Below are 124029 nucleotides of genomic sequence, written 5' to 3'. Positions count from 1 at the left end.
TGAATTTTTGATAAAAAAAATATTTTAATCTAAAGAAAATAAAAAGAAATTGTTAGAAGCACATCAGCTTTATATTCTTTCTTCATTGGCTTGTAATTACGGATCAAATTTACTGTTCAGCCAAATGGTATATTATATATTCGTTTATTTTCTGTCAAGTCTGAATCTATACTGTGAGTTCTATTCTCTTTTCCCATTTGTTTAAAGCACTATATCATCTTCGGAGATTCGTTTTGTGGTTTAGAGTTTTCCGAGCCTGTGAAATATTTATGACGCCAAAGCAAGACATAGCAATCCTTAATTCCGTCGGCAGTGTTAATATTTAGGTTCAGTATGTTAACCTTTTTTTTAACTAACAATAACTTTGCCAAACCTTTGTGAAATTTTACGGAAGTTGAACAGAAACTGTTTGTGGTAAAATGAGTAAACTGACTGAATGCATAATATTGTTTATGCAGTTAATTTTCCCATGTTTTACAGACAAAATTAACAGGTACTAGTAGTTATAGTCTGGGGTTAACAATTTTTACACCACACATTCTTTGTCAAATCGAATTAAATAAAAATTTAGCAGAATTCAAGCATTTTTTAATATTTTGGTTTGAAGAAAAGTTTTGAAAGTGAATTTGTTTATTCATTTTCACTATGATACTGACAGACTTTATGGCTTTTAAAAAAAACAACATGCACAAACCTTCTAAGTTTGTCAGGAAACTTGGGCCGAAAATAATATTCCAGAACAAGAAAAATTATCTAAAGAAAATGTTAGAATTTTTTTTAAATCCTGTAATGGACTGATTATCGGATTCCCTTTTTGCAGTGAAAATCCCACATGGTAGCCTTTACGATATCTAGTATTGCACCTGAACATATCTGAAGATTTATTATTACATGTTCATTTACGAAATTTAGACTCAACTTTTTTTGGTCGCGTGCTTTTCCCCATGGCTTTTTATATGACCGCAAAATTTGAAATTTTTTTCGTCGTATATTGCTATCACGTTGGCGACGTCGTCTCTAACTCTAACTTTAGTAAAAGTGAATAGAAATCTATGAAATTTTAACACAAGGTTAATGACCACAAAAGGAAGGTTGGTATTGATTTTGGGAGTTTTGGTCCATACATTTAGGAATTAGGGGCCAAAAAGGGCCCAAATAAGCATTTTCTTGGTATTCACACTATGACTTTAGTTTATGTTAATAGAAATCTATGAAATTTTGACACAAGGTTTATGACCACAAAAGGAAGGTTGGTATTGATTTTGGGAGTTTATGTCCCAACTGTTTAGGAATTAGGGGCCAAAAAGGGACCCAAATAAGCATTTTTCTTGGTTTTCGCACCATAACGTTAGTATAAGTAAACAGAAATCTATGAAATTAAAACACAAGGTTTATGACCATAAAAGGAAGGTTGGTATTGATTTTGGGAGTTTTGGTCACAACAGTTTAGGAATAAGGGGCCCAAAGGGTCCAAAATTAAACTTTGTTTGATTTCATCAAAATTGAATAATCGGGGTTCTTTGATATGCCGAATCTAACTGTGTATGTAGATTCTTAACTTTTGGTCCCATTTTCTTATTGGTCTACATTAAGGTCCAAAGGGTCCAAAATTAAACTTAGTTTGATTTTGACAAAAAATGAATTGGTTGGGTTCTTTGATATGCTGAATCTAAAAATGTACTTAGATTCTTGATTATTGGCCTAGTTTTCAAGTTGGTCCATATCGGGGTCCAAAATTAAACTTTGTTTGATTTCATCAAAAATTGAATGAATAGGGTTCTTTGATATGCCAAATCTAACTGTGTATGTAGATTCTTCATTTTTGGTCCTGTTTTCAAATTGGTCTACATTAAAGTCCAAAGGGTCCAAAATTAAAATTAGTTTGATTTTAACAAAAACTGAAATCTTGGGGTTCTTTGATATGCTGAATCCAAACATGTACTTAGATTTTTGATTATGGGCCCAGTTTTCAAGTTGGTCCAAATCAGGATCTAAAATTATTATATTAAGTATTGTGCAATAGCAAGTCTTTTCAATTGCAAAGTATTGCACAATGGCAAGAAATATCTAATTGCACAATATTGTGAAATAGCACAAATTTTTTTTTAATTAGAGTTATCTTTTTTTGTCCAGAATAGTAAGCAAGAAATATCTAATTGCAAAATATTGTGCAAAAGCAAGATTTTTTTTTAATTGGAGTTATCTTTCTTTGTCCAGAATCAACTTAAATCTTTGTTATATACAATATACAATGTATGTTCACTTTTTACTACCAACTGATAAATTAAAATAATCTTTACCATTCAGTGATAACAAGCAGTTTTTTTACGTCTTAATATTTTATGATGTATTTAAATGAGTAGTTATTGTTGCAAACTCCATTAGAAATTTTAATTGAGATTAGTTTTGGATTAAGGGTGAGGGGGATGTGATTAAAAAAATTGGGTTCAATTTTTCTCATTTGAAATTTCATAAATAAAAAGAAAATTTCATCAAAATTTTTTTTAAAGGATAAATATTCAACAGCATAGTGAATTGCTCTTACAGAAAACAAAAATTTTAAGTTCTTTAGAACACATTCATTCTGTGTCAGAAACCTATGCTGTGTCAACTATTTAATCACAATCCAAATTTAGAGCTGAATCCAGCTTGAATGTTGTGTCCATACTTGCCCCAACCGTTCAGGGTTCAACCTCTGCGGTCGTATAAAGCTACGCCCTGAGCATCTGGTTATTTAAACATATTTTCAAGTTATTGGTTTTGACATTTTATTTAAATCCAATTACAATTATATTTCTAATAAAGTAAACAAAATGAAATATTAAACATTACTAATAAACCATTTAGAATCTAAGTGTGTTGCTAGTGATGAGTTTTTAATAACAGGAATGGCCGGTATCCATTCTCGATAACTCGTTGGCTTCTGTCGATTTAGCTCCCTATCTCTAACCCACTACCAGAAATTGTTTGACATGGACCTGTTTAGGGTCCTCAGATCCCTTACCAAGGTTCGGGCGTACACGTTAAAATGACCTAGCTATGCCACTGATCTACCCTAAAAATTGGAGAAATACCTGTCATCTTGTTATGGAAAATTTTCCTCTGAATTTACTGAAATCTTTTAAAATGCTATATGAGCATGATAAGATTTATGAATTCCGAAAATTTCAGAAAACCTGACAACCTGTTTTTGAGATGATGATTGTCCTGAAATGTTGATCTTTTATGCAGCTGTGATCTCAAAAACTATAGATTACATTTGTAATTCGTATACTTTGAATTCATTTAATTTTATTGGTACAAATTTTTCGTGGATATTTGATTTCATGGTTTTACAAGAGACTGCATATAATCTTGCAGCAAATTTGTAATACATTGAATATTTTAATTTTTGGTTTCCATGTACCAACCAAATCCATGGAAATTGGAACTAGGACCTTTCACCAAGTGGGTGATTAAGACACAGGTATGCCAATTGTTTAATCTGTAGAACACTTAAATCATGTTTGTAATGTTTATACAGAATTAACTTTTTATATTGTCACAGATACAGTATTTTGTACATTTGTTAACTTTTCTAATTTAATGTTTTACATTCAGGTCCAGAGGTTATGGAGAAATAGTATTATTTAGTAAATCCAATTTATGTTAGAACATATACCAGTAGTGCTAAGTCATACCATTAGTCTTAGTATCTTGACTTCCATTTTGCTACTGAATAAAGACATGTATGGCAATTTGCCCTCTAAATGCTTTGGTTATTTCAAGGTTGATGTTCCTCCCACTTCTATATTCATGTTTAAAATAAGGTGCAGATCTGAAAAAAATGGTAACATTGTGTGATAGTGTAGTATTCAGAGTAGAGAATCCATATCTGTCTATAGAGACAAACTATTAGTTTTTACAATGGCATTTCTCGTTGTAAACATTGTGTGGTAGTGTAGTAAGCAGAGAAAAGAAATGGGCGTCAAGTTGGTTACCTATTCCCTATTCCCTATTCGTTACCTATTCGTTACCTTTTCCCTATTCCCTATTCGTTACCTATTCCCTATTCCCTATTCGTTACCTATTCCCTATTCCCTATTCGTTACCTATTCGTTACCTATTCCCTATTCCCTATTCGTTGCCTATTCGTTACCTATTCCCTATTCCCTATTCGTTGCCTATACCTATTCATTACCTATTCCCTATTCGTTACCTATTCGTTACTTTTTTGATTTTTAATATCCTTCCCCCTTTTTAATTATGGCATGGAATAGTTTAATATGGCTGCTGTTACCATGGAAACGGCACAATTTTGAAAAAAAAACCAGTTTTTGGTTTTTGGTGAACTGTTTGGATATGCTTCAACTCAGAATCATCATAATTTAAAACAATGTAGGTGCCCACTATGTACAGGTGTTGGATGATTTTGGCGATCATCGGAACTACTATTTTGCTATGGAAACAACACCAAAATTTTCAAAATTCTCCAAATCCTCAAAACTTCATGAAACTTCACAGTAATGACGAGCAACATTGGTAGATGTGGCAAATGGAGTTGGAATTTCCAAAATAGGTCTTGTTACCATGGAAACAATGCAAAAAGGTCCTAAATTTCAAAAATAAGAATTTTCAGCAAACTGGATGAACTTTACAGGAATGGTTATTGGCAAAGGCAGAGTTGTATTTTGCAGTTGAAATTTCAAAATGGCCGCCGTAACCATGGAAACAGGAAAAATATCAAACATTTTAAAATTTTCAATTGTGTCCGTGTCTCTGGTGGTAAAATTGTGTTTTTGGAGATGACAATACCCTATTAACGCGCATGTACCCGTTCCAGCGCTCAGTTAATACCCTGTTACCTATTCGTTACCTATTCGTTACCTATTCACTTAAATAAAACGTTTGTTGTACGTTGCACCTTTTAGAAAGGAATTTTCAATTGTGTCCGTGTCTCTGGTGGTAAAAATGTGTTCTTAGAGATCAAAATACCCTATTAGCACGCATGTACCCGTTCCAGCGCTCGGTTAATATCCTGTTACCTATTCGTTACCTATTCGTTACCTATTCACTTATGAGACGTTTGTTGTACGTTGCACCTTTGAGAAAAAGATTTTCTATTAAATTCATATCTCTAGTGGTAATAATGTGTTCTTATAGATGAAATACCCCTATTACCGCGTATGTACCCGTTCCAGCGCTCAGTTAATACCCTGTTACCTATTCGTTACCTATTCACCTATAATACGTTTGTTGTACGTTGCACCTTTTAGAAAAGAATTTTCAATTGTGTTCGTGTCTCTGGTGGTAAAAATGTGTTCTAAGAGATGAAAATACCCTATTAGCACGCATGAACCCGTCCCAGCGCTCGGTTAATACCCTGTTACCTATTCGTTACCTATTCACTTATGATACGTTTGTTGTACGTTGCACCTTTGAGAAAAGGATTTTCTATTAAATTCATATCTCTAGTGGTAATAATGTGTTCTTATAGATGAAATACCCCTATTACCGCGTATGTACCAGTTCCAGTGCTCAGTAAATACCCTGTTACCTATTCGTTACCTATTCTTTACCTATTCACTTATATTACGTTTGTTGTACGTTGCATCTTTTAGAAAAGAATTTTCAATTGTGTCCGTGTCTCTGGTGGTAAAAATAAGTTCTTAGAGATGAAAAAACCCTATTGGCGCGCATGTACCCGTCCCAGCGCTCGGTTAATATCCTGTTACCTATTCGTTACCTATTCACTTATAGAACGTTTGTTGTACGTTCCACCTTTTAGCAAAGGATTTTCAATTAAATTCATATCTCTGGTGTTAATAATGTGTTCTTAGAGACGAAAGACCCCTATTAGCGCGTATGTACCAGTTCAAGCGCTCAGTTAATACCCTGTTTCTTATTCGTTCCTTATTTGCTTTTTATGCACGAGGTATACGTTGCACCTTGAAAAAAACGTTTTTTAATTGTGTTCATGTCTCTGGTAGTAACAATGTGTTCTTAGAGATGAAATGACCCTATTAGAGCGCATGTACCCGTTCCAGCGCTCGGTAAATAACCTGATATGTATTCGTTACTAATTCGCTTTTAATGCGCGGGGTATACGGTGTACCTTGTAATGAATCGTTTTTTAATTGTTTTCAAGTCTCTGGTGGTAAGAATGTGTTCTTTGAGATGAAATGGCCCTATTAGCGCGCATGTACCCGTTCCAGCGTTCGGTTAATACCCTGTTACCTATTCGTTACCTATTCGTTGCCTATTCACTTATAATACGTTTGTTGTACATTGCACCTTTTAGAAAAGGATTTTCAATTGTGCCCATGTCTCTGGTGGTAACAATGTGTTCTTAGAGATGAAATGACTCTATTAAAGCGCATGTACCCGTTCCAGCGCTCGGTTAATAACCTGTTACCTATTCGTTACTTATTCTCTTTTAATGCGCAGGGTATACGGTGCACCTTGAAATGAATCGTCTTTGAATTGTTTGCAAGTCTCTGGTGGTAACAATGTGTTCTTAGAGATGAAATAACTCTATTAGCGCGCATGTACCCGTTCCAGCGCTCGGATAATACCCTGTTACCTATTCGTTACCTATTCACTTATAAAACGTTTGTTGTACGTTACACCTTTTAGAAAAGGATTTTCAATTAAATTCATATCTCTGGTGGTAATAATGTGTTCTTATAGATGTAATACCCCTATTAGAGCGCATGTACCCATTCCAGCGCTCGGTTAATACCCTGTTACCTTTTCGTTACCTATTTACTTATAATACGTTTGTTGTATATTGCACCTTTTAGAAAAGGATTTTCAATTGTGTCCACGTCTCTGTTGGTAACAATGTGTTCTTAGAGATGAAATGACTCTATAAGAGCGCATGTACCCGTTCCAGCACTCGGTAAATAACTTGTTACCTATTCGTTACTTATTCGCTTTTAATGCGCGGGGTATACGGTGCACCTTGAAATGAATCGTTTTTTTAATTGTTCCCAAGTCTCTGGAGGTACAAAAATGTAACAATGTGTTCTTAGAGATGAAATGATCCTATTAGCGCGCATGTACCCGTTCCAGCGTTCGGTTAATACCCTGTTACCTATTCGTTACCTATTCGTTACCTATTCACGTATAATACGTTTGTTGTACATTGCACCTTTTAGAAAAGGATTTTCAATTGTGCCTATGTCTCTGGTGGTAACAATGTGTTGTTAGAGATGAAATGACTCTATTAGAGCGCATGTACCCGTTCCATCGCTCGGTTAATAACCTGTTACCTATTCGTTACTTATTCTCTTTTAATGCGCAGGGTATACGGTGCACCTTGAAATGAATCGTCTTGAAATTGTTTGCAAGTCTCTGGTGGTAACAATGTGTTCTTAGAGATGAAATAACCCTATTAGCGCGCATGTACCCGTTCCAGCGCTCGGATAATACCCTGTTACCTATTCGTTACCTATTCACTTATAATACGTTTGTTGTACGTTACACCTTTTAGAAAAGGATTTTCAATTAAATTCATATCTCTGGTGGTAATAATGTGTTCTTATAGATGTAATACCCCTATTAGAGCGCATGTACCCATTCCAGCGCTCGGTTAATACCCTGTTACCTTTTCGTTACCTATTTACTTATAATACGTTTCACGTGTTTGTTGTACATTGCACCTTTTAGAAAAGGATTTTCGATTGTGTCCACGTCTCTGGTGGTAACAATGTGTTTTTAGAGATGAAATGATCCTATTAGCGCGCATGTACCCGTTCGAGCGCTCGGTTAATATCCTGTAACCTATTCGTTACCTTTTCGCTTATAATACATTTTTTTATAGGTTGCACCTGTTAGAGAATGATTTTCAATTGTGTTCATGTTTCTTGTGGTAACAATGTGTTCTTAGAGATGAAATAACCCTATTAGCGCGCATGTACTCGTTTCAGCGCTCGGTTAATACCCTGTTACCTATTCGTTACCTATTCGTTACCTATTCACTTATAGTACGTTTGTTGTACGTTGCACCTTTTAGAAAAGGATTTTCAATAAATTTATATCTCTGGTGGTAAGCATGTGTTATTAAAGATGAAATACCCCTATTAGCGCGCATATTCCCGTTCCAGCGCTCGATTAATACCCTGTTACCTATTCGTTACCTATTCACTTATATTACGTTTGTTGTACGTTGCACCTTTTTGAAAAGTATTTTCAATTAAATTCATATCTCTGGTGGTAAGAATGTGTTACTAGAGATGAAACGACCCTATTAGCGCGCATGTACTTGGTTTTTTATGCCCCACCTACGATAGTAGAGGGGCATTATGTTTTCTGGTCTGTGCCTCCGTTCGTTTGTCCGTCTGTGCATCCGTCTGTCTTTCCCGCTTTAGGTTAAAGTTTTTGGTCAAATTAGTTTTTGATGAAGTTGAAGTACAATCAACTTGAAACTTAGTATACATATGCCCTATGATATGATCTGTCTAATTTGAATGCCAAATTAGAGTTCTGACCCCAATTTTACGGTTCACTAAACATAGAAAATGATAGTGCAAATTTCAGGTTAAAGTTTTTGGTCAAGGTAGTTTTTGATAAAGTAGAAGTCCAATCAACTTGAAACTTTTTGTACATGTTCCCTTTGATAACATCATTCTAATTTTAGTGCCAAATTAGAGAATTTATTCCGATTTCACGGTCCACTAAACATAGAAAATGATAGTGCGAGTGGGGCATCAGTGTACTGTGGACACATTCTTTTTAATATTTTGAACAATTGGATATTTGTCCAAGCTTACTCTTCTTTTGTTAAGAAATGGATACTTGAAACATATTGTATTTGCTAGTTTTAAAAAGATGACGTTTTGATGGCGTCGCATGGGGAACGTTTCAGTACATTTTCTTTTTTTTTAGTAAATACTTCCTCTGTTGATAAATACTGTAAACGTTTAGTGTTTATCTAAATATATTAACCTATGTTGGAAGACGTGTATACTATCGGATCATAAACATACAACTTGTTTAGTGTCTAGGAAATCTTGTAAGATTTCCACTGCTATGTTTGCCAAATAGGTGCAGTTTGAGTACTCGTTGCAATTTGGGTACTGTTACGTTATATACAGGAGAAACAAAACATTTTTTGGTATGTTTTTTTACAGTTAAATTATAGGTCAATAATTTTGGCTCTTTGTTGAAGTTGGCAGCTGGGTGTGAAAATCTCATATTGTTATACCCAAAGCTCTTTTTAAAACTGTCATTTTAATATGATAGCTAATGATTCTTTGCCACTGTGTAATGGACTTATTGCAGTCCTGGAAATTGAGGTTTGGCATTCACAGGACCAAATGATGAATCCTCAAAATTTTCAATGCAATGTATAATTTAAGTAACAAGAAATCATCAGACCAAATACAATTTTTACAGGACATATCCTGCCAATCCTGTTCAAATTTTCAGGGCTGCATTTGTTCTTTTTTTTATGAAAATGTATTTTTTTCGAATTACAGGTATTAGGTTTTTGTCATACTTTAATAACAGTCATACGACTTTCAACAGAAACTGTTAAAATTCAATAATCCTTAGGGTAGATATTGTCCTTATAGCACAATTTAAAGGTTGCAGTACAATGATTTAAAAATGGAATATCTTGTTTTTAATGTACCCTGAAGAGATATTTTTCAAATTGTATAATGGCAAAGCAGGAATCTTGATTGCTGTACTTTTATGTACCATAAATTTCTTTTAATCTACGCACTGAAGCGGGTTTTTTAGGCTATCTGGTGCCTCTTATTCAACTTGCAACTTTATAGAGAACAAGTTTGGTTTAGACTATTTCATGGTTAAATGTGGTTTGATAGATAACTTATTTTTTAGTTATATGTACTTAATGAAAGTTTTAGTGATGACCAAGTACCTACATACAATCAAATTTATTATTGAAAACATGTTTTGGCACCTTCTATGGTGTTAAGTGGGCTTCATTTTTGCTCCGTTTCATACATGTAGAAGAACCAGATACATTGTAAATGATATATGCCCATTGTGTATATACTTTTTATGTGTAGTGTAGTATTTCAGACTTATTTTTGTTTGTACATTTTGGATGATTTTGTTTAAATGTTTCATGTGTAATGGCAGTGTAAACATTCAGAGTTTTAATTTATAAGAATAGTAAATTTAACATTTAAGAGAAAGCTGTACTTGTCACATAGCTGCCACCAAAAAATAGGGACATTGCTTTATTTTTATTCATCATATGTGATTTTCAACTATATTTGTCAGGGTTCTCCAAGGAAAATATGTGCAAAAGCAGAAACATGTAAATACTTCAATTTTATATAACAGATGCTATTAATTATTTATGAAAGGATACTGTGTTTTCTTTGATGTAAATGTTGTGCTCAGTTTTAAATCTACACTCTTAGAAATTTTACTAAAGCTGTATTGAATTTGATAAATAGCAAGATAAGGACAGTAGCCCTAAGTAAACCATTATAAATATATTTAATATGATTGCTTATATTCATATGCTGTTATGTAAATAAATGCATGTACAGTTGTTAGTTGTTTTGATATATTCCTACACTGATTTCTGAAATGAATAATGCACCAGGAACATTAAGCATCTCTGCTTTTTGTTTGATACATCATATATGTTATAGCATATGTCACTTATTTTAAAGCCGAGAGACAATGATAGGCAACCTGTTCTATCTTCGTTTCTACAGTATCTAAAACTCATAAAAGAACAGCTACTTTTAAGCAATATAAGTAGTTAATACAAGGAGGTAAAATCAATAAAAACTGAAGTCCTAGGAAACTATGAAAAGGTATGTCCCTATAATCAAATGACAATATCAAAAGCTTAAACAAAGCTAAAGAATAGATAAATGTTTTATTCCTGACTTGGTAAAAGTAATTTTATTAACTGCTTACAAAACCAGATCATCTTTCTTTATTTAAACTTCGTTATGTTCAATCATATTGACTCTGACAAATGACAAATCAGTAAATAAAACCAAAACGTAACAGGGTATCAGTCAAACACAGAAAAAAAAAATGACAACAGTGAAATTTTACTTATTAACAAACGTATTATAAGTGAAAAGGTAAAGAATAGGAAACAGGTTTTTTACCGAGCGCTGGAACGGGTACATGCGCGCTCATACGGTAATTTCATCTCTAAGAACACATTGTTACCACAGGAGACACGGACACAATTGAAAATCCTTTTCTAAAAGGTGCAAAGTACAACAAATGTATTATATGTGAATAGTTAAAGAATAGGTAATGAAAAGGAAACAGGGTATTAACCGAGTGCTGGAACAGGTGCAAGTGTGCTAATAGGGTAATTTCATCTCTAAGAACACATTGTTACAACAAAAGACACAGACATAATTCAAAAACCTTTTTTTACCAACGTACAACAAACGTTTTATAAGTGAATAAGTAACAGGTATTAACCGAGGTCTGGAACAGGTGCATGCGCAATAATCGGGTCATTTCATCTCTAAGAACACATTGTTACCACCAGAGACATGGTCACAATTGAAAATCCTTTTTTAAAAGGTGCAACGTACAACAAACGTTTTAAAAGCGAATAAGTAACAGATAGGTATACGAATAGGTAACAGGGTATTAACTGAGCGCTGGAACGGATACATGCGCGCTAATAGAGTAATTTCATCTCTAAGAACACATTGTTACCACAAGAGACATGTAGCCAATTAAAAATCCTTTTCTAAAAGGTGCAACTTACAACAAACGTAATATAAGTAAATAGGTAACGAATAGGTAACAGGGTATTAACCGAGCGCTTAAACGGGTTCATGCGCTCTAATAGGGTCATTTCATCTCTAAGAACACACTGTTACCACCAGAGACATGAACACAATTAAAAAAGGATTTATTTCAAGGTGCACCGTATACCCAGCGCATTAAAAGCGAATAAGTAACGAATAGGTAACAGGTTATTTACCATGCGCTGGAACGGGTACATGCGCGCTAATAGGGTCATATCATCTCTAAGAACACATTGTTACCACAAGAGACATGCAGACAATGAAAAATCCTTTTCTAAAAGGTGGAACGTACAACAAACGTATTATGAGTGAATCGGTAACGAATAGGTAACAGGGTATTAACCGAGCGCTGGAACGGGTTCATGAGCTTTTATAGGGTCATTTCATCTCTAAGAACACATTGTTACCACCAGAGACATGAACACAATTAAAAAACGATTTATTTCAAGGTGCAACATAGACCTCATGCATTAAAAGCAAATAAGGAACGAATAAGTAACAGGGTATTATCCAAGCGCTGGAACGACAACATATGCGCCAAAAGGGGTATTTCATCTATAAGAACGCATTATTTCCACCAGAGATATGAACTTAATTGAAAATTCTTTTCTAAAAGATGCAACGTAAAACAAACGTATTGAAAACGAATAAGGAACGCATAGGTAACGAATAGGTAAAAGGGTATTAACCGAGCGCTTGAACGGGTACATGCGCGCTAATAGGGTCATTTCATCTCTAAGAAAATATTGTTACCACCAGAGACACGGACACAATTGAAAATCCTTTTCTAAAAGGTGCAACGTACAACAAACGTATTATAAGTGAATAGGTAACGAATAGGTAACAGGGTATTTACTGAGCGCTTAAACGGGAACATGGGCGCTAATAGGGTAATTTCATCTCTAAGAACACGTTGTTACCACAAGAGACATGTAGACAATTAAAAATCCTTTTCTAAAAGGTGCAACGTACAACAAACATATTATAAGTGAAAAGATAACGAATAGGTAACGAATAGGTAACAGGGTATTAACCGAGCGCTCGAACGGGTTCATGCGCTCTTATAGGGTCATTTCATTTCTAAGAACACATTGTTATCATTAGAGACATGAACACAATTATAAAAAGATGTATTTGAAGGTGCACCGTATACCCCGCGCACCAAAAGCGAATAGGTAACGAATAGGTAACAGGTTATTTACCGAGCGCTGGAACGGGTACATGCGCTCTAATAGGGTCATTTCATCTCTAAGAACACATTGTTACCACCAGAGACATGGGCACAATTGAAAATCCTTTTTAAAAGGTGCAACGTACAACAAACGTATTATAAGTGAATAGGTAACGAATAGGTAACAGGGTATTTACTGAGAGCTGGAACGGGTACATGGGCGTGAATAGGGTAATTTCATCTCTAAGAACACATTGTTATCACAGTAGACATGTAGACAATTAAAAATCCTTTTCTAAAAGGTGCAACGTACAACAAACGTATTATAAGTGAAAAGTGACGAATAGATAACGAATAGGTAACAGGGTATTAACCGAACGCTGGAACGGGTTCATGCGCTCTTATAGGGTCATTTCATCTCTAAGATCACACTGTTACCACCAGAGACATGAACACAATTAAAAAAGGATTTATTTCAAGGTGCACCGTATACCCAGCGCATTAAAAGCGAATAAGTAACGAATAGGTAACAGGTTATTTACAAAGCGCTGGAACGGGTACATGCGCTCTAATAGGGTCATTTCATCTCTAAGAACACATTGTTACCACCAGAGACATGGTCACAATTGAAAATCCTTTTTTAAAAGGTGCAACGTACAACAAACGTTTGAAAAGCGAATAAGTAACGAATAGGTAACGAATAGGTAACAGGGTATTTACTGAGCGCTGGAATGGGTACATGCGCGCTAATAGGGTAATTTCATCTCTAAGAACACATTGTTACCACAAGAGACATGTAGACAATTAAAAATCCTTTTCTAAAAGGTGCAACTTACAACAAACGTAATATAAGTGAATAGGTAACAGGGTATTAACCGAGCGCTGGAACAGATTCATGCGCTCTTATAGGGTCATTTCATCTCTAAGAACACATTGTTATCACCAGAGACATGGGCACAATTGAAAATCCTTTTTTAAAAGGTGCAACGTACAACAAACGTATTAAAAGCGAATAAGTAACGAATATGTAGCGAATAGGTAACAGGGTGTTAACCGAGCGCTTGAACGGGTACATGCGCGCTAAAAGGGTCATGTCATCTGTAAGAAAACATTGTTACCACCAGAGACACGGACACAATTGAAAATTCTTTTCTAAAAGGTGCAACGTACAACAAACGTATTATAAATGAATAGGTAACGAATAGGTAACAGGGTATTTACTGAGCGCTGGAACGGGTACATGGGCGCTAATAGGGTAATTTCATCTCTAAGAATACATTATTACCACAAAAGACATGTAGACAATTAAAAATCCTTTTCTAAAAGGTGCAACGTACAACAAACGTATTATAAGTGAAAAGAGACGAATAGGTAACCAATAGGTCACGAATAGGTAACAGGTTATTTACCAAGCACTGGAACGGTTACATGCGCTCTAATAGGGTCATTTCATCTCTAAGAACACATTGTTACCACCAGAGACATGGTCACAATTGAAAATCCTTTTTTAAAAGGTGCAACGTACAAAAAAACGTATTAAAAGCGAATAAGTAACAAATAGGTAAAGAATAGGTAAGAGGGTATTAACTGAGCGCTGGAACGGGTACATGCGCGCTTATAAGGTAATTTCATCTCTAAAAACATATTGTTACCACAAGAGACATGTAGACAATTAAAAATCATTTTCTAAAAGGTGCAACGTACAACAAACGTATTATAAGTGAATAGGTAACGAATAGGTAGTGAATAGGTAACGAATAGGTAACAGGGTATTTACAAAGCGCTGGAACGGGTACATGCGCTCTAATAGGGTCATTTCATCTCTAAGAACACATTGTTACCACCAGAGACATGAACACAATTAAAAACGATACATTTCAAGGTGCAACGCACACCTCGTGCATTAAAAGCAAATAAGGAACGAATAAGTAACAGGGTATTATCCGAGCGCTGGACCGGGTACATGCGCGCTAATAGGGTAATTCCATCTCTTAGAACACATTGCTAACACCAGAGATATGAACTAAATTGAAAATTATTTTCTAAAAGATGCAACGTACAACAAACGTATTAAAAGCGAATAAGTAACGAATAGGTAACAGGGTATTAACCGAACGCTTGAACGGGTACATAGGCGCTAATAGGGTCATTTCATCTCTAGGAACACATTGTTACCACCAGAGACCCGGACACAATTGAAAATCCTTTTTTAAAAGGTGCAACGTACAACAAACGTATTGTAAGTGAATAGGTAACGAATAGGTAACGAATATGTAACAGGGTATTTACCGAGCGCTGGAACGGGTACATGCACGCTATTAGGGTAATTTCATCTCTAAGAACACATTGTTACCACAAGAGACATGGAGACAATTAAAAATCCTTTTCTAAAAGGTGCAATGACAGCAAACGTATTATAAGTGAAAAGGTAACGAATAGGTAACGAATAGGTAACGAATAGGTAACAAGGTATTAACCGAGCGCTGGAACGGGTTCATGCGCTCTTATAGGGTCATTTCATCTCTAAGAACACATTGTTACCATTAGAGACATGAACACAATTATAAAAAGATGTATTTGAAGGTGCACCGTATACCCCGCGCATCAAAAGCGAATAAGTAACGAATATGTTACAGGTTATTTACCAAGCGCTGGAACGGGTACATGCGCTCTGATAGGGTCATTTCATCTCTAAGAACACATTGTTACCACCAGAGACATGGGCACAATTGAAAATCCTTTTTTAAAAGGTGCAACGTACAACAAACGTATTAAAAGCGAATAAGTAACGAATATGTAGCGAATAGGTAACAGGGTGTTAACCGAGCGCTTGAACGGGTACATGCGCGCTAAAAGGGTCATGTCATCTGTAAGAAAACATTGTTACCACCAGAGACACGGACACAATTGAAAATTCTTTTCTAAAAGGTGCAACGTACAACAAACGTATTATAAGTGAATAGGTAACGAATAGGTAACAGGGTATTTACTGAGCGCTGGAACGGGTACATGGGCGCTAATAGGGTAATTTCATCTCTAAGAATACATTATTACCACAAAAGACATGTAGACAATTAAAAATCCTTTTCTAAAAGGTGCAACGTACAACAAACGTATTATAAGTGAAAAGTGACGAATAGGTAACCAATAGGTCACGAATAGGTAACAGGTTATTTACCAAGCGCTGGAACGGTTACATGCGCTCTAATAGGGTCATTTCATCTCTAAGAACACATTGTTACCACCAGAGACATGGTCACAATTGAAAATCCTTTTTTAAAAGGTGCAACGTACAAAAAAACGTATTAAAAGCGAATAAGTAACAAATAGGTAAAGAATAGGTAAGAGGGTATTAACTGAGCGCTGGAACGGGTACATGCGCGCTTATAAGGTAATTTCATCTCTAAAAACATATTGTTACCACAAGAGACATGTAGACAATTAAAAATCATTTTCTAAAAGGTGCAACGTACAACAAACGTATTATAAGTGAATAGGTAGTGAATAGGTAACGAATAGGTAACAGGGTATTAACCAAGCGCTGGAACGGGTTCATGCGCTCTTATAGGGTCATTTCATCTCTAAGAACACATTGTTACCACCAGAGACATGAACACAATTAAAAACGATACATTTCAAGGTGCAACGCACACCTCGTGCATTAAAAGCAAATAAGGAACGAATAAGTAACAGGGTATTATCCGAGCGCTGGACCGGGTACATGCGCGCTAATAGGGTAATTCCATCTCTTAGAACACATTGCTAACACCAGAGATATGAACTAAATTGAAAATTATTTTCTAAAAGATGCAACGTACAACAAACGTATTAAAAGCGAATAAGTAACGAATAGGTAACAGGGTATTAACCGAGCGCTTGAACGGGTACATAGGCGCTAATAGGGTCATTTCATCTCTAGGAACACATTGTTACCACCAGAGACCCGGACACAATTGAAAATCCTTTTTTAAAAGGTGCAACGTACAACAAACGTATTGTAAGTGAATAGGTAACGAATAGGTAACGAATATGTAACAGGGTATTTACCGAGCGCTGGAACGGGTACATGCACGCTATTAGGGTAATTTCATCTCTAAGAACACATTGTTACCACAAGAGACATGGAGACAATTAAAAATCCTTTTCTAAAAGGTGCAATGACAGCAAACGTATTATAAGTGAAAAGGTAACGAATAGGTAACGAATAGGTAACGAATAGGTAACAAGGTATTAACCGAGCGCTGGAACGGGTTCATGCGCTCTTATAGGGTCATTTCATCTCTAAGAACACATTGTTACCATTAGAGACATGAACACAATTATAAAAAGATGTATTTGAAGGTGCACCGTATACCCCGCGCATCAAAAGCGAATAAGTAACGAATATGTTACAGGTTATTTACCAAGCGCTGGAACGGGTACATGCGCTCTGATAGGGTCATTTCATCTCTAAGAACACATTGTTACCACCAGAGACATGGGCACAATTGAAAATCCTTTTTTAAAAGGTGCAACGTACAACAAACGTATTAAAAGCGAATAAGTAACGAATATGTAGCGAATAGGTAACAGGGTGTTAACCGAGCGCTTGAACGGGTACATGCGCGCTAAAAGGGTCATGTCATCTGTAAGAAAACATTGTTACCACCAGAGACACGGACACAATTGAAAATTCTTTTCTAAAAGGTGCAACGTACAACAAACGTATTATAAGTGAATAGGTAACGAATAGGTAACAGGGTATTTACTGAGCGCTGGAACGGGTACATGGGCGCTAATAGGGTAATTTCATCTCTAAGAATACATTATTACCACAAAAGACATGTAGACAATTAAAAATCCTTTTCTAAAAGGTGCAACGTACAACAAACGTATTATAAGTGAAAAGTGACGAATAGGTAACCAATAGGTCACGAATAGGTAACAGGTTATTTACCAAGCGCTGGAACGGTTACATGCGCTCTAATAGGGTCATTTCATCTCTAAGAACACATTGTTACCACCAGAGACATGGTCACAATTGAAAATCCTTTTTTAAAAGGTGCAACGTACAAAAAAACGTATTAAAAGCGAATAAGTAACAAATAGGTAAAGAATAGGTAAGAGGGTATTAACTGAGCGCTGGAACGGGTACATGCGCGCTTATAAGGTAATTTCATCTCTAAAAACATATTGTTACCACAAGAGACATGTAGACAATTAAAAATCATTTTCTAAAAGGTGCAACGTACAACAAACGTATTATAAGTGAATAGGTAGTGAATAGGTAACGAATAGGTAACAGGGTATTAACCAAGCGCTGGAACGGGTTCATGCGCTCTTATAGGGTCATTTCATCTCTAAGAACACATTGTTACCACCAGAGACATGAACACAATTAAAAACGATACATTTCAAGGTGCAACGCACACCTCGTGCATTAAAAGCAAATAAGGAACGAATAAGTAACAGGGTATTATCCGAGCGCTGGACCGGGTACATGCGCGCTAATAGGGTAATTCCATCTCTTAGAACACATTGCTAACACCAGAGATATGAACTAAATTGAAAATTATTTTCTAAAAGATGCAACGTACAACAAACGTATTAAAAGCGAATAAGTAACGAATAGGTAACAGGGTATTAACCGAGCGCTTGAACGGGTACATAGGCGCTAATAGGGTCATTTCATCTCTAGGAACACATTGTTACCACCAGAGACCCGGACACAATTGAAAATCCTTTTTTAAAAGGTGCAACGTACAACAAACGTATTGTAAGTGAATAGGTAACGAATAGGTAACGAATATGTAACAGGGTATTTACCGAGCGCTGGAACGGGTACATGCACGCTATTAGGGTAATTTCATCTCTAAGAACACATTGTTACCACAAGAGACATGGAGACAATTAAAAATCCTTTTCTAAAAGGTGCAATGACAGCAAACGTATTATAAGTGAAAAGGTAACGAATAGGTAACGAATAGGTAACGAATAGGTAACAAGGTATTAACCGAGCGCTGGAACGGGTTCATGCGCTCTTATAGGGTCATTTCATCTCTAAGAACACATTGTTACCATTAGAGACATGAACACAATTATAAAAAGATGTATTTGAAGGTGCACCGTATACCCCGCGCATCAAAAGCGAATAAGTAACGAATATGTTACAGGTTATTTACCAAGCGCTGGAACGGGTACATGCGCTCTGATAGGGTCATTTCATCTCTAAGAACACATTGTTACCACCAGAGACATGGGCACAATTGAAAATCCTTTTTTAAAAGGTGCAACGTACAACAAACGTATTAAAAGCGAATAAGTAACGAATATGTAGCGAATAGGTAACAGGGTGTTAACCGAGCGCTTGAACGGGTACATGCGCGCTAAAAGGGTCATGTCATCTGTAAGAAAACATTGTTACCACCAGAGACACGGACACAATTGAAAATTCTTTTCTAAAAGGTGCAACGTACAACAAACGTATTATAAGTGAATAGGTAACGAATAGGTAACAGGGTATTTACTGAGCGCTGGAACGGGTACATGGGCGCTAATAGTGTAATTTCATCTCTAAGAATACATTATTACCACAAAAGACATGTAGACAATTAAAAATCCTTTTCTAAAAGGTGCAACGTACAACAAACGTATTATAAGTGAAAAGTGACGAATAGGTAACCAATAGGTCACGAATAGGTAACAGGTTATTTACCAAGCGCTGGAACGGTTACATGCGCTCTAATAGGGTCATTTCATCTCTAAGAACACATTGTTACCACCAGAGACATGGTCACAATTGAAAATCCTTTTTTAAAAGGTGCAACGTACAAAAAAACGTATTAAAAGCGAATAAGTAACAAATAGGTAAAGAATAGGTAAGAGGGTATTAACTGAGCGCTGGAACGGGTACATGCGCGCTTATAAGGTAATTTCATCTCTAAAAACATATTGTTACCACAAGAGACATGTAGACAATTAAAAATCATTTTCTAAAAGGTGCAACGTACAACAAACGTATTATAAGTGAATAGGTAGTGAATAGGTAACGAATAGGTAACAGGGTATTAACCAAGCGCTGGAACGGGTTCATGCGCTCTTATAGGGTCATTTCATCTCTAAGAACACATTGTTACCACCAGAGACATGAACACAATTAAAAACGATACATTTCAAGGTGCAACGCACACCTCGTGCATTAAAAGCAAATAAGGAACGAATAAGTAACAGGGTATTATCCGAGCGCTGGACCGGGTACATGCGCGCTAATAGGGTAATTCCATCTCTTAGAACACATTGCTAACACCAGAGATATGAACTAAATTGAAAATTATTTTCTAAAAGATGCAACGTACAACAAACGTATTAAAAGCGAATAAGTAACGAATAGGTAACAGGGTATTAACCGAGCGCTTGAACGGGTACATAGGCGCTAATAGGGTCATTTCATCTCTAGGAACACATTGTTACCACCAGAGACCCGGACACAATTGAAAATCCTTTTTTAAAAGGTGCAACGTACAACAAACGTATTGTAAGTGAATAGGTAACGAATAGGTAACGAATATGTAACAGGGTATTTACCGAGCGCTGGAACGGGTACATGCACGCTATTAGGGTAATTTCATCTCTAAGAACACATTGTTACCACAAGAGACATGGAGACAATTAAAAATCCTTTTCTAAAAGGTGCAATGACAGCAAACGTATTATAAGTGAAAAGGTAACGAATAGGTAACGAATAGGTAACGAATAGGTAACAAGGTATTAACCGAGCGCTGGAACGGGTTCATGCGCTCTTATAGGGTCATTTCATCTCTAAGAACACATTGTTACCATTAGAGACATGAACACAATTATAAAAAGATGTATTTGAAGGTGCACCGTATACCCCGCGCATCAAAAGCGAATAAGTAACGAATATGTTACAGGTTATTTACCAAGCGCTGGAACGGGTACATGCGCTCTGATAGGGTCATTTCATCTCTAAGAACACATTGTTACCACCAGAGACATGAGCACAATTGAAAATCCTTTTTTAAAAGGTGCAATGTACAACAAACGTATTAAAAGCGAATAAGTAACGAATAGGTAACGAATAGGTAACAGGGTATTAACTGAGCGCTTGAACGGGTACATGCGCGCTAATAGGGTCATGTCATCTCTAAGAACACATTGTTACCACCAGAGACACGGACACAATTGAAAATCCTTTTCCAAAAGGTGCAACGTACAACAAACGTATTATAAGTGAATAGGTAACGAATAGGTAACAGGGTATTTACTGAGCACTGGAACGGGTACATTGGCGCTAATAGGGTAATTTCATCTCTAAGACCACATTTTTACCACAAGAGACATGGAGACAATTAAAAATCCGTTTCTTAAAGGTGCAACGTACAACAAACGTATTGTAAGTGAATAGGTAACGAATAGGTAACGAATAGGTAACAGAATATTAACCGAGCGCTTGAACGGGTTCATGCGCTCTAATAGGGTCATCCCATCTCTAAGAACACATTGTTACCACCAGAGACATGAACACAATTAAAAAACGATTTATTTCAAGGTGCAAGTATACCTCGTGCATTAAAAGCAAATAAGGAACGAATAAGTAACAGGGTATTATCCGAGCGCTAGAACGAGTACATATGTGCTAATAGGGATATTTCATCTATAAGAACACATTATTACCACTAGAGATATGAACTTAATTGCAAATTCTTTTCTAAAAGGTGCAACGTACAACAAACTTTTTAAAAGCGAATAAGTAACGAATAGGTAACAGGGTATTTTCTGAGCGCTGGAACGGATACAAATGCACTTATAGAGTTATATCACCTATAAGAGCCCAAATCTTCCACCAGAGACAACAAAACAATTGAAAATGATGTTTTAAAAGGTGCAACATAAGATACTCGTATTATAAACAAATTATAAGTGAGTGATCGAACGAATTAAACAAGGTAATAGCATGCTCCGAAACGATGTACACCCTGCTTACATGTTTAACTCCACCACATTATGTTAGTATGTGCCTAGACAAGAGCCTGAAATTAAGTAGTTATTGTTTGTTTTTGTGTTACATATTTCCGTTAATTTTTTTGTATATGAAATACGGCGGTCAATTTTGTTGTTTGAATTGTATGAGGTTGTCATGCCTGGGCCTTTTATAATTGACTACACGGTTCGGGGTATGCTCATTGTTGAAGGCCGTACAGTAAACTATAGTTGATAATTTCTAAGTCATTTTGGTCTAATGCGGAGTGTTGTCTCATTGGCAATCATACCACATCTGCTTTTTTATGCAAGCGCTAACACGGTGATTTCATCCCGTCGAACCAAGATCCATCTTCAAACATACGGACATAAAGCAGTTAAAAGGTAGAACGTATAAAAAACAAACAAGTAAGGAACAAATGCGTATCGAACATGAAGTAAAAGGATCGGTTGAGCACAAACACATATAAATAGGTCATAAAAAGATCATTTTACCTCAACAAATTTAGAACTATTACCATATGTAAGAGTATTAACAACTAGATTTGTAATTGCTAGCAATAACGGATGGCACCCTTCCCCCTATTACCAGGTGAGCGGCAGCCATTTTAACAATTCCAAAGTCAAAGAGAGCATCTACAGATGTCTAGTAACATTTTTGCAAAGTTACATTTTGAAATGTTTGATATTTTTGCTGTTTCCATGGTTACGGCTGCCATTTTGAAAATTCTAACTTCAAAATCCAACTCTGCCTATGCCAGTTACCATTCCTGTAAATTTTCATCCAGTTTACTCAAAATTCTTATTTTTGAAATTTTTTACCTTTTTGCATTGTTTCCATGGTAACAAGACCTATTTAGGAAATTCCAACTCCAAATGCCACATCTACCATTGTTGCTCATCATTACTGTGAAGTTTCATGAAGTTTTGAGCATTTTGAGAATTTTGAAAATTTTGGTGTAGTTTCCATGGCAACATAGTAGTTCTAATGATCGCCAAAGTCATCCAACACCTGTATATAGTGGGCACCTACATTGTTTTAAAATATGATGATTCTGAGTTGAAGCATATCCAAACAGTTCACCAAAAACAGATTTTTTCACAATTGTGCCGTTTCCATGGCAGCCATATTAAACTTTTCCATGCCATAATTAAAAAGGGGGAAGGATATTTAAAATCAAATAAGTAACGAATAGGTAACGAATAGGGAATAGGGAATAGGTAACGAATAGGTAACGAATAGGGAATAGGGAATAGGGAATAGGTAACGAATAGGCAACGAATAGGGAATAGGGAATAGGTAACGAATAGACAACGAATAGGGAATAGGGAATAGGTAACGAATAGGCAACGAATAGGGAATAGGGAATAGGTAACGAATAGGGAATAGGGAATAGGGAATAGGTAACGACTAGGGAATAGGGAATAGGTAACCAACTTGACGCCCATAGAAGAGAAGCCATAGCTGTTTACAGAAACAAACTATTAGATTTTACAATGGCATTTCTCGTTGTAAACATTGTGTGGTAGTGTAGTAAGCAGAGAAGAGAAGCCGTAGCTGTCTACAGAGACAAACTATTAGTTTTTACTACGGCATTTCTCGTTGTAAACATTGTGTGGTAGTGTAGTAAGCAGAGAAGAGAAGCCATAGCTGTTTACAGAAACAAACTATTAGATTTTACAATGACATTTCTCGTTGTAAACATTGTGTGTTAGTGTAGTAAGCAGAGAAGAGAAGCCATAGCTGTTTACAGAAACAAACTATTAGATTTTACAATGGCATTTCTTGTTATTAACATTGTGTGGTAGTGTAGTATTCAGAGTAGAGAAGCCATAACTGTCTACAGAAACAGACTATTAGTTTTTACAATGGCATTTCTCGTTATTAACATTGTGTGGTAGTGTAGTATTCAGGGTAGAGAAGCCATAATTGTCATCAGAGACAAACTATTAGATTTTACAATGGCATTTCTTGTTATTAACATTGTGTGGTAGTGTAGTATTCAGAGTAGAGAAGCCATAACTGTCTACAGATAGACTATTAGTTTTTACTACGGCTTTTCTCTATTAACATTGTGTGGTAGTGTAGTAAGCAGAGAAGAGAAGCCATAACTGTCATCAGAGACAAACTATTAGTTTTTACTACGGTATTTCTCTATTAACATTGTGTGGTAGTGTAGTAAGCAGAGAAGAGAAACCATAATTGTCTACAGAGACAAACTATTAGTTTTTACTACGGTATTTCTTTTGTTAACATTGTGTGGTAGGGTAGTATTTAGAGAAGAGAATAAAGTGTCTACAGAGACAAACTATTAGTTTTTACTACGGCATTTCTCTATTAAGATTGTGTGGTAGTGTAGTATTCAGAGTAGAAAATCCATAACTTTCTACAGAGACAAACTTAGTTTTGCGACGGCATTTGTGTGTTATCATTGTTTTGTAGTGTAGTATTCAGAGTAGAAAATCCATAACTGTCTACAGAGACAAACTATTAGTTTTTACTACGGCATTTCTCTTACATATGGTGGTATATCATATTTATTTAACTGCTCACCTTTCCTCAACTTCTGAATCTTTGTTACTCTCTGTCGGTGCTTTGATGTTTTCAGATTGTTCCAACCATCCTCAGAGGTTTCGACCCTGTACTATTATATCATCCGTTTGGCGGGTCAATACAGGCGCAAAACTTCTGCTCACCTGCACTCGGCTTCCATGACAAGCTCAGATTATCTCGGCAATGCCATAACTAGCATGATAAACGTTCTGCTATTACCCCTAGCTGTCTGACTGCTATCTTTCTTGCATTTTCGACTATTCATATTGTCTGTAGCATCCTCAATATTGACTGTGCATAAAATCCTCTGCAGCCTTCAAATTAGAACAGCCACGCTTTCCAACCTCTCTCTCTTCATATTGTCATCAGCTCTGTGTACGTTTTGTTCTTTCACTGGTATGCCTCTTCACACTGCCAGTTATATTTCAACTAGTATCTTTGACTTCTGTGACCAAATACAATGTCTAAGCGTATGGTTGTCTGTACACATTCAGGAAACACAAGCTTCTTTCCAATGTCAGCACTCATGTTACATTCAGTGCCCTTGTCTAAGATGAAGTGCTGTTGTGATTTTGTGTCATGACCAGTATCTCCCTCTGTAACGAATCGGATCTGCTTTGTCTCTGTAATTGTTGGTCTCTTTCTTTTCCCAATACTAAGGAACTGTGCTAGATTTTTTAGGACCTTGTCGTGTCGCCATCGATATCTTCTCCATGTCAGCGAAACCTTAATTTAAGCCTGAAAAAAGTAAAAGCCCAAAAATTCTGAACTCCGAAGAAAATTCAATCGTAAAGTCCCGGCCCTAATCAAAAGGCAAAATCAAATGACAAAAAAACAGCAGACGAATTGACAACAACTATCCTATTCCTGACTTGATACAGGCATTGTCAAATATAGAAAATGGTGGATTGAACCTGGTTTTATAGTAAGTATGTGTGCCATCGTGACTCTCACAACAAAATTGCAGCCTGGATCTTCTACTAGCTAAATACATTTGTATTTTATCAGTCCCCACTGATGTAAGTTTGAAGTTGAATGAAGTGTATCGTAGACTGACCTTAGCATGAATGAAAATTCTGAAAAGCTTTTATCTTCCATAACTCTGCCCATATGGTCTTTCTTTCTGGCAAGTTTAACTTCATCCATGCTCATTCGCTGCTAAGGTTTAATGCCCTTGCTCTTCGTTGTTCTTCTTCTTGTCTTACTTCTGATTGCACCATGCTGCTCTTCCGAGTCGATTGGTGTTTCCTTTGACCACTGTTGGAAATGTTTCATTCTTAAACCCTGTCTACCAGTACTGGTTTTTCCCGCTATGTCTTTGTGATGAAGGATATTTTCTGCTTGATCTACTGCAGTCTAGTTGACCATTTTTGCCTAGTATGAGTCTGTGTCAGTCTTATTCATCTTTCTATTCTTTGAATCTATGAGAGTTATAACACATCTGCTCTTATTACCTTGTATTATTTCAAATTTAAGTTGTGATGATCTACTGTAAAGCCCCGTAAAGACCTGTGGCTGTAAAACTTAGTGGAATCCTAGCCATCTTCTGAGATGAATGTTTATCTTTCTTTCTATGGCTTTGACTGTTGTTGCTGTCATTTCATAGATCATGACAAGCCATGTCACTCTTGGTAGCAATCCGTGTTGGTTATCAAATGTACCAAGTTTATAAATTAATACGCCAGACGCGCGTTTCCTCTACATAAGACCCATCCGTGACGCTCTAATAAAAAAAGTTATAAAGTCAAATAAGTACAAAGTTGAAGAGCATTGAGGACCAAAAATTCCAAATTGTTGTGCCAAATACGGCTAAGGTAATCTACTAGTATTCCTGTGATAAATAAACTCATCAAAGATACCAGGACTAAATTTTTTATATACGCCAGACGCAAAAAATCCTTAGTTTTCCCAAAAATTCAAAGTTTTGTAACAGGAAATTTATTAAAGGATATCCAAGCCTTCACCTTCCCAGGCAATCCACTCTTGTCCGCCCTTTTAAACAATTATGCAACCTGCGTTTGCACTAGTACTGTTTTCACATTGGTATAGTCTTTAAGGGTATAATCAAACCATTTTCCAAGGCACTTAATATGGTTATCTACTAATGTTGGTATTTGGTCCCATAAGGTCTTAAGGTGGAAGTTAGTTGTGATCTGATCCTTCCTGAGTATCATTGATCTCCACTTTCTTGGCTTAAATTTTGACGCCCCAGGGAATACCTCTTCCAGTGCTTACAGTTTCCACCTGGCTTGAAAATGGAAGGACGTTGTTATTGTAAGGTCATCCGTGAACCCTTTTGTTGTTGGTAGAAACATCCATGAATGTGTCTTCGGACCACTTGTTTCTCTTTGTGTTGCCTTCAGGACGATATTTATACTCATAATAATTAGTGAGGTGGTACATGTTACTACTAGTATTCTCTAACTCTGCCATGCTGTCTTAGTATTTACAGTAAATCGCAGCTATATTCCACCCGCATACTTTTGAACTATATTCTTGATGTGATCTGGAATGCAGTAGTGATCCTTTGCTATTTCTATCAATCTATGTGGGTACTAATTTATATGCATGTGCCAGGTCTAACCATACAAACTGTTTAGTTTATTATTCGTTTCAGTGTTCGCCTCATAAATGAGTGGGATTAGAACACCTATAGGTTCTACACATCCTGAAAACCATGCAATGCCTCCTTTTCGTCGAGCCTGCAACTTTTGTTGCAGAAAGCTCAACAAAGGGATAGTGATCCGGCAGTGGCGGCGGTGTTATTAGCTAACTTTTAAAAAGCTTCATATTTTAGAAGGTGGAAGACCTGTATGCTTCATACTTTGTATATATATGCCTCATGTGACGACGTTTCCGTCAGTCACATGTCAAATGTCCTTGACCTCATTTTCATGGTACAGTGACCACTTGAAAAAAAAGTTCAGATTTTTTTGTAATGTTGAATTCTCTCTTATTATAAGTACTAGGATAACTATAATTGGTATGTGCGTACCTTGCAAGGTCCTCATGCCCGTCAAACAGTTTTCACTTGACCTCGACCTCATTTCATGGATCAGTGAACAAGGTTAAGTTTTGGTGGTCAAGTCCATATCTCAGGTACTATAAGCAATAGGACTAGTATATTCGGTGAATGGAAAGACTGTAATGTGTACATGTCCAACTGGCAGGTGTCATCCGACCTTGACCTCATTTTCATGGTTCAGTGGATTTAGTTCAGTTTTTGTTTTTTGGTCTGTTTTTCTCATAATTTATGCAATAGATCTACTATATTTGTTGTATTAAATGATTGTAAGGTGTACATTTCTAGCGGGCAGATGTCATCTGACATTGACCTCATTTTCATGGTTGAGTGGTCAAAGTTAAGTTTTTGAGTTTTGGTCTTTTTATCTAATACTATATGTCATTGGTCAACTATATTTGGTGTATGGAAATATTCGATGATCTATATGTCAGTCGTGCAGGTTTTATTTGACCTTGACCTCATTTTCATGGTTCATTGCTCAGTGTTAAGTTTTTGTGTTTTGGTCTATTTTTCTTAAACTATAAGTAATAGGTCAACTATATTTGTTATATGGAAGCAGTGTTAGCTGTACATGTCTGCCTTGCATGGTTCATCTGACCTTGACCTCATTTTCATGGTTCATTGGTCTTTGTTTAGTTATCTTGTTTTATGTTAAGTTTATGTGACAGTTTTTAATAAAGCTTTATACTTAGGACTATCAACATAATATCAATGATTAGTAAAGAAGGCGAGACATTTCAGTGTGTGCACTCTTGTTGCATAAATGTATTGATGTAATTATTCTCTACCATATATTTCGTCATCATGTTTGCCAATGCAGAGAAGTAGCTGTTTCCCTCCACGCTCAACTGTGAAATTACCCTAAACTATGATATTTCTTTTGAATATTTTTTCCTTTGGTACAAACTACAAAGCACCCTTGTGCCTTCTACTAACATACATGAATGTTCCCTTTCTTCGATAGTGTTCGGAATAATTGCTATGGTTTTCTAAGTATCTTTGTGTATTTCTTGTAGACTTTGTATGGTACATCACTGTACACAGGTGCTGATCCTGTTCTTGTCTTTTTTATAACACACACTTCATTCCATGTTGGTTCCTTTGTTTTAAATTTTATTGGCTTCTCTTCCACTCTTAAGCAATAATAAAGGTGTCTGTCTTTCTTTATCTGAGTGTATGTCCATGCATATACTTTTTACTTCTTCCTTACTAAAATGAAGATGTTCTGTTCTTTCTCAACCCAACAGTGAATTTGTGTAGTTGTATGAATTCTTGATGAAAGTCGCTCTATATTTTGCTTTCTTCTTTTCATTATTCTTGAGTTGTTCTTCCCTTCTAATTCTTCTCAACTCATCTCTAATACTGTGTGTATGTTAGACAGGCTATTCTTATTTGAGCCCCTTCATTCGGTGTTTAATTTTCTGTTCTCTCTCGTTTGTCTTCTGTTTGATGTTACTCCTTTCTATACGCTCCCGAACACCAAATATCTCCTTACCGATATAAATACTAGCGTAGTAAGTGTTATATCCTCTTCTCAACACATCTTTGAAGTGATGTTTCCATAATAACCTTTAAATCATCGTTTAGATCTCTCCATTGGGCTTCGATGCTGTCTTTGTACATTCTATCATTTCTGTCTGATACGCTGTATCTTGCCTTTGTTGTGTTATGTGCTCCTCGCTATTCAATAAAATTGAGAATGGAAATGGGGAAACATTGACTGCTGTCGTTGGATGATACTGATGCTGAGAGATTTCATGCACTATGGTTTTTGTCGAGCCTGCAACTTTTGTTGCAGAAAGCTCGACATAGGGATAGTGATCCGGTGGCGGCGGCGGTGTTAGCTAACTTTTTAAAAGCTTTATATTTTAGAAGGTGGAAGACCTGGATGCTTCATACTTTGTATATAGATACCACATGTTAAGAAGTTTCCGTCAGTCACATGTCCAATGTCCTTGACCTTATTTTCATGGTTCAGTGACCACTTGAAAAAAAAAGTTTTTTTGTAATGTTGAATTCTTTCTTATTATAAGTAATATGATAATTATATTTGGTATGTGCGTACCTTGCAAGGTCCGGTCCTCATGCCCATCAGACAGTTTTCACTTGACCTCGACCTCATTTCATGGGTCAGTGAACAAAAAAAAATTAAGTTTTGGTGGTCAAGTCCATACCTTAGATACTATAAGCAATAGGGCTAGTTTATTCGGTGTATGAAAGGACTGTAAGGTGTACATGTCCAACTGGCAGGTGTCATCTGACTTTGACCTCATTTTCATGGTTCAGTGGTTATAGTTAAGTTTTTGTGTTTTGGTCTGTTTTTCTGATGCTTTATGCAATAGATCTAAGTATATTTGTTGTATGGAATGATTGTAAGGTGTACATGTCTAGCGGGCAGATGTCATCTGACCTTGACTTCATTTTCAGGGTTGAGTGGTCAAAGTTAAGTGTTTGAGTTTTGGTCTTTTTATCTTATACTATATGCCATAGATCAACTATATTTGGTGTATGGAAATATTTTATGAACTTTATGTCAGTCGCGCAGGTTTCATTTGACCTCAAGCTAATTTCACGGTTCGTTGCTCAGTGTCAAGTTTTTGTGTTTTGATCTATTTTTCTTAAATTATAAGTAATAGGTCAACTATATTTGTTGTATGGAAGAATTGTTAGCTGTACATGTCTGCCTTGTATGGTTCATTTGACCTTGACCTCATTTTCATGGTTCATTGGTCTTTGTTTAGTTATCTTGGTTAATGTTAAGTTTATGTGAAAGTTTTTAATTAAGCTTTATACTTAAGACTAACAACATACTATCAATGATCAGTAAAGAAGTCGAGACATTTCAGCGTGTGCACTCTTGTTGTCCTGGTTGGGATAAATCCTGTATTTCACAAAATATATTTGTGCGCTGCTCTGTAACAATTCCTCGGTTACATCCAGACCTTGACTGATGAATCTTTAAGCCTCTTTAGATTCTAGCAAATCTATCCGCAATGGCAATTAGCTTCTGCTTTCTCTCCTATCAATGTTGTTTACACTATCTGTGTCGTTGTCTGTTTTCGATAGTTTGATCTGCCGGGAGACTCTGGGGGTATACTTCTTCATTCTGTGTAGTAGCTGTCTTTGGTGTTCTCTAACGGAAACTGCACTTAGGATAACTGACCACGAGTATCCATACCAGTCTGTTTACGGCTGGTTCTGCCTCTCCAGCGTCAATGGTCTTCTCCAGTCTCCATTCAGCCTTGCCTGACGGTCACTGTTTTCCCCCAAAAACTGTTTATTACTTACAGATGGTGGTAGTCTGCTATTCTGTATATATTTGACTGACTGAATGCTTTTATCGCACCGCGTAAAATTATCACGTTGTGATTGGTTTAACGCCGTCACGAGGTGACCCCTATGAGATCGTATGCATGGGGTTGGTAACTTTCATAGGGGGTTCATCGTGCTTTTATGGTGACATCATCTCTTGATCTTGTTGTGTTTCATAGTTTTTTTTCCAACAAAGTGCAGCAGGAAAGGTCCAGCGTGCGATAAATTCGTTATACGGTTAACTACTGATCCCCTACGGATCCATATAGGGAGAATAAAATCCATAGGGGATTCGGCCTCCGGCCTCACCCCCTATAAATTTTACTAACCTTCTATGAATCCGTAGGGGGTCATTAGCGAAAAATATTAATTATAGTATGTTGCTTTCAAACCTGCATGCGTTATTGTCATAAGGCACCATGATTGATTTACAAAAGCTGTAATATCAGAACAGTTGTATTCTACAGACCTGTAATACCGTCGGTAAAAGAAAGCAGGAAAATATGAATAAGTTTGGAATTTGCAAATATTTTGGTCTCGACTTCGAATCACTGTAGCCTGAGGCATTATTCTCGAAATGTGCATCTAGTGCATGCAGTAAAATGAGTCCCGTCAATGTTATTGAAACTGTAACAATCATTTTGATAAAGGGGAAAGGTAAACTGAGTTAATACTTTACTCTCAAGTTTGAATTAAACGTATCTTGGGATTTGTTTTGGAAACGTTTAAAATTAAAATTATTATATATTCAATAAGAAAAAAAACCCCAATAAGATGGCTATGTGATTTGATGCATATATACAAAACAAAAACATTTGGGTTAGTTAGGCTAATTAGAATATTTCGAATTCATTTCTTGCCGAATAGCAGTATTTTTTTTAATATTGAATGTGATTAATTATAAAAAAAAAAAAAAAAAAGCGCTTCAGACGCATGAAATTTATATTTTATATTTATGTTTTATATTTGTTTACAACACTGATTCGATATGGCTGCTGGTTGCATCAGCTTATTGGTCAGTATTTTGGTACTGGGCATGATTTATAACAGAGTGTCCGTCATAAGAAATCTTTAAAGTGTTGTTTTCATCAAGATAGTCAACTGAGTAATAATAACAGTTATCAAAGGTACCAGGATTATAATTTAGTACGCCAGACGCGCGTTTCGTCTACATAATAAATCAGTCATTATAGATATATCACAGTGTATAGTCGTTATAATATGAAGTTGACATTGAAGTTGGAAACAACCCCAAATTTGATCTATTAAAATCTGCATTCATTGAAGATAAAAAAAATGTATACACAAAAGAGCGCTTGCTGGGTACAGTCATTACATAAACTAAAAAAGTTAATCAACTTTAATTCACTTCAAATATCACATAATATGTTTGAGGACTCACTGAAAACTTTTATAAATGCAAGATTTTGGGTCAACTTGAGAATATTAAATCTAATAACACAGGTAAAGTAAGATTTTATAGTAAAATGTGTTCATCATTTGACTTGAAAGCTTACTTAAGATTTGATATTAAGAAATATGATAGGTCACTGCTTACAAAAATTAGAATAAGTGCACATTCACTTGCAATTGAAACTGGGAGGTATAGCAAACCAAAAATTTTAGCAAGTGAAAGATACTGCAAAATTTGTAAAGATAAAGTGGAAGATGAAGTTCATTTCTTTTACATTGTCCTCTATGTAAAGACCTTCGAGAGAAGTTTGATATTTTCAAAAACCTTTATAATGATGATGATATTAAATCAACGATCTATTTACTTAACCCAGTAAATCTGGTTGACGGACACCAGACAAATATGTAGTTATTTAAGTCAAGCTTTTAAAGCTCGTAATAATAATCTGATGTCAGTTGGTCTACCATAAGTATAATACCATGTAATACTGTGATATTATATATATAATTGGTACTTCAAATGTTTTCTTTATGTTGTATTTGCATAAATTGTCATGTTTAATGTGTTTATATCTTGGAATACGCATATTGTATCATATGTGCTTTGTTCAATAGAATATTTAAATTTGAAATTATATGTCGTATATAAAGATAATAAGATACAATTAATGAAGTTTAATTGAATAAGATATTCGATATTCTTTTAAAGATATCTCATAAAACTATACTATGACCTGGTGCATTTTATCGGATATATAGTTCTTTCCTTTCTCTTTTTTCCAAAATTTATTTTTGGTAATTTATTAAACCGGAAAGCTCTTCTTCGTGGAAAACAAACAACAGTCAATCAGGAAAAAATAATTCACTGATTATTTACCAGTGTTTACGTTTTAAAATTAGAAATTATACATAATTTAACAAATCTAAAAAGAAAGATATGGCTGGTTACAACAGCTCAAATCCATTTTTTACTGAAGAAGACGAGAAGGGAAATTTTGGGTCGCGATATGATTCTGGATCCTCTCAAAATCCTTTCCAGTCTGACGCGGAAAACAGAAGAAATGAAGTTTTAACCCAGATTCATGCCTCTGAAGACAGACAATTAGAATCTACACGAAGAATGTTACAGTCTATAGATGAATCTGAAAGAATTGGGGTTGCAACTGGAGAGGTAACATTCACCATAATGAGTCCATAGCCAGGCTTAACATCTTTCTTGTTGTTGTTGTTTTTGACTTAATAGGGGTACTCATTGGGGGTTTTGGATCCCGGATCCCACTTACTGTTTTGTCAGATTCCTGTATCCCGCTTCCACTATGTACGTAAGCAGTTCTCATTTATTTGTAATTTTCCATGTCCCGATAGACTTCATTTCCAGTTTATACGGCACAAGAATTTGTGAATTTCACGTGTCACCCTTACAAAAAAAACCAGCAATCCTGCATGACTTCAAGACCCCAATGAGACCCACTGAAAACGACATGTAATTTAGATAAATATGAGGACTTGGAAACATGTTTAAATGTTTAGCTGTGACTCCTTCCTATGACGTCAATGTCGTTACATATCATGATTCCTTCCAATTTCGAGCAATCAGATGTAAAAAATATGTTTAATTCTATATTGCTTGAATAATTTGCTAAATTCAATTCTTATGATATAAATAATCAGCACTGCTGTCGTCATACGGAAATTGAGATAGAGTATCTATGGAACAAACAAAATATCTAGTTTATCCTGCATAATCATGATCATGACTATCACATTGATGCTTGATGAATCTTAATAGGCCATCCAATCTATTGCATTCATGTCATGAATGCAATTGATTAACTTTTACGATGAAGGATATTACTTTAAAGTTTCTATTGTCTTTAGAACAAGATGTGGAAATGTCTTGGTGCCCAAGTGTTTTGTTACCTCACACAATCTATTCAGATACATGTACAAATGTAGCAACTTGTTAAACAATATAGCATTATGATACATAGATTTATAATCAACTGACCATTGGGTAAAACACTGAATAGTATTGACTTTATTTTTCAGGAACTTTTACGCCAAGGTGAACAATTGGACAATATTGAAAGAAAGACAACAGAGATGAATCAAGAAATGACCACTACACAAAAACATTTAAACAATATTAAAAGCGTATTTGGTGGGGTCAAGAACTGGTGGTCAGGGAGAAAAGCCAATCAACAACAAGCTAGTAGTAACCCTGAACCACGACCAAGTAAATTAAGAGACACAGTGGACAATTCTAAAAATGAATATGAAAGTAAAAAGCATGTAGACACATCTGGGTTTGGTTCATTTGAAGATGACGATCTTGATAAACAATTTATGTCTGGTTCAAGAAAACAGATGATCCACCCTGTTACAAATAGTCATCGAGAAAAGGAAGTAGATGAAAATCTGGGTAAGGAAGACAAAAATATCTTGAAGAAATAGATAGAATTCTATATTTAGCACTGGCATGTGTCAATAGATTTGACTTCAGAAAATATTCAGTACACTTCTATTCATGCATTTGAATGCCAGATTATTTCTAGAAACGAATTGCTGAATTGGGAGTTGGTTACTTTTACTATAAAAAAATATGTACTTATGCTTTTCATCCAAAGCTTCCGAAATCTTCAATTGAATTATTGTCTTAAAACATGTACAATACTGTAATTTGATGACACCCTTTAAATGTGGTGACTTTATTCATGAGAATCACTACACCTCATATCAATGGCATAGTGCAAGTTGGAGTTACAACGTGTGATTGGCGGAAAATTAAACAAACGTGGAAAGAAAATTTGTATCAAATGATTCTTTAAGAAAATTTTTTGAAACATGAAATAATTTTTCAAATGCTATTAAAAAATTAAATTAACAAATAGTACTCATGAAAAAAAAATAATAAACAAAATTTAAAGAAACTTATTATAAACTTTGTGTTGATTTTGTGAGGATTGTTTATCAAGGTTACAGTCAGTTAACTGCACTATAACCTGTGAGTTAATTAGCAGATCAACAATTATAACTGAATGAAATATGACGTAAGAAATGTAAAGTACATCCTCAGAGGACTTATAAAGTATATATCATGTATATGAATGCATTGATTTGATAATTTCCATAACATTTATATTCACTAGAAAATCATTTCATGTGACTATAATACAAATGTAGATCATGTTATACAATTCTGGAAACATTAAAGTAATACAAAATGTATATCATTTTTTAATCAAAATGATTTTCATTTTATTTTTGCAGGTTTAATGTCAGATGGAATATCTAAACTGAAAGGACTTGCTATGGGACTTGGAGATGAGATTGAGAGACAGAACCAGCAAATAGACGATAGAATTAATCCTCAGATGGACAAACTCAACTTGAATTTAGAAAATCAGAATAAACAAATGAAAACAATTTTACGAAAGTAAAGCATTTTATGCTGAGATTTATTTGCAGACATGTAATGAATGTTTTTGTGTACATGTATGTCCAAAAAGTAGAAAAGTCTTGCATAGCATTTTGCTTTTCTTGACTACCCTGCAATAAATAATGATATATTCAAATGAACCTCATACCTGAGTTCAACTTAAACACCTGAATTAAAGAAAATATTTTTTAGTATTATTCTTGATTAAATCAGAGCTATCTTATTGCTATCCTATCTCCATGGTCAAATTAGCACAAACATTAATTTTTGTTGTTGTTGATCAAATTTGATTGATTAATTGTTTGTTGGTGTTTAATGCTATTTTTAACTACACAGTCAAGGTCGGTATTTATAGGTGGAGGAAGCCAGAATGATTGGAGAAAACCCACTACCTTCAAAAGAGCCTGACAATCCTAGTCAATTGAGATAAAATTTGAATAAAAGTTTTAATAATATATTTCAAATAGAATGCATTAATTATATTTCTTGAATATAATTTCATATCATGATTTATAGTATGGTTTATACTTTTTTTCTTCCAATCTAAGTTGAAAAGGTTTTTGTGTATTTAACCAGATTTTGAGAAATATATTCTACAATAAATAAGACAGAGGTCTTTATGTAAACAGAATTTAAAGGCATCTAAATAAAATATGAAGAAGAAATGTATTGCATCATCCTTATTCCATGTTTATCATCCAATATCAGCAATCATATGCGTCTGATTCAAGTGTTTGGAAATTCACCATTTTTCAATGAAAACATGGATGTTTATTTATGATATATTGCCATCATTTTGTCTGATTCTAATTGTCCAAAACATTTATATTTCAATTTTATGATGAATTTTGATTGATCATACTTATTTTATGTTCAAATATTAAGTAGGATGCACACAAAAAAGTCATTTTAATATGAATACTTTAATAACAAACTAATAATCTGCCAATGACCACTACAGGCTTGATAACTATATGTAGAAAATTTGCTTGGACAATCAGAAATTCTGTTTATTGACATTACTGCTGTTTGTCAAAAACTGGCATAACTGAGAAAATATTATTTCAAAAAAACTTTCTAATTTTATGCTCTGTTCCATGATGTTTTATGAAACTAGTTTTAGACCTACATGCATAATGTTTGTTCTGTTCATTTGTAAATTTATCATTTTAATTTTTCATACAGTACAAATGTATATCAATAATTTGTACAGTTATACAAATCCCTGAGTATACAACAGTATATATATATATATGTATGATACAAAGACCACAAAGTGTTTTAAAGAACTGTTTTGCTGGTTTGAAATGATCTAATTGTACACTTTTTTAGTGTGAATACTCATTAATACGTTTTAAGATAACATGACTATTTCCATGTAAATATGATATATTTTATTGTAATATTTTAGTTATATTCTCTATATACTATTATTTTGTTGATATATTTTAAGAATTTAAGAAATTCCAACTTTCCTACTATTTTGCACAAGAAATCCTGATATTTATCAATGTAGTTTACAACAAGCTGGTCTTCACAATCTATAATGTTGTTTGTTTCTGTGAATTATTTGCATTTATAAATATTTGATTATGTGCTCATGAACCAGTATGTCTTATATATAATGGTCTCATATATGGTTAACATGAGTATTGAAATCAGACTGAGGGTAACATTATCACATCCTGCAAGGGGCATTTACCATTGGTGTGGATTTATGACATACTCAATGCTTGGAGAGTGCCATACTCATAGTAAAAAGATAGCATTATCATTATTGGTTAAGAGGGGCAAATGTGATTTGGGTTAATGCTTAGGCTAAACTATGGAAGTTCAAAATTTATCTGCATATGGATCCCATTCTCCCCCTCCCTTCCTCATTTTATATCACCCATTACATGTCTATTATCTTGACCCTTTTTTTACATTGTACACTTTAGTCATCTTATTCTCACAAAGTATCAGTAATTGATTTTATCTGAGAACCTCAGTATCCCCAGAATTCTCTTTTATTAAAGACATTGGCTGAGATGAGGGGGATAAAAGGGCACCAAAAACTCCAAAAGAAGGAAACAGTTTTGGTCATTGGTTCTTTAAATGTGATAGGGTGCGCCTACATGACCCAGAGAAAATTATGTCGATTTAGACAGCAAAAACAGTTGTTATGACATTGAAATTAAAAGAATCTCAGGTCAGGTTGGCGCAGGCACTTAAAAACTAACAATTTGTTGTACCAAACTTCTGAAAAGTGAATAATAATTACAATATTTGAATGATAACAGAAAATTTACCCCCCTCACCTCACCACTTTGCTGAAATAAGTGGTTTTGAAGATCATCCTACCAAACTTCAAGCATTAGGGACTATTTTAACATAAAAAGTAGAAAATAAGAGGGCCAAATCAGGCCTTTTCGTACCTTTTCCTTTTAGATAAAATGAATATTTCTATGTAAATATAATATATTTTATTCTTATATTTTTGTTATAATCTCCATAAATTATTATTTAGCTTATATATTTTAACTTTCTTTTTATAAAGCACAGAAAATCCTGAAATTTAATGTTGCAAAAGAAATAATTTGTAAATGAAATATTCTTTTAAAAGTCTGCAGAACTGAATAAATGGTTTATCAGTGGAGTAGATTTATGATTTCATACTGGCTTAAGCATAAATAAAAACAATGCTTTTATTGTTCATAATTTCCATTTTTAGACCTAACTATATCAATTTTGGCATACCAAGAAAAGAACTACACAATAGATTCCAGTGTACTTCGAGTGATTTCAATTATTATCATAACATTAATTTAAAGAATTTGGTTTTATACAATTTATTTCACCTCATTTGTTAGTTTGTTTGTCATAAAGTTTAGCAAAGGAATCAATATTTTATAAGGGATGATTTTCATATTTTGGTTTAGATATATAATAAATGAAAAAATTAAAAGTTTAAATAAAATAATAAACATATTGAATGATAAGCATTAGAATACAGAGATGTTTTTGGATAATTTCAAATGAGCTCATTAACCTTGTGAATGGACGATGCAGACAGGCAGCCATTTCCCCTTAAAAGCTGTAAACTAGTCTAACAAAAAGAACTGTTTTGTAAAAGAGAGGGTTTTTTTGGCATGAAAATTATATGTGTTACTCATAAGAAATATACATAATGAGAGTAGAGTGCTCTAGAATAATGACTGTGGTAATGATTTATTATGTGAGAATAAATGATATGTATTAAAAACGAATGTTTTATTTGTTTAGCAAATTTAAAGGAATACTTACAACTTGAAAACAAAGTAAAACAATCAGAATCAATACGCTGCACAAACAATGAACTGGTCTTGCATCAATGACTATGCTTTTCACCAACCAAAAACACTTATCAATAAAAAAAAACCCAGAACTTACAGAAAATTTGACAGAGGACAGTGAATAGCAAAAATAGAATTATATTTGAAGAAAAATTAATCATACCAAAATATTGTACTTCATAGTACCAAACACAGAACCCTGAACACTTAACAGCAATATACAAGCAGCAGTGTCGATCAAATCACACAGGTGCATTAGAACAGTTCCATTCATTATCATACATGGCTGTTTTCTAATAGTTATAACTACCTTCCACTAAAATTACGGAACATATTTTGGTAGTAAGCGTGTATATTATGATTTAATATTGGTATAAATGATGTACAAACATGATAGATATTGAGAGGAAAATCCCTTAGAGCCTGATATCCTTAATACAAGTTAAAAAATGATGAGGAATAGCTCTACAGTAGGACCTGTCGTAGAGGATCTGTGAATCAAAGAAAACAGAAATTGTTCCATCACATCCTAAGTAAGGGAGCATGCAAACTAAATTATGGTACTGCACAACACACAGCAGTTAAAAAGGTTAGCACATTAGTCAAAATAAGAAGTAAGTAGCACAAAAGAACCAAATTGAAATTCATCATTGCATACAAATCTAGGCAAAGGAAGGAAAAAAAACCAATCTAAGTTTAGCACAATTTATTACGAATCAATTAGCAGTAGTATACGTAGGAAGGCAACATACTCATTGTATCAATGATGAGTTTATTTACAACTTCTACGTCGTTTCCTCTGCTTGTAGAATATTTCTCTCCGAGGGTATCACGAGCTGATTTGTCGACATGAATTATCATTGATGTGGTCATAATTGAAGAACGATATTTAAACAAAAAAAAATCCATGTGGTAAAAATAAGTCATTCCTTTGAATTATATTCACCGAGGGTATCACCAGCCAAGAAGACAGCACTTCTTCTGAATTGACAGGAATTACCCATGATATAGTCATACTAATAAATTTACTGTTTATATTTTTGGATTTTCGAACTATTAGTATTTTCTACCATAGCAAAATAAAACCATCATAGATACCATGATTACTTTATTATTTACGACAGACGCGCGTTTCGTCTACAAAAGACTCATCAGTGACGATCGAATCCAAAAAAGTTAAAAAGGCCTTATAAAATACGATATTAAAAAGCATTGAGGACTACAATTCCTAAAATGTTTGCAAAGTACAGATAAGGTAATCTATTCCTGAGGTAGAAAAGCCTTAGTATTTAAAAAAATCAAAAGTTTTGTAAACAGTTAATTTATAAATATGACCAAATCAATGATCATTCATGTCAGCACAGAAGTACTGACTACTGAGCTGGTGATATAACTTTAGCTGTATTTAGGAATTTTTGGTCCGCATTTCACTTCAACTTTGTATTTTTGTTTTGCCTTTTGAACTTTTTTTTTATCCCAGCATCACTGAAAAGTCTTTTGTAGACCAAATGTGTGTCCTGGTATCCATTTTTAATTTACTTAATCAAGAAATTAATGGAAGACAACTATGTAATTACTTGCAAATTTTTGCATATACTTTATAAAGCAAGACAACAAACAATTAACACAAAAACACAAAACACGAATAAAAAGAATAGTACTGTTAAAAAAAAAAACCAAGAAAGGTATGCCTAACAAAACCGGTTTACTAAAAAGTAAAAGAAACATGGACACCTGAGTTATTTAAAAAAAAATCAATAGATTATTGAGCTATATTTTCTAGTTCAATAAGATGTTTTTCATGAGTAAAAAAAATCTATATATTTTCCTTATGTGTAATGATAGATTATTTGTAACTTTTCCATGTTTTCCCCTCGAATGTTCCCGATATTCCCTTGCTTGTTTTTCCTATCATGGTTTCATTGAAAGAGGATTGCTGCTGCCAAGGAAGCTATTAAACCAAGTGTTACAAAATGGAGAAGTTCAAATCCCTCCTTATATTTTACGCCATCACGAGATGATTGACCGTTACAGAACATTCGTTTCACAGATGAATTAGGATATGTTCATCATGTCGTTACTTCAATCTCGTCCCCTTTTCACCAATATGACCTACCGAATTAGACTATTTACCGGGTTTGTAATAAATGAGCAACACGACGGGTGTCAAAGTGCGGAGCAGGATCTCGGTTCCCTTCAGGAACACCTGATATCCCCCAGTTTTTGGTGGGGTTCATGTGACTTTTAGTTTTCTATGTTGTGTCTTGTGTACTATATTATTTGTCTTTTTCTTTTTCAGCAATGGCGTTATCAGTTTGTTTTCGATCTATGATTTTGACTGTCCCTCTGGTATTATTTGCCGCTAATTGGTATATATACTTTTGGCGTTTTGTTTTTGGTATCACTTATGTTATCGATAGGGAACCATATCTGTCCTATTACTATTACTCTTTTGTCTATCTATCCTTTTACTGATAGCAGTACTGCATTTTATATGCTTGATTGCAAATGTTAAGACATAGTAACCTTTAAATGAGTTCAAACAACAAAGCATATCATTATGTGTATACTTCAATTTGATATATACACTTATTTAAAGACGTTTCAATGAGATATTAATTGTCTATCATGTTACTGTAATATCCTTTTTTTTACTTTTGAATGTTTTATGATAATTACACAATGATGACTGCTGAACCCTTATTATTGATTTATTTACCTATTATGGATGCTTGTTTTGTTCACATCACGTCGTCAATATTATTGAATGTTATACGAGTTTCCCGACTGTCATAAAAGTGAGAGGTTATACTAGCTATAAACCAGGTTTAATCCAGCATTTTGTAAATAGAAAAATGCCTGTACTAAGCCAGGACAATGACAGTTTTAATTCATTCGTTGGATGTGTTTGAACTTTTGATTTTGCCGTTTGATTAGGGACTTTCCTTTTTGAATTTTCCTAGGAGTTCAGTATTGATTGTGATTTTACTTTTTATGAAGGCGAGTCATTCTAAAGTTTGTGTAAAAAAGATTTGCTCACAAGGTAAACAAAGTTCAAATAAAGTAAAGTAGAAAAAATAAAAGTCTACTTTACATAATTTCTTTTTTTTTAGAAATATCATTTGACTTTGGCTGTCGATTACAGCTGTCATTGAATCACCATACACTGTCAAAGACACATCAAAAGTGTTGAAGATTGTAAATACGTGTATCTACTGTTGTATGTATAGTATTCCAATTTTTAATACACATTTTTTGTTTTGAATTATTATAAATTTTAAACTAGGAGAAAATATTTTTTCGTTGGTTCAATGTTAATTAACTACATACCATAGTATTTCATGTATCTGATGTAAAATCTGATATACAAGATATTTTATATGTGAACTATAAGACCAGTAAAGTTCATACATTTTTATTCAAGGACAATTCATGGAACGTTATTTATGCTTAGTACGGGTAAGATTTTGACATATAATGCATACATCTGGAAAATATTTAATTTTTGGTATATACTGATAGAGATCATATTTTTACTACGTACACTGTAGTCTTATACTGGGCATACCTCTATGACTCTATTGACCAAATTTTATATTTATCAAATGTATAATTAGGTATTTGAACTAATTGTACTATTTCATAAAAAGGACGGAAAATAAATATAATCAAACCATGAAGATTCCTTACAGTCGGAAAACAAGTTGTAGTACTGTAAATCTTTAATAGTTATCAAAGGTACCAGGATTATAATTTTTAAATACGTCAGACGCGCCTTTCCTCTTCACAAGACTCGTCAGTGACGCTCAGATCAAAATAGTTATTAAGCCAAATTTAAACACGACAAGTTATCGTTCCGTTGACTCGGCTGGTTTTTATTCGAAATATACATTATAAAAGGGTACTAAGTTATTATTTTATTTTCTCAGCATTATTATACAAAAAAATGTTACGAGTTAATACTCATTCTCTGTAACCACTTAAACTTTTTCGGCACACATAGTCATCGATCTTTCTGAAAATTGGCTGATATGTAGATCCCATTAGACTAGTCAGAAAAATAATGCCAACCGATATATATATTGGTTGGTTACCATGGTATCGGCAGAGAAAGTTGAGATTTTTTTAGAAAAATGCAATATATGGTGTAGTTTTGTGAAATTATGCAGCTACATCTACTACATTGAATCACAAAAGTAATTAATTTCAGTCTTGGTTTACTCAAAAATCAAAAAAAGTTATGGGTATTCTACCTAGAAATATGCGAAATTAATTTCTAAAAAGTGATCATTGATCAATATTCCTCATAATACGAATTATCTCCCTTTGATTGGTGACACTAGTGATCAGACTAAAACTAAAACGCTAATGACTTTTTTATTTCTCAAAGGTTGTATGTCAAATTCGAATTGTTATAAATTTAGACCATTCAATCAGGAACTTTGATACTAACTTAGTATAATAGTCCCAGATTCAAAGCATAAATCAGTGTCTTGGTAGTTGTACTACCAAAAGTCCATTTGTATTGGACTTCTGGTACTACTTAAAAACTTATTTATATCTTAACTGATTTGCTTAAAATCTATAAGAACATTTTTTTTATAATTTCATTTTTAAACAGTTTAGAGTAATTTGTCGAGCACCGGATTATTAAAACTTTGTATGGTATTGAGTAGTATATTGTATTTAACTGTGCTGTAACTTATGTTGTATATAACCGGTTATGATTTGACACGTTTGATCACAAATATAAAGTAACACACAAAAGGTGTGATTGAAGTAGGCCAAAAAATACATGTAAGTTGTAGTCCCCGAGGGTATCACCAGCCTAGTAGCCAGTACTTCGGTACTGGCATGAAAATACGGATTTTTTGTGTTATTAAAATTTGCTGTTACAAAATATTAGAAATTATTATAAATTAAGGAATGTATCTCTCTCATACAAAGCTGTGATTCCTATCACGGATTTGGCTATACTTTTTAGACCTTTTGGATTATAGATCTTCATCTTTTATCTAAGCTTTGGATTTCAAATATTTTGGTCACAAGCATCACTGAAGAGACATGTATTGTCGAAATGCGCATCTGGTGCAAGAAAATTGGTACCATTAATTTAATTGCATTTACTTGTAGTTTTTTTTTAATATTTTCTTACAGTAAATAACGTTTTCCACGTACATATACTTAAGGCATGGCCGAGCCTTGTGCGGGAAATCTTGGTAGTTTTGTGGACTATTTGAGTTATACCCGAGCCCTTGCATGCATGATATTTTATCAGTTTAATAAAAAAAAATCATAAAATATCAGTAAACATATTCGCGGACTTTACTTGAGGGTTGACAGAAACTTGTCTTAGTTTTAAATGTTCCCGAATGTCAATACATTTATCATTTGCAAATATGCTTGTCAAGCATTTTATATTTTCTTATTTTATAAAATTAATGGTTCAATCTAAGCGTTTCCATAAATTTGATGCAAAGCTTAATACATATAAATAGGTATAAAGTCCTTTTCCCTGGTCATGATAATGGTCAATATGTAGGACAGAAAGTCGCAGACAAATTGTCACAGACAAGAAGTCGCTGACAAAAAATATCATGTATTTTATGTCATTTACATTGACTCCTGTTTCAAAGAAAATCCTTTTTTTTTTTTTTACAATAAGACAAAAAAACTTTTTTGAGAAATATCTTTCTGTAATAGGCTTTTAGTGAAAATCAAAGTATATATACAAGTATAAAATTCTTTTCAAGTCACTCTGTGTAAAGAGTTATCAAATAGTCAATATTGTTTAATTTGCTGTTAAAAATCAATGAAGATAATTGTTTATTCTCAAATTTCAATAGTTCAATGCCTATTTCTAATGTTATTATAGTGCTACCATAGGCGGATCCAGGGAGCCACGAGGGCCCGCCCCTCCTTTCATTGGAAACATTTGGTTGATTACATATGGAATCACTAAGCATGAATGTAGCAGGCCATCTCCTAAGGCAGTCAGTGGAACCCCGTATATGAAAATTGTATAGATTGTATATATTCCCCCTGTTGCTCATTATAAGACCCGCATGCAGTCACTCACTGACAGATTTTCCGCAGTTTCGCGTTGGAAAATGGAACTTTTTGGAAACGAAAAATTCTCTCCTACCAGAACGTCAAACAAGAAATGTGTCAGATGTACATGTGACCATAGCCGCCCTTGCATGTTACGCCTGTTGTTTGCTAAAAAAACTTTTATTAATTCTTTTATGGGTTGGTTCTATTATTTATTGTGTTGAATTTTTTCAAATTATTGACTTTAATTATTTTTTGGTCAGTAGACTATGTTTGACACTGGACATAAAGCAAACCGCAACTAATTGATCTTTTCAATTTTACCAAATCTTACTCACCCCCACCCCCAACGATATTGAATATTTCATTTGCATTTATTTCTGTGTCTCACACAAACAATTTTAAGCTTGGCCTTTCTTGAACTGTCAATTTCTGATTATATCTTCTTAATATTATGTATAAAAAGAGCTAGTAGTTATAATTCCAATCTGTTAACACCAAGTGACACTATGATCTTTAATCTTCACTACAGCATTTGAATAACAGTTGATGAAAAGACTTGTAAAATCCATCATTCTTTGACACAGCATTAAATTGAAAATTTACAGAAGAGCTTTTTTGAATGAAAATTTAGTATTTTTAAGCATTTTATCATATGAATGGAAGTTCATTAAACGAATTTGTAAATATTAGCACTGATCAGTATTTTTGCAAATGGACAGCTTGTTTCAATGGCACTACATTCAATGGCAAATATTGCAGAATTGAACATATAATTTTTTGAATAATTTTCTTTTTTCTTTCTAGTTTTTCTTGTATATTTTTCATGATCCTTTTATCCAGATAAGCAAAATTGTATTTGTTTCCTTCAAGTGTTAACACCATTATTGATATGCTATACTAGCAAAATTATGTATATATACACATGTGTGTATACAGTGAAACTTAATAAGTGTTTTAGTTTTCCTACTTTTGTGCAAATTTAAGAAACTAACTGAAACTTTTTCAAAATTGTTTTAAACTTGTGTATCATTATAAAATTGTTTTTTCCATAGCAACACAGTTAAAACTATAATACCATTATATATGATTATGTTTAAAATTTAAATGATAACAATAATTTGTACACATTTTTCATCTATTTATTTTTTCTGAATGCAGAAAAAGTTTTTAAAACATTTTTTTTCAAAAATTTTCAAAAAAAATATTTCTGAAAAAATGAAAACTAGGCATTTTGTATCCATGGTAACAAAAAAATGAGACATACTTCCCCATGACTTTTTCGCATCATTGATAAGATAAGACTATGATTTTTATGAATTCATGGTTGATTTTAACTCAGGTGTCCGCAAAAAATTATTAAGAGCATTCAAAAATGACCTCAAAGGGGTATTTTTTACCTAATGCAAACCACATAAAAAGGGGGGTGTATGTGATTATAATTGAAAATGAATTTGAAAATATCAGTTATTAAATTACATTAATAAAATGTAAATATCTAATAAAATCATAAAAAAAAATCTTTCTCTTAGTCATTTATTATGAAAAATTATGTTGAAAATAGCCTTTTTAAGCTTAAATTCATAGATATCCAGAACTGGTAAAACTGGGTATCGGTTGCTATGGCAACCGATGTGCTTAGCAACCAAAATTTAGCATTTTTTTGTTTGTTTCACCAAGACTAGTAAATGTGTGAAGTTTAAAGAAAATCCATGACCATGCGTGCCACACTCCCTGTGTAAGAGTTTAAATAGTTACAGAGAACCAGTATTAATTCTTAAGGTTGCTTTATGCTTTTGCAATCATCGCTGAAAAGGCCCATATTTATAAGGATAAACAATTGAAGTTAAGTATATTCAAATCTTCTCAAAATATATCTAAACAAAAACAATTGCATTTTCAATGAAATTGAATTTTTTAGCATAGGTGCACTGAAAATTTCTATAATAACGATATGATTGCTTATTTTTAGTTTATCCATCGAAGATGTGTCAAATCGGTACTAGAATCTAGGAAGACAAATGATTAAACATAAACTATCGACATACTAGGAGTATTTGCATTTACTGAGAAACTATTTAAAATCCAAATCCATAATTCACTTACTAAAATATTAAAATTATGAGTTAACAGATTTAAGGTCAAGTAACAGTAAATGAACGCCGTCTAGCGGATTCCGCGAAATATTGCGACGTTTTGTACGAATTACGTCCCTTTGACCAGATTTTGCAATGTTAAAATTTCAATCGGCGACTGTTCAATGGGACAACGGTAAATCTGACGGAAAGTATGTAACTTCTAGGAGAATGAACTTGTTTGCTTAAATTGAAGAAATGCTTCAGGATTTTGAAAATGAATATGAAAACAGTCATGAAGACAATCTTCAAAACGAAAAACAGGTGTTTGAGTTTGGATATCTGCCGACCAGTTAAAGCAAGTGAGAAAACTGTTGATCACTGTTGCTCACCACTATTTCTACATAATTGTGATGAGGAAAACAGTGCGGTCTCGACAGTATATTGAACTCTGACACAAAATAGTACTTTTGATGTCATTGTTTACTTAAACTAACCAACAAATATGCAGAAATGAAACTTCTGGTGAAAGGGAAATATGTTTAGATCATTTTGAGTTAAAATTCACTTGTCTATGAGTTTGCGTTAAAAATTCAGGATTAATGCGCTACATAGTACACTAATTTAAGATTTCCAGAAAACCGGGAGTTATTTTGGTAGTACCTGTGTTTTCAAGATTAGAAATTTAATATAAGACTTTAAACATTGGTTGAAAATTGGCATGTAGAAAGGTGATACATGTACAATTCTGGTTTCCTTGAAGTAAAACTTAAGGTAAAATATTCAGATAGCTGTGAAAATTGCAAGATTCGGTTGAACAGATAGGGATTTTTAATTGGTGGTCTGACACCTTTATTTTCGTTTTCCTCCCAAAATAACCCAAACTGAATAATCATAAGAAAAGATGACAAATGCGACTATACCTATATAGAACACAGAGGCATGATGATTAATACATTGTAGAAGGAACGAAGGAAGAGAAGCGACACACAAAATTAGGTCTTCTCGTTTATTAGTATAGATACTCTAACTTTTCTTTTACAGTACTTTGTATATCCCCATCCCTGTTTCACTTTAATTATTGTCAGCTTATTCGAATATGTGCATGTTTTCTGGCACGTTTGAAATAAATGCAATTCATCTAATGTTTGAATGTAAATTTACACAATCATGTAATTATAAACATTTAGCATGTTTTAAAAACTGGAAGAAATGTTTATAAGTGTAACATACGGTATTTTTGGACAAGAAATCAATTTTTCTTACACTTTTAAAATTCAAATGAAGTAAAACAAGAAATCAATCTGGTTGACGCAACAATGACAATCTGTTACACAGAATAATAGTGGTGCATTTCTTTACAGTGGGTCTCAATCAACACTGATTTACAGAAATCTTGGTAAGAATTTAGTCTTAGATGCTTGATTTTTTGTATTAGTTGTTATTGGCTTTGAACAAGCTGTCAGTAACTGTGTGTAGGGGCGGATCCAGATGGGAGCGTAGAGGGCGTATTTAATCCAAAATTTCAAAAGTAAAATTACAAAATACTGAACTCCGAGGAAAATTCAAAACGGAAAGTCCCTAATCAAATGGCAAATTCAAATGATAAAACACATCAAACGAATGCATGGACAACAACTGTCATATTCCTGACTAGGTACAGGCATTTTTAAATGTAGAAAATGATGGATTGAACCTGGTTTTATAGCGCTAAACCTCTCACTTATATGACAGTCGCATCACAGTAGAGTGATTTGGTATGGTTGAGTTGATCAGTTCGTCGAAAAAATGTCACTCAGTCATTTTGAAATTCAAATTACAGGAACACATTTGCAATTCTAAGCATGAAACATCATGACACCTTCAAAGCGACAAAGGAGTGAGCAAGAACGTATTGACTTCTATTTCGCAATTTAACCAAAAAGAAAGTTATACTCTATTATAATCTCATGAAAAAAAGTTCCACATTAATTTTATTAACCTACGAAATTATAGCTTCAATTACATCTTTTATTGCGTCAACTTGTAGATTGTAGACAGTAAACCTGATGATTTCTATTTTTGTGTTTTTACTATTTTGCGTTCATGTACTTACAATATATTTTTGTTTGAATAAGTAATTGTTTTAGACATGTGTATTGATAATGAAAATACATGTATCATATTTTTTATAACGTATAATATCTGTTTAAAATGTTTCATAAAAGAGGGTCTGATTAGGGTTAAAGGAATACAGAATAATGGGCAAAAATTGCAGAATAAAAGGCACAAAAAAAAAAAGAAAAAAGAAAAAGAGCATAATGGGTGCCTAAATATAAAGAATAAAGAATATTGGAAATACAAAATAAAAATTAATGATAATTATCCAGATAAAAAGAATCTATCAATATACGAAACACATTATCATCGTGCATAATCAACACGAAGAACGTAGGAAATAATTAGCATGATAACTTGACGTAGTGTAATAAAAATAACGACGTCACGAATTTTGATGGTTTTTTTGCCAAAATGTTGAGTTTGCGTCGCTTCTACAGGGAAAACGAAGTCGGTGACCATATTTTTTTTTAACATCATCTAATTCGTAAGACAAAGAGGAAGAAAATGTTAATTTAAAAAAAAATTCTATGGAGCGGTTCACGTGATTTATACCGGAAACCGAAAATTGAAGAAGAAAAATACAGATTTCCCCTATATATTCAATGAAATTTAGTACCCTCTCGGACCATTTTTAAAATGATTTTTTCTCGAAAACGAAGTCGGTGACATGTACTTTTTTATACATTTTCTGATGTATATTTTCAATATCTAATCGAGTTCTAAATTTAAAAAAAAATCTATGGACTAGTTCATTTACTGATCCTTGACCTTAAGGTAAAACAAGGCGTAATTGATATTTGTTTGATACAAATAGATACGACGCTTACGTATATTTTTGTGTTTTTGTACAAATAAAGATTATGTTTCAAATTGCTCTATCATAAAAAAAGGAATATTAGATTTTTAAAATAGGTTAGTAGCATTGCTGCAATGGTTTATCAATAAACATTATGTCTCTGTTTATCCATATTCTAAATTAATTTAATATAAAAATTTGATTTACGTTGGTTGCTTAATATGTATTATACACAAATCAAAATGACGTGAATGTAAGCATCTATAGATCAACGTACAAGGGTAAACATGTTTGTCAGTGAAACCCTTCCATAACCGCTGATTTGGATGGGTTTACAGAATAGGAAATTAAAGGACAAGAGTACAGAAAAATTGGAGTAAAACGAAGAATAGAGAAAAATACTCAGAAAAGAACACATTAAGCACAAATAGAAAAGTAAATAATGGATGCTAAAATGTATAAAATACAGAGTTATGGGCCGAACAAAGATCAGAAAAATGGCATAAAAAGTTTAAGAATACAGAAAATCCTAACCAAAACAGTGATGCAACGTTAACATAGGCTCAAATTTAAAGGGGTCGACTCTTTAGATTAAAACGAAGCACACAAATATGCTCTTTTATATCGAATTCAACTCACAACTACATAGCTTAAGTTGGTTAATCCACTATTTTCTAGATAAGAACATGCCTGTGACAACGTCAGGAATATGAAAGTTGTTATCCATTTGTTTGGTGTGTTTGAACGTCTGATTTTGCCATTTGCCGTGAGACTTTTCGTTCAGAAATTTTCTCGGAGTTCAGTATAATTATCATTTTACTTTTTTATGTTTGTTACAATGTATCTTTGAAATCCTTAGCATTCGTTTATATATTTGAAAGGGAGATGACTACTCCGAGTTTTAGCTTTAATACTAGTACTTTAACTATACCTCAAAGTTAAATAAGAAAAATACCGAACACCAAGGAAAATTAAAAAAAGGTAATACTTTCTAAAATGGCAAAATTAAAAAATCAAATACATCAAATGAATGGACAAAAACCCTATCATATTCCTGATTTGGTACAGGCATTTCCTTAAGAGGACAATGAAGGGTTAAAGATTAAGACACAATTTATTAAATTCATTAAGTATTTTTTTTCAAATAGTTTTACGTTCGAGATATTTTGTAGAAGGGAAATTAGTAGCCGAGTATAAGTTGATATAAGCCTATATAGTAGCAGGGGTGTATAACTTTAGACACGGGTGGAATTTTACCTGTACGTTAGAACTATTCATAGGTCGACGCTTCACTATGACCGTTTGTATTTTGTGTTATTTTTATACGTATGTATATGTTTCACCTTCTTTAATTCAATTTTATCAAGGTAAATAGTTTTTTTTTATCTTAGTTTTGTTTGCCCAAAAAGGTATTGGACTTGGAGTGTAGGAATATTGTTAATCAAAACCTCTCATGTCCGTTTGCTTGTCTGAAATGTATAAACAAACAATTTTAACCTCTTAATGTTAAATTCGAAGTGTTTGTAGCATATTGCTTACTTGCTGTGTATTCATATATTCCATTGAAATTAAGTTCATCATGTCTTCACCTAACACTTTTACTATGTTAATGCTTATAGGCTTTTTTCATTGATTTGTGGCTGTTAGCGTTCATTAAGCAACGAAAATTGAATCAATAACGAACCTGGCATTTATCACATAATAAATGAAGATAATATTCATTATGTCACAATTTTTTGATATACCAATGATTCGTCATTTCATACCGGAAAGATAACTTTATGTGGAAATGTGCAACACGTTTAATTCCAGTTCAATTTCAGCTGATCAAGTGATGTTTCTAGGACAATCACTTGTACAAGTAGCCTCCCTAGTTATCTTTTTGGCAACAACGCTTCCACCTATTGAAAAAGACCCACTTGGTGTGTTTGATAGACCATTAGAAGATTGGTATGACTTCATTGTAGGTATGTTACTTTCTTTATAATAATAAAAATACAGTGTACTTTGTAATGTGGCATGCAACTTAACAAAACACTATTTAAGTTTATAAATGTAGTGAAGCACTTCTCATATGCTGTTTGTATGTGGAGGGGTACAGACGTAATATTTTCAGTGATGGCCAACCAAAACAGGCTTCTTATTATGGCGAAAAAAAATTATTTTAAAGTAAGCTCCTAAGTGTTGTGATATTACTACAATAGGTGGTGACCAACACGTAAATAAGCTGTTTATTTTATGATCGACGGGAAAATCACTAAAGATGAGAAAATATGATATATAAAGCTCTAACACTTTTCATAAAATAAAATGAAATGGAAATTGGTAAAAATATGACTTATTTGTGTTTTACAGTGGGAGCCGGATCTGCAGGAGGCATTGTTGCCACACGTTTGTCTGAAGGATATGATAAAGTCCTTCTATTAGAGGCTGGTGGGTCTCACATAGAGAACGACCTGACAAAGATACCATTATTATGGAGTGCTCTATCGAACAGCAATCTAGACTGGAAATACAAGACAATAGAGCAGAAGCATGCTCTCTTCGCATTTAAAGATGAGGTATATAACTGTTCTAAAAACACTTCTTCTGTATTATGAATTAAAAAAAGGAGATGTTGGGTTGCCGTTAAAGAGGCAGCAACCTAACGTTGACATTTACACAATACTTGCAAAGTTTGTCGACATATTCAATGTGTAAAATTTCATTAACATAAAACATACCAAAGATGTCAACCTTTATTACTCCCTATTGTTAATGACCTATTTAAAAAAAAATGTAACTTAAACATCATCTGGGGAAAACATTGCAAACACAATTGACAAGAGGGAAGGAAGAAGAAAAGGAGAAGTCAAAGGAATTGAAATTAGGGTTAGAAAAGTTGGGAAGGATTTTGCAGCGATGAACACCTCATGAAAAGTATTTCTGATAGTATTTCAGAAGGGAATATAAATCTTGGACTATGGTACCCACAGTACAAAATAGTCTTTTTCGAGAAGAATCTTTCATCACCACAACGTTATACACATGAGTGTGTCTTACTTTATTAGGTAACTAATTGGCCCCGAGGAAAATGTTTAGGTGGAACAGGAAGAATAAATGCAATGGGTCTAATCCGCGGAAATCCCAAAGATTTTGACACATGGGCGAAAGAGGGCGCTGTCGGATGGAGCTATAAGGATGTATTACCTTACTTCAAAAAGATGGAAAGTATTGATTTCAATTTACCAATGTATAGTAAAGGTAATTTTACTCTTTAACTAAATTTTTAAGTATTAACTCACCATTGATACCATGTTTAAAGAGTTGTATGCCTGACGCGCGGCTCCTATATAAAAGACTCATCTGTGACGCTCGAATAAAAAGGGGTGAAAAAAACAAACCAAAAAAAAGTACGAATTTTAAGTGTATCTTGGAACTAAAATTCCACAAGGTTTTTTCAAATACAGCTAAGTAATTTATTCCTGTGTTAAAAAAATCAATACTTTTTCGTAAAATTTAAAGTTTTAAAGACAGCTGATTCATACATGTTCCGCTGTACAGATGGTGTTCTCTCACTAAATAATTTGGTGAATATGTTGAACAAATCTATCCCAACGAGGTAGAGATAAACGATACTACAGATACAGTGAAGTCTGCCTTAATTTGACTTACTTCTAGAAACTTACAATGAATGTAGGTTGAAAACAAAACTTTACAACAAAAGAGATGACTTCAGCTTGCCAATTGCGAAAATCCTATTTTATGAAGCAACATTCCAGCAGCACCGGCAATCACAAAATATATGACCAAATTAATACGAAATGCTTGTTTTTTCTATCATGATTTCATTGATTAAGGAGAGCTGCTCACAAAGAAGCTATTAAACCAAGAGTTCCAAATTGTGAAGTTGAAATCATCTATTCGCAAATTTTACGGACGCCACCACGGTTTGGTCGACCGTTATGCAAAAACCGTTTCACAAATGATATCGTTTATGTTGTAACTAAAACCTACCCTTTCACGAATGTGACTTACCGTATTAGACAATTTACCGGATTTGTAATTACATAAGCAACATGTCGTGTGCCACATGTGGAGCATTATCTGTTTCCTCTTCCGGAGCAACTGAGACCAGCCCAGGTTTTGGTGGGGTTCGTGTTGCTTAGTCTTTAGTTTTATATGTTGTGTCTTATGTACTATTATTTGTCTGTTTGTCTTTTTTATTTTTAGCCATGGCGTTGTCAGTTTATTTTCAATCTATTAGTTTAACTGTCCATCTGGTATCTTTCATCTCTCTTTTATAGTTCGTGCCTTATCAATCATTTATGAAATCTCATGTTAAATTTATGCATTCAGAATTAACAGTTTTAGCTATGTGATTCAATTCTTACGAATAAGCCTGTTAGTCACATGACATAATATTAGAAAAAAGGTAGGATGCAAATCGTGACGCTTATAATGATTAAAGTTCTAAATTATTCTATGTATCACTGTGATTATATAAAACAATTGAACCTGATTGTACTTTTAGAGAAGCAGACTAAATTTATGAGTTTGACTGTCCCTCTGGTATCTTTCGCCTCTATTTCAACAATTGTTGGGACAATATTAAACAGGTCTGATCACACAAAAACCGTAACGATTTTGACCAAATACCAAGCTAGTTATAAAATGATAAAGATGGTATCTCTTCAACTTTGTACTTGTTTGACTTTTAACTGTTTCTGATATGAGCGTAACTGATGAGTCTTCTGTAGGCGAAACGCGGGTCTGTTGTATTAAATTATTTCTGGTACCTTCGATAACTATCGAAGGTAAAATTGAAAGTTTAGGTAAAATTTATTTATTAATTGAAATGAACTATACACAAATGCAGTTTAAAAATATGAGAAAATGTATGTAATTAAAATAAATAACACAAAATGAATGCAATAAATTGTAGGAAATAAACAAACGCAATATCATACAAAAGGAGGAAAAGTTAGAATCTCATATGGTTGCAAGAAAAAACCAGGTGAGCAACTTAATATTATCTTTTGTCAATCCAAATGTCTTAATAAAAATCTGTCTAAAAATCTCATTTTTTTTTTATCAAATCTAATATTACGTTTTATAGATCTACGTGGACAGAATTGACAATTGCAAAGTCCTCAAATAAGATATCAAAATCTACGACAATTTTTACTTTCTTTTTATAGATCTACGTTTACGGAATTGACCATTGTCATTTGTTAAGACAGAAGTTGTTGTTTGTTGACGTGCTTCATAATTGTTCTCGTTTCTCTTTTTTATATAGATTAGACTGTTGGTTTTTCCTTTTAAATGGTTTTACGCATGTCATGTTTTGGGCTCTTTATAACTTGTTGTTCGGTTTAAGCCGAGGCTCCGTGTAGGAGATAGTACATTGACCTTTACCGGTTTTCTTTTACAAGTTGTGACTTTGATGACCAAGATGTCTCATTGGCACTCATACCACATCTTCTTCTATAGATATAATTAGATATCAAATCTGATATTTCTAACTTTCATTTTATATATCTACGAGGACAGAATGGACCATTGACAATTTTCAGGACCTATAATAAGATATCAAATCTAAGCCTATTTCTAACTTTCATTTTATAGATCTACGAGGACGGGATGGACCATTGACAATAGTTGAGTCCAGAATGACAACGTTGGAATATTTTCATGAACAGGCCGCTCAGGAATTAGGATACAATAGAATAGACTGCAATAGTGAAACTCAACTGGGTATTTTTGTTTATCTCTACTTGCTGCTTACGTAATTATATTGAAATAATTTATTCCTTTATCTTTTTTTCTTAATATGTCATGCCGACATTATCATTTTTTTTATAATCCAAAATACAACAATAAGTATAAATCACAATTCATTAAACGCTTGCTGTCAAATCTTTCAATTTCATATAATACTGATCGACATTTCGTAATAGTATATTGAATATTTCAGTCAGTGTATAGAAAGTAGTATTGAAATGTAGTTACTTTTGAACAATCAAAATATATAACGCATTAAGTACAGGATTTTAAGAAATTATCAATAATTTTAATAAACACATTGCCATATTTCCAAAAAGACAAGCTAAAACTTAAAAAATAAAATATGGCATTTGTTGTGGCATTTTTGTTTTAATTGTAAATTGTTGTAACTTTATAGGTTTCTGTAGAATTCAAGTTAATGTTAAGAAAGGAGAGAGGTGTGACACAGCATCCTGCTACTTAAGACCAGCTCTAGGGAGACCAAATTTGCAAGTTCATTTAAACAGCTATGTGTCAAAGGTATTTATGGAATTACCACAAGTAATACCGGGTATATTAGAAGAAAGACAGATGATGAATAGTGAGCAATATTTTATCATTCATTGTATGAAGGGAACACTCTTATACATTTTACAGTTATCATTGATTATAAAATTTAAACTACCACATTCAAATCTTCTATTTGCTGTATAATTGTATGTATCTAAGATAGCTGACTCATCACAATTATGTCTGTCTGTTTTGTTCACACATCATTGTCAATATTATGGAATTTTATGCAACTGTTATACAAGTGAGAGGTTTAGCTAGTTATAAAACTAGATTTAATCCATCATTATCTACATAAGAAAAAATTTGTACCAAGATAGGAATATAACAGTTGTTATCCATTCGTTAGACGTGTTTTAGTTTTTAATTTTGACATTTGTTTCTGAATTTTTCGTTTAAAATTTTCATATGAGATTAATATTTTTGTTATTCTACAGATTGTCCAAAAGGACAGGTTTCCTGTTCTTTTGATTCTGCCTTATTGTATTCTGATATTTCTCTTTCTCAACCGTGAAATTACTTTTACAAGACGTAATGTTCTTTTGCCCTGCCAAAAAATCAAATAAAAAACAACTAAACGACCCGCCTTGTTCATTGTGTCAATAGTAATGTATGCATGACTTCATAAGCGCGACGAAATTGACAAGTTATGCCTTAAACATACGGCTTTAGGCGAAATTAGATATGAAACTAAGTCTGAGAAAAAGGCAACAATAGTATACCGCTGGTCAAAAGTAAAAGATATATTAAACCAAATAAATCTAGGAAACAAACTAAAACTGATGGAAACAAATCAATTTAAAGTGGAAAACAAAAGAACACCAGAAACATTGAACTACAATAAAGTCAAACGCCAACATATCAACATGATTTGTCTTCTTAATGGTAATAACCTAATGATATATATTTAAGAGTTGAATGCTTCTGTTTATAATTGTAATGTGGTGAAAAATCGATGCCCGAAGCACACGCGGAAGACATTGACACGATCATTGTCATAGCTTTAGTTTTCCATACTGAAATACAATTTGATATCGAAGTGCCTTATGATTGTTGTCAGCAAATGAAAATTACGGATTATTATATGATATACATTTAATATTTTATACTTATTGACTGTGTATTAGTGGAATAGTAAGTTCATTATCCCTGAGGTGCAACTATTGTCCTGATGTAGCATATTAATCTATTGCAATAAAAATTCATAATTTCAAATCAAATTTGTAGATTTAGCTAACTAAGTCCTTATATTTGTATAAAATAACATTCGTTTATAGTGGAACATTGTTTTAACAATGAATTAGCTGCAATCAAAATTTGCTTGCTAGTCCCTCTCTGTGATCACTAATAGATAACTCTGACTCATTTCCCAATCAATCTATCATGAAGGGAAGTAATTTCATGCACGTTTTAATCATAGTTTATTTTAAAAATAAAAAAAATCTTTATATTGGTATGTAAAAATTTTATGCGTTTCAAATTTATGAAATTATATTCGTACATCAATTGTTTTGATACATCAATAACATTAATAACAAAAACTGAAATATATTGCATTGATTCATTTTGTAATTATTCAAAATTATATCAGAAACCTAAACATAATTATAAAAAAAATGAACCTGTTAAGGGGAGACAATTCTCGTATAACTTTTTCGAATTGACACATAATACCACGGAATGTCACTCATCATACAAATGGCACATCCATATAATAAATTAACTGCGCAATCGCGCTCCACCTTCAATGATGATTCTGAATTATAAATATAACCAAAAGTTGTTAATCTATAGATAGTGAAGACTAATGAAAGCTAACCCACTGTAAAAATATTTTTTTGCACTATTTTAAAACTTCCTCAGGAAAGTTCTCTAGCCACTTGACTTTCATAGCTCAAAATTAACGTTTTTACAGAATATTTGAATAAAGTAGTTACAGATTATTCGCTTCTCACAGTGTAAGACGCAATAAAAACCGTATGCTTGCACAATCTTACCGAAATACGGATTTAATTAAGTCCTAAACATTTTGACATTTCTTCGTATATTGTTATCGAAAACCGGTTTAAACAAATCACACGTACGTGTTAAGATCCGACTAAATACCTATTTCCCGATATGGTCAGGTAAAATTGCTACCTGATGGTTAGCAGAGGGAACAATAAACTAACTATTCCACGAATATCCAGTGAGTAAGTGTTTTTTGTATCGAAAAAGATAATAGACAATAAATGGCGGTGATAAATCGACTATCGAAATTAAAAAAAACTGAAATCGAATCATAACATGTACTTCATAGATAGTCTGAAATGCTAAGGCTACGACTTGCACTGATGTCAACCCTAGATAGATTAGGTAAAACGAGACGTCACGTCGTTACTCCCACGGTATTTTCAAAAATCATCAAATTACGTAGCTGCATTGGAAATTCACCAATATTTTATGACGCTTCCTGTGAAAAAGTTTCATAGAGGTCCAATAGTCTGAAACTATTGACAGGTCCAATAGTTTAGTGCTTGAAATTTAAAAAAAATTTAGTCAAAATATTATGTACTTATTTTATATAGAAACTGATAATAAAACTATATATACATAACTATATATACATGTAGATACTGTTCGACGGAAACGTTGCTCGAGGAGTAGAATTTTCTAAAGATGGCGTTTTGTACAAAGTATATGCAAGAAAGGAAATCATTCTGTCAGCAGGTGTTGTTCATTCACCAAAAATACTCTTATCTTCCGGAATAGGACCAAAACACCACCTGAATGATATCAGGGTATGTATTTCTAAAGTACTGAAGTCAGTTACATATTGTAGAAATACCCAATTTATTTCACTTTGTTTTATCTATTTTACTCTAGTAAAAAAATAAGAGATTATATTTGAATTAAATACTTACAGTTCTACTTTTTGCAGTGTGTCAAAATGTTTTCGAAATGTATTGCAAATCTTTGAAATATACTCAAATATGCACGAAAACAGATTATCCAGACACTCAAGGCAGGGATCACCTAGTTGAAATGTGCACATTACCAGAAATTCCAGTAATTGATGACTTTGTTGAAATGTGATATACTAGACGTTCCAACTTAAAGGATTATTTTGTTTTGAATTTTCAAAACACTTTATTGATTTCACTTTACAAAGGTAATTCGAGCGCTAGTGATGGGTCAGTGTAAACAAATCGCACGTCTGTTGTAAAAAATATATAAGATTGATATATTTGTTGATATTTTACCGTTTTGTACTACTAGTATTTACTTATTTTGCTATAACCTATCTTTCTAAGTTATAATTTTTCTGATTCCATGTTAGATTCCAGTTGTTGCAGATTTGCCTGTTGGTGAAAATCTTCAAGACCAGATGGCAATGCACTTTCAGATTGCAATAAACATGAGTTTGGCTACAACTTCTCAGAAGATAGCAGACACAGAAAACATTCTTCAATATTTATTCTACAGAGAAGGTCAATTTATATTTTTGATAAACACAAAAAAAAATCAGAACGCTATACTGATTACTTTCTAACTGTTGATTTTTGCAAAAAGTAATTTTTTAAAACAATAGTGTTGTCTGTTTTTGCTTGTAAGGTTATTATACATCTCAATTTTATTTTATTTGTCAGTTTATTTGAGTGTCTGTATTAAGGACCGTTCTTGAATGATTACCCTTTACCTTCTATGATTGCAACAGTTCATATACTATCAGGACCTAACTCTGGATACATAGTGTGACGTGTAAATATGGAGAAGTGGTATGATCGCATGATTAATATGAGACAATTATCCACATAAGACCGAAATGACGGAAAGGAGGAAATTTCTACATGTCAATGTTAAGTCTTCCACACAATATTAAGTCTTCCACCAGGTACAAATCAATGCCGTATAGACTGCTACGAAAGACCTTGGTCAAACTAAATGTTAAACCTTTCTTAAAAGGCAACCAGGAACCTGATTTGCAATTTGATAATCAATTACAAAAAAGGAATCTTCGTGAAAATCTGCTTTTAATGATGTACTTAGGTGAGGTTTTGGAATTTGTGTCAGATGTTCGGACTCCTTGATGTTTTTCCATACGATACAAGGTAAATAATTTTGCCACATAACACCTAGTTATCTGTTATTACCAGACTTTATAGCTCATAAATGGTCATCTGACAAAATTAAAGCAGATTATATTTATGTTCTTTTTTTTGGATTCGAGACCCAAATAATACCAATGTATGCAAATATAAGGTAAAAGTCCGAGTCAGCAAATGAAATATTTCGAAAAGAGCTCAATGACCTATCAATAGTTTTAGCGCATTTCGCTCCTTAACTGATACTCTTCCAGCTTATAGTATCAAATGTAAATTCTTCATTTATTTTATATCACCTAAGATCACCTAAGTACATCCTTAAGTAATATACAGTGTTTATTTATTCACAGAAGTAATTCTCGTGGAAAACTATTTCATTTTTCTCATTTAATTGTAATATTTTTCAGGTATATATGCTCAAATTGGGGTAGATGGGATGATATTTATCAATCTCGATCAGAACAATGACGCACCTCCTGATATACAGTTGATATTTCTCGGCTTGGCTTACGAGAAAGGTTTTCTTGACGGGTTTTCCTACAAAGAAGAAGTAAGTTCACACCAGGGTTATGCGGATGTATTACTTATAATAATTCGAAAAGGCTAACAAGTTCTGGAATATTTAGAGATTTCTTTTTCGCTCAATATACTTTGATACGTGTAAAGTTGAACTGTTATTCAGTCATTGCTTCTGATGTGTTGTTTTGCAATACCGTTTTTTTCTTAGCATTGCATTTTGTTTTATTATGATGTCACTGTAAGAAATTTATTATGCATAAAAGCTATGTATATAATGGTATTTTTCGTACCTGAATTTACGCCCCATTATAATATTGAACAAACTACAGGATAGACAATACCTATATAAAAATTCGTAAGGGTCCCGCGGAACTCAGTGTCTCGCCTACTTTTGCTGTAACTCCCAGGCTCAACAAAAACGAGGAAATAATCAATAAAAATATTCCTCTTGATACTATCTTTTGATTGTAAGAAGCTTCTGTCCAAGTTTGGTAAAAAATTCAGGATAGTTTATAAATAGAATAAATGTTTTAAATCGAATAAATGTTTTAAAAACTTTAACTGCAGACTGTATATAATGTTAACTGTAAGAAAAACTAAGTCCATTTAAAAGTAAAATTCAGATACACAGGTAACAAATATTAACAAAATTTCCCTTCTAGATACTAGCTTTTGATCACAAACAAGCTTCTGTCCAAATAAAGGCAACAGTAGTATACCGCTGTTCAAATAGATATAGGAAGATGTGGAAAACTCATAAATCCATGGACAAAAAACAAAATCGGGGTAACAAATTAAAACCGAGGGAAACGCATTAAATATAAGAGGAGAACAATGACACAACACCGAAACGCAACACACACAGAAACGGACCAAGCATCAGACAAAACACCACGAGAATAACAAATATAACATCAAAACCAAATACATGAATTTGGGATAGACAAGTACCGTGCCACGTCTTATCTCAATATTTCAAAAATAATAGAAAACACAAACGACTCAACGTTAAAATGCAACACACAAGTTTGGTACAAATTTAAAATAGTATAAGAAAGTAATTAAATTAAAAAAAAATTTGACCACAGAGTGAATGTGTTGTATCCTTGCAGAAAACCTAAGTCCATTTAAAAGTGTAATACGGAAAAATGGATTTATTTTTTTACAAAATTTACTTCTGGATACTATCTTATGATCATAAACAAGCTTCTGTCCATGTTTGGTACAAACCCAGGATAGTTAAAGAAAGTTATTCAAATTTTAAAAACTTTAACCACAGAGTGAATGTAATGTTTCCCTGCAGAAAAAAACTAAGTCCATTTATAAGTAAAATACAGAAAAAATGGAATTTTATTTTTGCAAACTTTACTTCTGGATACTATCTTATGATCATAAACAAGCTTCTGTCCAAGTTTGGTAGAAATCCAGTATAGTTTAAGAAAGTTATTAAATTTTCAAAAACTTTAACAACGGAATGAAGGATCGCTTAGTCTCGCTTTTTCGACTAAAGTCGAAGGCTCGACAACAATAGGATTTTGTGGTATAATAACCCATGGGACAACTCTCTAAAACAGAGACAGAAATTAACATCCATAGGTCTACATACGACCGTCAGCAAAGAGCTTAATTATTATAATTTTGCTCATTCCTTGAATGTTATAAAAACATTTCTATAATCAAAGTCATGTAATATGGTATCTTCTCCGCCAAAAAGCTATATTTATACATGATGTTTGAATTTAAGATAATATTTCACGAGATCTTATTTTCATATAGATATTATAAGAGCCTCCACATAATCGAATGAATATTCAACATATTTAATTAAATATAAAAACGACATGTAAAAAGAAAAATAACTAAAATATCGAACTTTAAGCAGAGGAGACAAGTCTTGACTAAATGCTAAAAATCCTTATAAACTGTCGTCTAAGAAAATGCTACTTATGTACTAATAGAATTCAATTTTAAAACTACATAATTTATATGTAATATAGTAAAAATACCGAACACCAAGGAAAATTCAACAAGAACGTGTCCAAAGTACACGAATGCCCCACTCGCACTATCATTTTCCATGTTCAATGGACCATGAAATTGGATAAAAAATATAATAAGGCATTAAAATTAGAAAGATTATATCATAAGGAACATGTGTGCTAAGTTTCAAGTTGATTGGACTTCAACTTTATCAAAAACTACCTTGACCAAAAACTTTAACCTGAAACATGCACTTTCATTTTCTATGTTCAGTGGACCGTGAAATTGGGGTCAAAAGTTTAATTTGGTTTAAAAATGAGAAGAATCATATCATAAGGAACATGTGTACTAAGTTTCAAGTTGATTGGACTTCAACTTCATCAAAAACTACCTTGACCAAATACTTTAACCTGAAGCGGGACAGACGAACGAACGGACAGACGAACGAACAGACAGACAGACAGACGGACGGACGAACGAACGGACAGACGGACGAACGGACGCACAGACCAGAACACATAATGCCCCTCTACTATCGTAGGTGGGGCATAACAATGAAAGTTCATTAGCAAAGGCAAAATCGAAAGCCAAAAATATTTAAAAGAATGGAAACCAACTGTTATAACCCGAACTTGGTAAAGAATCTCCTAAAGATAAAAATTGTGAATTTAACCCTGTTTTTCATCTAGCTAAACCTCTCACTTAAATGTCAACTACTTAGAATGTAAAATACTTTGTCTAGCATTTGGTAAAATTTGAAATTCATCATTCTGTTGATTCGAGAGTCAATGATGAGTATTTTGTAGAAGTAACACACGTCTGATGTACAAAATGTTAACCTGGTATCTATACTGAGTTAAAACCAATGGATCAATACAATTGCTGGTGTAGGTATTCTCTCCTATGGTATCACCAGGCTGGTGGTTAGCATGTGTTGACATTAAGTATCATTATTATGATCATGATTATAAATTTAGATATTTACAAAACTTGGAAATTTACTAACCCAGGGAGAAATAAAACTTGGTTGTATTGTAATGAGCTTCAACCACGTACTTAATTTGGTCTATAACGTTCGTGATTCTATCGTCACTAACGGGTATTTTTCATTGATATGGTTATAATTAAAAATTTACTGTTTACAAATTTTTGAATTTTTTGAAATACTAAGGTTTTTCTACCTCAGGCATAGATTACCGTAGCTGTATTTGGCAAAACTTTAAGAATTTTTGTTTTCAATGCTCTTCAACTTCGTACTTTATTTGGCCTTTTTAACTTTTTGAGATTCGAGCGTCACTGATGAGTCTTTTGTAGACGAAACGTGCGTCTGGCGTATATACTAAATTTAGTCCTGGTATCTATGATGAGTTAATTGTAAATGTTTAGCTTATTTGACAAACACATTTGTAAACCTGGCATCAATGGTGAGTTTATTTACAATTTAGGTAAAAGAAGAGCTAGCTAATAGAACAGATCCTAATAGTTTTGTGGTTATTGTGAACTTGCTGAATGCAAAAAGTAGAGGAAAAATTACACTGTCAACAACATGTCCGTCGTGCAAACCTGTTATTGATCCAATGTATCTTTCTGATTCAGATGATGTTGAGAGATTTGTCAAAGGTATATTAAGATTAAGCAAAGTTAAAAACAACCCTGTTTAGTTTTGTTTGTAAGAATAATCAAAGGTATATAAACAAGATATATCTACAGAATATATATATGATTGTTGAGCGAACTAACTGGTAAATTGATATCCTAATTATTATCGAAATTTCTATAACCAATAATTTATCAAGGATGTCAATTATATTTAAGTTATTTGAATAATATCCTAAAACGGTAATGGGCTAACAAATATGACAAAGACAAAAAAAACCCACTTCATTTGAACTCCCAAATGATCACATTTGAAAAAGGCAAATTCAAAACGGTAAGTTAATAATCAAATGACAAAATCAAAGTCCAAACACATCAAACGAGTGGATAACAACTGTGTTATTTCTAACTAAGTACGAAATGAATAGATAGAAAATAACATAAATAAACTGTTATCACAGAGATATGTCTCGCCTTTTTTGTAATTTTGATAATGCAGATGTTGAAATAAAAAAAGCAATACTTTAACATGTAAGTTATGCAAATAACCAAAGTCGATGAACTCTGATTGGAGTTACATGGCTTAACAATCTTCATGGAAATGAGATATGCCAAAACTAATACAACTGCATAAAAAATACAATTGACTTCTAATAAGTCGTTCCTTTAAACAAACTTAAACACAAACATTAACTTATAAACTATATGAAAGTTTCAAAGTCAATGAACCATGATGAGGGGTGAGGCTATATTAACCCCATTGAAACAATACTTGCAAATGCCAATATAGTTGCATACCAAATATCATTATTTAACATTATCAGTTCATCTGTATCACACACTAATACATGTAAATTAAGAAAAAGTTTCAAGTCAGTCAATAAACCAGACTGAGGGGACAGGGCCAAATATTCTCCATGTTAATGAGGTGTGCTGATGTTTATATAACTGAATACCAATTAACATTTGCCTACCACTAGTGGTTCCCCATAAACTGAGAGACAAACACCGACCACTGCCATTTGAAGAGTATCAGTCGAAATTAAAATACTACAAAGTGAATTTCTAACGAGGGGCGATTCATTTACATGAATGGTCTTTCTATTAGAATCGACTTCAGTTTAAATGGATATGTCTAAATATACCGCAGGAATTCGATTTTTGCAAAAACTTCAAGAAACTAAGTCATGGAAGAGCATTGGAGCCAAGTTGATACGATATGACACACCTGGCCATTGCAGTGAAGAAGAATATGATAAGGACGATTATTGGCGATGTATGGTTCGCCATTTTGCCAATCAAGCCAACCATCAAACAAGCTCCTGCAGAATGGGATCATATGGAGATGTAACTGCTGTTGTAGACCCTCAACTCAGGTATAGAAAACATGTAAAGTTGTTTTTGTTTAATTTGTTTTCATCAGTGGACATCATTTGCTTGTACATGAATGTGTTTTTTGTTTCTTACATATTTATATACACGACTGCAACATGCCTCTGTTTTCACTTTGCATGATTCGTATACCAGTAAGTCCATAACATCATCCACGTAGAAAATATATAATATCTATAGAATAAAACCTTACCTGATTTGTTATGGCTTCAAATATTTAATTTCCTAACTAATAATTTATTATTAAAAAAGTATTACGCGTGAGGGGATTGCAATCGTGTCAGTACCGATGCTTTTATCACCCAAGAAACAATCGAGGATTTACAGCAAACAGCACTGCTAGTAACTCACACAGTCCCACTATTATTATTAATTAAATATCTCTATTATTATCGGCCTTAAATGTCGTACTGTGACCTATAGCTGTGAATTACTGTGTCATGGTTTCTTGTAAACAGTTGTCTCATTGGAAATCATGCCAAATCTTCTTTTTCCTATATTTAACACGGAGCTTTGTCTCAAACTAAACAACAAGCTATAAAGGACTTCAAAATGACTAGTGTAAAACATGTCAAATAAATGGTCTTATAAAGCTTGTCTTTGAATTTTGAATATTTTTTTTTACATCCTTACCAATAGTTCATACCCTATTTTTTATAATATTGAATGAAATTTATCTATCTTTGTGAATCATCTGTAAATTCTGACGAATTTTGGAGTCACAACGGTTGATGGTATTTAATAATCGTGTTTCAACTCCAACACTTTAGATTTTACTTATTCCAAAAAGCAAGACCTTCCTCAATAATTATGTAATGCCATTGAAAGGTAGTCGTGTTTGTTTAATAGCGAGTGAAAAGGTTTGGGGAAAAGATAAGTTAACCCTTTTCTCGTAGTGTTAAGCAACGCAATCAATTATTACATGGTCAACACTTCTTATGTTTATTTATGATCACATGGATGATTGCATGGTCAATTCTTCTTCTGTTTATTTATGATCGCATGGATCATTGTTTCACGAATCTGAGAGTCTTTAAACTGCTGGGTGAAAAACGCAGTCAGTTAAAGGACATTTTTTTATAGTGACCTATATATTTTCAATATATTCCTACATGGTTTAAATATAAAGGTAAATGAAATTTTTGGTACTTAACATTTGTAGTTTTTGTCTTGATTCAACTTTTTAGTATATTTTTTTAGGATATTATTTTCATCTGATGCAGAAAATGTGTACTGTAAACGCTATTGTATTTTGTTTTAGGGTTAAAGGTATAAAGAGACTGAGAGTAGTAGATGCATCAGTAATGAGAAATAATCCGTCGGGCAACACTAATGCTCCGACTATGATGATAGCCGAAAAGGCAGCTGATTTAATTAAACATAGCTATTATTGACTTATGTCGTCAACAATAGATAACTTATAAAGTTTTATCTTGTTTAGTTTTAACAATTCACCAAGTAAACTATTTTGACAGCATTATAATTATCTAATTAGTTATCAAAAGTACCAGGATTATAATTTAGTACGCCAGACGCGCGTTTCGTCTACATAAGACTCATCAGTGACGCGCATATCAAAATAGTTATAAAGCCAAACAAGTACAAAGTTGAAGAGCATTGAGGATCCAAAATTCAAAAACGTTGTGCCAAATACGGCTACGGTAATCTTTGCCCGGGATAAAAAAAAATCATTAGTTTTTTGAAAAATTCAAAGTTTTGCTAACAGGAAATTTATAAAAATGACCACGTATTATTAGTATAGTTCTTTACAGAAATAATTGTCTTAATTTTACAGTTTTTTTTTTGTTTACGTACTTTATTAACCCCTGATCAAGACTCAAAGCAGCATCATTGCCGAACTCATAAGGCAGCAACCAATTGATTTTTCAATATTTAACACTATAATGTATGGGGAAACTCTTGATTCAGAATATTTTTTTTATCATCTGTATTACCATTTTTTTTTTATCAAATTGGGGATCGGAATATTTCCATTCCAATCCCCCCCCTTTCTGAAGTCAAATGGTTGTTCCCTTACCGCTAGAAAAATTTTCCAAAAATTTTGAAATCAGTTCTACGTAATGAACATTTAAATGACATATAGTTTACAGGTGGGAACAAATCTAATGTACAGGTAGCTAAACAAGGTGTATAGATGTGAACAAATGTAATGTGAAACCAGTGTACACTACACTAAACTAATTGTAAACATGTTTACTCTACACGGCGTTTGGTGTTTTATGTAATTTCACATGTTTCATCTTAAAAAATCAAATTTCACGTAAACAGTATTTCTTCTCCAAGGAGTATTTGGTAAAGGAATAGGGTAACGTTTTTTTTATATTTATTTTACGTGTTATTTAACGGAACTGAGATACTAGACAAACATATCATTTATCTCACACTTTTTTTAGTCATGCATTTTTGCGTGAATCGTATTTTGAGTAAAGACCAGTGGCGAATATTGCTGTGTACGTCAAGTCGATTCGGGAAGACCTTTTTAAATGAAATAGGCAGCAACTATTTACTTCATTTTTTGTGGAGGGTCGTGGGGCGTGAGCTATTGATTTTTTTCAGGACAAATTTTGGTGACAAGTCGAAATCAATTTTAGCATTATATATAGTGACAGCTGAGGGTGAAACAAACAAATTTTTTTTCAGGGCCAAAAACTGGAAACATTTTTAGTTTCCAAAACAAAATCCATAGTTCACCACCCCACGCCCTTGCCATATGTTTTATACTCGACTATAATACCCCCCGAAAATCAATTGATTGCGGCCTTATGGGTTCGGCAATGATGCTGCTTTGAGTCTTGATTAGGGGTTAATAAAGTACGTTAATTTTTTTTAACAAAAAAAAAAAATCTGTAAATTTAGACAACTAATAATTATCAAAAATATCAATTTTACTCAAAAATAGTTTCCTCCTTAAATATATACATGATAAAACTGATGTCCTAAATGCCTAGTTTTGTGTACACTCAACCTACACAAGGCCTACATTGACTATCGACTGTGTGTAGGTAAAACATGATTTAAACTTTGAGTTTTATCAATGGGAATGAAATTGTGTTTAGTTTACGTGTGAGTTACACTAACACAACACCAAATTTAGGTCAATGTGAACACGGCCTTAGACAAAAAGTATAAAAAGTTAATTAGTACTTGTTAGATCGATTAAATCATAATGGTATAATAAAATATAAATATCACAATCGATATTGTTAATTAAATGCTGCTTCTAAAAATAACCACTTCTGATCCATTATTTTTTTTTTGTGTAAGGGTTATGAAACATACAGATCATTTTTCTATTGTAATCCAATACTTTAAACGTCTTATCAAGACGAAACGCGCGTCTGACGTACTAAATTATAATCCTGGTACCTTTGACTATTTATACCACTGAGTCGATGCCTCTGCTGGTGGACGTTTCGTCCCGAGGGTATCACCAGCCCAGTAGTCAACATGCATATCAATAATGTGGTCATTTTTATAAATTTACCGTTTTTAAAACTTTGATTTTTTTTTGAAAAACTAAGGATTTTCTTATAACCAGGCATAGATTACCTTAGCCGTACTTGGCACAACCTTTTGGAATTTTGGATCCTCAATGCTCTTCAACTTTGTACTTGTTTAGGTTTATAAATATTTTGATATGAGCGTCACTGGTGAGTCTTATGGAGACGAAACGCGCGTCTGGCGTACTAAATTATATATCAAAGGGAATAAACTGTGCCCCTCTACTTGCCGACTTGTTTCTTTATTATTTTGAGGCTGACTTCATGCAGGAACTTCTTAGGAAGAAAGATAAGAAGTTAGCAATATCCTTTAACTCTACTTTCCGCTATATAGATGACGTTCTTTCACTAAACAATTCAAAATTTGGTGACTATGTGGAACGCATCTATCCCATCGTATTGGAGATAAAGGATATTACAAATACAGTTAAGTATGCTTCATATCTTGACTTACATCTAGAAATTGACAATGAGGGTCGGTTGAAAATAAAACTTTACGACAAAAGAGATGATTTCAGCTTTCTAATTGTGAACTTTTCATTTCTAAGTAGCAACATTCCAGCAGCACCTCCGTACGGGGTATATATCTCCCAATTGATACGATATTCCCGTGCTTGCATTTCCTATTATGATTTTCTTGATAGAGGGTTACTGCTCACAAGGAAGTTATTAAACCAAGAGTTACAAATGGTGAAGTTGAAATCATCCCTTCGTAAATTTTACGGACGCCATCACGAGTTGGTTGACCGTTACGGAATAACCGTTTCACAAATGATATCGGATATGTTCCTTACGTCGTAACTATAATCCCCTTCCCTGTCATGAATATGACCTACCAAATTAGACTATTTACCGGATTTGTAATCACATAAGCAACATGACGGGTGCCACATGTGGAGCAGGATCTGCTTACCCTTCCGGAGCACCTCAGTTCACCCCTAGTTCTTGGTGGGGTTCATGTTGTTTATTCTTTAGTTTTCTATGTTGTGTCATGTGTACTATTTTCTGTTTGTCTTTTTCATTTTTAGCCATGGCGTTGTCAGTTTGTTTTAGATTTATGAGTTTGACTGTCCCTTTGGTATCTTACGTCCCTCTTTTATAATCCTGGAACTTTTGATAACTATTGAATATTCTATTTTGTGGACAATATGCTCATACATATACATTTGTATATATAGTATTTAAGTAAGAAAAAGATATTATTAACTGTTTACTGTTGACAAAATCCTCAGACACACCTAAAATGACCTCTTTTGCACTAAAAGGCAAGAAGATGTCATAATTTCTAATCCAATCTTTAATGGAAAACCAGAAGTTTTGTGTTACATTACATTCCCAAAAAGATGTGAATTTTTTTTCTCTAACTTCTGAACAAAATGTGCATAGTTCAATTTCGTTTAATTTAAATTCATATGAAAAGGAATTACATGGTGAAATCCTATGAACAATCTTAAATTGAAAATTTTCTAAATACGAATTTCTAGTTATAATGAAGGACATGAAATACATAGCATTCCAATCATCAATCTGTATATTATAGTCTATTTCCCATTTGTTACTGGAAGATAGTCACCATACTTTATTATCCTGCAGAAATAAATTATAGAAAAATGTACAAGATTTTGGTTCTTTTTTAACTTTATCTACTAATCTATTTTCAATATTATCAAGTTTAGAACTACCTTCTATCCTACTTTTCCATCTATTTGGAATAGCACTTAAAATACCATAAAACTCTACAAAACTATTATTGATATTATACTTTTTCTCAAATTCTTCATATGAGAATAATGTATTATTATCTGACACATGATCTTTGATAAAAAAAATATACAATTTTCATTATATTTACCTTTCAAAATAATCTTCCCATCCATTTTGATGTTTGGATTTAGTAATATGGACTGGGCAAGAATATCGGTATTGTTTTCAACTGTCAACTTATTTTTCAATTTTGTTCAGCAAAGTAAGGGATATGTTTTTTCAGCACCACACGTAACTTAAAGTTAAATCGTTAGTGTGTTCAACATAGTTATTGAATTGTGTTTACTGCATTACACATATTTCAAAGTTACATCGTTAGTGTGTTCAACATGGTCAGTGAATAGTGTAGTCAGTTCTACACATCTTTTTTTAAGTTACATCGTTAGAATGTTCAACAAAGTGATAGAATTTTGTTCAGAACTACACGCGTTTCAAGTCTTCTATCGAGAAACAAATCTAGTAAACAATAAATTACAATTTCTTGCCAATACTAATGGACGACAAATTGTTCATCATTTACGCCTAGTTAAGGAACAAAAATACACACCTGTTAAATTGAGAAAGGAAATGGGAAGGTGTCAAAAGAGACAACAACCTGATCAAAGAACACAGATGAAGGCCACCAATGAGTCTTCAATACAGCGAGAAAATTCCGCACTTGGAGGCGTGATTCAGCTGGCCCATGAACATACTTTTTGTTTGTCAAACATTACCAGCTTATACTTTAGATTATCCCTAACTTACATAGTTACTTTATGCCAAAAAAAAAACCAACTACTAATTATGAAGTATAAACTTTCTTTTATTTGAAAGCTAAATATGTGTTAATAATTTTCTTGTTTAAAGTAGACATATATCTTTCTTTGTACTGTTTAAATATTTAGAATTGTTTACACAATTTTTCCAAGTATCACACAAGCTGGATCCAGTATTCTTGGGCCTTGTATTCATAATGGAACATATTTCAGATGTGTTCCTAATTATATTATTAAGCACGTTCTGAATTTCCATCTGGCTTCACCTTATTTCCATGGATCACAATTGAATCCCCGTATTCCCAGTGACACATACTATACCAAGGTTTTCCAAATAAATCACAGTCTTGCTCAAAGTGTCTTTAGCTGTTTCAACTTGATTTACATTCTGATTCAATATTTGTCAACTGGAACATACTCAAGTTGCAGATATTTCGATTAGGAAAAAAAGTTAAGTTTTTCTGATTGGTTTAATTTTCAAATACTACAATCAAAAGGTTAACAATGCTTGTTGAATGGAATGATTGCATGGTGTTCTTCTTTCAATGTGCAATTTAAGTCGCTTTTCAGACACATTAAGCAATAGACTATCTTTATGCAGATTATGGTATGAAATACATTCATACTTAGTAAGGTAGGCGGGACATCTTATTTCATATCTAGTCTCAAAAATTCTAATTAGAACAAACTTTGGCTCCAATAAACCATATTATAGATCTTTTAATATATATCTACACTTCATTAAGAAACCAAGGATACAACTTCCTCAGGCAAAGTTGACCTTCAATGTCTTTTTGGTCGTAAAGCTCTTCAACTGTTTTGGTTCTTTAAAATGTACATGGCTTTCAATTTTCAGCTTTAAATGATCGTGATGAAAGTATATCCAGAAAAGAGCTTCGGATACATGTAGTTAATAAACTCATCATAGATACCAGGACTTAATTTTGCATATATGTCAGACAGACGTTTCATCTACAAAAGACTCACCAGTGACGCTCGAATCTAAAAAAGTTAAAAAGGCAAATACATAATGAAGTGTTATGACATTTTTCACATACAATGAATGTAAGATGAAAATAACACACTACATTTTATATATTCTCATATATTTTCTTGTTTTATCTTAACCAGATACTTTCAAACAGAATAATTTGAATGCCAAGTCTGTATAACTGTTCAGGGATCTATAAGACCATAAGAGATCTAGAATAAGAATACTGTTAAAAATCGTTAATTAAGCCGCAGGTTTTTTTTCTCTGTACATTTCCCTGAGTGTTATACTCAGGTTTGCTTTATGTATGTATTTTTTCTGTTTTCAGGACAAGCGTGAAAAAATACTGTATATCTTTAGCTTAATAGCATTATATAGGCATCACGCACTATAATTCTGCTGCACATTTTTTAAATTGTCTAAGAATATAGAACATCACTTATTGCTGGGTAGTCCCCCCCCCTAAAAAAAAGAGAAAAAATGGTTTTCCTGGTGAAATGATCCATTTCATCGTGAAAGGTTTGTCAAAAGTTGTTATACAAAGCATAAGGCAATCATTTCTTGAAGAGTTTACAAATCTGTTTAAGATTTCGAAAACTAAAGGCTTTCAAGAGCCTGTATCGCTCACCTGATTCTACTTGGGTTTTTGAAATCATATAAAAAAATGTAAAATTTGGCTAAAAGTAACAACAAAACCTCATAAGGAATTCCTCATTCAGGCTATGTTTGATTTCATTCAATTCAGTGGTTCTCTAGAAGAAGACTTTTGTATGCATTTCCCGTAGGGTTCTATGTTAAACTAAGTCCCCCACTGGTGGCCATCTTGGATGATGGATCGGCTACAAAGTAACAAGTTAACACTTGGTAAGCACCTCATAAGGAACATTCATGCCATGTTTGGTTTCATTCCATTCAGTGGTTCACTAAAAGAGGACATTTGTATGTATTTCACATAGGGTCCTATGTGAAACTAAGTCCCCTGGCTGCCATCTTCGATGATGGATCGGCTACAAAGTAACAACACTTGGTCAGCACCTCATAAGGAACATTCATGCTATGTTTTGTTTTATTCTATTCAGTGGTTCTCTAAAAGAAGTCATTTGCATGCATTTACCATAGGGTCCTATGTTAAACTAAGTCCCCCTGCTGGCAGCCATCTTGGATTTTGGATCGGCTACAAAGTAACAACACTTGGTCAGCACCTCATAAGGAACATTCATGCCATGTTTGGTTTCATTCCATTCAGTGGTTCTCTAAAAGAAGACATTTGTATATATTTCCCATAGGGTCCTATGTTAAACTAAGTCCCCCGCTGGCAGCCATCATGGATGATGGATTGGCTACAAAGATTGTGTATATCCTATAAAAAAATAATATTAACAAAGCAAAAACACTTAAACAAGATTTTATTACAGAAATTAAATTGCACATATTTTGATTTAGCACAGAACAGTATTTAATAGAAATGCAAAGTAACAATTTTATCAGCACCATGATGAATGATCAGTCCCTTATGCAAAATGCACTAAAACAAATAAAAGGTTAGAAATTATAGTCTAACCTGCATGTAATGCATCTATCTTCAAAAAGGTGTTGTTTCTTGGATAAAAATGTCATCTCATTACCTCAAACATTACAAATAAGTTGATTCAGTCAGAAAATTATATATCATAAAGTTGTCTTGTTACAGGGGCGGATCCAGCCATTTAAAAAAAGGGAAAAAAGAGGGTGGTTCCAACTATATGTCCCCATTCAAATGCATTAATCAGCTGAAAAAGGGGGGTTCTAACCCCAGGAACCCTTCCCCTGGATCCACCACTGTGTTAATTCAATTTTTATAATTGTCCATGATTGATAAAATATTCAAAAACTGTCCACCCTCATTATGGTTATGGTCATGGTACCTATATAGCTTTCAGTTATATCTGATTGTCATGTATGTGTTCAAATTTAAAATGAAAGAAAGACAAAGGTAGTTTAACATTAAGCACCGGGGGAATATTAACAGAAAAATCTAAATGTTAAAACTTTATTGACATGACACCTGTTGAAGACTACATATTTTACATACATTATAAAGAGCAAAATAGCCTAAGTTCAACTTTGTTCTTGTTTGGCTTCATAAATATTTTGATTTGAGCTTCACTGATGAGTCTTATATAGACAAAACGCACGTCTGGCGTACTAAATTATAATTGTGGTACCTTTGATAAGTATATTCAGAAGTACATTAGATTTAAACAGGATTTTCTAACAAAACATTAGATATAGTCACAATTTTTATGATAGAAAATCTATTTTTTATAACAATTACACAGAGGAAAGAAAGATAAAATAGGAACAATAAAGAAGTTATTTTAGATAGATTAAAAATTACAAATTAAGACCAGGTTGTAGGTATACCTTTAAAAAAAGTCAAAGGTCCGTCAGATAAAGAAGGGAAGATATCGAAGTTTTTCTTCTTCCAAACTAAGAGTGGTAAATGTCTGTCACATGTTTTGTTATAAAAAAAACAATGACCAGCTACCCAAACACAAATTAGGAACATCTTCAATAAATCATATTGAAAACAATTCAGTTAAACAAATATACAAATTTCATTAAAATTTCTGTCATGACTTTTTGTCTATATATTTGAGGATATTATTGTGCGTAGGACATATGTTTAAATATAAATAATACACAAAGAAGTTATATAAACAACAAAGGAAATATTCTAAAAAGTAAAGCCAACAAAAATAAACATGTAACTTTGTGCAAATCAACAAGTGAAATAATTGTAAATAAATATTGGTCCTGATCTTGGCATGCATAAATCCTCTTTTACTATCCTCTTAATTTTTACTAATATTCAAAATTTTGTGTCAATGTATTTTATTTAAAATGACATTTTTTTCTTTAAGAATGATATTTTACAAGAAAAGTGTGGTTTGTATTTGTTATTTTTTAACAAATGGCAAAAAATATCAATGTGGAATATCATAAACAAATTTACATTAGAAAATATCCCAATAACAAATATCTAAATATATGTTTTTCATTCTTTTAGTAATTTAGTATATGCCTAAAAATGAGGTTATGTCATAATTTCAACAAAATCTGCTCAATTAGGTATAATTGAAAAATCTGACATCTTTCAAATAATTCTATTGAAGCCTATAAATAAATATTGTCACTAAACTATATACAATAAACGAGGTCAACAAGGTATATACACTAAAATATTTAAAAGAATACTGTACACTATACACTGAGCAGATTTTAACCTTAAGCATTCAAAACCTGGCACTGATATTGCATTTCATCATGTATCTAACTGGTCCTTCCAGAAAAAACAAACCCCTATGGAATGATGGATTGATCATGATACCAGCTCATGAATTGTCATATAATTGTACACACATAAAAACAACAACAAAAACAAAACTTGAAATTTGTCAACAAAGAATCTATAGGACTATGGGTAATTTCATTGTACGTAAATCAAAATTAATAAATAATTTACTCGTTGGTTGAACGTCTGCAGTTTTCAACATTTGAAATTATTACCCAGAATGCTTTAGATTCTTAAATAACAAATAAACAGTATGTTTGTCTATAGCTAACAATAATACATTTATATATAAAACAATTGGTCTCCAATATAGACAAAAAGTATTTTGTATACAAACAAAGACTGAGGTATTTATTAAATCAACAAGCCATTGAAAAATATGCATAATTATATTTTTGTTTCATGTATTCACTGTTATGAACAAATACCTAAAGCAATGCATTTGACATAAATGTTTACTTTGACATATCAAAACAAGACTTTTTTCATCAGCATTTTATTTAAATGCTTCTATTCATCTTGTTTTAGTCCACAATACAAAACACAATGTAATGATTCCTATGAATGTTTACATATAACTATTGCACAATTTAAGCTTAATCTGCCATTTTTATTTATATGTTTCTTGAATCTGTTATTTACTGAAACAGGATTGCAAAATTTAAATATCTATAAGTATCTACTTAATATTTACAAAATCAACATAAAATTAATGCTTGCTTGCTTGCTTTTACATTCAATTCCTTTTAATTGACCAAGTCCTTGGAATTCAGTTGAAGGTTTAAATAACAACTGTTTTCTAGATATCAAATCTATGAAGACTCTTCATACAGAATTTGTCAAGATCTTTGCCATTGCTGTTTTCATTAGTTGTAATAGATAACATTAAAGAATATTGAAATATAAATATTATGCTTGAAAATCTGCTGGTGACTAAAAATTAACCTTAACAGATTGAATAATCAAATCATTACTTATTTGCAAAAACAATAAAACTTAACTGCAAATATAAATATATTTACTATATGAACACTTAGTGAATATTGAAATTACAGTACAACAAATCAGAATACAAACAAATTGAAAACAAAATAATAACATCATACATATTCATAATGGAATGGATAACAAGTAAAATCAAGTCAGTTGTCTTAGATAAGCTGAGAGGATTTTCTAATACTTTTCCCAGAATGCACCAGATTGAGGAAGTAGTATAAGACAGCTGCTTGGGTAAAGACATCTTGTGCTCCTTGCATCATCATCATAGCTGGAGAAACTTTAGAATCATCCTTCACTGCAGGATGAAGTAACGTTGGTCCAAATATTGTTGCAAGGTTATTCAAGGACATTTTGTTTTCTGACTCATGTTTACTCACCCTGTAAGAGAGGAAGAATTGTAAATATTAATAACCATAAATAACCATTGAACAAACTTACTGCCAAAATAACAATCTAGCCTAATATTTTTTAACCTAAGTTAATGTTTTCCTGCGTTCATTAATGAATATAGAGCTACATCATAAGCGGATTATTAGCCCTCCTCTTTTTCAAACAATACATAACTCCTTGATGTCATACTGTGAATTCAAAAATTGTTGCCTGCATTTGTTATTGCAATTTTGTCATTTCAGACTTAAATGTGATTTTAATTTTTATGATTGTGAGAAAAATCTTTTTTAATTCATATAAAATATTTTAAAATGCGAGTTTAATTTATTACATTTACAACTCTGTCACATTTTTTGGCAATAATACAAACCTTGCAATAATTTCTGAATTTACTGTATAGATTATATCAGAAATTTATAAAAAAAATAAACATAGAGAGAGAATTTTAATAGATATGAAACAGTCACTTAAACTTCATGCAAACTGCTCAAAGCTTTCAAAACTGTCAAAATTCTCTCTTTGTTTAAGAATAAAATCCCAAAAATGTATAAAAACCAAAAAGGAGCTTAACGAAAATAGTTATATACATTTCATCAAAGTTTCATGCAAATTTGTTAAAGCATTTTTGAGTTGTTGTCTGACATGTTGATGATCCAGGGATTGAAGGATGACAAAAACCCATACCATGAAGTTGGCTATAGAAAGTCCACAAAGGTTTTATATATATACTTACTTTACAAGATGTTCTATAACAGATACTATACAATAATAGTTGACGTCTGGTAGATTGTGTAGTAACTGTAACATACATTTTTCTTTTGAGTCCTCATCCGCTAACGCTGTAATTATATAATAAATAGGTAAATACTATGTTCAGTGGAATATTCCATCAATGTAAAATTTATAAATATATAATTAATTAATAAGTATCAATTTTTGAGCATACATCACAATCTAACTTATCAAATACAATAAATATACTTTCTCTAACTCAATGGGAATTTATCCCTTTCCGAACCCATTGTATAAAAAAATTTAATCAACGTGTGGTTGCTGGTGATCTCAAAAGATCATTGGATGATTTTAAGAGGCATGACCTTTTTAGCTAACTGAATGAATCAAAATATGATAACAGGTGTTAATGAAATTGACAACTTCGTGCAATGTGAAAGGCACTCGAAGGGGATTTTCGGTTAACAAAAAAAGAAAATGTCTTTTTAATCATTAGAGAAACAGATTCTTACATAGTTACTCGTGGATTATCCGATTTATCCAATCTCGATAGTTAAATTATAAATTTTAAAGTCCTCGCCGAGGCGGCTCGGACTTTAAAATTGATAATTTAACTATCTCGATTGGATAAATCCGATAATCCACTGGTATCAATGTAAGAATCTATATATAACTACTTGTACTGGTGTGCCAGGCACATGAGTTCACAGCTACCCATTTTTATAATACTTTGACAGGCCATTCTTTTTGTCATGATCTTGTCTGCTATCAATTTATCAATCAAATAAAACAAGTCTTTAACTTTTTTTACTGCTTGACATTAGTAATTCCAGTTTAACATATTGGCCTATATTTTTCAATTGTAATGCTGCTAATGCCTTGATGAAAGTGCAATGATTGAATACTTGAAGTCAAATTTTTTTTTTTTTTTTTTTTTTTTTAGAAAAACCATTAAACCCAGCAAATTCAAAACCTATTAAGTATGTGCAGACGGACAAAGGTAAAACTAACTGCCCCCTTTTGCTATGGCAGGGACATATAAATAAAAAAAAACACCAGTAAATCCCCTACCTATTGAGTCTACAAATTGTGGATATGATTCTTCTGTAAAGAGTGGTTCTGGTAGCTCTCTGAAGTATAGCTTGAGGACACCAGTCACAGCGTGTATGTCTGAATCAGCTAGAATATTCAATCCAGCTCTCAAGTCTGAAACAAAAAAAGAATTTTATGTATTCTAATGTTTAAACTGTCACCAAGCACAGAGTATTACATAATAATATATGTATCTAATAGCACCTGAGATCATACCTGGTTTTGGTGGGATTCATGTTTCTAACTTTTTTGTATTCTATGCTGTGTTTTGTGTACTCTCGTTTTTCTTTTCATTCTATTTTTCATTTTGTGCCATGTCATTTTCATAGTAGTGTGCTACCTTGAGACTCATGAGGTTTAATATCCCTTTGATATCTTTTACCTCTCTTATATAAATATCAATGCTAATATGAAGTTTTCCCCTGTCAAATCCAATAAAAGGTAGAAAACTAGCAATTTTGTTCCATAATGGAGAAAATTCTAAATATATGATATCAAGCCATCTTTTGAATTACTACACTTACTTTTATCAAAGGCTCTTTTAATCCTCTGTATTTCTGATGTGACCCCTGATATTCTGTAGATGCCGACTTCGTCCATTCCTATGAGTGTAAATAATAGATAATGTTTAAATTAACATATCATAACTGCTGTTTTTACAAAAAGTTTGAAATCAAAATTTTCTATAAAACAAACGAATTTCAAGAATGAAGTTTATCTTTGAACAAGAATAAAATAACAAAATTTTTATAAGGAACTGGGGTTGAAGTCATAAAACTTTGCTTAGTGCTGGGAGCACAAAAATCATGCTCTAAACATGAAATCAAGCCTTTTTTTTTATCAAGATCACCTTTTAAGGTGGTACCTAACACTTTCACTAAAATCAATTTGGCTCGTTTAATTTTCATAAAATTTTGACAAAGTATTTACTTTGACCCTTTGACAAAAATCTAAAAAATTCAAAAAATTTGAACCAACCATTCTATCAGAAAAATTACACTGGTTATATAGCAGTTTGACAAACACTAATTTTGATCATTGAGAAGCTTAATATTCTCTTAACAACGCAACGTAATTAAAACGTTTAGCTGATTTTACAGAGTTATCTCCCTGTAGTGTTAGGTACCACCTTAAGGGCATTTAAACTAATATAACAATTCAGTTTCACTTCTTTTAAAAAATACTGGACTAACCTTTTTGTTCCACAAGTCTGATACAAGAAGCAACAAAAGTTGGAATGGTCTTTCCTTCCCTCCTAAAATATATAATATAATTATTAAAACTTGTACCATTGTTATTTTGTTTTTTTTCTGCATGAGAATATTTAAATCAGGTATAGGATGCATGTGTAAATTTAGGAAGTACATTACTCATTTTCTGTGTGATATGTCTTCATAAATTCAAAATGTCTTTTTTAAACTTTACACAATTGATATGAATATCAAACCGTTTTTTTATATCAATTTTTTTCATCTTTTTTCATTTTTTTTTTAACAATAAAATTTGTTGAAATTAAAAAATTAGATGTTTTGTGACTTTTTTTTGCATTGTTTTATTCTTACAATAAAGTTCCCAGAATACTTTCACCATAACTACAGGTAGTAGACAGTTGATAGGCTGACCAAAAAGGACAACTCTTTCAAATCCAGAATTTACATTCAACACAAGGAAGGAAATGCACTGTTTTACAATTTTTACTTTATTCTGACAGTTAATTAGACTTACATGGTAACAGTTTTGATCTTGAATCCAAATATTCCGCCATGTAGTTTAGAGGGTGTTCTCTTTAGAGTTTTGGCTGTGGTAGTGTGTCTCACTGATATGGTTAATGATATCTGTAATTAGGGAGAAAGAACAAATATATTAAATCATACAAAAATACCCACATAGTATTAGGACTCCAGCTTCCTTCAACTATAAAAACTGATTCAACCAAAAAGTACAATAGTGGTGAATGCGGCATTGAACATGAATCAATAAATCTAACATATGATCAACACTATATTTTGGTGCTCATTCATTGTAATGAACAAAAACTTGATTCTAGCATTAACTGTAAGTGAAAACGTCTGGAAGAATGATAGCCTCATACCTGCCAACTGTCACTATTTGCGGGGGATTTCTTCCATGGAGGCTCCCAAATTGAAATTTTGAAAGAGCAATTTTGTCCACAATTTAAACAAAACAATTAATTTCACAATGACATTAGGCTTATAAAAGTATGAAGAAGCCAAAAAACAATATTAAAATATATTTGCAGCCCCCCTTGAAGATTTTTTAGGACTATATCAGCCATCTTGCATGCAAAATCCCCATGGGAATTTTGAAAAGTTGTCAGGTATGTAGCCTGCTTAAAAAACTAATAATAAAATTCTCAGCAGAAAGTATAAATACCTCATTCATAGAAATCTTTTGTTCTTTAAAGCTGCTACTTAACCATTCTTTACTTAACTGAAAGTAAAATAAAAATACAGTTTACTAAACTGAAAATATTTTTTTTTAAGTGCATCTAATGATAAAGCATGTTGATTCAAACAGTTGTTAAGAAGTGTAGAAGCATTTTTACATTCCTTTAGACAACTTTCATTAAACATTTAAAATTGTGGTTCCCCTGTTCCCACGAAAATTGGTATCCAACAAATATTAATGAATCCATAGTATTGTTTTTTTCTTCACTGTTTATGATTTCAGCTCCAATATATCAAATCTCAATTTAAAACCAATTCAATATGACAAATTTTAAAGAGTTCAGAATTTTTTTCAATAATAACTTCATCATGCTTGAAAAACACAGCAGATAAAATCTGGTAATGTTAGCCTAAAATTTCCTTATAACTCACCTCAAGAGCACTTCGACCAATCAAAACATTATTAGGACTAGCAACTTTATAACATAAGACCCGTAATGTTTGTGAGCCGTCAAGTTCCAGCTCGAAATCCTCATCCCAGGTAGGATCTGTAGTGTTTATACATTTATGGGTCTGAGCTTTCTTAAAGAAATGACCATAGGAGTCCAGCTCTAGGACAGCAAACACATCTGTAAAAACAAATACTGACCATTGAAAAAAAAATGTGTGTAAAAAGACATGTAGATAGAAATAAGAAGATGTGGTATGAGTGCCAATGAGAGAACTCTCAATTAATGTCACAATTTGTAAAAGTAAATCATTATAGGTGAAAGTATGGCTTTCAACACTGAGCCTTGGCTAACACCAAACAGTATGCTTTGTCTGTCATGGACCATGGTTTGAATGTAGCGGACCAATTCAGAAATAATGCTGAATTTTTTGAATGTTACTATTTTGGACGTTCTGATTGGTCAGGATTGCCATTTTAAAAGGTTGCTGAGTCTGTGCATCATGATCATTATTAAACAGTTTCTCACATAATGACTACTATTTCTTTGAAATGCAGTTGCAAATATTTTCAACATCTTTAGGATGTGATGGACTAAAGGTATTCACTAAGGATTGAAAAATGATTACTATTAAATACTGCTGGTGCATGATAACTCATTCGTTATTAAATTCTGTGAATTTCATATCAGAATAAAAAGACTACAAAGATCATGAATATCACAATGTAAATAATTTTTTTCATTTTTTTACTTTTGATGCCTATTTATTAGAGTAAATGGATAAATGTCTAATGGAGAGAAAAATGAAATGTCTAAAAGATATAAAGACTATATTTACCTGATGGTTGATCTAGACCATACAGACAATGTATTGTTACATTTAATAAACCACTCAGCATTTCCTCATCTAAAACAGAAAAACAAATTTTAAATTTCGGGTCAAGTTTATATAAAACATCCTCAAACAAATACTTAACTTCATAAACATAAAGTTTCTGAAATTCAAAATCAACTTCATACTAAATGTGCTAAAAAGATTATGGATTGTATGATTTTTGTACATATGAATCTTAAAAGTTTAACCCTTACATATACTTTATTCAAAAGTGTCGCTTAAATAGCTGGTCAGTTGTTACAGTTTCAGTTCTAAGACGGATATGTTCATAAATTCCTTTCATTTTTTTCTATTTGAATTACTGAGCATTAAACATAGGGGTTTATTCTATTAAAATTTACTTCTAAGATTAAACTTTTAATTTTTTTTCTTATAATGCGACTTTTTTTCCCCCACAAGAATGGATTGTCATGAATGTCATGAATGTATCCAGGTGAAAATAGTTCATTTAAAATTTCTGGTCCTAATAAAAAGACTTGTTTAAGTGAAAAATCTCGTGCTTTAGTGAAAAATGTAAGAAACATTCCAAAAAGTAAATGAAATTGGGATAATTATTTCCAATACCGAAATTGGAATATTGGATTGGATATCAATTATTAGTGTCATTAAATAATTTAATTTTGGATGTAACACGTCTTTGGATTGCTGACAAAGGCATGTCTATCGACTCATAGACATAATTTTGTCATTTGACTGTGAAGTCATCAATGATGATACCTTTGTAAAATTTTGAAGATAAGGAGATGTTGCTTGCATGTTTGCCAATGAGACATCTTTCCACCAAGGTGCAAATGAACTAGATATTAGCAATAAGAGGCAACTTTTCGGCCTTCAACTATGAGAAAAACCGGTACCTTATAGTCGATTATGAAAGGCCACGACATACAAAAATGTGAAACAATTCAATTGAGAAAAATAAAGGCAATATTCATTACAATACAATGGAAAAGTCAACTGATCGCTGACATTAACCTTTACATGCTTTACTCCTGCTTAAAATGGATATCAAGAATTAAATTATAAGGAATGACTGATATATTTTTTTTGTCTATTGGAAGTTACATAAATATGTGGTGCACACTTTAAATAACCCGCTACACAGGTTATCCATTGTGCACTATAATTTTGATGTTATTTCTTCATAAGACAGAAAAAATATTACAGTCAATTCTTAAAAAAAATAATAAAACAGTTCATTCTTAACTATTTTTTTTATTTAATTATGCATAAACACTGTGGACAAGTCTTTTGTCAATAAGTATTGAACAAATGTCTAAATGAAGCAATGCACATATTTGTTCTTGTGTTTATTAATCCTGGAAAATTATGAAAATTATAAAATAATAAAAAAATTGAGTTATCTCCCATTACAAAAGCCAAAGAAAAAAAGATCTTTTCTTTTCAACAATATAAAAGAAGTTCCAGCAGTCATAGAAATCGTATTTAACCCATTATACCACATGCAATTAAATACTCTGCAATAAAACCATACATACAGTCTTGTTCTGGCTTGCTCGCTCCAGAATTTGAAACTGCAGTAAAATAAAAATCTATCTTTTTCTTCCTAAATCTTAAGTTTCTTTGGCAATAATGTATGGCCAATCATTTCAAAGATAACATAAAACTATTATTGCAATGTGTATTTACTCTTCTTCTTTTAGGATTATCTAATGAAAAAATTTGGGAAATGATTTTTTTTAAATTAGCAGATTTTAGCAAAATATTAGAACATGAAATAAGTTTGCATTTCATGGTCATATTCTCACTGTAATTCACATATACTTATTCAACAAAGACAAAAATAATGCTACATGGATAATTTAAACAAAGGACATATCCCAATTACATTGCAACAGTGTCAATTAAACAGGTGAAATGATAGGACAGCATACAGGTAGACTCAGTGGCGGATCCAGCCATTTTAAAAAGGGGGGGGGGGTGTTCCCAACCCAGGACAAAGGGGGGGTTTCAGCTATATGTCCCCATTCAAATGCATTGATCGTCCAAAAAAGGGGGGTTTCAACCCCTGGAACCCCCCTTGGATCCATCAATGAGACTCCAAATGCATGAGTGATACATGATACTGTAAATTCAGAAATTACTGCAGCCAATTATTATTACAAGAAATAAACGTTAAATATACACATAATAACTTACCATTCTTGCTGAGGTAATTTCCTATGTTATTCACTTGAGGTAACTGAAAGAAAGAGAGGATAATATCAAGAAATCATGTAATCATTAATTCAAAAATTCAGAACAAAAAACAAAATACAAGATGTACTGTAAGTAATTGCTCTATAATCATATACCCACTATGTTTTGAGTAAAGAGGAAGTCGATGAGCAATGAATGTAAAAATACATAATATCAGAAATCTCTCATTCATAAATCATAAGAAATATCTGACCTGTGCATTATGTGTAAGAATATTTATATTTTTGGTAAAGATGAAGTTGATAAAGAAATGGATGTGAAAACAAATCTCACTTTGAAGCATGCTCACATAAAGCTTGATACAAAATTTCAAGAAGATTTGATGCATAGATATTGATTTAAAGGTGGTGAAGTTGGGGTACACTTATGAAAGTTCATTATCAAATATGTATATTGTATATCATATAAAAAGATTGCCAATAAGACAATTCTCCACAAGAGACCAAATGTTTTGTTTTTATTTACAATGAAATTCACATTTTAGCTATACAAATAACTCACACTATCCATTTAAAATAAATTTATTCATGTACAGATTTGGTTATGCATATCCTTGGGGGAATTTTTATTTTGTCCTCAAGTTGAGTACATTTCCTTTTCATGTCGTTAATGTTACAACAGATCCTACATGAATCAACATTATATTGTCAATTCATAAATTAAATCACTTATTTTAGGATATTACGTATAAATAAATAAAAATAAAATAAAATGTCTGACTATAATGATAATTACCTGTGTACTTTTATTAACCATGGTCTGTATCCCATGGACACTAAGTTCTCTTGTTAAAGCAACTATAAGAAAAGAAATATGGAATATTCATTACAAAATTGAAAATAAAAATGAATAGAGTTAAATCTGTAGCAGACTGACTTTCACAAGATGAACAAGAATGTGTCAATAGTACATGAATGTCCCACTCGCACCATCATTTTCTATGTTCAGTAAACCGTGAAATTGGGGTCCAAACTCTAGTTTTGGCACTAAAATTAGAAAGATCATATCATAAGGAACAGGTTTACTAAGTTTAAAGTTGATTGGATTTCAACTTCATTGAACACTACCTTGACCAAAAACTTTAACCTGAAGTGGGACAGATGGACAGACAAATGAACAAACAGAAGAACAAACGCATACCATAATACATAAGTTAATACATTTAAAATCCAACAAGCTGAAAACCTAGAAGAAAGATCAATCTATTTTATAAATACTAACTTCCATGAGGGTGCCTCTGTTGACTGAGTATGGCATCCCTCCATTCCTCACGTTCGAAGTCTGTAGATATCAATATGATATAATCCTTAGAATCCTCATCTCTCGTCTGGATGTGTAACGGGAGGTGAGGGGACGACAAAACTAACTGAGCTTCCTAAATATCAAAATAACATATATGACCTTCATGATTACGCAATAATTATTCTTTTATCAAATTCATCAAAATAAAATTAAAGTCATCTCAATGGAAAGTTTCAGTTTAACAAATTTCTTGCCTTCTTTTTAATGGGAACATATATAATAAGTTTTACAGACTACAAAGTTGTTTTTTTCCCTTTTAAATGTAAACAGGAAAATTTGTTGAAATAGAATAAATACCTGTTCTTCAATTTTCTTTTTTAATTTTTCTATATTTCTTGATGATACTTTTCCAGCTAATGACCAAGTTCTCTGTAAAAAAAAAATATCATTTCAAATTATTGTAAAAATAAAAACAAACAATACAAACAAAATATTCTTCATCAAGTTTTATATATATCATATATATAATTTAGTAGTCAAGTATGAAATGTTTAGGGATTGTGCAGATATTCCAACGGCAAAATCTTACATTATTTTTTTTTATCTATTAAAAAAGAAGGTGCCTACTTGACCATTAACCTGTAATTTTGCTTAAATCACGTTTACAACAATATAAACAATACATTGCCCCACTCAATGCTTCAGAAATAATTGCAAGGATTCATCCAAGATTAAAATGGTCTTTTAAAAAAATTTAAAATTTAAATCTAAAGCTGTTGAAACTTTTTTTTAATACTCTAATTTCTTTATTGCACATATTGCTTTTTAACAATTAAACTTGGTATACAGCATTTCAACAAGTTTCCCTATTGAAACTTAAATATTGTAAAACATTTTATCTTTTTCATTACAAAATATTGAAACTTTAATACTGTGGATTCATTGATATTCGTTGAATACCAATTTTCGTGGATTTCGTGGGTACAGTAGAACCACAAATTCAAATGATCAACGAAAAACAACTTTTTTTAAAGGAATGAGTGTAGACTTTGCCAAACCACGTAATTAAATATACATGAATATGTCAATTTTCTTCAAACCACGAAAATAAATAATTCCACAGTACCTGATAGTGATGTGAGATGAAGATGATGATGACATGATACAAAGATACTGGGATGTGGTCATATTTATAAATTAACTGTTTCCAAAACTATTTTTTTTTAAATACTAAGGTTTTTCTACCTCAGAAATAGATTATATTAGCTGTACATTTGTATTTGGCAAAGCTTTTAGGAATTTTGATCCTCAATGCTCTTCAACTATTTACTTTATTTGGTCTTTAAACTTCTAGCGTCACTGATGAGTCTTTTGTAGACAGCAAGTGGGTCTGGCGCAAATATAAAACATTCCGTCCTGGTATCTATGATGAGTTTATTTCCTAGACAATTAAATTTGTCATTTCATAAGCTGATATGTTACTTGACTTTTTCTAATTTTACTTACATCTCTAAAACTCTCTGTTTTTTTCCTCATTTCTTTTCTTAACTCGGATTTCAAACTAACAATTCTTTTTTTCATGGCATCAATATCTTCTTTACAAGAGTAAGTTTTACCATCAGTAGATTTTGTTTCTACATTGATATTGGATATAGGTATGAACCATTTACAGTCAAAACTTTTCATCTTATGCCTGAAAATATATACAAAATTACATTGCTAAAGTATGCATTATCAAATTATAAATACAAATTATACAATATTACATTGTAAAAGTATACATACAATATTACATTGTAAAAGTATACATACAACATTACATTGTGAAAAGTTTACATACAATATTACATTGTAAAAGTATACATACAATATTACATAGTAAAAAGTATTAATTCATTACATTCTAAAAAGTACATTGTCAAAAGTTAAAGTGTGTTGTACATGTATATTTTTTTCAAATAATTCAAACATGAAATGCTTTGCTTGAGCTTAGATAAACACACTTATTCCCTATAGTTCTAATGAAATTTTTAAAGTTTTTTAAATAAATGATTATGAAAAATAATAAGCAGGGGGGAATAACTCAAGACAAATTAAATCAATGTGTTCTTTTTCAAAATTCATAAAAACTGGTCAAAACTTTTGACTTTAAATGCATAATAATAAAAGAAAAATGAATTGAACAGACGACAATGTAAACCAACTTACCTTCCTGATACCTTATGTTTTGTACACACAATGATATCACTATACAGAAACAAGAACCGTAACTTCCGACTGTTACCAATCACTTCTATCACAAAGCCACTTTTTACAAGATGCCCTTGTTCCTTGGGCTACAAATAAATAAATCAATATGGAGGTTTTTACGGAAACACTTATTTCTTATTTCAACATACAAATGACTTTTTTCTTAAATCTTGAATTTGACGCTTTTTTGTTCATTGGTGTTTAACTTCAATTAAGTGACTTTGGCTATATTATGGTAGTTAGTTATCTATTGGTACAAAGAGCTGGAAAAGTGGATGAACTCCTCACTTTGGCAGAAAAATGACGATCTTTGTCTTCAAAGGAGTCTTGAATTTGAATCTATATCAACAAACATTCGATGTGTATTTAATGTGTAGTGACTATGGCTGTTTTTTGGATAAAATTATTACAAATACAAATAGTCAGTATAAATAATAGATCAGCACTGATTTTCAAACTCATCCAAGACATTGCTGCTATAAACCTATGATTTTAGCTTCATAAAAATCTTGCAAGAAGAGAGAGAGTAGACTGGATGGACAGAGGGAATGACAGATGAACGTCTGGTATTTCTATGTCACCCTTAACAGGTAATGTGAGAGAAACAATGATTTACCTTTCCTGTAGAACTTGAGCTACCTCCATCCTCCTCTTCACCAAAAGATTTGATATTGAGGTCGGCCAGAGACAAGGCTTTGTTTAACATCTGGTAATCAGGGTGGTCATGTGGAGTGTGCATAAGTAAATCCTGGAAAATATCATTATCAAAATTATAACCTGTATCACAAAATATTTTTGTTGCCTTAAGTTCATCAAACTTTCCAGTATGATTATTGTGCTCAGACTCAGAAATATACCAATCAAATTTTGAATTTCAAGCATGCATCTTGTACTCCCTGTTCTGATTGAAGTTTTATTACTAAGAGTCCAAGAGTTACATGCAATCAGGAAACTTGTTACTACACAAACAATAAATATTTCACATGTTTTCTTATTCCAAGTATTTCCATTTACAAAAATATGTATTTTAGAAAATTTATCAAAGTTGGAAGTAGAAAATTCTGTATATTGTTACACCTTTTTTTAACTCATTTCACAAGTCAAAGGATAAACCAGTATATGAACAACTTACATGTAAAACTAGAGTATTTCTTTGTAATCTTTGTACTGGTTTAAATAAAGCTTCTGCAAAATAAAAATAATCCTATTATCATATAACATACATAATGTGAAAATATAAAATGTGTTTCAACTTGCTATAGCTAACATCATTGACCGCTGATGACTATGCCTTCTAATTTGTCACATGGTACCGGGTATATATAACAGGCTATTATTTGAACTTGGAATTATTTTTAATTATGGAATTTGCAAAATTTCTTGTGTTTAAAATTTTTAATAAATTCCATGTTTATTTGGTATTATAATCTTTTGAGCGGTTAATAACACTTTCCATACAATATATATTGGTTAGATAGTGTTGTGCGCGGCACAGTACATTCTGTTGAAAACAGAACATTTCAGTACAGAATAAACATGGAATTTATTAAAAATTTCAATAACAAGAAATCAAGCAAATTCCATAATTAAAAATAATTCCATAATTAAAAATAATTCCAAGTTCAAATAATATCCTGTTATATGTACTAAACAAGATTTATGCTTTTACAAATAAATATTGCAAATGTGTACATCAACTAATTCAATTTATGAACACCACTTGAATCCTTTTTGTTCAGTGTTGTCCTTTTTGGAAACATTCCTTGTACTAGCAAACATGATCCTACAGTTTTATTCAATATCTATTCTACAAAACAAACTTTGTTCGTTTCCTTAGAAGAATTTATTTTTCTTATCTACTTTCCCTAGATGCCCTCCATCCAAACTGATTGTTTAGAGTTGAATTGAAATATTGATTGCTGCTTGTTCAGTGGCACCCATTTTATGCATGGTGATTTTTGACAGAAGACAATTCAATAGACAACTTTCCAGTTCGATACATTTCCGTCAAAAACTCTGGTTTTAGTGAACGTCATTTGTGCCTTTAAGGGCGTTGTCACATCCATTCCAATGTTGAGTGAGTGGTTGGAAAACTATAATTCTATATTGTACAAATTATTCGGCAAAATCAAACTCTCAAAATTGACGATCAGCACTGCTGTCATTAGGGATTTGTCTTTAGGTACCTACAGAACAACCATTATTTCTAGTTTATTCTGCACAATGACGATCTCTAAGACGCTTGATGAACATCATAAGTGCAGGGATACAGGCGACCCCTACCATCTGGTGAATGACGTCATAAAGGGGCCATATCGGTAATTGGCAAGTTTTTTCCGGTGACAGTCTATTAATCTAAGAATCAAACAATATATATTTACCTTCTAAATTTGTTTTTTCTATGAAGCCATTTGTCATATTTATTTCCTACAAACAAAACAAAATAAAATAAGTTACGGTAATATAAAATCTTTATAGTCATTATAAAATTGAGAACTGTTATACATATATTGCTTTTTTTTAAAACTTTAATAAATCAGACTGTCTAAATCTTGTACTTGGTGTACTGCAAAATAAAGACACATAAAATTTCATTTGACCGAAAACACAGAATTAAAGTGTTATAGGATTTTCTATTTAAAGAGTGTTTTGGGGAAAACTAAACTATTCTAGGTTCCTTTTATAGCTTCACTACATGGTGATGTTTTTTTTTCATTGTGGAAGTCCGTACAGTGACCTATAATTGCTAATATATGATGCAATTGAACTCTGGTGGAAAGTTTTCTCATTCTAATGCAACAACGTTTGTAACGTTCATTTTGATTGGATACCGTCACTTTTATACATGGCATCAATTGACAATTGATGCTATGGGATGTTTGCGCAAGCGCAGACGGCAGATGACAGATTTTAATTACATGTTTAAACGTTGTTTACTGTCAGTTTCATTAGAATGGAGATAACAATATTGTATTTTAAGCTCAAATGGCATCAATTGGGGATTTGATGGTTGCAAATATCTGTTTACTGTCTCCGCTAACAGGTCGCCAGTAAACTTAATTTGCGACCATCACACCCCGATTTGCCGTCGGAGCTTAAAATACAATACAGTTATCTCCTAATTGGCATTTTTATCAAATTTCCTTATTTTATAGTAAAATTAGAATAGCACTATGTTTGTATGTACTGTGGATTCATTTATTTTCATGGGTATCATTTTTTGTGGATTACTTCAAACTTGCGTATTTAGGGATATTTGATTTCGTGGTTTTGTCAATATCTGCATATAAAGCCTCATGAAACTATGTTATTCATTGAACACTTGATTTTGTTTTGCACCTGTATCCATGAAACCCACAAAAAATGGTCCTCAACGAATGAATCAACAGTATGCAAATATATATATAAAAAAAGGAGCCATGTTTCTATTTTTTAGGTTTAGTTATTTATTTGAAGTAAGATTGACACATAAAAGACACTTCCTGTTTCACAAATTGTACCTACAAAGAATTGAACTTTATCCTTAAATTTATCCTTATGTGCATAATATAAACTCACCATAGTAGAAACCATTCTTTTAAATTCACCATTTTCTGTGCAGTATTTCTGGACTAAATCTCTGGCTTTATTTATATTGTCTACATATTCTTTGTATATAGGAATATAAAATGTCTGAAAAATATGACAATACTGTATTCAATATAACAAATTATAATGAAATAATATACATATTATATATATAAAGTGCCTAGAGAATCAACCTTACAATGTTCTAGTAAATTTTATTCTTTACTTCCTTCGTGGCCAGGGCTAAAATCTTGACTTTATACTTCTATGACAATACTGCCTTGCATTGTGTGGACGCCTCATCTCCTCATATAACATATACAGCTGATAAAAAATAAGCTTTCGTTTTGGCATTGATACCTTCTCATAGCAATTATATACATTTATACATCAGAAAAGATCTGACACCTTAGATACAAATAAACTTACCAATTCTTTAAATATTTCGCCAATTTTTTGTTCATCTGACCAGTTATTGACTTTTTCCTGCAAACTTTGTACAAATGTTTGGTGATATTGCTTGATTTCCTCCACTTTGTAAAATATCGTAGATAAATCTTCTAACGGACACATCCTACAATGTTCCTGTAAACTTTTGGTTTGTAGATTTCTTTTAATCTAAAATGAAATTTTATTCTAAAATTATAAACTATTATTTAAATTTTGTTTAATTAATTGTATAAATAAACCAATTTTTCAAGACTTTTCAGCCATTGGCCTTCTTCAGTTCTTTATTTTGTTTGGTTGTGTAATTTTGCTAAGCAGTGTAATGATTCAAATTGCTGTTATTCTGTTTTATCTTAAATTTTTGTTTACTAGTTTCCTTTTGGAATGTGTAAAGTTTTTTGGGGAATTTAAAAAATTTAGCATACTAAGCCGAAAGGAAATATGTATTTTGCCGAATACTAAAATTTGAATGTTACATAAATCTTCTCTATCCAGAGCACTAATATCCAACAAATAAAGATTTTAAAATAATTATTTTATTTCATTAATACAAAATTTTCACATTGCTGTTTTATCATTTTTGAAAATATTAAGAAAACATATAGAAAACAAAAGGTAGATAGTTCATGGGCAACAGTTGGTTTTGTCAATCAGACTTGACCGTATGCCGGAGTTCATTGACCATGGATAGATCTTTAACCAATGGTTCAAACAAAACAAATGTCAATGAACTCATCAATAACTGAGTATTTATATCCATGTAATATTTCCTGCAAAACTAAAGTACAAAATATTCCCCCTGTCACAAAAGGGTTCACTGTCTGGTCTTTTGAAATACCAAAACCATAATTAGTGATATATAATATTATTTTCTGTTAAAAAAAATGACTGCATGTTTTGAGATATAAGATAAAATCTTGCCACTAAAAATATTTTTTTTTAACCCTGGAATGACACAAAATAAAGTTGTCATAACTGAAAAAAAGTAAACATTAATTTATCCTAACTCTGTCAGTGCTTTTTGTATAGTTTATACATATGTCTAATGCTGACGACCTTGTGTTGACCTATAACTGTAACTTGATTTGGTTGCTGGGTTGTTGTTTTACTTAAAATGTTTACCCTAAGTAATTTTATTCACCGATATTTGTACCGGTACACACAAATACTTAACAACCTAAACATGCTAACATAAAAAAAGAAGATGTGGTATGATTGCCAATGAGACAACTATCCACAAAAGACCACAGACATCAACAACCATAGGTCACCGTAAGGACTTCAACAATGAGTAAAGTTATATTCATCAATTGATACAGCATTTGTATCTGTATCATGCAACGTTTTATAAATGTTTTCATTTGAGCTTCCTTAATAAAGAAGAATAGAGAATAGAAATTGGGGAATGTTTCAAAGAGACAATAATCAGACCAAAGAGCAGAAAAAAATCCAGCTGTAAATTGTGAATCATACCGTGGTTATTTCTTGTAATATCTGTAAATATGTCTTTTCACTTTCTAGGATTCCCTTGACAACAATCTGTCTCATATGTAACTTTTTCTGTCTGTCCTGTCGCATTCTTTCTATTTCATCAATCTTTCTCTGTAAAATATTTCAAGTACAACTAAAAATCATACAAATCATTTTACTATGGCTGAATTCTTACAACCTTGATGTTTTCATATAGTTGCTTACATCCATGGCAATAGGTGTTAGTTAGCTATCAAACCACATCTTCTTTCATCTGTTTGATGGTCTAAAAACAAATCTTGTCTATAATCTTATTTCTCATCAGAATTGTTTTCATTTATTAAGACTATATATAAGCAGGGGAGACAACTCTAAACTGACAATCTTAAACCAGTGAGTGAGTTATGTTTGTTTGCAATCATATCTTTTCACTTCCTTATCTCAGCAGAAGATTCATGTTTGTTAAATTGTGTAAAATAAATACCTAAATCCATCATTATTTCATAGAATTGTGTCAGATTTATCTATGTTTAATATCATGAAAACTAATTGATTAGTACACAATCTAAAATGATTGCAAAAAGTATGGAAGAACAACCATTTATGAGAATTTAAAACACATCAATTGTAAGGATGGGCAGTATTAAAACAAATGACTAAATTATTCATTTATGAAAGAAATGGGTAAGAATATAAATCTTGGATATTTCTTACATCATCCAGACTATCACAGCTAATATTGTCTTCTGTACTGTCGTCATCATCTGTTGTCTTGGCAACCCTGATTTCCATAGTTACATGACCAGATTCAGGATCACTGGTCTCACCATCTGCTTCCAGTTCATTGTCTTCCAGAAGCTTACTCTCTCTGTCATATTTTACATCATCCGATATAAAAACAGAATCTCTTATTGAAGGGACATGGTCATGGATTGCTGAAGAAGACAAAAAAAATAAAGTAGAAATTAAAAAAATAATATACATAGACTTGTAATATGACATAGTCTCATAGACTTGTAATAAAAGGTAGACATGCTCTCCTAGACTTGTAATAAAAAGGTTGACATTGTCTCATAGACTTGTAATAAAAGCTAGACATGCTCTCCTAGACTTGTAATAAAAAGGTTGACATTGTCTCTTAGACTTGTAATAAAAGATAGACATGGTCTCTTAGACTTGTAATAAAAAGGTTGACATTGTCTCTAAGACTTGTAAAAAAAGGTTGACATGGTCTCCTAGACTTGTAATAAAAGGTAGACATGATCTCCTAGACTTGTAATAAAAAGGTTGACATTGTCTCTAAGACTTGTAATAAAAGGTTGACATGGTCTCCCAGACTTGTAATAAAAGGGTTGACATGGTCTCCTAGACTTGTAATGAAAGGTTGACATGGTCTCCTAGACTTGTAATAAAAAGGTTGACATGGTCTTCTAGACTTGTAATAAAAAGGTTGACATGGTCTCCTAGACTTGTAATAAAAAGCTGATAATGTCTCCATGGCTAAATTACTAGGTTGACAATGTCTTCAAGACTGACACAGTCAGCTTGCATAAGTACCAGGATATTGAAATTCACAGATTTTTTTAAAGTTTATGTTTTATTAGATATATCTTATGTGTTGCTGTCACATGACAGTGTTATATGCACATGACTATCATATGACTTTCAAATATATTTATTCTATTTTTCTTCCTGATAGATTATGAACAACCCAGTCACGAAAACTGTCAGAACTATTGTCACAGGAATCAAACATAATCACTATGTCATTCCTTAATCATAGGATTACAGAAATCATTAGACTTTGTCAGCATTTTATTTCTGGAAGGAAATATTGAGTGAATGGCATTTCCATTCTATATTTGAACATGCCACTCAGGAGTTATGTTATCTTTCTCATAGAAGACAAAGACTAGGCAGATAACAGACAGACCACATTCTCTCCTTTATACTATTACTTCCTTGTGAACTTGTCTTGAAGTTAGAACAATGTTTTAAGTACAAAAAGTTCAAAGATAAATAAGACCTTCTACCAATTGTTATATTTAATATTTTAAAAAAGAAACTTTAAACTTCTTATTATTATACCGTTGGTTGTCCCATTTGAATGGTTTTACACTAGTGATTTTGGGACCCTTTAAGTTTATAGCTTGTTGTTCGGTGTGAGCCAAGAGTTGGCACTTACACTTATTAAACGTGTCTTTATGTGACATTTTTTCAATTTCTAAAATGAGACCTTTGTCAGCTGTCAAATGAAATAATACATGAAAAAGAACTTTAGAAAGGTATAATGCATGTACACATGTATCAATAATATCTGAGGTATCATTATAGCTTTTTGTCCCTCATCTGTGTCCAACAGATAGAACTGATCATAAATTCTTTATTTTCTTTTTGAATTTTTCACCCATAGAAAAAAGTGTTGGCATACTGCATTGTACTGAGACAGTGCTATTTTTCAGTTTGGTCTAAATATGAAAAAAAAAGAGTTCTTGAGCAGTATGTTTCTGAGTGAGCTTTAATTCAAATTGAATAAAAGAAATCAAATGATAAAATAATGGTAACATCTATTCTTTACCACAGAGTTCTTAATAAATTTTTTTAGTTCTTTTTTGGATTACAGAAAAGGGTATCTAAAATACAATTTCAAACTTTAAAATAATTGCCCAGTTATTTCCAGTTAAAGAAATCATTGCAAAAAAGTTTACCACTCAGATTAAAATTGCCCAAAATCATGAGGCACAAAAATAAAGACAAAGCATGAAACTCACTGTTTAGATTCCCCATAAACACCTAGGGCTGGTATCCTATTTCAATATCTTTGTCTTGAGAATTCTGTACAAGGCTAAACATTAACAGTTTCTTACAAAATAAGGCTAAGTTGTTCCCTAACTTTGTCTTATTACATTCAGTTACATCTTATACTGAAACTTGTACTAATTAAGATTTATAATTGCTTGGTTTTCCAACAGTAGTAAGACTGAATATTCTGGAAATAATTATGAAGAATCGGGAATAACATCCTCGTTAAAACCCTGAATAAAATATCCATACCATGATCAGCAGAAACCTGGGAGTTTTTATCAACAATGCATCTGTAATTGTTTCAGCAAGCTGGTTTAACCTTAAATAAATTAACCATTGGAAAGAATAAGCCCCTCGAGATGCACTTTCTTTTAACAGACCATAACCATTCATGGGCTTTTTTTTTTGCATTTTCTCAACACAATATCATTGAAATGTAATTTCCCCAAATTTAAAATTCACTATCAAATTACGCCAAATCTTGAGCTTATTCTTCTTTTTTAAATGCAAACTTTTCAATCATTTTATCCTCCAATAAAGTCCCTAAATAGGATAAACATCATTTTAACATCAACCCGAAAGTTTCATGAAATCCAAACAATGCATATGACTTTTCTGGGGCAAGCCAGATCCAATAAAAATATGAAAGAACGTCCCTGAGGATGAACTTCCTTTAAACAGAAACCCTATACTATTAACCGACATTTGAGTAGAGGTATTTTCTTGCTGCACAAGGTTGTTTTATTGTATTATGTATAAAACTTAGATAACATTGTTGATTTCTTATTTCCTGTAAAATTTCTGTGTCACTTGATTTAAAATTTCCTGTCCTGGTCGACAATAACTCCTTGGAAATCTAGTCACGTTTAGCTATCATTATTAATGTAAAAATCATAATATATAATTTATATGTAAATGAGTAATTTTGTTTTACATGGATTCATGTAATTTTTGGTTGTAACCACCAAACTATTTTTGTCAACTATGACCTCAAGACATACAAAATGCATTTCCTATTTAAATGATGTAATTTATGTATTATTAAACTTGACAAATCATAAACAAGCATTAATCTTATTTGTTTTTGTTTACTGTTCAAATATCAGGCCACATGCATTAATTGTTTTACATTTTGTATTGTCCTGGCCATTTATAGTTTACTATATGGTATAGGTTTTTGCTCATTGTTAAAGGCAGTAATTCCCTCAATCTACATCCTTTGGTTACAGGTGGATTATAGTCATTTCATAGACAATCATATCACATCTCCTTATTTCTACATTCAGAATTTAAAAAAAAATCTTTAGTAGGAACTTTTTATACAACTTTTTGCATTCAAATTTTTCACAGCTACAGTTCAGTTTTAAAATGAAAAGTTCTCAAATTTTTCCATTACAAGATGCTTCTTCTAAGTTATCAATACCATTTCCTGAAAATGCTTATGATTTAAAGGTACAAAAGACAGTTCTCATAGTGTATTCTAATTGTCATTTTAAATCTAATTGAATAAATTAAGTAAATTTAATTGATGCAAATTTTATTTTTGATTCATCTTTTTAATTACAGTTGTATGACCCATTATGATCTGAATGTGAAACAAACACTTGAAACAATTCCCAAGAATAATTAAATGTTTGGAAATAAAATATATTTTCCTCAATTGTAGACAAAAATTATATTATTCCCAACATCTACCCTTTACCCTTCCGTCCTCAAATCAAGTATCAATTAAATTATCTATGTCAAATGTTCCCTATTGGTTTCTGTTACAACTTACTAAATAACAATCATTATGAATAGAAGGAGATGTTTCAAGTATGTCATCAATGAGATAGAAAATCCAATGACTCAAAAAAACATAAGACATCTAAATATTAACACATAGTCTTCAAACAAGAAAATATCTTTAAAAGTTACACCATATGATAGAAAAACAAAGGATATGGGGTATCTATATATCCTTGACAAACAATCAGCACATGTACAACAAAAAAACACACAAAAAGTAAAAGAACAGCACTTTTACTACTGTTCTTCATCCCTAAGTCAAAGTGATGCCTTCAACAGAGAGCAAAAAGAAACCCAACCTCACTAAAAGTTTAAGACGTCCCTAACACATTTGTTCATTTCAACAATTTGTTTGGTATATATTGTAGTTGAGGGCCGTTCATTTGTAAATCCAAAAGAAATTGTACCCATTAAATTGTTGATAAAACAAAAAAGAACCAAAAGTATAGCCAGTAAGAGCTGGCATGAGGGATTACTAGTAGCAAAGTACCCTCTGGCCTAAGGGACTTACAATGATGCAAAACACAAAATACTTCTAGAAATTAAAATACAGTCTTCAAACAAGATTATAAAAGTGAAATTTACTAATGCTGCACTAAACCAGATGTGCATCTATTTAAACAGAAGCCCCTCCTGTATGTATCTTAATATGCTGCAGTGGAGATAGTTCTATATTTTATAGTCAACCCCTTGACCTTTAATTGATATTAAGAATACACTAATACCACAGTTCCGACATATTTCAGTCTAATACATTAGATATAAAACAGCCAGATATCAGATAAAACTCCTATTTTCTGAAGATAATCTCATTTTACTGTCTACATAATGAGATGATAAAATTGTTTTATCTATTTCTGTGTGATGTAATCTTACATGTGGCCTTCAACAATGTTAAACATGTTTTCAGTACATTTGAAAATGACATATTGTGACACGATTTGATTTCTGCAATATCATCGTCAAAATCATTTGATGGAACATCATGTAACATAGGTGGACCAGCCCCCCTCCCCCTTTTTGGTCAGGAAAATTTTGTTGATTATATACGGAATCACTGAAGCATGACAGGAGCCGCCCCCTTTAGTCATTAAGCTGCCCCCTCCATATGAAAAGTTCTGGATCCGCCACTGATATAATATTTATAAAAATTATATACAAATATTGATAGAAAACATAAATAATCCATAATTGGTACACCTCACTACACAGGTGTTGTCAATTTTATAGCTTCAGGTATAATATATATATAAATGACTAATAAATTAACCAACCACTAAAACACCAAAATAATTCATAGGATTTCTGACCAAAACAACAGTAAAAAGTCTACTTAATTTACCACCTAAATGACCACACATTTACATCAGAATTACCACCTAATTTGACAACACAATTACATCAGAACTGTAGAAATCTTAAACATTATTACATGTTATTACTGAACAGTGTCCAAAGTAAAAGTTAAAAGTCGAGGTACATAATTTACCACTCAATCTTGGACCACAGTTTGTATATTAGAACAGTAAAGGTCAGCTTAACCATATCAATGACCAGTGTCCATTCATATCATGAATACAAGTGGTTTAATAAAAGTAAATTATATGATGAAATTGAAGCCTTCTTAATCATATATAGCCCCATAAAATTTTTAAACAAGTATTTTGCAGCTACTTTTGGTTAGCAAATTTTCTCATCTCTAATGATGTTTATTTTCAAGTCTTGATACTAAAAAAGGTTATGTGCAAGTTAATCTAAGTTACACCTTACAACTACTTTTTAAATAAAAGAAATTAATTTAATAGGTTCTAAAACTAACATCTACATGATTTATGTAATTAATTTAATCTTATAAATACACATGTATAGTATTAAACCTAGAACAATTATAAATAATACAACATCAAATACCTTTATAACTGTCTTTCATGATTAATCTGCTAAAAATGATTTTAAAATATCACACTACCCTAACTGAATATAAGGTAAAATTGGGTATTCTATTGTAACCAAATGCAGAAAAACATTTAACATAGAAATTCTTCCGTGGAAGATCTGTTTAACGATAGAACAACGTTGCGTCATAACGAAAGTAATTCAACGCCCAAAGGCCATGTGAGTATCACTGTATGATTTGTCAATATTTTGAAATAAGGTGAGAATAAGTTTGTCGTGTATTTAAACATTCAGTCAGCCAATTACAATGTTTCTGTACATGTTAAACATAACTGTTACTTTAAGTACATTATTGATAACTCTCATAGTGTGTTGACAAATTTATTTCATGGTCAAGTACAGCGTTATATGTATTTCCGTCTCTTTTATTTATAGATTATTTATATTAAGTGGAGAGCTTGATGATATTAAGATGTATTTAATACCAGATACTTGACTTGCTATAATTGGGAATTCCTTTAAAGGAAATGAGTGGATTATCATCTTATTTGTCATCTGTTTTAGTTGTAAATAAAGTTAACAAAAGTTTCATTGACCAAAGAAAACTTCAGCCAATATTTAATTGCTTGGCCAGGTTGTTTTTATTTTTCATCAATTTTATGCTTTTTCAAAGAAGTAATATTTTTTTTTTGCAAACACAATTGCTGAATAATCAAAGTTTCTTTAACAAACTATGTCTTCATAGCCAGTTAAGGTACTATAAAGAACATTCAACACTTCAATTATAAGTTTCAAAGACTTTAGAAAAATTCCATATGGCAAAATAAAAAGAGCATAACAGGTAAGTTGCAAATCAACTGGTAACCCCAGCAATGTTTTTCCTTTCAAGTCACCTTCCAGATCAAAAACACATCTATTATAAAATACTGTATAAAATTTATATTTCTTCATCTTAAAAGAGTATTCTGTTTGTGCAACACTGAATTAATATGAAAGCTCAGAAAGAATATTTGAGAAAAAGCTATTACAGAGCAATAGTGTTGATTCATTATTTATCATTAATTGAATACCAATTTTTCCTGGATTTCATTGGTTAGGTTAACCACAAATATATATGTTCAACGAAGTGCACATTTAATGAAAACTTGTATGTGCAGGCTTTGGCAGATGGACAAAAAATTAAATAACCACGAAAAAACAATTTTTCCTCAATCCTGTAAAATTAGTTAATTCAAAGTACACAGTTCAAATTTTGTCCACCTTTAACCTTTATGATACATCATTCAAATATTCAACATAGATACATTTTATATTTAATATCAGCATATGATACATTGAATAGCCTAGAGAAATGTCAGATTATCAATGATATCTATTATATCTGAAAATGAATCCTATATATGTTCACTTTGAAGTCTGTCTTGGTAAATGAAGTGAAGAATTTGCATTTTGTTATTTTGTAAACACTATATGTAAAAGGTATGATTGCCAATCAGACAAACTCTTCACCAGAGACCGAATGACACAGAAGTTAACAACTTTAGGTCATTGTGTGGCCTTCATCAATGAGCAAAGCCCATACTTAACAAAGTCATCTATAAAAGGACCTGAAATAACAACTGTAAAGCAATTTAATTGAGAAAACTAACAACCTAATTTGTGTACAAAGAATTGAATGAAAAACAAATATGTAACACAGAAACAATTGACAACCACTCTATTACAGGCTCCAGACTTGGGACAGGCACAAACAGATTGTGGCATGTTAGCCGGCAGCACCCATTTTTATGCTTTAAATGAATTTATATGGTCAACCAGTAATACTTTGACCATTGCTTACATAGACCCTGCCTCAACCTTCAAAATAGAAAAAATTGCACACATAGTTGTACAAATTGATGATAAAACATGAATGATTGGCACTATCAAGACTACCTCAAGTTTAACTTAAAAGTTTGTGGCCTTCAGATTTTAGAATGAATACAATTCTATAACAATCCAAAATGTGAAAAAAAATTGACCAAGATCTTCATTCTTGTTCCTTCAGTCCATTAGGCATCAAATTATAGAGGTTCTCTGAGTGCACTAAGGACATAAATGTATTAATTGATTTGAAAGGAAAATGTTTGAATTCAAGCTGACTTCTTTTTTTATTCAAATGCTTCAAAAGACATATTTTTATATCTATTTTGGTAAATTTATAAAGAGATATTTATGTAATCTAAATCCAAATCATATAAACTAATAGAATTGGGTTTAAAGTTATGCAAATATTGCACTTTCTGTCACCAAAATAGTTTTAATTTTCTTTTTTAAATTTGAATTGCCTTGACACTTCCTGATTTTCAAACTGTGCCTTCCAATGGTATTTTAGTAAATGTTTCGCCCAGGTGCTTAAAGGTTTGAATACATTTAAAAAATCAGGTGAAATATAAATGATATCTTTAAAATGGGTTCTTTACACAATTCATTTCTGAATTGCGTTTTAAAATTGAAGAATGGGGGTACTTAATTTGGGAATTCCCTGCCGACAGACACAACATAAGACTACTTCCTAGTTCTCCCCAATCTCTGTCAGGTGTGGGAAACCCCAAGGGCAAATTTAAAAGCCTTGTAAAACCTAAAAATTACTTGCAACAAAATGTAATTGGAAAATGTAACTGTAACAAAATGTAAAAAATATCCCACAATGAAAGACAGTTTGACACACTGTGTGAAAATGTAACACAATGAAATAAATGTAATACACTGTGGTATCTGTGTGATATATGTAACACAATGTGTGATATTAAATTAGACAATATAGGAAATGTAAAAACAATGTGCTATCTTTTGAAGATTGCAGTCTTTGCATGTTACATAAAATAATTTAGAACAGTTTAAGTTCACTTTCTAAATTCAATAAACTTATAATAAGACTATAGTTGTAAATATTGAGGAACCCAGTATTCATTTTGCTAAGAGAGCCCATTATGACAATTCAGTATAGCATTACCTTTTACTATTTCCATTGAGTTAAATCATAAATGGGTGGATAGATATATGTAAAATCCAGTAGGGGATTTTCATCTTGTTAATTTGTACAGAAGTTGTTTATCCTGGCTAAAATGTTTTGAGGCATTACCGCAATTCAAAAAGTTTGGATCAGAACATCATTTGTTAAATATAAAAAGAACCTCCAAATAACAAATGATTACCATGACACAGAATAAAAAGTTTGAAAATTGCATATACTTTGAGTACTGGCACATTTATTATATATTACTATATATTGCATGATGAAGATGTTCTGCATTAATAGAATCATGATCTATAGACTCAAATGACAATAACAGTAATTTAGGCTCCATTACCATTTTGTTAATTTGGTTATCAATGTAATGATTTCCCTAATGTCAAATAGATATATAGTTCAATAATGCCTATAATTATACTAACAGAAACCATGTTAGTTTGCAAACTATGAGTCAGCAGATCTTACATACCTTTATGGAGAAAGCTCTATTGTTACACCCAGAGTTGCCACAAACTGAATCACCCCAAACAAAGCATAGATACAGGTTGTAATAAAATATTAGAAATTGATCTGGGCAAGATCGCATGAACAAAGGCAACAAAAATAATATGGGTCTTGAATCTTACATAACCAAAGCCAATTTAAGAGGTCATTTTCAAAACTCACGCAGCACTTCCTCAGGTTTATGTGATAACTAAAATTTTGAACAGATTGTATTAGCTTATTTCACTGATGAAGACTTAATTATAACTGTAATTTACAATTGTTTTACACCTAAAAAAAAAAACACAAGAAAATTGAAGGATGAAGGAATATAAAAATAAAATTCACAGGGAAGTTGTATTTCAAGTTCAAGTGTCTTTGACAGATTTGATGATATGATTTAAATTAATATTTATTTTTGTAAAAACATAGTATTTTCAGGACTGAAGGAAATGCCAAGACTTGAACCAAAAACAAATAATATTGCCAATGTAAACAGACAAGTGAAAATGTAGTATATTAAAATGACCTCCAATTGACAATTATATGGCCATTTTATTTTTACCACATAGTAATGTTTGTCAGTGTGAGTGCAATAAAGTGGTCATTTTGGTGATCATCCAAAATTTAGATAATAAATCAATTACATTTATAATATTTATTTAAGGACAAATATAATTAAGGACTTTTAAGAATAAACAATTTAACACTACCTTTGAAAAGTGCAAGGTGCACTAAGATTGTGTTTGATATTTATTTGTTTTAGAAAATAAAAAAAACAGTAAATGACAATCTAGATCAGCTCTATGCTTTACACTCTTAGAGTGTTTTTGCAAGCTAGGCCTGTTGTCAAAGATTTTAAAATGAGAAATAAAACATTAACATATAAACTGTATGATACATGTAAATTAAAGATCTGAATATATACAGGTGCTCCCACAAACATACATGTATTTAAATATTGTGCTATTTTAATACATATCATGTACATGATGCACATGGGTGTACCCTGAAATGCAAAATGTTCATGACTTTTAAAAAGATAAGAATGTAAAAAGGTGCTTCAATAAACATAAACCTATTGAAATACTGCATTCTATTTATTATATATTGTGAAGTTATTTAAGGGTGTACTCTGCAATGTAATACAGGTAATCAATACTTTGAACATGTTTATATTATTTAATATTTATCACTAAGTTACAGATACTCATGGAAACCCTTCCTCATTATAAATGTCATTACAAAAATGCACAAAAAACTTTATCCTGTTGACACAGAGAAATGTCTTGCCTGTTCGTAATTTTGATAGTAAAATCAAATGATAAAATTTAAATGGCAATATTTTTACATGTAAACTATGCAACAAAATCTCCATTGAATGTAATTTTCATTTTCCAGTCTTGGTTTTGTAAAGTTAGAATCCCCTGTTGATAAATGATTGAACAGATTTTTTCCATACCTTCACCCCCCCCCCCCCCTCATATGAAATTAATGCATATAAATTCAGGATATCAGTGATAAACAAAATCTAATGTATTATAAAATGGCAGATTGTAAAAACTTTCATTGTAAAAACAATGTGGTCAAAAACATGCAGTCAAAGGTCCTGTTCAAGTGCAATAACAGCCTAATTTAGTCATAAAAACAAATTTCCTTTATTAATTACTGTAATACATTGTACCAAGAAATATATAGTTAATGCTATGTTTATTTATTACTAAAATACCACAAAATATATACATTTCCTTTACAATTCAGCTAATTCTTGTATAAATCAATATGTCTTGCAAAAAATATCATTGTTATAAATTAAAGCCTTTGTTTTGAATGAAATAGCATTTTTCAAAATCAGTTGACATCTTTAACAAAATAAAAACATATTGACCCAGACTGAGTTGATAATACATGTAGTTAAAAGGTTATCTTTTAATGTTTAATGTCTGTTAAACATAATTTACACTCAATGTACATTTTCTTTTATAAGTCTTTGCACATACAACATGGATTCTTTATTTTATATTACAAGGGCATTTTATTTTCATCAATGCAACATTGTAAAATTCCATGTCTATCATCCTTATATTAGTGTTATTACAATTTCTAGCTATTTTCTTTATTTTGCTAAAACAATGTAAAAAGCTCACAAGTTAAGAAAAAAAAAGAAGCTGGATGAGAATCTAGAAGTTTGCAAATACAAAAAATGTAATGGTGTTTTAACAAAATCCAGAGTCTCTCCTACATGATCATGGAACATTTATAGTAACATAAAATCAATAAAATAATTGCATGGCCTACAAGAGGTGGATTTAGGGGGGTGTCAGGGCCCAGGCCCCCCTTTTGTGGGAAATATTTGGTTGATTATAAATGGAATCATTGTAGCATGACAGGAGTGGGTCTCCTCTCTAAGTCTTAGGCAGATAGTTCGCCCAACTTATGAAGATTTCTTGATCTGCCACTGCCTACACATACATTTGTTGGTAATCCCCACTTGACAAATATACATACATGACATAATAGCACATCAACAGTTTATTATTAAGTGTTCCCATTAGTCCTCTCTTAAATGAAAACAAAATTTCGGTACAAAGAGCTTTTTTTCAAACCTCATCAGGAAACAGTCAAACTTAAACAATTAAATGTAAAGGATGTATAAATACCCAAATACAGTGAGATGCTAGTATGATCAAAAGGGACCATAAAAGAACAGTCAAATTCATCTAAGGTCATCTTAAAATGATCTGAGCATCACTGATCAGTCTTTATGTAAACAAAACATGCTGCTGGCATATCATTAGTTATAAGTGAAGTTTAAGCCTGGTTCCTTTGACAACTTGCTGAAGATTGCCTCACTGTGAGTGCCTGAAAACTTTAAGAGCACTATAGTTTTAAAGAGGGATCTTTTTCTACTATTTCAGGTTATCTGCTATTCATTAATCAATTAAAACTAGAGGCTCTTAAGAGCCTGTGTCGCTCACCTTGGTTTATGTGAATATTAAACAAAGGAAGCAGATGGATTCATGAAAAAATTGTGTTTTGGTGATGGTGATGTGTTTGTAAATCTTACTGTAATAAACTGTCTTGCTGCTTACAATTATCTCTATCTATAATGAACTTGGCCCAGTAGTTTCAGTGGAAAATGTTAATAAAAATTTACCAATTTTATGAAAAGTGTTAAAAATTGACTATAAAGGACAATTACTCCTTAGGGGGTCAATTGACCATTTTGGTTATGTTGACTTATTTGTCAATCCTACTTTGCTGAACATTATTGATGTTTACAGTTTATCTCTATCTATAATAATATTCAAGATAATAACAAAAAACAGCAAAATTTCCTTAAAAATTCAGGGGCAGCAACCCAACAAAGGGTTGTCCGATTCGTCTGAAAATATCAGGGCAGATAGATCTTGACCTGATAAACAATTAAACCCCTGTCAGATTTGCTCTAAATGTTTTGGTTTTTGAGTTATAAGCCAAAAACTGCATTTTACCCCTATGTTCTATTTTTAGCCATGGCCGCCATCTTGGTTGGTTGACCGATTCACGCCACACATTTTTTAAACAAGATACCCCAATAATGATTGTGGCCAAGTTTAGATTAATTCGGCCCAAAAGTTTCAGAGGAGAAGATTTTTGTAAAAGATAACTTAGATTTACGAAAAATGGTAAAAAATTGACTATAAAGGGCAATAACTCCTAAAGGGGTCAACTGACCATTTCGGTCATGTTGACTTATTTGTTTATCTTACTTTGATGAACATTATTGCTGTTTACAGTTTATCTCTATCTATAATAATATTCAAGATAATAACCAAAAACAGCAAAATTTCCTTAAAATTACCAATTCAGGGGCAGCAACCCAACAAAGGGTTGTCTGATTCGTCTGAAAATTTCAGGGCAGATAGATCTTGACGTGATAAACAATTAAACCCCATTTCAGATTTGCTCTAAATGCTTTGGTTTTTGAGTTATAAGCCAAAAACTGCATTTTACCCCTATGTTCTATTTTTAACCGTGGCGGCCATCTTGGTTTGTTGACCGGGTCACGCCACACATTTTTTAAACTAGATACTCCAATTATGATTGTGGCCAAGTTTGGTTTAATTTGGCCCAGTAGTTTCAGAGGAGAAGATTTTTCTAAAAGCTAACGACGACGGACGACGACGACGGACGACGGACGACGACGACGGACGCCGGACGCCAAGTGATGGGAAAAGCTCACTTGGCCCTTCGGGCCAGGTGAGCTAAAAAGGTTAGTGTTTTTGGAATTTTGAATGGTTTATAAGAAAAATTTGTTTGAAGTATCTTTCTTGAACATGCCCACTCCTGGTGAATACTAGACAGATCATTGCTCAAACACTCTTTTTCCTAAATCAAACTGATGCTTAGTTTCATGTAGAAAGCCAATAGAAATAGGCCTAGGCTGTATTTGTCTATTTTAATGTTTTAATGACCTCAATTTTAATCAAGGATTGTATCATTTACAAGACAACAACTACCCTATCATAATACAATCTGTAATTTACGAACTTTTATTATGAAGGTAAACATCCTTATTATATTACATTTGTACTTAAAGGTCAAAATACAATTAGGTCTTTCAAGTACTTAAAAGATATCTTAGTAAAAACCTTAAATAGTTAATACAGACTGTATGGGTTTTACTCATTGTTGAAGGCTGTACAGTAAGCTATAGTTGTTTTAAATATTTATGTCAGTTCAGTCTTTTGTGGAGAGTTTTCTCATTGGCAATCATACCACATATGTTCGGTCTTTTGTGGAGAGTTGTCTCATTGGCAATCATACCACATATGTTCGGTCTTTTGTGGAGAGTTGTCTCATTGGCAATCATACCACATATGTTCGGTCTTTTGTGGAGAGTTGTCTCATTGGCAATCATACCACATATGTTCGGTCTTTTGTGGAGAGTTGTCTCATTGGCAATCATACCACATATTCATATTTTTATATTTGTGTGAGTTAAGGAAAGCAGCACCAAACAGTAAATGTAAGACCAGAATAAAATCTTTAAAAAACAAATCCAAAACATAAAACACCTTATTGTGTCTTTTTGACATAAATTTGAAGAGAAGTTCCAGCTTTAAAACTTTGGTCATTACACTTCCCAAATGGTCAGTTCTTGGTTAAGCTAAAATATACAAATCCATAGGACTTGAAGCAAACAAAACATAATTTGTGGAATGTGTAACATACAAAAAAGTGAAGGAACATCACATTTCTATTATTCAAATATACATACTTGGGGCTGTGGCCATGTTACTTCTGTGATGCCTCATATATACATACTTGGGGCTGTGGCCATGTTACTTCTATGATGCCTCATATATACACACTTGGGGCTGTGGCCATGTTACTTCTATGATGCCTCATATATACATACTTGGGGCTGTGGCCATGTTACTTCTATGATGCCTCATATATACACACTTGGGGCTGTGGCCATGTTACTTCTATGATGCCTCATATATACACACTTGGGGCTGTGGCCATGTTACTTCTATGATGCCTCATATATACATACTTGGGGCTGTGGCCATGTTACTTCTATGATGCCTCATATATACACACTTGGGGCTGTGGCCATGTTACTTCTATGATGCCTCATATATACACACTTGGGGCTGTGGCCATGTTACTTCTATGATGCCTCATATATACATACTTGGGGCTGTGGTCATGTTACTTCTATGAAGCCTCATATATACACACTTGGGGCTGTGGCCATGTTACTTCTATGATGCCTCATATATACACACTTGGGGCTGTGGCCATGTTACTTCTATGATGCCTCATATATACATACTTGGGGCTGTGGCCATGTTACTTATATGATGCCTCATATATACACACTTGGGGCTGTGGCCATGTTACTTCTATGATGCCTCATATATACACACTTGGGGCTGTGGCCATGTTACTTCTATGATGCCTCATATATACATACTTGGGGCTGTGGCCATGTTACTTCTATGAAGCCTCATGACCATTGGGATAGTCAATATCAGAAGGTGTTTTAGTTGATAGAAAAATTATATCATAACTTTCAATGTGCTATGCTTTCTAAATGCTAAAAGATAACAATTTAATTTGAAAGATGGCAAAATATCAATGAAATTTTGAAACAAAAATTATTTAAATCTTTCTTTATCGGTGTCTATCCAATTAATTAAGATCCCTTGATCAATATGAACATGATTATCATATTTACATTGGCATGCTTTAAGGTTTACATTAACATGCTTGATAAACTAAAAATTAAACTACTCCAGTTTATTTAAGACATTAATAGGGTTCTGTCTGAAAAGTTAAAATCAAGATAACAAATTATTGAAAGCTTTTTATTTTAGCCTAAAGTTTTTTATGGGAGGAAAAACATGCCAATAAAAAAATTGGCAAACTATCATGACTATGGCCTTCAGTAAATAAACTTTACAAAAATAAACACAAGGCATGTTAAGAGTACTATGTGTACAAACAAGAACCCTACATGACTGACAAAATTTTCTGGGTGGGTTTAATACCACATCCTCATTCAGCTGTATTTTCAAATTGAATTCCTTAATTTTATAGAAATTTAATCTAATCACAAGGTTTTTTAATGGTCAGTATAAAGGTGTTTAACCTCAAAACCTTAATGTTAAGTGTGGGTGGTTAGAAGAGAAAATCCACAGGTACAGCAAGGTGAGTCTAACTTTCCAAAATGTAGACTTCTGGAAAATTGAAACCTCAACATCTGCATTCTTATCATGCTTATGTTGCCAACTTTTTTCTGACAAGTTGAAAGGGTAGTTCATGTTTATAGCTTAGTACTCATGCATGGTTATGATTAAATAACATTTACATTCCCAAGATTCATGAAGTTTAAATTTAACAAAGAACTCTGGATTTTATTAGGGTGTTTTGGGGATGACCTTTTAAAACCATTTTTGGAGGTTTTATGTCTTGAACTTGACATGTCAATTTAACCGCAAAATAAGTCGGAAAAGTTGAAAATTTGGAAAATCAGTAATAGATCAATATAAATAAATTTGTTTGGGCATGTTGAAGTTAACATTTAATTCATTAATTAACTTCAATTATTAAATGTACTATAATTTATTTAAAAGTCTATGTGGGTTTTGTCAGAAAAGGTAAAATCAAGATAACATGTAATTTACCGTAGTTAAAATCTTTTTACTTTAGACAATATTTAGACCAAGTAAGTTTTTTTATGGCAAGGTATTGAAAGCATGCTAATAAAAAAACTTGGCAAACTATTAACTTCAGCAAATAAACTTTTCGAAAAAAACAAGTCATGGTAAGAGTACTTTATGTAAATACAAGAACCCTACATGACATGCAACATTCTCAGGGTGGGTTTACCACATCCTTATTCATCTCTATTTTCTAATTTAATTCATTAAGGACATTTAATCCAATCACAAAGATTGTTTACGGTCAGCATAAAGGTGTTTAAACCCTTAAAACCTATTGACATGTGTGGGTGGTTAGAAGAAAGAGAAAACCCATAGAACTTGTATAGGTACAAATCAGGTAAGCACATTAGGTGAGCCAAATTTCAGACTTCTGGAAAATTTAAACCTATACTTTTTTATTCCTATGTTGTCGACTTTTTTCTGACCAGTTGTAATGGATAAATCAAGGGTTAAGTTCTTATATGGTCATGATATTAAAAATACATTTTACATTCCAAAAAGTCACAAGCGTCTTAAATTTGACAAGGAACTTAGGGTTTTATCAGGGTGTTTAAGGATGTTCGAAGAGAATGCTATTTTGGAAGGTTTTATCCAAAATTTGAAATTCTAAAAATATCCATGAAGTTTTATGCATCAATTACTTAATAAATGTCTTTTTGTGAATAATAGGCACAGCAACCAAAATATCAACATTAGGTTTTAGTCAACACTTAAGTTAGAAATATTAGATTAAAAAGAATTTTTGTTTGGTCATCCCTTTTGTCATTGTAACATGGATGGCATCAGGTGAGCAAATGTAAAGTAAACAAAAATACTGCTCAAAATTGCATACAAACAAATGGTATTTCTGTTCAGGGCTCAAACCTGCCATATTGCACATCTGCCAATGCAATGTCATGCATCATGTGATTACAAATTTGAAATAAATACCTATTGATTGTTTACCTTTTACCTTAAATTCATATAAAAATATTCCTTATACATTACAATGCACTTTCTGAATAAATATTTACTATAAATTCTAATATTACGCATTTAAGGAATATATAATGAGTTTAGAGTCAGTTAAATGTAAACAAACAACCCTGATTTGTTAACTTCATCACGTACGTCATGTACCTGATCAAATAAAAAGTAAAAAACTATTTTTTATTCATACATGCAATAAAGAAATAAAGACCATAAACATTTTAGTGAGAATTAAAGTACTATAGTCATGATAGTCATTTTGACTTATGTGACAATCCTTTATGAAATGTATATGAACTTAGGTTAAAACGAAATTGTCAAGTAAAGAAACATCAACAATGACAGGAAGATCGTTTGAAGTGTTTGGGTATACAAATACATGTACTTGTATGATACCAACAGTCACATGGATCATGACTCAAAGTTTAAACTTTTTGTGTCATGAAATTATATTCAGCTCTCATGTCAAGAGTTTCACAATATCAAATATTGATAGAAAAAGGAGATTAGATGATTATATTAAAAAAGAAAAGAGAAAAAAAAAGAAACTGAAAATTTTATGCAACAATAGCAATATATTGTGTTTACTTTACAAAAAATGATATCTGTAACATAATTAATTTCCTGTTAATTTGTTCATTAACAACATAAGACATTGTAAGAAGAATAAGGCAAGGATACAGTAACACCATATAAAAATTAAGAAGAATCATGATAATAGCATAAATTGTCATGAGAACCTTCAACCATGAGAACAGACAACATTTTTGGCTTTTTAAAAAAAAACAATCGTTCTTCAAATTCTGAATAGTCCTTAAACATATATACAGACTTAAGTATTAGTAATTTCAAGTTTTTTGCCTTCTTATTTTTACAGCATTTAAAGAAAGACATGATGGAAGACAGTTTTCCATTTTAAATGATTCCATTTTTTTTTATACATGTTATTTCTTTCACATGTTAAATGATCTCATTAAAAATGTTTAAGTTTAAAATCTTTCATATTTCTCCACTATCAATTAGTTTTGCTATTCATATACGGTAGTGTGTAAATTAAAAAGTTTAATTTTTCAAGGTTAAATAATAATTCTTCATGAACATCTAACAGATTGGTTAGTTCTGTGCATATATTCTACACCTGTCAAACTTAAACAGCAGATTGACATTGATGTGTACCAATCTCAAGTCAAAATCACCTAGAAAACATCTAATACATGTACCTTAATAATCCCTAAAGATGTTAGAGCACAAGTAAATGTATGTATAATTGTCCAAGGGCAATTTTGGTAAAACAGTTCTAAAATCAACTCTTATATCATATATATGTATCAAAAAGATTAAAAGTGATGATAAAATAACTGTAAACTATGTTGTAGATTAACATGATTAAAGGGCATCTGAAAATATTGATGTACAACATGAGAAAATATAAAAAAGAAGATGTGGTATCAGAGGTGGATTTAGGGGAAGGGCAGGGGGCCAGGGCCCCTCTTTTCAGGAAAAAATGGTGGATTATATAGGGAATAACTAAAGCGTGACTTGAGCAGCCCCCCCTCTTAGTCAGTGGGGCCCCACTTATGAAAATTTCTGGATCCGCCACTTGGTATGATTGCCAATGAGACAACTCTCCACAAGAGACCAAAATGACACAGACATTAACAACTATAGGTCACTTTTTCAAGTCAATTTTTCCTCTTTATGTACAATGATTAAAGGGTATAAATGTGTTTCTCATTCTTCATCTATAGATGAATGCTATATATGTAAAGATATATTGCTTTTTTTAATCATTCAGATAATATCTGATTACTGTTTTTAATGCAAAAATGTAAATCCCAGTGTTACAAGCATTGAATTAGTTTAAATAAGGTACATGGGAACCACACATTAAAGTTAAATATTCTAATACCAGTCAAAGTCAGAACAATATTAATTGTTCCTAATTCTTACTCATTTATCATTTAATCAATGTAAATATATAATTTGATATGGTAGAACAGAACACTGCCTGTTTTAAGTTAGGTAATTTATTGTTTTCAAATCTTTTGATTGCATAATAAGCTGTACATGCATACAAAAAATGTAATAAAGCAGGTTTCTGTAAAAGAAGTTAAGACTATACGTGTGATATTCAGGGAATCTTGCATCTCAGCTTTAGAGAACCCTTCTTTCATTACACATTTAGTCATCTATTTATCGATATTCAGATGGATTCATGAATTGTACATCATATGTATATCATTTTATATACATTGTTGTAGACTAAACTGCCTTAGCAATCAATACCTACAAACTTCATGTAACTTAATTTTCACAGAGTCTTTCACACTGCCTAAGCTTTCTAGATAGAATTACATGTGTTCATGGTGTTAGAGTGATGATAAACTACCTAGTTTTATTTTCCCTGGTGATTTTTATCCTCATACATTTTGTACATGTTATAAGTTAAGCTAAACAATCTGATCTTTTATCCAAAGTAGTCTTTCTCATCTATTTGCTGACACACATGCAAGACTTAATAAACAACCAACCAAAGGATTATTACAAGTATTGTATTATCTTATATTGACAATACTGTCATGACTGTATAAAAATATGTATACCAAAAAATATTCAAAGACATCTCAAAGAACATGATAATTGCCTACCTGAAGGGGAATGACTAGCTGAAGAGTTATCTCCACCTGATGATGTTGAAAGTGTTTCTAAATTGTTAGCTGCTTTATCAGCATGGTCCACAGTATTGTCAGACTTTCTAAATTCAGTCACATTGTCATAAAGATCCTCCTCATTTTCTTCAGAGTCTGGCGAGTCATCTGTTATTGTTTGTGATCGTGTCAAAATGAAATCCAAAGATATATTTTCATAGTCATTTCTACTTTGTCTTCTTTTTTGTAAATTTGGTAGATTTTCTATTTGACTTATTTCCATGCTTGGTTTTCTTTCCGGTAATCCGGGTGGTTTGTCACTTAATGTTTTGACATTTTGTAAATGATCACCCTGGTCAGTTTGGACATGATGTTTAACATTCTTTCCCTGTTTGTCCACTACTAAGTTTGTTGATTCACTTTCATGACTAATTTTTTTAAACGAGGTGGCAACAACCTTTTCCTCGCTATCTCTGTTACTTTTTTTCCGTATTTTTCTCATTTTTTCATTATCTGCCTCCGAATCACTGTAATCAGGTTTTATTTTAATCTGTTTATTTCCTGAGGATAATCCTGTTGTGTCTTCCTCTCGGTGATTGTTTATTTCGTAATCACGGTCATTGTTTAAAACATTATCTAAATCGGTTTCCTTAACTTTACTTTTACCTTTGAATGTACTAAAAGTTGAATTCTCACCAACAATATTTATAGTGCTTTTGAAAATTGGTCCATTGACGCACTGAATAGGAGTAATAATATCGATTCCTTTATCTGACTCATGCAGTGTGTCTTTCCGCGGAGGTACAGCTGGTTTAGGATGAGTTTTCGGTTGCAAGAATTTTCTTGGTAGCGGATCACTTTTGGGTGTCACCTGATTAACTTGTTCGGAGTTCCAATTTCGATGACATTTCTGTTTTAAATCCTGATCGTTGTCATCAACTGACTCATGGCTGTCAAAATTTGTCTTATCACATATTTGTGTAGTTAATAGTTCAGGGGAACTAGCTAATTCATTTTCTACTAATACATGTCCATTGGTTGACCCTTCAGGATGCTCTATCACTGCGTTATCTTTCTTGTTTGAACAGTTATCTGCATCAATATTACTTTCTAGTACAATTCCTGCATTTAAAGTGACAGCAGATTTTATACATTTTTCCAGAGCATCACCTATACCGTTAGTTAAATACTTACTACCTCTATTATTGTTATAATGTCTCTCACCGCCGTCATTATCAGCTGTTAATTTCCCTTGTAAAAATGTTTCCATAAATTCGCATTGTTCTAATTGACTTTTTAACTTATCTGATTTTGTTCTCGTTGCATTATATAACTTTTGTAAAATCTCCCGAGGCCTTTTACATGAATAATTATCTGAACTAAAATCACTTTGTAACAGCGGTGCATTAACTGAAGGAAATTTTTCTTTCCATTCAATATCGAAAATCCTTTGTATTTCTTCCATATTAGAAAACAGCTGTTTCAAACGATTGTTTACCTGTTAACTACATGTGTTGATCTCTATACTGAATACACATCTAACTTCAATCAACATGTTTATATTATCCACTCGGAATACATAACTTCCGGGGTTATTATCGATGAACAACTCGTTCCGTAATCCTCTACCTTTATATCCGAATACACATTGAGTTTATCTATTTTGGGAATACCTAAATCCTGTGATTTTCACAAATTTGTTTATTCCCAGCACAATTCAATTGTATGTTGTTCTCTGCAAAAACACACCTTCGATATTAAATGATAAATATACGTGTTTATAGTTATGACAAGTTTTTGGAGTTTACAAGATATATGTAAATGACATATTTATAAGCCCATATCGTTACCTGTACATTCAATTTTACGCAATATCTCATTATTTCAGATATAAACATAAATATTGGGTATCAACAGTGTGTATTGCTGCGACCGCTGTTAAAGTGTAATATTTATTGTCCCAAAATATTCAATAGTTGGGGTTTTTTTTATCAAAAAATACTTTAATTTTTTTTTTAAAACAAATTAAATATCAGCTGGGGTATAATCTTTTATAATCTCTTGAATTATTAAGAGGAAGCATCTGGGTTTTTCAATATTCCTTGAGGTTTGTACAAAGTAGTTTAAGCTATAAAATAAAACCGCCTGAAGTATTTTGTAACTTGATTGCCACTGCCGGTAAAAAGTAGAAAACCCCCAGTAGATTTATTAGTAAATTTTGAAAATTTGGGGAAGCAATACTATAGTTGGTACTTCAAGCTCATTCAGAAGCCTTTGTAACAGTTTCTTGAAATTTCAAAACGTTTAGAAAAGTCTTTAAATTTTGACTTTATTTAGAAGTAAATTTAAAATGTAAATGTGTAAAAATGTGTTTTACATTATGTATATAGTGTTTTAAAAGTTTGCCATAAATATTTTTAAAGATTGGTGCTTACATTGCAATGTTAAATGTTTGTTAAATTCTTTGAATCTTATTTTAGGTTTGTATGTGCACGCTATAATAAAATAGTGAACACGAATCTGCTTTACCAGATACATATATGTGTAAATATATAATTTTATCATATGTATCTGGCGTTACAAACTTTAATTATTACAAATTGAATTTTAACATTATAGTAGAAAAATAAGCCCATTTTAAATCAGTCAGTAACATACAGAAAAGTTAAAGGAAAGTCTTTAAATGCTTATAGAACTATGAAGACCTCTAATAAATGCTTTAGGTCTTTCACAAAAAGTGTCCTTTTCTTTCCTTTTTTCGTTATATAATGCAAATTAGTGTCAAAAGGTGCTATAATAATTCAAAGGTGTGGCCGGGTTTCATGTGTCGTGAAAGTGAGCTATCGAGTACTAAGACCAGAACTTTTGGAAGTTTGCCTTAATGTGGTAACTATATACTAGTATACTGTTGCACTTACAATGGAAAGAAAAGCGAAACCTTGCGTGACAATAAAACTGTATTATACATAATGGGACAACTCACCTAATGTGCGGGACAAGATTACGTTAATATTAGTTACTGAATCTAAATTTTTATTAAATCAATTTATGAGCTAACTATAGAAATCTATATTTGTGGTTGTTGCATGCTTTATTCTGTTTTATTTGTGGTTGTTGCATGCTTTCTTCTGTTTTATTTGTGGTTGTTGCATGCTTTCTTCTGTTTTATTTGTGGTTGTTGCATGCTTTATTCTGTTTTATTTGTGGTTGTTGCCTGCTTTATTCTGTTTTATTTGTGGTTGTTGCATGCTTTATTCTGTTTTATTTGTGTCTTATGCTTTGTCATATTTGTTTTCACGGTATTTATTTTCATATTTGTTAAAAAGTTCATCAGAGCTGATTTTTAACCGGATTTTTGTGACAAAAATGTCGGTTATTGATTTGGGGATGTACGGCGGGCGGCCGGGCAGTCGGGCGGGCCGGGGCGGCAATCAAATGTTGTCCGTGCATTAACTCATGAACCGTTCAACCAGAGCTTTTAAAATTTTAATATGATGTTACTGACAACTAAATGAAGGTCAAGTTCAATAATAGCGATTTTGACTTTTACCGTTCAGGAGTTAAATGTTCATTGCAAATGGTGTTTCCAGTTTGTCCGTGCATTTTCTCATGAACCATTCAACCAAAGCTTTTCAAATTTTAATATGTTGTTACTGATTACAAAATAGAGGTCAAGTTCAATAATGACGAATTTGACTTTTACCGTTCAGGAGTTATGGTTCTTGAAATATCGTAAAATGGCGTTTCCATTCACGTTGTTGCATTTACTCATGAACCATTCAATCTAAGCTTTTCAAATTTTAATATGTTGAAACTGATGAAAAAATGGAGGTCAAATTTGATATTGACGATTTTCACTTTCACCAATCATCAGTAATGGTTCTTGTGATATTGCCAGGACACAAATAAATGTTAATAAATCCGGTTTGCTGTCGTTGTGACAGCCTCTTTATACGTTAAAATATACTGTGCCGAATAAGAATACTGTTATTTTTGTCCATCATCTATTACTGTAAGGCATCATATCAAACATTGGTGGTCTTGGGTTGTTTTCTGTCCTTTTGTCGGGTTGTTGTCTCTTTGACACGTTCCTGTTTCCATTCTCAATTCTATATCAGACATAAGATTGAGAATGTAAATGGGGAATGTGCCAAAGAGACAACAACCCGAACATATATAGAAATCTATACATTTTTGGCTCGCTGTGTACAGATTTCACAGTGTTGCATCCATCTCATCCCATATCAAACGACAAATAAACTAGGGCGATTATATTTATAATAGTAGTAGATATGTAAATGGAAATTGGATGACATGTCGTTGGCAATTAGTTTCGTACGCAATCGTAACTACTCGGTCCATTCTCGTAATGCAGTACAATAACGTTATTTCTTCGTGCAACCATGGAAAGGCCGAGTAGTTCCGATTGGTTTCGTACGATTGCTTCTTCATTGACGTGTAAAACCACACCCCTTTAATTCAGGGAGTTGAAGACTATTTGATCCTCGAATAGATTTGATTTTTATAGTTTACGGCCTACGTTCTATTTCTTTAACGATATTTTAATTTACCTTATAATTTACGTTTCTGTTACAAATCATTTATTATTAGAGTTGCTTCAATTTATTGGCAGGGTTTTAATTCATGATTTTTTTTATGAATGTTGGATGAAAAAAAAAAGCTTTATGATATATGAGAGATGTAAACGCTTTAAATTTGTTTTGTTTGTTATATGTTCTTTCTGTGAGACGTATGAGTGGTTCCATACTTTACAATTATTCGCACATTGTCTTGCTATTGATTAAAGTATAATCTTCAACGGAATATCAACATAAATAGAAGTAAAAGATTAATTTAAATTTTCTTGTGATTCATATATGTTTAAAACCGATAGTTAACCAAGACCAGGAAGAATATGTGGGGCCTGGTAAAGTGCTAACTTTAATATTTGTATTTTTTAAGTGCATGTAAGTAGACCTATCTAATTTGTACATAATTATTAAAACACGAATTAAAAGTTCAAATATTTGTTTTATCATTTTGGTTTCTTCATTTCAGAGAAGTTATACAGAAAGGCTCATGGTTTCATTTGGACAATATTACAGTTAAAAAAACTGACCCAATTGCTTTAACGACATGGACACATACCTTCATGCTTTCCTTGGTTCTGACCATTTCGAAGTACTTCAGTTAAACCAGGTCACAGTTATGATAGTTTCTTGTTGCTCAATGCTTATTTTTCAATATAGTAGTTTGAAAGCTTATGATTTCTTCTTTTATCTTTTGACATGTTGTTGTCTGCATATTTTCAATTTCTGGTATTTCGCAATCGATGCACCCTTATTATCTTCAAACGTTTGTTTGCCGATTAATCCTGAATATTCGAGACGTTTCCAAAAAGAAACAAACGTGGTCAGAAAACATTAGCTTGCCAGCCAGAAGAAAATGAAATGAATGTTGCTTGCTTATCGTTCAGTGACATTAAATTCATGCATACTCAGAGGAAAAAAGGAAGCACACACTGAAGTATTTATGTGTTCTTGTAAATAAGGCTTATGGGAATGTAACACACCGAAGGTAAACTGTAACCCCCCTCGTAAAAAAAAAAGAAAAAGGAGAATTTAAACTGATTTGACCAACATGGTTTTCTATGGTGTATTGAAAACTCGTTTTAAAGTTCTTTTCAACACTAGGTGCTCATCTACCAAATCCCGTTTTGTGGTATGTTTTCAACCATTCACGTTTTCCTTATTTTCCCAAAATCTTACTATTTTTCCCTTTCCTATAAAATATCCAATTTCTCAACTTTTATCCCCACGTTAACGTGAAACGGGAGATAACACAAGTTTTGGCTGATCACAATCACATATACATTTGTAATACTAATGAAAATTCAATTGTAGTTTTATCTTTCCAATACTTCTGCTTTATGACGATTTTATTAATAACTGAAATATCGTCCATGATTGAATCTGTGTCGTCAATGGGATCTTCTCGAGTCAATTTCACAAAAATACTTACGACTAAGATTGATTGAACAGAGACATATATGTATACAATATCATATGTCAACTAAAGGCAACAGTAATATACTGCTGTTCGAAATTCATAAATCGATAGAGAAAAAACAAGTCCGGGTTATAAACTAAAACTGAGAGAAACGCATCAAATATAAGAGAACTACTACACAACAGAAACACAATATTAAAATGTAACATACACAGAAACGAATTTCAACAAATTTCCTTCTTTATCATATAACCTGCTTATATCAATTCTAAATAGTAATTCCCTAAACAATATTAAAAATAGTTGTCAATATTTTGAATGAATGAATGCTTGTTGATGAGAAGCTCATGGTACTTGATTTCTGTAATAATTTATATTCGTCTCTCTTATTTTTATATATTTCTCTCATTATTATCCACTGTCACTACTTCATTGCATTTATTATGTATATGTTATTGTAATTTGTTTTTAATTGTTGCCATAATCATTTATTATTAAGAGGGTGTCCATGGAAAAACCAGGCAGTGGATGGCACATGACATATTTTGTTTTCAAAATTTTTTCATCTATTTCATAACACAAATTCATTCTTCCTCAAAGTTAAGTTTGTTTTATTAACTGCAACAAATAAAGAGAAAAAAAATACACAGAAAGCACTGAAAATTCATTTAAAAGGGGAGATAACTCTTCATTTTGTACAAAATTTTGTTGCATTGTTAGTGTACTTTAAAATTATTCTCTGAGCCATCCACTGTTGATTCAAAAAATATCTTTGACATATATATCCTTTGTATGATATAAACATTGCATTTGAAAGGGGAGATAACTCTTCATTTTGTACAAAATTTTGTTGCATTGTTAGTGTACTTTAAAATTATTCTCTGAGCCATCCACTGTTGATTCAAAAAATATCTTTGACATATATATCCTTTGTATGATATAAACATTGCATTGGAACCAAACAATCAGTGGGGAAAAAATTATGCTGTGCCACCCATATCCTAGGATTTGCCTGATATTTACTTGGACAGCATCTTAATGCGTTAGTGCTAATGAAGTAATCTTATATCATCTTATGACTCTGATCGTAAGTATACTGAATTGTTCATGACTTACAATTACTCTTAATCCTAAGTGTTTTTTTTGTGCAAACGACTCCAGGATCGGAACCAATATTTTTTAAGGGAGGGAGGCGTAATTTCAGAAATAATAACAGATACTGAATAGATTAGTTAGATCTATGAACTAAGGTTCAGAAACAAATAATCTTCATGGATATTAGAAATACCAATGGTTATGTAACGGCATACCAAAACATAATACCATTGACGTATCACATATGTGTTTCCCTATACACAAACCTAAACCGTAACTTTAATTAAACTTGTTAACAGTGGAAAAGTCTCAAACAATAAACCTTGATAGAGGGTGGGGCCAAATAATCTCCATGAAAAAAATAAAATTGCAAAAAATACTGAACTACGATGAAAATTAAAAACGGAAAGTCCCTAATCAATTGGCAAAATCAAAAGCTCAAACACATCAAACGAATGCATAAATGTCTCTTATTCCTGGCTTAATACAGACATTTTCTTAACTGCTCACTTGTATGACAGTCGCATCACATTCCAATTAGATTAAGACTTGCAAAATTGAAATGCTTATACTTATGATAATAATCATATAAGCTTTACTGATCTCATCACAAACTTCAACATATAATCTTTTCGAAACATCCAAAGTCAATAGACCATGACTGAGGGAGCGGAGGAGTTAAACAAATGTCTGTGGATACTTGATGTGTCAATGGTAATTCAGCTATAGTGGTTCCTTCTCCGGGTTTTCTCTGAGGGTTTATGACGTCGTACATAAAAATGCACTGATTGGTTCAACTGATTACTTTATTAGATAACTGCGAGTACTCTCAGGTCTGTACTTGATGTTTGTGTTTTTTAATTTTTAATTTTTATGTATTTTAATCGATCTGATGAGTTAAGAACTGAATTTATAGTTAACAGTTTTTATTTCGTACTATTACACCACTGTCCGAATTAAGTGCCAGTCTTTGTAAGAATCATGCAACTTAGGTTAAAAATAAAACATGATTTGAAAAAAAACAGCGAGCTAATCATGCAAATTAATACTAACCGTCATCCTGAGTTAAAAAGTATTAGTCTTTTGTTTGTGTGTGTCTGGTAATATCAAATAACTTGGTTAGAAATTTGGTTAGAATGATAGCAAATTACAGAGTTATCTCCCCTTTTCGTTAATTTCTAGTGCATTTCAACCAAATTGTATCTTCTATTACCAGAACAGAAAATGGAAATGAGAGTTATTTTTTTGCATAACTACATATTATGAACTGAAATCAATGTAAAATTGGGTGGTTTGTTTTGGGCATGTTTTCACCACTGCCTGATTCTCAGGCAGACTGGCACTAAAATGATTAAAGTTTGGCACCATCAAAAATGTTAACCCCGCTATATTCTGTTTGTGCATGGCCCAAGTCAGAAGCCTCGTGATTCAGTGGGTGTCGGTTGTTGCTGTATATTATATTTGTTTGTATATATTGTTTTGTATATAAGTCAGAATTTTGGTTTTCCTTGATAGTTATAGAGAGAAGATAATATTACAATGATATCAAAATAGAGGCAACAGTAGTAAATACCAGTGTTCAATTACTCTTCCACCAAACGTTACAAACATGATGTCAATGAAAACAATATAATGTAATTTAATACGACTGTCATACAAGTGAGAGGTTTAGCTAGCTTTGAAACCTGGTCAAATCCACCAAATT

The 124029-nt window shown here is 32.3% G+C and overlaps 3 protein-coding genes across 3 annotated transcripts; 2 read left to right on the top strand and 1 right to left on the bottom strand.

Annotated features, from left to right (window-relative positions):
* Positions 1-33032: 33032 nt before the first annotated feature.
* On the top strand, positions 33033-38887 carry LOC134680629 (synaptosomal-associated protein 29-like). Its single transcript, XM_063539749.1, has 3 exons — positions 33033-33381; positions 34260-34632; positions 35481-38887. The coding sequence occupies exons 1-3, from the start codon at positions 33148-33150 to the stop codon at positions 35648-35650; spliced, it is 777 nt and encodes a 258-aa protein (XP_063395819.1). The 5' UTR covers positions 33033-33147; the 3' UTR covers positions 35651-38887.
* Positions 38888-51774: 12887 nt separating this feature from the next.
* Positions 51775-67266, top strand: LOC134727408 (glucose dehydrogenase [FAD, quinone]-like). The gene is made up of 12 exons (XM_063591790.1): positions 51775-51952; positions 52341-52546; positions 53036-53228; positions 54910-54981; positions 55593-55721; positions 56149-56270; positions 58913-59080; positions 59620-59770; positions 60793-60935; positions 64330-64504; positions 65631-65856; positions 67134-67266. The coding sequence occupies exons 1-12, from the start codon at positions 51775-51777 to the stop codon at positions 67264-67266; spliced, it is 1896 nt and encodes a 631-aa protein (XP_063447860.1).
* A 7026-nt stretch (positions 67267-74292) lies between these two features.
* Positions 74293-116977, bottom strand: LOC134680628 (active breakpoint cluster region-related protein-like). The gene is made up of 23 exons (XM_063539748.1): positions 115221-116977; positions 95110-95330; positions 94399-94527; positions 92908-93096; positions 92470-92583; positions 91293-91338; positions 90044-90096; positions 89528-89659; positions 88870-88997; positions 88168-88354; positions 87019-87090; positions 86641-86794; positions 86155-86216; positions 85360-85402; positions 83146-83214; positions 82291-82487; positions 81845-81901; positions 81176-81285; positions 80644-80705; positions 79975-80052; positions 79430-79564; positions 78360-78465; positions 74293-77614 (listed from the first exon to the last, which is right to left on the bottom strand). The coding sequence occupies exons 1-23, from the start codon at positions 116683-116685 to the stop codon at positions 77389-77391; spliced, it is 4035 nt and encodes a 1344-aa protein (XP_063395818.1). The 5' UTR covers positions 116686-116977; the 3' UTR covers positions 74293-77388.
* Between the last annotated feature and the right edge of the window lie 7052 nt (positions 116978-124029).

Source organism: Mytilus trossulus, chromosome 8 (genome assembly GCF_036588685.1).
Source record: "Mytilus trossulus isolate FHL-02 chromosome 8, PNRI_Mtr1.1.1.hap1, whole genome shotgun sequence".
Lineage (NCBI taxonomy): Eukaryota > Metazoa > Mollusca > Bivalvia > Mytilida > Mytilidae > Mytilus > Mytilus trossulus.
This window is presented reverse-complemented; position numbering and strand designations above follow the sequence as displayed.

What these genes read in the sequence shown, in the direction of transcription:
- LOC134680629 (XM_063539749.1), top strand. Translation starts at nt 33,148, where the DNA reads ATGGCTGGTTACAACAGCTCAAATCCATTTTTTACTGAAGAAGACGAG. An exon ending in TTGGGGTTGCAACTGGAGAG is followed by an intron (nt 33,382 to 34,259) that starts GTAACATTCACC and finishes TTTATTTTTCAG; the next exon opens with GAACTTTTACGCCAAGGTGA. An exon ending in GGAAGTAGATGAAAATCTGG is followed by an intron (nt 34,633 to 35,480) that starts GTAAGGAAGACA and finishes TTATTTTTGCAG; the next exon opens with GTTTAATGTCAGATGGAATA.
- LOC134727408 (XM_063591790.1), top strand. Translation starts at nt 51,775, where the DNA reads ATGTGCAACACGTTTAATTCCAGTTCAATTTCAGCTGATCAAGTGATG. An exon ending in GGTTTTCCTACAAAGAAGAA is followed by an intron (nt 60,936 to 64,329) that starts GTAAGTTCACAC and finishes TTTACAATTTAG; the next exon opens with GTAAAAGAAGAGCTAGCTAA. An exon ending in GTTGTAGACCCTCAACTCAG is followed by an intron (nt 65,857 to 67,133) that starts GTATAGAAAACA and finishes ATTTTGTTTTAG; the next exon opens with GGTTAAAGGTATAAAGAGAC.
- LOC134680628 (XM_063539748.1), bottom strand. Translation starts at nt 116,685, where the DNA reads ATGGAAGAAATACAAAGGATTTTCGATATTGAATGGAAAGAAAAATTT. An exon ending in GCGAAATATTTAAAGAATTG is followed by an intron (nt 92,584 to 92,907) that starts GTAAGTTTATTT and finishes CATATTTTTCAG; the next exon opens with ACATTTTATATTCCTATATA. An exon ending in GCTCAAGTTCTACAGGAAAG is followed by an intron (nt 88,998 to 89,527) that starts GTAAATCATTGT and finishes ATTTATTTGTAG; the next exon opens with CCCAAGGAACAAGGGCATCT.